Here is a 144,179-nt window from a genome sequence, read left to right as displayed (position 1 = left end):
TCATGGTTTATTGTGCAGGACTGCTACAATAACTAAGCCTTTTAATTTGTCTGAAAAAAACATGAGGAAAGATTGATGGTAATTCAATGTTATTCATTCATTCATTTTCCTTTAGCTTACTTCCTGATTTACCAGGGGTCGCCACAGCAGAATGAAACAATATTAATAATAATAATCATTTGTTTTGTTTATACAGTCCCCACACCTAAAGACACTGTATAATCTATGTTGATCCTGGAACATAATTTTTGTTTCGAAAATGTAATTCATACCTATTCCCTACCACTAAACCCAACCATAACAGCAAATTATTCCTAAAATCAGAGGGGAATAATAGTTGGAAAACAATCATGAAGTGCATAAACCTAACCGTTAGCCTAAACTTAACTGTAAACGTATCCCTTAATTCTGATAGGCTGAGAGGAATTTTGTTCCAGGATCAACATAGATCCAGGAACTTTGTCCTACTTGGTAAAATTAGGTTGGCAACTGTTTTAAATGTTGTGTATCAAGACTTTTTGTCTGTTTTTTGTCCTCAAACCTCTTCTTATAAGACTAGATTCTTGCTAATCTCATCCTAAGCCTTTTTGTTCGATTTTGAGTCTTGACTGTGAAACTGAAATACAGTCAAGGCCTTTAGCTGTGTGTTTATCTAAAACATCTGCAAACCTTAATCAGCCAATCAGAATCAAGCATACAAACATTTAAATTTAACACTGAACTGCAAGGTCAACGGCATGAAACCAAACCTTGGTTGAGTTTTGGTTGAGTGTCTAAATGAGATTTATGAAACATTACTGTGCGTACGTGAGAATTACGTGTGCAAAAATAAACTGTGATCTCCAGTCTTACTCGTTTAATTTTTTTATGCTACAGCTAGATTGAAGAAAAGGTTGACACGATTACTTCTAGTTTTTTTCTTTTTTTACCACCACAGGAAGTGGTTTTCATAGCAGGCCCAAGAGTGAGAAAGGAAGTGTGCTGCTGTTGTGACAGGAAACGTAACAGTCACTGAACAAAACAAGCAGGTATTTAGGGTAAACCGTCAAACTTGTGTGTCATTTATTAACTAAATCCAATCAGCATCATGTTATGCTTGAATAATAATCTTTCTATTTTCATTTTAAAACCATTTTTGTTTCAAACTGTAAGTAAGACAAACATTAAATAAAAGATTATGCTCTCCCACAGTAGTTTTTGATCAATTGGAGCAAATAAAGCAGGACAGGCAGTTTCTGGTTCTGTCAGGTTAGGTTTACAGATTGATAAAAAGCTGAGAGATGCATCATCAACCTGTAAACCTAACCTGACTTCCCCACCCACAAACTGACTGACTTCCTGAACGCTACACGATAAGTGCGCACAGAAAAAAAAACAGCTCATACCTATAAAAACTGAAGACCTGCACAATAAGGAGCACAAATTTAGTCCCAAAAAGCATTTTTGGGGGCAAATACTAGACTAGAGTGACTAGTGTAAGAGAATTAAACCTCAACACTCACTCAAAACCAGAGAGGTTTTAAAGCTGATGATGCGCAAAACAGTTTGAGGAAGTAGCTAATAGGTGAAGTGAGCTGATGATGAAATCCTGAAAACTTCATGATGATGCAAAGGATTTAAACTGGTAGGTGAATCCATACTCTTTCTGGTACTGTAAGAAAACATTCACAGAAAGTTCACCGAGAAAGAAATCTGAGATGGGTACAAACAAAGAGTCAAATGCTGAGCAGGCTGGAGCAGCATCGCAGATTGAGGAAGACATGGAGCTGGTTCCTGAACAGAACAGCCCGGTTGATCAAGACCCACGACAAACAGAGGATGGCAAGCTGCTTAATACATACAAGTGGCACACTGGAGCCAAGGCTGAAACAGTGGCACAGGGTGCCATTGAAAGGCTGGAGAAAGGGGCTTCAAACAAGTGGAACAAAATGCAGAGCTGGCGCAAAGCTCTGAGTGAAGACCCCGGGGAAAAGTCCTCAACTGCAAATCGAGGAGGAGAAAGCCCCTCCAAACCAGACAAGCCGACAACTTCAAGGAAAAACCCTTTTCGCAGAGCTCTTTCGGAGCCACCGGGGTCCCTCCTGGCCTCCTCGGCCCCCGCGTCTTCGAGCGCACAGGCAACAGGGTCCACCGTCCAGGACACGACACAGAGAGGCAAAATCAGAAAGTACCTGCAAACGGTCTCGCAGAGGTTCAAGAAGCCTCGTCTGCAGAGTACTGTCACAGAGCATGGTAAGAGATGCAATGTTAGATGCTTTTTTTTGTTATTACTATTGTTGTGACATCATAATTTTTAGGTTTATTATTTTTATCACACTTTGTCGTTGGCGCAGCTTCAAGTAAATTTTTTTACAGTGATATATATATTAATTTTTTATTATGATTTTATATATTATTATGCAGTTTCCCAGTACCGGGTTGCAGCTAGAAGGGCATCCACTGCGTAAAACATATGTTGGAATAGTTGGTGGTTCATTCCACTGTGGAAAATAAATGATGAATGAATATCATTATGTAAAGAGATACATGAAACTAGATGATACGGTTCAAAAGGAAAAAGAGCTATCAAAAAAAACACGCAAGATAGTCAACAACAGCCAGATTTGTGTGTGCAATAGTAATAGGGTGTACACATGACATGGAAGGATGTAAACACCACCAACAACATAAAAACACAAAAGTACAGCATGCTTAACATGGATATCCATGTTTGTGGCATCACATATTACTTTTATCATCACCAACTTTAGTATTATTATTAATATTATCATATTTTAATTATGAATGCTATTTAAATACTACATTGTCATTTCTAATTATACATACTTCTATTGCTGTTTGTTTTCTGTGTTCACCATATAAAATGTGTTTGCAAATTAAATTATATGCTAAATATTTCATTTAATCTATGATATGTGGAGGTTTTTAGATGTACCTCTGTTGGACGGCTGTGTGAACTTGCTTATTAAAATGATTGCACATGCAGATGCCACTAAATGGCGCTAAAGAATGAGGGTACAACAACAGGATGTGACATTGAGATGGAATATTAAACAACAAGTCAAGTCATTTTTATTCCTATAGTGCTTTTTTACAAACTACTTACTTAAAATGAGCTCAAACATCACAATTCTTAAAGATTTTCAAGGACAACTTAATTGTTTTATGTTCGATCCACTTAAATTTGTAACATCTAATAAGTGAACTTAATTCCTTCATGTTGGCCCAACCCAGCATTTGAGTTCAATATACAAATATCACTGTTGAAGTTCAATTCCGTTAAATATAAACGTCACTGTTGAAGGCTGTGATTTATTAGTGATATATCCCTTCACTGAAGAAAATATTAGTATTAGCAAGATTATTAGGTCACACTTAATTTTTATGGTCCGATGTTTGTTGAATCTAAGTTACATAACATCTACATGCCAACTAATTCTCATTAGCTTATAAGTAGACTGTTGTGGTTAAGGTTAGTGTAAGTTGACATGTACTTGCAGTTTCTTATTGTCGGTTAAATGTCTGTTTAGCAGCAGTATACTACTACTCAAATGGATCATCAAAATAAAGTGTTACCGATTATTACTGCAATCATTATATTTAAACCCTTTTAAAGTTAAAATTGGATATAATTGGAGGTCAGTAATGGTATTAAGTTGGTATTGGTATTAAGATGTTTTCGTCAAGCCAATCAGTGAAACGTTTTAAGTTGTTAAACACTTCCAAAGGTAGTGGAAAACACATTTAATCAGATTGCTTTCGGTGTGTAATTGCTCATGCAAAAAGCCATCTATTCTCCACCTGCTGACCGAACACCAGAATGTTACGGGATGTGTTGTCAGAAAGCACACTAAAACAAGTTGTTCATTAAGCTGCAATGAATCAAAGCATACAAATCATAAAAAAATTTGTACTTGCCATCCACAAAATGATCGTACAGGGACATGTTTGAACATTGCGGGCGGAAAGAGTCTCATCTGACCACTTTCATGAATAAAAATAAAGATGCTAAAGAGGTTCACCACCTTGTAGTGATTCTTCAAAGAACTTTTTTCAGTTTGAAGAATATTTTGTGAAAAATGTAGTTGTCCAGCCATTCATTCGTACTGGCAGGATGTAATACAAGTAATACAAAATATTTTTGGTGATGGAAGACTTCTCTTTTACAACCATTTACTTGGGAAATATAGCAGCCAACTTAATAGTAAAAGACAAGTATTTATTAAAAATACTTTATAGCAAACAGCAATAAAATTGTAATTCTGAAGTGACTACAACTCAACCCCCCTACAAAATCTGAATGGTGAGATATTGTATCTCAATATGTTCAAAATATAGAGAGGATGCGTTTTCATTAAAACTACAAATAAATACCTGCAATATTGGGAGAAATGGAGTGTACTTATGCCTTTACACTGTGTAAACTGATCTTTATATGTATTTGTTAATGTGAGCTGTAAGGAAGTGTGTGACCTGTCTGTTCAATTAAGTTCCCGATGGTAATGTGTTATTATATTTGTTTATTATTATTTTTTCTTCCTTCCTTAAAAAAGAAATAAAAATACACTATAAAAAAGGCTCCATGGATGTTAACGGTTCTTCATGGAAGCGTCAGTGCCACGAAAGAATCTTTATTTTATGGTGTGTTACAAAAGTTAACTTCATAAAAGTTATTACCAGAATATAATGCTTTTACGTCATTTAAAAGGATAGTTCACCCAAAAATGAAAAATACATAATGTATTCTCCATCTTGTGGTTTTAAACCAAGTCTTTCATCTGTTGAACACATGAGATATTTTAGGGGAGAAATACTTTGGAAGTCAATGAGCGCCAGCATTCTTCCAAATACCTTCTTTTGTGTTCAAGAAACTCAAATAGGTGGAGAATGAGCAAATAATGGAAGAATTTTAATTTTGGGGGGAACTATCTCTTTAAAGCTCTTTAACTATCAATGCAAATAAAGAACCTTTATTTAATAAGTGTTCCAAAAGTTAACTTTATAAAAGTTAGGCATTTGATGTTTTGTTAGCAGCTAGCTCTCTTCAACTCTCACACGATTGCCCACTGAAGCTAAGCGGGGCTGGGTCCAGTCTGTACCTGGATGTGAGACCACATGGGAAAGCTAGGTTGCTGCTGGAAGAGGTGTTAGTGAGACCAGCAGGGGGCGCTCAACCTGCGATCTGTGTGTTTCCTAAAGCCCCAGTATAGTGGAGGGGACACTATATTGTCAGTAAGCGCTGTCTTTTGAATGAGACGTTAAACTGAGGTCCCAACTCTCTTTGGTCATTAAAAATCCCAGGATGTCCTTCGAAAAGAGTAAGAGTTTAACCCTGGCATCCTGGCCAAACTTGCCCACTGGCCTCTGTCCATCATGGCCTCCTGACCATCCTCATATTATAATTGGCTTCATCACTCTGTCGCCTCTCCACCAATCAGCGGGTGTGTGGTGTGCAGTCTGACGCAATATGGCTGCCATCGCGTCATCCAGGTGGACGCTGCACACTTGTGGTGGATGAGAACATCCTCTCCAATGTGTAAAGTACTTTAAGTGTCCAGAAAAGCGCTATATAAATGTTATGAATTATTATTATTGATAATATTTAAAGTGACATATTTTTCCTTTTATGTGAAAACAAAGAAAAGTGTGAACCTGATTATGTGCTCCAAGACCCTGTTCGGCTATCCTGGGCCCCCCCACAAGAAGTTCCCGTTTGGGACATTAGCAACTGCTTTCTTCAGGATGGACAGATCCTTATCCCACGTGAAGAGGAGGTAATGGACATCTAATACATTCAATAATGTCAAAAGATGAGGCGTTGTGCTTAACAGATTGAGATGCTGGATGCGTGCCAAAGTTAGTTTGGAAATGCTGATGGATTGATTGATGCTGCCAGTGTATGATTGTTTTTTTTTTTTTTATTCATTTCAGCCTATGATGACAGTGCGGAACCGGGCCAGCAGTTGTCTCTTCAGCGTCAGTCTGCAGAACATAAGCGGAAGTCATGCTGGTCAGTATCAGTTATATATAATAACTAATGTTTGTGGGTGTCAAAGATAAGAGAGTTATTTTGGTGTCCGCATCAAACTAAGTCGAATTACATAGAAATGGAATGCATTTCATATACAGGTAGTGTTTAAAATAGCGTGTTGTTAAAATGATCAAAAATGAATAATCAAAAATTATTCAGCAAAACATATATATGTAAAAAATAAAAAAGCAGCGTACTTATTCTGACCAATTCTTATTATGATGTATTTTAAAAATAGGTGATCATACTAAATATGAAGACGAAAAATGATAATAATTTTTTTTACAAATTTTGAAACAATTTTTTTTTCTTTTGCCATGATAGCACACATACACACACAAATATTTATTAATTTTCTTTTTGGCTTAGTCCCTTTATTCATCAGGGGCCGCCAAAGCAAAATGATCCTCCAACTTATCCAGCATATGTTTTACACAGCAGATACTTTTTCAACCATAATCCATCACTGGGAAACATCTATGCACACTCATTCACACACATACACTACGGATAATTTAGCTTGTTCAATTCACCTATAGTGCATGTCTTTGAACTTGTGTGGGAAACCGGAGCACCCGGAGGAAACCCACGCGAACACTGAGAAAACATGCCAACTGACCCAGCCAAGGCTAAAACCAGCGACCTTCTTGTAAAAACATGTGGTGTAGGTGAATTGGGTGAGCTAAATTGTCCATAGTGTATGTGTGTGAATGAGTGTGCATAGATGTTTCCCAGTGATGGGTTGCAGCTGGATGGGTATCCACTGTGTAAAACATATGCTGGATAAGTTGGCGGTTCATTTCGCTGTGGCGACCCCTGATTATTAAAGGGACTCAGCTGAAAAGAAAATGAATGAATGAACTATGCTTGTTTATTTTGTATATGTAAATGCACACACGCATGTATATATTTAATAAAATAGTTTTTTTTAATATTTAGATATAAAATATGTGGATATGCATACAAATGATTTATAAATTGAAACATCATTGTAACAAATTTGATTTGCTTCTATGTATGTGTATGTATATATATATATATATATATATATATATATATATATATATATATATATATATATATATATATATATATATACGCCCTCTTGTTTATTTTTTCCCCAATTTTTGTTTAACGGAGAGCAGATTTTTTCTAAACATAATAGCTTTAGTAACTCATTTCCAATAACTGATTTATTTTATCTATGCCATGATGACATAAAAAAATATGACTAGATATTTTTCAAGACACTTCTATACAGCTTAAAGTGACATTTAAAGGCTTAAATAGGTTAACTAGGCAGGTTAGGGTAGTTAGGCAAATTATTGTATAACAATGGTTTGTTCTGTAGACTATCACAAAAAATGTAGCTTAACGGAGCTAACAATTTTGACTTGGTTTAAAAAAATTAAAAACGTCTTTTATTCTAGCCAAAATAAAACAAATAAGACTTTCTCCAGAAGAAATAGTATTATCAGACATACTGTGAAACTTTCCTTGTTCTGTTAAACATCATTTGAGAAATATTTAAAAAGAAAAAAAAATTAAAAGGGGGGCTAATAATTGTGACTTTAACTGTATATATATATATATATATATATATATATATATATATATATATATATATATATATATATATATATATATATATATATGTGTGTGTGTGTGTGTGTGTGTGTGTACACACACACACACACACACACACACATCAAAAACAATGTTAATCACAATTTATTTTTGCCCAGCACTAACTTATACACATAATATTTTACTAGTTATTTTGCCAGATGTTCATATTAAACTTAAAGCGCAATTTAAAGAATTAATTAGGTCAATTAGGCAAGTCACTGGATAAAAGTGGTTTGTTCTGCAGCCAATAGGGAAAAAATGTATTAAGGACGCTAATATTATAGACTAATATTAAAAATATTCATGTTTAAAATATAAATATTTTTAATATTCCACGTGTAATGTTGCAAATTGACACTTCAGTTCAGTCATGACAGTTGTAATAAAAAAATAATTATATATATATATATATATATATATATATATATATATATATATATATATATATATATATATATATATATATATATATACATAACAAAAAATATATACTACAGACAAACTAGCCTTTCCAGCAGAAAAAAGTTAATACAGTGGAAGTAGTTATTGTGTTTTCTATTGATGTTAAACATCAACTGGGAAATAGGAACTGGGTAAAAGAATTCAAATTTCACAGGAGGTTAATAATTTAGAATTTTGACTATAATTCGAATAATTTCGAATGCCTTGGTGGTAGGTGAAGGGGTAGTGGTCAGTTTGGTTTGGTATTTTGTTATCTAAAACAATAATATCACTGTCAAACCCAATAAGTTAAGGTAACACAAACCATTTGAGGAAACCAATTACAACAAACCATTTAAGTTCAAAAACTAATCATTATGAGTGCTGTGAACTTAATTCATTTGACTATACGAAGCAATTTGATCAGTAAAACCCAATAAATGGAATTCAAACCAACTGAGTACTGTAAAACCCAATGAATTAAGGTAACTCAAACCGTTTGAATTAGAAAACGAATATATATGAGTACTGTGAAGTTGAGCTTACTTCATTTAAGTTGAAGTAATGAGGTATTTAATTAACTTATTACCTTCAACACTGAGTTCAAAACTGTTTTTAAATGAGAGGAATTAACTTAAGTAACAGTACATTTTAAGTTAACCACACTCCTTTAATTTGATAAAGTTGACTGTTGGGTTTTACAGTGCACATTTATACGTGTGGTTCATATTTAAGCCCCCCAAAACCCAAATGTACATAATTATTATTTCAATGTATCTTATATAAAGCTCATTGGGAAGACTGCAGGACGCATTGCTGAAATAACGACATAAATCTTTCCACAATAACAAATCTGGAGATGACTTTGAGAGATGAGAGGTATATCGTCTGTCTCTATCTAGCCAATGACTCTCTGCCAGTGACTAAAGTGAAGCTAGATAACATATTGACTCAGGAAATGGTTGACGTGGTTGTGTGTGCGTGTGCTTATAAAATTGCTTCCTTCGAGTTTGTGAAGATATCATCATAACTGAGTGTTCCATCTAGCAGAGGACGACTGAGACTGATGGGCTGTGCTGTCTAGTTTACTTTAACTCATGCAGAGCCTTCATGTTAAAAGTAAAAAGGGGGATTTTAAGAACTAATGGTCTGAAAGTGGGAGGTAGATTAATCTAAGCTGCACCAAAGCATGGGTTTCAGGCGCTGGATAGTATGTGGAGGGGCACTAGGTAAGCAGAATAATTTTAAATTTCTCTTTACAATTGATTCAGTGTAATTATTTTTACGGCGAGTGTAATGCATGTTAAATTCAATCAGTATTAAAACAAATCTAAGGAGACTGCAGACTGCTTAATTGAGTTGACATTGGCCTTCGTTTTCAGGTAATTGAGTTGTCGATACTGAATATTGAACTGATGTTTTAAAGCTGTGATTCTTTATATGAAGAGGGTAGTGGAGTTTGACCTTGAGTTCAGTCGTTCTAGGATTTTTCGAGTCAAATAATTATCCATATTTAGGTGGGAGTTTCTTTGCTTCCATAAATATCTAAAGATATTAAGAGATGGTCATTTAAAAGATTAAGATTGACAGTGTGTACATTTTAATGCAATATTTAAAAATGCCTTTAAAAAATACATGGAATCTTATCCAGGGTTCCCACTCCTTCATGAACAGCAGATTCAAGGACTTTTTAAAGCATCATTATATTCAAATGAACACCTTTTTATTCTCCAAGCATATGTAGCGTAATGAAAGTCCCTACTTAACATCTCACTTCAGGCCCGTAGCCAGCCTGATGAAAGGGGTTGTTCTTTTTTCTCAAAATGTGGACCTTTTTGCAGTTATTCGCCTCATTTTCTATTTAATTCAGTGATATTTTAAGCACTAGCTGGATTAGCTTGTCAGGTGGTCAACATAACCACACTTTTTAATGTACCAAAGTATTTCAGAAAGATTTAGAATAACGAAATAAATACTGAATAGATACTTATTTTTAAAATACAAATTACATTAGAAAAAAATAGGAATCTGTTAAAGTTTTTGATTGAAAACTGTAGTCTATTGTCATTTGTTAGGCAAATAACAAACTGGCAAGCACATTCAACAATCCTCAGTCAGGCCCTTTGAATAATAAAACTTTTTTTATATGGTTTTAAGATTTCAAGAAGAAGCTCCCAGATTTAGAATAAAAGTTGTCAAATGTTTTTCATTTTTGACAACAATACAGTAGCAAAAGATGATTTCACATTCGTCAGACTGCGTGTTTTCTTGCACGGCTGGATGTTGGACTCTTTATAAATAATTGTTTTCATTGGCCAAAACTGATTAGCTGATGTCACACCGGTGTGATGGGCAACAGAGCATTCCGCTTGATTTTAAAGCCTAAGACAAGCCTCCGCTTGTCTTAAAGACAAATGAGTTCATGTATGGGACAAATTGTGGACCTTTGTTTCTTTCGAACCACCTTGTTACGGGCCTGCACTTACACTTAATATTTACATTAAAAAGTCAGAGTAATGATGATGTTTTGGATGTGTCATTTTCAAAAATTTGACCGAGTCAAATTTGGTGATATTCAAATGTGGTTTCTGAAATATTGATAAAATGTGCATTGTTTGTCAAAGTTTGTGTACAAGATTTAAATGTAATGTCATTTTTTAGTTCTGTTTATGACAGAAGCACAATAATAACACCATAAACATTTTAATATGAGCACTTTCACGGACCTTGAATCCATATGTTTGAGATGCAAGTACATTTAAGAAGTGTGGGAACCCTGCTTATAACAACTCAAAAGGTTCTTTAATGTTGAAAAAGTTCTCTACATCCTTAAATTGTTTTTCACTTTAAGAAATAAATGGTCCTTTCAAGAAGTGAAAAGGTTTTTTTGTGGTTCGTCTATTGCAGTACTGCAAAAAAAAAAAAAAAAAAAAAACTCTTTTAGTGCTTATTTTTAGTGCTGGTTTAGAAACATCACACAATCTAAAGACTCTAATATGAAGGCTGTTGTCTATAACCTGATGCACTGCATGTTGTATTTTGTTGAAAGGAATCTGAGCATACTTGTAAAAGCTCAGTGTTTTTAGTACCACAGCTTATAGCTTTAATTTTGTATTGAGTGGTCGCTTATTTAGTTAAATTTCTTGTCATTTTTTAAGATTGCACTAATGTTGTGCTTTTTCCATCTTTGCAAGATAACTTGCATCCTACAAGTTGCTATTAAAATTCATGCCAAAGTGCAAGCTCTCTGACATTAATTGGCATGTTAATAAACTGCCTACTTAGTATGACTCATTTTTTAGAGCTGCCACTTCTGCATTTGTGATTTATAATGGCACCCTTAAGTTTGTCCCTTGTAATCGTGTAAATCCAAAAATTGGGAGAGCATCCTCTGCACGGTTCTGCTTGTCTGGTTTCCAGCTTTCATAAAGGCACATGGATGATTAAGGGAATGCTAATTTTTCACAAAAAGATTAAATAAGACCCCAAATGTCTGCTCTGTTTTTGTGTTAACAGAATTTAACAAACACATTTTCGGTTAAACTGGAAATTATTGATCTGATACACATGAGGAAGGAAATGACTATGCTTCCTGCCATGGTTTCTGCAGTATTTTTTCCCATTAGAATGAAATAAACAAGACATACATGAACATGTTTGTTGTAAATGTCTCTTTCTTTTAAAACATGTTTGATATTTGCAATGCAAAAGAATTTAAGTCATGGAAAGTGTTCTTTGACTCTTTAGAGCTAAACCCAGATCCTGTGGTCCCCTCAAGTGGTACCAAATTAAAAGGGCAAGATGGCGGAGTCAAAGTGAGTATAGATTAGTACATTCAGTACAATCAGAAACTAGATGTATGGCTTTCTTTGACATTCCCTCTTATTCTCATGCTAGGGTTTAATCAAGCGCCGCTTACAGGGTGATGATAAACGGAAAAGCAGCACCCAGCTCAATACTGCAGGATTAAGTGTTGCTGCAAGGTGAAGGAACTGTTACAATGTCTCATTTCAATTGGAACACGTATAATCTAACAACTTGTTATACAATGTTACTTACCAGTCTATTACACTTTCTGTCAAGGTATGGTTCCAAAGAATCTTTATCCATCCCAGTCAGTGCTGCAAAGAGCCTCAATCTGAGTGCAGACCAGACCACTGTCATCAGGCCGGTCCACAGCTCTATTCTAGGGGAGAAGTACTGTTTTCAGGTAGACCTTGCAGTTGCGAATTACAGTGAAATCCAAATTACAGTGAATCTAAAATCGCACCCTTCACCCTCATTCACTATTCCCTACATTAGTCCACTAATATAGTCCACTTCAAGGATGTCATTTTGTTTGTGCTTTGTTGGATAAATTCCTCAGATGGATCAGATTTTCAACTTCTTGGTCAGACCCTGTGATAATTATTTAACATTTAGCAAGGTCTCTATTAGTGACAACATATTTTGATTTCTGACATGTATACAAACGCTAATTAAATAGTACTTTATATAGAAGCTTACCTCAATAGAATTCCCATTTTGTTGTCAGGCACGAAAATCATTTGGCACTTAAACTCTCACAGTGCATTATGGGTATTCACAAGCCATTGGTTGTACATAATTTGTATTGTGGTATTGATCGAGTCCACTTCGGAACATCTACTATGGTTTCAGACACTATTTAAGGGTATAGATAGATGATTTCTTTTAATATAGACCATAGCTATGTCTCAAATGGCACACTATGCACTATGTACGTATGCACTTACACACTCAACAGCATTGTCAGTCTGATCTCAAGAGACAACGTAAGTATTTTACGTTTTGTCATACGAAATTGTTTGATTTTAAAAGGCGGCATGGAACTTAACCTAACCCCACCCCTAAACCCAACCATCATTGGGTGATAAGTAAATCGTATTAAATTGTACGAATTCATAATTAGCCACTAAATCAAAAAGTTACGAATTGCTGTGAGATCACGTTGGCATAGTACATGTATGTAGTGTCGTACTAAATAGGACACTAACAATTTTTTTATCGAGCGAAAACTTACTTAGACGACGTTTGACGGTTGCCAGATTAGTGCAATAAATGACCAAACTACCAAATAATACCTGCCGTGGGTATAACCGCATTTACCATCGGGAGGTGGAGAATTTTGCTTTTACAATCCAAAGTAAATAAAGTAATCCAACATCAGCACCCGAAAGTACCCCCCCACCCCCACCCCTTTCGCTACATGAGAAAAGCAGCGGCTGTTGAGTGCGTGAAGTGTCCAACATTCCACACTTCACTTTAACGGCATCATCCAGGTATTTTAAGTGTACTTGTTAATGCACTACTTACACTATTTATACTACAAAATGGCGTACAATAGTGCATAAGTATGCAATTTGGGACACACTTTATGTTTCAAATGACACCCCATAATTCAAACCAATGCCCTATTTTCTGGGTATTTCTACATCCAACCCATGATAGGTTATAAACTCAGAAAATAACCACTGCTTTGGGTGCACTTCAGCTGCAGAAAGAGACCGCTGGATTGAGGACTTGCGTCGTACGGCTCATCCAAATAAGGTATAGCATATCTTTCAATTTTAATATCCAATTTTAATTATATTATTTCTATTTATTCTAATGCTATCTATTTGTACTCTTGTGTTCTGAAAGGACAACTGTGAGCGCACTGAAAACTCACTGTGCCTTTGGATCAATGAAGCAAAAGACCTTCCCCCAAAGAAGAGATATTATTGTGAGGTCCACCTTGATGGTACACTGTTTGCTCGTACAAGTAGTCGGGCTGTAGGGAAGTCTGTCCAACGCTCCAGCCAGGCAGTTGATGGAGGATCTGGAGCGTTCGGCAGTGGTGGTACTTCAGGAGGTTGCCAGTTGTTCTGGGGTGAATTTTTTGAACTTGACAACTTGCCCCCTGTCACCCAGATCACCCTGCACCTCTTTAAAGGTGAAGACCCCAAGAAGAAACGGCATTCCAGGGACGACGCTACCCTGCATCCTTTAGGAAGTGTAGCTCTCCCTTTGGCAGACATAAAAGGACGTGCCTATCAAGAGAAATGGTATCGAATTGTTGCCTATAAACCCCCGGGAACAAGTACAGCAAAGGATTCGGTTGAACTGCAGGCTTCAATTCGAGTCAAGGCCAAATTCAAGAACCTGAAAATTCTACCTATTGAGAGGTACAAGGAATTTGCAGAGTATGTCACTGTGAATTATGTGGATATGTGTAGCAGTCTTGAACCCCTTCTCAATGTGCGGGAGAAAGAAGAACTAGCTGGAGCACTTGTTCATGTGCTCCAAAGCATTGGGAAAGCTAAGGTAATTAGCACAGCAGAAATAGTAGGACTGGGCAGAAGAGTTCTTCAAATTTCTAAACATTTCATTTTTTTTTTTGCAGGAGTTCCTGATTGATCTTGGTAGTGCAGAAGTTCAACGCTTGGGAGAAAATGAGGCTTTGATTTTCAGGGAGAATACTCTGGCTACAAAAGCTATTGATGAATATATGAAATTGGTGGGCCAGAAGTATCTCATTGACACACTTGGTAAGGAAAGTTGCATCTTCTTATGAAACTACTTTACCCCCCTCTAATCTCCTGTTTAACCACCTTCACCCATAGGTGACTTTATAGCAAGACTGTACAATGGAGGAGAGAACTGTGAGGTAGACCCGCTAAAATGCTCGCCCTCTGATCTACCAATCAACCAGAGACATCTTAAAGAGACTTGTGAGGATGTTGTGAAAAGAATCACTGACATGCAAGAGTAAGATCAACCTAAATGGACACACACACTACAAAGTATATTATAATAAATAGTGATAGAACAGAATAGGGGTGTAATGATATTCAAACTGAACCAAAAAAAAAAAAAAACAGCATAAGCCCTCTACGGTTCAAACCACAATTCTCTCATAGCAAACTGATGTTCAACCTCCCATCCACCCACCAGTCCCCCTCACTGAGTCCCCACATCCCTATCTGCTGTCTGCCATCCCATACACGTCCATTTTCACATTTTCGTCTATGCCCGGTTAATTGGATTGTTTTGCTTGTTGGATAAAATGACAGACAGTAACGGGGCACTGAATATTAGCGTTATGATTGGCCAGATCACCTGTCATTCAAACTACAGATGAAGGGTTAATAGTGACTAGATTTACCATGTCCACTTACTCTATTCTCACCTGCCTGCAAACAGGTCATTCCCCGCAGAGCTGAATGACATATTTTCCAGTTGGGTATCAGATTGTGAGGATCGAGGTCAACAGGACATTGGACAACGTCTTATATCAGCATCTCTGTTCCTTCGATTCTTATGCCCAGCGATCCTCAGTCCATCACTCTTTGGCCTTACCCAACCCTATCCAGAGACAAACACCCTTCGCACTCTTACTTTAACAGCCAAGGTCATTCAAAACCTTGCAAACTTCACCTTGTAAGTCATATCTGATCTAAATGTACTTTTTGTATGGTTTGCTCTCTTGTAATTAGCATAATTACATTACCATTTCATCTCAATGTCCACCAGGTTTGGTGAAAAAGAGGAGTACATGTTTTTCATGAATGACTTTCTAACACAACACTGGGAGCCTATGCGAGACTTCTTACAGAAAGTCTCTAATCCAGAGAGTGAAATCACCATGTCTCGATTTGACGGCTATGTAGACCTGCCTCTTCGTCTAGCTGTCCTTCACAATCTCCTGGTTGATATTATCTCTGTCATGAAACAGGTACCAAAAGATTAAGTCTCTTAAACAAGTCCTTTGCTGTCATGAGATTACTTACTTAATTTATTAAACAATGTGCTCATGAGCAATAACACATATTTTTTCATAGGACCAAATAGACAATCTACATCCCTTGCCTAGAATTCTTAACCAGATCACAGAATTCCTTGGCCATGATGCACAACAGATTCCTGTTAGCAGGTGCAGTTATATTTCAGTATACACAATATTCATATGTGGTATGAAATCAATGCTAATGCAAGCTACTTTTACTTACAACTCACCTGTGTAACCGTTCTTTCTGAAACAGCAACCAAGCAATGCCAAAGCCTATATATGTACCTCCAAGGGATCTCCCCAAGTACAGTCCATTACAAACCTCAATGCAGCAGCTTCCCATAGACTCGAAACCCAACCAATGTACCAAAGAACGTCAGCGGAGGCAGGTGCAGAGGGCATTCAGTGTGCCTAACAGACCATCAAGGCAGCAGCGACAACCAATGAAGAGACAGGCAAGCAATGAAGAGCTACCTACACAGTGCCCGGACGACAATCAAGATCACCGTTTAGAAATTTCACCCCCAAGCAATGTTAGTATGACTGGTTAAAATCTACCAAACATTTTGGCAATCGTCTGCTTTCAAATATATCCATTGATGTGTATTTTTTGTTTGAATGTAGCCCGAAAAATCCAAAGCCGCCGCAGCAGCAAAAGTACACTGGATCAAACAACCTGACGGTAGTGAGACCTGTCAAGTAAGAAGGCAAGATCGAGAGGAGACAAACACCTTGGATAAGGTGAGTTTGCTTATCATGCTTTAAAAACTGACTGATTTAAGTGTATTTTAATGTTGTACATAAATAGACAGAAGAGTTACCGGTACAGTACGTAATTATGTCCATCTACACTGTCAGAAGTTCAAAACAGCGAAGCATACTATACCACTTTTTTGGGACCTTTTCATAAGGGTACCAGGCACAACAGCATAGTACCAGTATAGTGAAGCTACACTCGCAGCTGAATGCTAATGTTTTACTGAGAATCGTGACTTGAGCATGCAGCAACCCTCCAAATAGGGGAACACAGGAAGACACAGGAAGCTCCATTTTTAAATACAGAGCTGAGACATGACAGCATACAATGACGACATGCAGCAATGAACCACGGTCAACCCAAGCTCAAACAAAGCCTGTTTTCTTCTTGTGACGACTAGCCGCATGCCAAGTAGCAAGAACAGGATCTGCTGTATGTACTAAATCAGAGGTCTCAAATTTGATTCCTGGAGGGTCGCAGCTCTACACAGTTTTGCAGCAACCCTAATCAAACACACCTGATCCAACTAATCAAAGTGTTCAAGACTAAAGCTGTGGTCACACTAGAGTTTGTGCTTGCGAAATTCTGTAGTACGGCGCTGCGAAAAGGGGTGGGATTAAACAAGATTACTATGCATTTAAAAAAATCAAGCAATTGGTCCATATTTTAAATTTCTGCTCAGAAAGGTCATGTTTTGATCCTCACACAGTCAAGTGATGCAATTTCACAGATCAGAATTCACAAGGCTTGAACTCTGCAGGGGAATACTCTGAACTTGTGTTTTCGATCCGACGCATTCGCATGCATATGAATGGAAGTCTTTGGGGAGAAATGTCCAGTGTGACCGCAGCTTAATATGGACTACTAAGCAGGTGTGAGTTTGAGGTGGTTAGAGCTAAACTATGCAGAACCACGACCCTTCAGGAATTGAGTTTGAGACCATTGTCCTAAATCAGGTGGTCCTACACAGTTTAGTTCTAACCCTGCCCCAACACACATACCTGGAGGCTTTAAACAAGCCTGAAAGACTCAATTAGCTTGTGTTTGATTAGGGTTGGAACTAAATTGTGAAGTGCTGTGGGTCTCCAGGAACTGAGTTTGACTCCCGTGTCCTTAATTGTTGTTTACTGGACTGTTCACTTGTCGTGTGTGAGAGCTATTTGCATTTAAAATGATTCAAACTTGAGCAAAACGTTATATGCAAATAACCTAAGTGACATTCTTCTTCGAGCAAGAATCACATTGATCGCTTCATTCTGGCATACACCATGCCTAGCAAATATAGGTACTGTGGTGGCAATGGAAAACGCCAGCCTGATAAGAGTGACCTGTACCATACCGTACCATATTGTACTATACTAAACTGTGCAACTCGGTTCAAACAAGGCATAGGTGACAACTGATATGTTTTTAAAGAGTGCAGAGCAAGAATCACATTGATCACTTCATTCTGGCATACACTCTGCCTAACAAATATAGGTACTGGTGGCAATGGAAATGCAAGCCTGATAAGAGTGACCTGTACCATACCGTACCATATTGTACTATACTAAACTGTGCAACTCGGTTCAAACAAGGCATAGGTGACAACTGATATGTTTTTGAAGAGTGCAGAGCAAGAATCACATTGATTTCTTAATTCTGGCATACACCCTGCCTAACAAATATAGGTACTGGTGGCAATGGAAACGCAAGCCTGATAAGAGTGACCTGTACCATACCGTACCATATTGTACTATACTAAACTGTGCAACTCGGTTCAAACAAGGCATAGGTGACAACTGATATGTTTTTAAAGAGTGCAGAGCAAGAATCACATTGATCACTTCATTCTGGCATACACTCTGCCTAACAAATATAGGTACTGGTGGCAATGGAAACGCAAGCCTGATAAGAGTGACCTGTACCATACCGTACCATATTGTACTATACTAAACTGTGCAACTCGGTTCAAACAAGGCATAGGTGACAACTGATATGTTTTTGAAGAGTGCAGAAAGGGTAAAAACACAATGGAAAGCAATCATGTTATGTCATTCAGAGGAACTGTACTATAAACACAACGAGTAGCTACTTACCTCAACACCTAATACAGCGTAAAAACCAATTGCAAGGTGCATATTTTAGATTTACTAATCTGCAGTAGAGTACTAGGATAATGTGGTGTCCGAATTTTTTTTTTTTACTCACAAGTAATCATGATAGAGATTTCAATGCTATTTTGGCAACAGAACTAGAAAATGTTGGAAATTGACGGCTGTGCCCTAAGTTTACCAGGGCCTTTAGGATACTCAGAGTAAATAGTGTGACCAAAATACCTCAGTATTTTGACAAAGGTTTGGTATCCCATAGCATGCGCAAGAGTTGTCTGAGCTGCGTATGGGAGTGGAGCAGGTGACGGAGCGTGAGCTGGAGATGGCCAAGCGCTTAGAAGACTTCATCGTTTTAACTCAAGACCAGAATGCACAGCTACAGGCAGAGGTTCAGGATCTTCGTAATCTCTTGGCCATCCGTGAAGAACAACTAGCAAGTGCAACTTTCAGGTAAATAAAGCAAAAAAAAGGCAAAATGTGTACATCTGCAAGTACTGATAAGGCAGCTGGGGTCATGTCTCTGTATCTCCTTACTTGTTTGTGTAGACTTGGAGTCATAGAAGAGGAGCGGGAGGAAGATGAGAGGAAGCTGAATGTTGCAGTGGCTGCAGTAGAGCGCATGAATGTTTTGGTGAGTTATCACTGTGTTTATATATATTTTTAAAAGTGCACATCATTCATTCTAGCTTGTGCATATGTTATAATTAACACTTGCATTTGTGTGTTTGTTAACAGGAGGAGCAGTTTGCTGGGTTGTTGAAAGATGTGCACCACCTCTATGCGGCTAATTCCGATGGCCTAAGACAGACTTACATCAATACCTGATGCAAGACAGGAAATACTCTGGTGTGGTGCGCTACAGAGTGCCATTTCGTAATGTCATTAGCTTTTGTCAGATTTTATGAATTCACTGAGCTTGCATGGCTACCTGTCACAGTAAAACAGATACATTTTTACACAATTAAAATTCATTTGTCCATATTTCCGAGTTTAATATAAAGAATAGAGCTGCATAAGAGTTCTTCGACTGTGTTTTGCGGATTTTAGCAAATAAATTGTGCATAAAACAAATTTTGGATCACCGTTATTATTTTAACTTTGATACTTTAGTCACTGCAATGACTCAATGGCAAATAAGTGTCAAATATAAGTAAAAGGAAAAATATTCATTAAATTCTACATAGAAGTGTGTGGTTTTCATCTTGGTTTTGAACTGTTCGTTTGTTAATTTAAATTCCTTTTGTAACAAAAACAATTTGAATTACTAAAATAATGTAATATGACGTAAATATCCTTATCTCATTCCTACTCTTGAATACTCTAGCCAGAGTAAAGGGAATCCTTGCCAACTAATTCATTCATTCATTCTCCTTCAGCTGCTTAGTCTCTTATTTATCAGGGGTCGGCACAGCGAAATGAACCAAGTATTCTAGCATATGTTTTATATTCCAGCCGCAACCCATTACTGGGAAACACCCACACACTCATTTAAACAAACTCATACACTACGGCCAATTTAGTTCATCCAGTTCACTTATAGCGCATGTCTTTGGACTTTAGGGGGAAACTGAAGCACCCGGAGGAAACCCACAAGAACATGGGGAGAACATACAAACTCTACACAGCTGGGAATCGAACCAGCAACCTTCTTGTTGTGAGGAGACAGTGCTAACCACTGAGCCACTGTGTCGCCCTATTACCAACTCATAAATAACAATTACATTTTCACATGTGATACAACCACATGATCTTATATACTTATGAACTGGTTTGTGTTAAATGATTATTACACTTCTAACTACCATAGAGTTGCCTGAATATCTTCTTTTTCGGCTAAGTTCCTTTATTAATCTGGGGTCCCCACAGCGGAATGAACTGCCAACTTATCCAGCATGTTTTTTTTATGCAGCGGATGCCCTTCCAGCTGCAACCCATCAACGGGAAACATCCACACACACTCATTCACATACATACACTATAGACAATTTTAGCTTACCCAATTCACCTATAGCGCATGTTTTTGGTCTTGTGGGGGAAAGTCGAGCACCCGGAGGAAACCCATGCGAATGCAGGGAGAACATGCAAACTCCACACAGAAACTCAGCCAGGGCTCGAACCAGCAACCTTCTTGCTGTGAGGTAACAGTGTTAACCACTGAGCCACCGTGTTGCCCTATTACCAATTCATATATAACAATTACATTTTCAGATGTGATACAACCACATGATCTTATACTTATGAATTGAGTGTGTTTTAATGATTATTACATTTCTAACTACCCTAGAGTTGCCCTAATTTTGGCTTGAATTTTTGTAAATTGAAGGGATGATTGAATGGTTTAAATGGTTTTTAGTATACCTTGACTGTGCTCCATTTCTAAAAGCTCATCTCTGTGATATAATCCTTTTTAAATATTTGTCCTGTTGAATAAGAGTGTAGAGGACCAATTCTGCATCATAAATTAAGCATAAAGCAGCATCAGAGGAGTGAAAAGTGTCCATTAACTTTATATCCTTCATGCCATTATGGCCCTTTAAAGTGCTTCATTTTAAAACCTTTTAATGCAGAGATGCCCAAACTAGGACCCGCAGGCCAAAGTTAGTCCATGGTAACCTTTGATTTGGCCCACCATCCCTTTTGAGAAGAGAGGGAGATTAATGGGGATGGTTTTGAGACTCATTTTAATCAATTCAAATTTAATGTAACCCCTTGCTTGTTTGCTTTATTCTTAAAATCAAACTGAAATTAAATGTTTCAATTAAAATTTTTTTTAAATGTACATACGGTCAAACAACAAGACAGAGAATTTGGTAAGCAAATCAAGCCAATGCAGATTCTGCGTGACTAGTGTATTCAGCATTCAACAATTGTGTTATACATGTGACTGTTTATGATTTTATTGCAATACGTTATCATTTAAACAATTAAAAAAATAAAGTTATACTGCATTCGATAATACAATTTAAAGTAATGTTTTATATTTATTTTGAAATATCATGAAATAGGAAATTTCCCATGGCAATTTTAATGTAAAATAGTTTGTCATATTTATCTTCGGCCTACAGATCTCAACGGTATTTAGTTTTTGGCCCTTCGTACGAAGACGTTTGGGCACCCCTGCTTTAATATGTTGGCCAAAGCTGTCCTCACTTTAAACTGCCCTGTAGATGTGAATTTGTCCTGTTTGGACTACCGCTGTCTCAAGTTTGTGCAAGTCACCTGCCTATGGATCATTAGTAAATGAGACGAAGCAAATACACAGAGATTTTAACAGTCTTGCATATGCCTATATATGTAAACTTTGAATAGAACAGTACTTATGACCGTTTGCAAGTACTTCCCTTATAAAACAGCTTTTTTGATGTAAACTCTGAGATGGGATTAAACCAAACTAGCAGTTTATTCAGCATAGTGAAGCCTCTACTTGATTGGCCTACTTTTATAAATGGCCTCTAGACTCCTTCATGCCCCAGGAAATCTGAGGGCCCCCCAAAAAATACCTTTAAGTATAAACTTTACCTCTAAATAATATACAACATCATTTTCTGTCATATTTTGTATGATGACTGTCCAAAAAAATAAATGTTTAATGTTTATTACATCTGCGCAACAATCATGGAGAAGTCCAGCAGTCAAATTAGGTAAAGATTTAGTTTTAAAAACTAAATATTTTATATATAACTTTTAGTTAGGAATTCGTTTTAAGAAAACAAATGATTTATAACGTTTTGCAAGATGCTTTACGTGTCATTATTTTACATTAGGACAAAATGTAGAAAAGGAGTGATTGAGTGATATAAATAAAAATAAAATCATTTATTCATTCATTTTCTTTTCAGCTTAGTCCCTTTATTAATCCGGGATCACCACAGCGGAATGAACCGCCAACTTATCCAGCACGTTTTTAGACTCTTCCAGCCGCAATCCATCTCTGTAAAACATCCACACACACTTATACACGGTGGACTATTTAGTCTACCCAATTCACCTGTACCGCATGTCTTTGGACTGTGGGGGAAACCGGAGCACCCGGAGACCACCTCGAACGCAGGGAGAACATGCAAACTCTATACAGAAATGCCAACTGACCCAACCTAGGCTCGAACCAGCGACCTTGCTGTGAGGTGACAGCACTACCTACTGCGCCACTGTGTCACCCTGTCAAAATAAATCAATTAAAAATAAATAAAATAGAAAAGGTGCATTTCAGAACTTTTGGGCCCTATGACTGTGTTAATGATTAGTAAAATTCATTATTTAGTATTTAACCATTTGCAATTAATTTGCCAATTTGACTCAAAGTATTGTCAAGTTTTTTGCACATAAATTTAATATAATTGTATTTCCTGTACATTAGCTTGTATGGATTGGGGTTTCCTCCCCGAAAATGCACTGTAAGCTAGCAATGCTAATCTTCGATTTTGGGAAATTTGGAAATACTAATTTTTCCATTTTTATGAGGAAATTTGTGTGTCAAACACTGAATAGATAGACTACAAGAAAACCCACGGTTTTTGTCTTCCACCAAATATGGAACTGTCTGTTAAGCTATACTGTTTTATAATAAATCTGTCATATTACAGTATTTACAGGCTAAACGGCACAATAATGTTTTATAATATTATTGTGTAATATTATTAATAATATTTTATAATAATGTTTTTTAATATTTTACATAACTTACCTGCAGCTTACCCGTAAACTTATACATGCTGCTATTACAAGTTCATGTCTTCAAATTAAACATGAAATGAAAGTCTGCCAACATGGCCTCCGCGTTGTTCTTGCACATTCATTATAGTTGTGGTCTTGCAGATTCAATATAGTTGTGTAAGCAGTAAAGATAAAGGAAAGAAGCTTTCACATTCATCCAAAAGATCGAATAAATGAAAAGAAAGAATCTATGGTAATAATGTTGTGACAGCAGTCACGCCTCTTTGATTCGCCCTCACGTGGTGTTTTCCGAAAGTGGTATCGACTGCTTTTGCCTTGCAGCTCGACTGTGCTGTGTTGTTTAGAGTGGCTGGCTTTCCTACTGTAACAGAAACCTCGCAACTTAAAAGGTATGCTTTTTAGCATTATGTGTTTTTTCATTTTGTTTTTAATAGAACTGGCGACATGTAGCAGAACCGCCCGTATGTTTTGTGGCTTTACGTTACACACTCGTAACGCTTTTTGTACTTGCAGTGTGTGATCAGTTATTGCTCATGCTAGCTGCATGCGCGCGTCCATTGTGTTAAATGGCTGAAACTGACGCATGAAATGTTTCGAGATGGAAAGTTTGCTTTTGGTTCCTCATAATATTGCAACACTAACATCTCCTGTTGTGATTAAAGCTAATGACTGCGTATAAATTCAGCCATTTAATATTATAGCCGAGACATGAGTGGCTGCACGTGCATTTGCAGTGTCACACTAAGATGTAAACATTGCTAAGAAAAGTGCAGCCATGAATCAAACTACTATAGTCGATCATGTTAATGCTTACCGAAGGTAAAACAGTACGTTTTGCTTTGGTTCTTTGATTTTATTTGGTGTTTTGTTAGAGGTATGTTTAATACATGTTTCCTAATAGGATGCAAACAATGTTATGCTAATGTAGAATTAACGTTAGCTGTAGTTACTATTACGTTTTGGTTACAGAAGCTTAAAGGGATAGTTTACCCCCCAAAATAAAAAAAAATTCTCGCAGTTTACTCACCGTCAAGTGGTTCCACAGCTTCAAGAGTGTCTGTTTCCTGTTGAACCTAAAAGCTGATATTCTGAAGAAAGCTGGAAACCAGTAACTATCAACTTCCATGGAAAACAAATGCTATTGATTCCAGTTTTATTCAGAATATTATCTTAAGAAGAAAGAAACTAAAACATCTTTGTGACAAGTAAAGGGAAGTAAACAACCAACAGAGCTTTCATTTTTTGGTGGAACTACTGTATACCTTGAGTGTGTTTTTCCTCTTACCGACTGTTATTAGTTGTCTTTTCGTTTAAAATGTGGGTATTTAAAAGAGACTGATTTACATGTATTTAAACTTTATTATCTTTAAGATCCAGGAGTTTCCAGCCATGGAGAATACAGCCGTAGACACAGCAAAGACAAGCACAGCCACCTTTTCCAAAGAGCCTCTGGTGTCAGAAGTGCATAAAGACGAATCAGACTGTAAGTACATCAATGATTGAATTTACATAGTTGGCTATGATAGTTGGATATGGTATAATAAAGTACTTAAATATGCTACAATACACAACAGTATAATTCCTTGATTTTTGCCCCATTGCCTAAAGTTAGAGCCAGCCTGCAGATATTGAGAATTGACATATTGCACAGAAAACAGCATGCATGACAGAGACAGATGTTTTTTTACTTCAATTATTTTATTCAGTTAGAGAATACCAAACATGTTTCAATATCATTCTGTTGTCTACATGCAAAAAGTTGAACATAAATCCATAAAACATTTCCAAAAATCCAGCCTTTCCTCTTCACTGACTGCCCACAAACAATGTGTACTTTTACCCAGCATCAAACATTGTATCTGCTTTATGTTGTCAATGTTATGCTTAGAAGCCTTGTATTAAGATTTTATCTTATACCACAAATTAAAAACTTTCCAGTGGAATGCTTGTATTGGAGGTTCAGGTTAATCAAGCGTTTAATAATTAAACGGTGGCTGAAAATGGTATAGTAAAATTGCTATGCTGGATTTTACAAAATCAGTGCAAATAAGCGAACAGAGGCAAACTTCCACTGGATGGCCTTAATGACATGACTGTGAAGTGTTCACCTCAATTTCCGTCTTGAGTAAAAAATTAGCATGAGGCAAATAAACTAGAGTGAGTGGCACAATGGTATTTTTCTCTTTGCAGTTGGTCTGAACACAGCATTACTGTCTATGTTGTTCCCAATCACTGAGGTAAAGAAGCCTCATAAGCAGATTCGGTAATGAGAAAGAGTAGGAATGGAGGGGTTTACAAAGAATAAGAGAAATCAAGCCAATCATTTTGAGATTTTGACACATTAGCTAATTTTTGAATGTATGTTTGCCCTTGGTTGCTAATAAACCTTTTGCAGGCGAACTCAAAAACTCCCAAATATGAGCAACATTTTGCATAATATATGGCAAATAGGTGCCCTGGTATTTGTTTATATATGAAAAATCTATAAAACAGTATAAATGTTCACATTCCATACCAGGGCTCAACCATAAGTACTGCCCGGTGGCCCAGGGCTAGCGTGAGAGACGCTTGGGACAGTAGACAGGATCATTACTGGCCAGATTGGGACAGTGCTGCCTTGTCACTGACATCTATTTTGTCTGCGACTATTTGTCAATTGTGTGCATTTTAAGTTTGTGCTTTTTTGTCTTTAAACACCACCTTCTCTGTGATGTTGTAAACACCATATTGCTCTCCAGTTCCTCTTATCTGATTTGATGTTTTGAGCATGCTGTTTTTTTCCGTAACCTGGTAACAGCCAGTACAGTGAAGAAACGGCAACATGGCGGCAACATCAAATTATAAGGCTAAAAGAAATGTTTTAAAACAATTTTTTAACGTCTTGGAAGCAAAAAAAAAAAAAAGTAATGTTTTGCACAGTTTGCTGTCAGTTTGACAAGTCAGCCACCTTTTGTTAAAAAATTTCGAACCGCAATAAAATACCTCCACATTTTCCTCTGCTCTTTTTGTTTGCATATCACTTTTATTTTTAAGTATTGAAATTCTAGATTCACAGACTTCAATTTTGACACATTATTTAAAATATGTGGCTAAAAAAATAACTATTAAATTCCCTTTTTTTTTGGTGGGGCCAGTGAAAATTTTGGCAGGGCAAGTAAAAACCTGAACCTCTGGCCCGATCGAACCAGTAGAAAAAATCCTTAGCTCTGAACCCGGCATACAGATATATTTACTTTATGCATTCTCACATTCTTACAGCAGGCATCCACAGTTGTGAGTTTTGTGGGACCAATTTTGAAACCAGACCTGGCCTCTCTAGTCATGCACGGTTTCATCTCCGGCAGCTGGGAGTGGCGGTGTCTGACAGCAGTGGAGCTCCTATAGACCTTCTGTCCAAGCTCATGAAGGAAAGAGGTGGAACTCTACCTAAGTTCAAAAAACAGGCCAAGCCTGTCAAAAAGTACAAACACAAGTCCCAGGTCAAGGCCAAGCCTGCTAAAAAAAGTAAACTTCCGTCCCACATCCTCAAAAAGAAACCTGGGCCCAAACTGAAGATTAAAATATCCAACATTGTAAAGAAGAAATATGCTCTTTCCTCATCGTCTGCCCCCTCTGCTGTAAAAGGATCACTGGCTGGTCTGACTTTCGCTGTAGGGAAGACTAGTAAAAAATCTTCAAAGAAGATTGTAGTGTCCAGTCCTGTGGCCTCGTCTCTTCCGAAGGCTCTTGAATCCAGAATTGGTGATAGCAGTCCATCTACCTCCCTCTCTCTGGCCTCCGCCAAACCCCTCTGGGCTCCTCAGGAAACAGACGCTCCACTTAATTTAAGTAAGTAACTGCAATAAAAAAAAAATGTTGGAATGTGTGTGGAAGTGGAATTAAATCTTGGACTTGCTAATTTTACCACTCTATAAAGCAAGCTAATTAAATCTTTGCGTGTAACATTAAAATAAATAAATTCTGAAATGCATTTTGTGCTTTTTCACCAGCAACTATGACGAATTCCACAAAGAGGGAAGACGTCCATGTGTGTGAATTATGTGGAGCGTGGTATGAGACTCGTAAAGGTCTATCCAGCCATGCACGGTCCCACCTCCGGCAGTTTGGCGTCCATTTGGACTCTAAAGGTGCTCCCATAGAATTGCTCCATAAAATTATCCAGAGCGAGGATTTCCAGGAAAAAGCCAGTGCTGGTCTGCTGGACATCCCAGACATTAAGGATCGCACTTCACTCACCTCTGTTCCTTCCACATCATCATCTACCAGCAAAAATCCATCTCCTTCCTCTTTGGTACTTAAAGGACTGACATCTATTCGTATAATACCTCCCTCAGTCAAAAAGCAGAAAACTTCTTTGGATGTTTCAGGGAACTTACTCAGCAAAAAAGCTCAATTTAAATCCACTGTCTCAGCCAAAAAGAAGAAGATTTCACAGGATTTTTCAGGGAACATGCCTCTCAGTGGCCAAACAGAACTAAAATCACCTTCAAGGAAGAAGAAAAAGCTCTCTCCAGATGTTTTGAGCATATTGCCTGTCAGTGGTAAAGCAGAATCGAAATCATCCCCACCAGCCAAAAAGCAGAAGGTTTCTGCAGATGTTTCAGAAGCATTGCCTCTCATTGAGAAAACAGAACTGAAATCAACTCCCTCAGTGAAGAAATGCAAGATTTCTTCAGATGCTTCAGCAAGTTTGTCCCTTGGCGATCAAGCAGAGTTTAAATCACGCTGTCATGGTGAGAAAATAATTATTAATGTAATATTATTTTTTGTAAAACTAAAAGTTTTCTAATGTTGGCAGAATGTTTGATATAACCCAAATGACAAAAACTGGAAACTTTGAAATAGTTTTTTAAAAAGCAAAATGTAAATTTTATATTTAACTATATATATATATATATATATATATATATATATATATATATATATATATATATATATATATATATATATATATATATATATATATATATATATATACTTATTTATTTATTTATTTATTTATTTATAGATAATAATATAAGTCAGAATTATTAGCCCCCCTTTGAATTTTTTTTCAAATATTTTAAATATTTCCCAAATTATGTTTAACAGTCAGGAAATTTTCACAGTATGTCTGATAATATTTTATCTTCTGTAGAAAGTCTTATTTGTTTTATTTCGGCTAGAATAAAAGCAGTTTTTCCATTTTTAAAAAGCATTTTAAGGTCAAAATTATTAGCCCCTTTAAGCCAATTTTTGGCGATAGTGGTTCGATAGCCTAGCTAACCTAATTAACCGAGTTAGGCTTTTAAATGTCACTTTAAGCTGTATAGAAGTCTCTTGAAAAATATCTAGTCAAATATTATTTAGTCATCATGGCAAAGATAAAATAAATCAGTTATTAGAGATGAGTTATCAAAACATCGTTTAGAAATGTGTTGGAAAAAAAAAAATCTTCTCTCTGTTAGAGAGTGAGTGAGTGAGTGTGTGTGTGTGTGTGTGTGTGTGTGTGTGTGTGTGTGTGTGCGTGCGTGCGTGCGTGCGTGCGTGCGTGCGTGCGTGCGTGCGTGCGTGCGTGCGTGCGTGTGTGTGTGTAAATATCATTATATAATTATTATATAATTATCATTATTTTGATTTATTTATTTATATTATTCAGCAAGGATGTCAATAACAACTAAATGATGTTCTTATGAGATATTTTGTTTTTACAAAAATGTTAAGCACAACAAATGTTTTCAAAATTTATAATAATATTAATTTCTTTCTTCATAAATGAGCACCAGATGAGTTTTTTTATTTATATTTTTTTGATTGGTTTTTGATAGATAGCATTACATTTACTTAAAGGCATAGTTCAACCAAAAAAAAACTTCTGTCTTTGTTTACTCATGCTCTGGTTGTTCCAGACCTTTGTAAATTTCTTGGTTCTGCTAAACATAAAGAATTATGTTTGGAGAAATATACCAAAGATATACTCCCTCAATACCAAACAGATCTCGGTGTATATTCACTTAAGGGTGAAAGATCAAAAATCTTTTGTATTGTATTTAAGCTGTGGTTCTCACACTGCACTGCACTTTTTGTCTCCTTTGTCTGCCACACACTTTTCAAGTCTTTCAGGCTGTTAATGAGCTGAGGATGTGAATCAGGTGTGTTTAATTAAGGAGACATGGAAAATGTGCAGAGGTGGTGGTCCTCTTGCAATGTGATTGAGAAACACAGTTGAGACTTTATCTCTGGTCCTAACATACTTTTCTCTTTCTTCCTCAAAAGGTGAATCATCTAAAACTGTCAAATGTGAATTCTGTCATGAGAAGTTTAAGAAGAGTCAGAGTTTAGCAAGTCACGCTCGCTATCACCTCCGGCAGCTCGGCATCACAGAGTGGTCTGTCAAGGGGTCTCCCATGGCTACCCTGCGAGAGGTGATGGCCCAACGGGCTGCTTCTGCAGGATCTCTCTCTACCCTGGAGCCGCCCTCACTGACTCCGCTTTTATCTCCGTCTGCACCTCCCTCAGCACCCCCGCTTCTCTTAGCTCCTGAACCCCCTTCATCCTCCCCTCGTCCAGTTCCACACAAAGTTCCAAAGGCCAAGAAAGGTTTCAGGACTGTGAACCCAAAACCAAAAGACGAGCCTGTGGAGGTTGATGTCTCGAACATAGAGTCTTCAAAGTCAAAAAGTGCACCCATCACACCTTTAACACCTCTGTCAGATTCAAACGCAGTCAAATCACCTGTGATTGGTGAGTACTAATGTGTTGCTTGGGTTTTTGCTTCCTTTTAAACACAATGTTGCAAATGTTTGTGTGATGGTTAGATTTCTGGTTAATTTGATCTTTTAGAAAGGTGCTATATGTAGCAACACTAGTGGATGTTTAGGGAACTGCAGCAAGCAAGTTATTACTTTTGCACCTGTCTGTATGTAATGTACAAGAAACTTGTGATTGGTTCTTGCTTCTCAAAAAACAACAACAACAATTTAATAAAATATTTCTAATTGTATATAGACTATAGAGCAGTGGTCACCAAACTTGTTCCTGGAGGGCCGGTGTCCTGCAGATTTGAGCTCCAACCCTAATCAAACACACCTGAACAAGCTAATCAAGGTCTTACTAGGTGTACTTGAAACATCCAGGCAGGTGTGTTGAGGCAAGTTGGAGCTAAACCCTGTAGGGACACCGGCCCTCCAGGACCAGGATTGTTGACCCCTGCTATAGAGACACTCAGAAATTTGCCCGAATGGGATTTGTCTGAAAGTCAGGGAAGGTCGAATGTGTTTAAAGTTCCTGTTAACTTTTGTTATATTATGGAGCTAATAATATTCCAAAACAATCTAAATTGAATTGTGTTAAAGGTGCAGTAGGTGATCTTCCACAATGCTAACAGCTACCTTGCCGTCTAGAGCCATGGCTCCTGAAACAGGAGCACCACAAAAGAATGTGTTAAAAGCGACTAGTGCTTGTCCGGCGGCATGCTACCCAAACTGACATGCTATATCAGAGCGAATATTTAGAGTTGCATGGTAAACAATATAGATAGAGACTAGGCAGAATAGCGGTATTTACTTGTGTTTTGTTGTTAAACTAATTAAAATCTACATCATTGATGCTGTAAAAGGTCCCTTATGAAACTGAAAATAGTCTTATAAATCTTTTATCGAAAGATTTTAGTAGCTGAACAACACTTCTGTGAAGATGTAACCCATTTGTAACATCTAACGTTGCATCAGCTTTGTGTGAAGCTAAAACAGTTCTAAAACAGAACATTACCGTTCTAAGAGAAATCCTTTAGACATGGTGTCATCCTTTCTCCAGCGTGCAAAGGTAACTCCAATATTGATACAGGTTTTTAAAAAGTTTGATTCACCATGTTTTGACCGATCGCGCGCGCATGCTCTCTCTCGGAGCTGCGTACAAACGGCTGCGCCATTGTTTAAATCTGCATTTGCTGACAGGTATTTTGGGCTACTTATCGGAATTATGAGAGATGTCGGTCCGACTCTATTTAATTGGATGAACATTTTTTTGTTTTCTGATCACAGTGTTCACAATGTTTGTTTCACACAGCCGCTAAAACTGAGAACCAGGAGCCCAAACAATTTGTATGCTGTGACTACTGTGGTGAGATGTTTGATACTCGTAAAGCTCTGTCCTGTCACGCACGTTCACACTTACGACAACTGGGAGCAAAGTGGTCCTTGAAGTTCCCACCCATAGAGGCGCTGCATGAGCTCATGAGGAGAGAGGGCACTGTACGGGCATCCCAAATCAAACCAGAATCTGCTTTAGGGGCGCCAGTGCAAATCAAGAAAAAGGCAATCACACCTCCAAAGTTAACTCTATCACCAGTGGAAAACAAGAAACCTGAAGACGGCGCAGGTACATTGATTTTTTTTTTTTTTTATGAAAATATTTTTACTTGCATGATTATTTATAAGGCAGCATGGTGGCTTAGTGGTTAGAAATGTCGCCTCACAGCAAGAAGGTCGCAGGTTCAAGTCCAGCCTAGGCCAGTTGGCATTTCTGTGTGTAGTTTTCATGTTTTCTCTGTTCGCGCGTGGGTTTCCCCAGGGTGCTCCGGTTTCCCCCATAGTACAAAGACATGCGCTATAGGTGAATTGAATAAATTAAATTGACCGTAGAGTATAAGTGTGTATGGTTGTTTCCCAGTACTCGGTTGTGGCTGGAAGCTGCATAAAACATATGCTGGAATAGTTGGCGGTAGGCTTGGGCGGTATTTTAAATTTTGATACCATTAAGTCTCCTCCCCATTTTACCTCGGTATCCGGTATTACCGTGCTTAACTAACAAAATGATGACGTAACGCTCGGACAGTGCCACCAAACTGTTGGCTTGTGCCTAAACCTTTCAGAAACTGAATACCGTATATGCAACCTAAGGTCAACTGTTTGTCCTGTTCGTATTCTTCTGCGCGAGACGCTCTCTCTCATTCACACACACACACACACACACACACACACACACACACACACACACACACACACACAAACAGACAGACAGAGACAGCACCAAGTGACGCACAGCACTATGCTCTCTCTCGATCTCAATTACATGCACACACATAGATAGAGAAAGAGAGAGCACCTCTCTCTCTCTCTCTCTCTCTCTCTCTCTCTCTCTCTCTCTCTCTCTCTCTCGATCACACACACATAGAGAAAGAGAGAGCACCAAGTGACACATAGTATCACACTATCTCTCATTCACACACACAAACAGCAAACATGCGCATGTGTGCGTGCTCGCTCACTCGGGAGCAATATTGTTTAACCGCTCCCTTTCAAATTACACTAGTAACTGTTATTTTAGATCCTGCGGTATACCATATTACCGTATTACCGCCCAAGCCTAGTTGGCAGTTTATTCTGCTGTGTCAACCTCTGAAACAGAGACTAAGCTGAAGGAAAATTAATTGTGATTATTATTGATTATTTGTGAGTACAGAGTTAAATAACACAAGTATATAATAAATAATTATAAGTTAAATAAGTTAAATTATAAGTTAAATAAACAAATAAATAAAGCATATTTTAAGTTTTTTGTAATTACCTATAGTTATTTTCTTGCAATATCTACTCATCTAAAACAATATTCTAAATTTGTGACTTTGTTAATGTCTCTTAAAGGCATAGTTAATTCCAAAATTTTCAGCTTCCTGGTTTCTTTCTTCTGTTAAACACAAAACAAGTTATGCTGAAGAATGTTGGAAAGCAGAAGCCATTGACATCCATAGCTAACAATACTGTGGAACTCTCAATCTTAATGACTTTTATTCTTCACTGTCTTTTCTTTCTGCTATAGGCTGTGATGCTACCTGTGAACTGTGTGGTTTTGATTTTGAGAACCGAAAGGCACTGGCCAGCCACGCAAGAGCCCATCTGAGGCAGCAGGGAGTGGACTGGAAGGTCCACGGTTCTCCTATTGAGACCCTAATGGCCTGGATGAAGAGTGAGCCGCAGAAAGTAGCAGAGCTCCACAAGAGTTACATGAGGGGCCAACTACCGTTTGTTAAGAAGGTGAGTCTTATCAATTTCTTTAGGGGTTTTTCACTTTCTTTATGACAGGACAGTAGAGAATTCAGACAGGAAAGCTTTGGGAGCAGAGAGAGGGGAAGGATCAGCAAAGGACCTCGAGCCGAGAATCGAACTCTGGTCGCCGTGAGCATGTTGGTGCTAGATGTCAGCGCACAGTACTACTAGGCTACTGGCGCCAACACTGAACGAGGTTTTACACATCATTTACTAAAGAATGTAAAAAAAAAAAAAAAAAGCCATTGAATTTACGAATTGCATCTGTGTATTAATGAATTTTTTTGAATTGACGAATTGGTTTGTGTATTTATTAATTGTTTTGAATTAACGAATTGGTTTGTGTATTTATGAATCATGTTTTGAATTAACAAATTAGATTTGTGCATATTATGAATTGTTTTAAATGTATGAATTGGGTTTGTGTATTTTTAAATATTGTTTTAAATTTACGAATTGAAATTGTGTATTTATAAATTGTGTTTTGAATTTACAAATTGGATTTGTGTTTTTGAATCGTGTTTTGAATTTACGAATTGGGTTTGTGTATTTGTATTGTGTTTTGAATTTACAAATTGTGTTTGTTTATTTTTGAATCGTTTTGAATTCACGAATTCATTTTGTGTATATTTTGAATCATGTTTTTAATGAATGCATTGGATTTGTGTGTTTTTGAATCGTGTTTAAATTTACACATTGGATTTGTGTATATTATGAATTGGTTTGAATTTACGAATTAGGTGTGTGTGTTTTTGTATTGTGCACTGGATTTGTGTATATTATTAATTGTTTTAAATTTACACATTAGATTTGTGATTATTATTAATTGTTGTAAATTTAAGTATTGGGGTCCGTTCTTCGTACCTCGCTTAAATGATCTAAGATTATTTGGCAGATCCTGGATCTTTTAATCTCGATAACTGATCTCTCACTAATTTGGTTCTTCAAAGAAGTTCGCGGATCAGATTAGAATGTCTGGATGAACTGATCTGAGATCGCTGCGTGTGTTATGAAGGACAGATCTATCGATCCTCGAAATCATGATCAGCAATGCAACGATTGGCTGACGGCACAGAAACGTAATGACATCATCTGATTAATATTCAATTATCCATGTGAGCAAAGTTACATCAAATTAGCAGTAAACGGTTTGTTAAATATGACACGCAAGAACTTTACACATTTGTTGTGAGCTGCAGGCTTTACTCTTTCATTTGTCAAGACAAGAGTATTCATCATGTATTTCAATGCAAATCAATGTATTTAGTTCTACATTTAGAAAAGATTTTCTTTATTATAGTAGCCGTTTTTTAATCGGTGTAAAGAATAACTGGTTGTTTACAAAAGCATTTTGATATTGGTAAAGGTGTCTGCAACTTTTGTGAAGCATCAAATCACCGGCATATTAACTATCAAAATATGTTTATGACTGCATAAATGTATTATTGCTTTAAAAAAAGTAACATATTGTGCATTTCTATTATACACAATTTGTACTAAAGCTATCTAAAAAGTTCATATCAATAAGTTTTCTCTTTGCACCAGATGGCAGTCTTTGTACTTTAATTTCGAGGGTGCAGATTGCATACGTTTTATTAATATGTATAACTTTATTTATTTTATTAATGACTATAACTTCATATATATAGTTAAAAAAATATGTACCATTTTCCCAAGTGTATATAACTACTACTGTAAGAAAATATCAGAATTCGGAACATACTTTCTGTATTATCTTTGCTTGAACTGAGCCGATCTAATCCTGTTTATATGAATTGAACCTGCTTCCGATCAGGTTTGACCTAGCAGAACTGTTGCCATGACAACAACTCTCGGATCAGCTTTGAAGAACGAAACGATCCTGGATCGTGTCAAATCGTCAACATCCAAATCCAGCTAACTGAGTAATCCACGTACGAAGAACGGACCCTTGGACTTGTGTATTCATGAATATTGTTTTGAATTTAGGAATTTGATTTGTGTATTTATTAATCGTGTTTTAAAATTACGAATTGGATTTGAGTTTAATATGAATTGTTTTTAATTTACAAATTGGATTTGTGCATTTGTGCATCGTGTTTTAAATGTATGAATTGAGTTTGTGTGTTTATGAATCGTGTTTTAAATTTACAAATTTGATGTGTGTATATATGAATTGTGTTTTGAGCTTAAATTGGATTTTGTAAACGTGTATTTATGTGAATGTTGTGGATGTATGAATTATATTTTGTAAATATATTATTTTTTAGACTGATCTGGCTCAATACCTTATTGAATGTTTGATTGCTGGGAATTAATCTTCTCAAACCATCTCTGTTGCAGGTCCCCAGAAAAACCTCCACTCCATACTCATCCTCAGACTCTGAGTCTGTCCGTCTTGGTTCTCCCAAAGCTTCATCGAAAGACTCTGCAGGTCAGCCGCAGGTATCCCAGAATTCCAAAGCAGCAAGAGATGGCAAAGCAGGGATGAGCCACTATTCAACTCACAAAAAACGGCCTCCGTCAGATGAACTATCCTCAGACAGCCTTATCCAGTCTCCCACAGCCCGCAGTGAGCTGAACGTTCGTTTACCTCGAGGTAAAGGGATCTAAATTTAAAGCTTAAATGTACAATGCACTAATTGAGGTATTAAGTAAAAGAAAAAGAATATGTGCAGTGAAAGTCTCTGTTGTTGTCTTAGGCTTTGAACGGCGTCCTACAAAGCATTCATCCCACTCTGAGAGCAGATCTGGGGAAACGGAACCTTCAAAGCCTCCTCGGGTCGGAAACATTCCTTCTTTGGTGCCCAGACCACCAGAAACCAGCTTGGTGAAGCTGGTGGGCAAGATATACTCCCTCAAGTGCAGGTACGTGAAATACTACTACTATACTACTACTGTAGTACGTGAGGTACTATTATGAGCTTGCCTGTTTTCCTGCATGGATGTGGAGAAGAGCTGTCTAAGCAGGTTTAAAAATCAGTTCACAATGTTTATTTTCCTAGTGCACATTGTTACTCTTTACATCCACAATTAATCCATTCAAGTTAATCCACTGACAAAAATAGTAGTAGTTTTTGGTAACGCTTAAGTAAAGGTCCATTAGTTAATGTTAGTTAAGGTATTTATTAACATAAACTATTAGTAATACATTTATAACGGTATTTAGTCACGCGAACGCTCCCGTTCAATCTGCCCAGTTGGTGGAATGAACTCCCTAACTGCATCAGAACGGCAGAGTCACTCGCTGTTTTCAAGAAACGACTAAACACTCAACTATTTAGTCTCCACTTCACTTCCTAATCTGCAATTGTCTCTCTGGATATACCACTAACTGCACTCAAAAAACAAGCACTACTTGATTAATAAATTGCTTTACATGATTAATCATACTTGGTTAATGTTAGTAAATGCTTCAACTAGCATTAATGAACCATTATTTTAAAGCACAGGTGTCAAACTTTCTGGAGGGCTGTAACTCTGCACAGTTAAGTTCTAACCCTGATTAAACTAATTGAGTGCTTTTTGGTACCTACAGATAGGTGTGTTGAAGGAGAGCTGGAACTAAACTCTGCAGGGCTGCGGCCCTCCAGGAATTGAGCTTGACACCCGTTCTAAAGTGTTACCGAAGTTTGATTTGCTAATCTTTAACTAAGACTTTTCAATTCATTGAATACATCGAGCGAAGCTGTGATTGCCATGCACATCTTTTCAAGAAAGCATGGTGTGATTTGTTGTAAATCTCCAAATTTGATTTCATGCGTACTTTTTAAAGAATATATCTATGTAAAGACTGGAGTAATCTGTGAATGATTTGGCAGGTTCTGTGAGGAGGTTTTTCACGGGCCGCTCTCCATCCAGGAGGATTGGGTGATGCACCTCCAGCAGCACATCCTAAAGCTGAAGCAGGACTCCGGCTCATCAGCTCAGCCTCCTCTCAGCCAACCAGAAACACCGCTGCTCATCGGCCCTCAGGCAGTCTAGAGGCTCTTTCTCTACTGTAATCTTATGCAATGACACTACACTGACTTGAGTACAGCTTCATCATCTGGACCTTAATTGTCAACTGTGATGTTTCCTTTTATTCAAAGGTGATCAGTTTTATAGGACACTACTGAAAAATGTGGACCACAGCTTGTCCTACCTATCAAGCATTGCGAAGGCCGGTAGGTTTTTATCGTATTTTCATAACGCTACTACGTTTTGCTGGTTTCTTGATTAACAAGATTACAAGCCCGTTGTTTTATACTGTACTTAAAAGTTGCGATTAGTACTTAATGTGTCTAATTTTAAAGAGCGTTTTATGAACACAAACTGTGGAGACCAGCAATTGGTCATCGAAAATAATATTATTTTTACTTTTAGTACTTAAAATTTTTATACACCATCCTACAGTGTCATTTTCAATGCCAAAAAAACAGATTTCTTTATATGTGTTCAGGAAATAGTTTCAGGATTTTTGCAGCATAAACAGAAACCAGCACTACAGAGCAGTCAGGTGACGTCAAGTGATCTTAGGTGAACGTTTACTGTCTTACTATAACAGATTTTTTCCCTATGTCTTCACGTGTAAAATGGGTCTACAGTTTGATACTATTACATGTTCTTGTGTGTTTACATGATGCTATTACATGTTCACTGTGATCTGGTGTCAGGTTGGAGTAGATGATGTTGTATTCTCTAGCGTCAGACCTTTCCAGAATGTTGTATGTGGAATTTATTTCCACATCTGTTGTTTTTTGTGTGATTTCTGATGTGTTTTAACCAATTTGCTGGCCTTTTAAGGTTTTAAGTAAAATCCAGTTCATAATCCCTGCAGTGTTCTTGCGAAATAGTTTGGTACACGTTATTAAAACTACTTTTTATACCTGCGTTTGATTAATAAAGTCACACTGTAAGTCTTTTTACTGTAATGCGGGCCATTTATAGACTGTTTGACTGAATCTTTAGAATAATCAATTCAGCGTACGTCTCTTGTATCTGAGACCAAAAAGAGTGATATTCCCAGAGCTGCTCTCGTTTTTCCATCTCGAGCTGTTTTCCACTTTTGAGCTCTGTTAATGTGATGTTCCTGCGTAAATGAAACCCTCCTGTTTGGGGAGTTTTGTCTGCTTCCTGCAGTGAGGAGTCTGTGTAAAGCAGCTGTGCTGACAGATGTTCATTACAGGACATATAGACTGGGTCGACACATTTATGGAGCTCTTATGTGAATAAAGGGCCTTTTCAGGTGGAAGAGGAAGGGGAAATTGAGCACTTATACAACAGGCTGTTCTGCTAGGACAAACTCCGTTATTATGTGCTTCATATATGCTGTAAAAGACATCTTGTTTATTTGTAGTAAAACATATGACGCTGCATTCTTAAAATTCTTCAGATATTACATTAAATGACACTTTGGACCTGAAGTGGGGAAATATGATTTCTGGAAAGTTCTGCAATGACTTTTTAAAAACAAAACTGAAAAATCCTAAAACTGTCCAGCGCTATTGTTAGCAGATTGACCCAAGTGCTGTCTTCCTAAAACTATAATGCAGTGTTTTTCTAGTTTAGCCCGAGCCCCTCGTGTAGAGAGATCAATGTGAGCTACATAGAAGAAGTGGCTGAACTAGGTTGTAGTGAACAGATGTGAAGAGACCTTTTTTTTTTTTTGAGAATTTAAAAGGCAATCTGAAGTATAGAACATTCTGGATGCAGTCGAGGAGAAATTCTGCAGATGTGTCCTCTGCACAAGCCATTAATCGTAACGAAGGAGTGAAAGTTCTGTTGTTATTTACTCTCCCTGGTGTTTTAATGCTGCAAGCCCTAAACAAACTAAACTTTAATAGCAACAAATACTTCTGAGCAGTTTCTTTAGGTGTGATAAGCGTACACTCAAAAAATGATGGGTTGTTTCTTCAGACTACTTATTTAAAATAAGTTTGTTTTCAGGCAAATTAATCGTTTTATGTTTAATAACGGTCAGAATTATTAACCCCACTTTTAATATATTTTTAAAAATATTTCCTAAATGATGTTTAACAAAGCAAGGACATTTTCACAGTATGCCTGATAATATTTTTTCTTCTGGAGAAAGTCTTATTTGTTTTATTTCGGCTACTGAAAAATTGTTGCATACAGAACTGTTGCAAACAATTTATTTGTGTTGAATTTAAACAAAATAAGTTGAGTAATGTTCAACTTAATTTGTTTGTTTAAATTCAACACAAATAAATTGTTTACAACCACTTAATGTAAAAAAAAATGAGTAAATCTAAGGAATCATCTTTGAATATTTTTTTTCAGTGAAGCAGTTCTTAATTGTTAAAAGTAATTTTAAGGTCAATATTATTAGCCCCTTTAAGCTGTATATTTTTTCAGTTTTTTACAGAACAAACCACTACAATAACTTGCTTAATAACCCTAACTAGTTAACCTAATTAACCTAGTTATCCTTTAAATGTCACTTTAAGCTGTATAGAAGCGTCTTCTAGTAAAATATTATTTACTGTCATCATGGCAAAGATAAAATAAATCAGTGATTAGAAATGAGTTATTAAAACTATTATGTTTAGAAATGTTGAAAAAAAAATCGATTGTGTGGAACCCAGCATTTTTTACAGTGTAAGCAGATATATCACACACACACCTGAGGTTTAACAGACACAACATCAATAATTTCAGCTTATTTTCAGTCAACTTCACAGCTAAAGCGGTTCCAAATCACTTCAAATATTGATTACTGTAATTTGACAGTAAATAAATTTAAGCAAGACACAAATCTTTGGATAAGATGAGTAAGAAAGGGGGAGGGGGGCAACTTTTTGAGACAAGATAACTGTTTTATGTTCAATCCACTTAAATCTGTTAAAAATTAAATTTATAAAAATTTTTTGCTATTTTTTTTTTATTTTTGGCAATGTGGCAAATGTTTTGAAATATAACATCCGAACAATGTATTTAGGGGTGGTGACTGGTATGGGGAATATTTTCTTCACACACTTTGGGCCCATTAGTACCAATTGACCATCGTGTCAATGCCACAGCCTACCTGAGTATTGTTGTTGACCATGTCCATTCCTTTATGACCACAGTGTACCATCTTCTGATGTCTACTTCCAGCATGATAAAACGCCAAGTCATAAAGCGCGAATCATTTCAGACTGGTTTCTTGAGCATAGTCCCTAGATCACAATCCAATAATAGAGCACTTTTGGGATGTGGTGGAATGGGAGATTCGCATCATGGATGTGCAGTCAACATATCTGCTGCAGCTGCGTGATGCTATCATGTCAATGTGGACCAATATCTCTGAGGGATATTTCCAGTACCTTGTTGAATCTATGCCATAAGGGATTAAGGCAGTTCTGAAGGCAAAAGGGGGTCCAACCCGGTACTAGGAAGGTGTACCTATAACAGCTATCAGCTATCAAGGGAGTTAAATATTTTTTTCTTCAAAAAATGTTAGACTGTGTAAAACCAAGCATGCTTGAGTAAGCCAAATTCATACATTTCATTCAATGACATCTACGTTAATCAAACTTTTTTTTTAATCAAAAAATAATAATAATCAGTGTCTTGATTTTTAATATAAAACAATTTAAAGAGATCGTTTACCCGTAAATGAAAATGTACTCACTATTTACTTAAGTTTTAATTCTGCTGTACAAAATATTTTCTGAAGAAAGTTAAAAACCTGTATTCACTGAGTTTCATAGTAGGAAAAACAAATACTATGGAAGTCAATGGATACTCTTTTCAGAGTAACATATTTTGTGTTCAACAGAAGACAGAAACTGACGGGTTTGTGACTGGTGAGTAAATGATGACATGCAAGATAGGTGAATTGAATAAACTAAATTGTCCATACTGTATGAGTGTGTGAATGAGTGTGTATGGGTGTTTCCCAATGATGAGTTGCCGCTGGAAGGGCATCCACGTGTAAAACAAATTTTGGAATAGTTGGTGGTTCATTCCACTGTGGCGACCCCTGATAAATAAGGGACTAAGCTGAAGGAAAATGAATGAATGCATCCGTGATGGACATTTGTTATGTTTATAAACTCTGCAGCTTGAATGACTAGTTAATAGATGTAAAATAAGCCGTTTGGAATCTTCAGTTAAATAATCAAATCATCAGATAAATGAATTTGGACAGCATTTTTCAGTGGGCTTGTCAGTTCTGACGTCCATTATCCTAGCACAGCGCAAAAGCCCACGTATCAGAGCCGAGCCAAACGCAAAGTCCTCAAGCCCTGAGAAAAGGGAGTCTAGTTAAAGCTGTGAGATGACAATATTGAGTTACAGTCTTTTTCTCAATTTAATCGAAGCCTGTAATCTTTGATAAATGATTTATACAGTTCAAGGTTTGGCAGCTCTGAACAGTTTCCTCACACAACTTGTGGCTTTGCAATCAGGGCTCAACGCCTCTCAGGAGCCATTTCTCATAGTAGATCAGCTCTTTTTTTTTTTTTTTCGTATTCCATAAAATGCTGCTGTACAATGTTCTTCAAAAAAACAATGTCCAATCAAAGGTCTCATGACATTAAAGTCTTTTAGATGTTCGTATCAGATGTTGAAAGGTGACTTTTAGCAACATATTTAATAGTTTGAAGTGATGAATTATCTGCTTGGTGTTGTAAATTGTGGCACAAAAACCTGGTAATTAACTGCCAGTACTGTCTTTTTGTTATTCCACAGACTCAATTCTACATATATTATTTATTACACAGAACATTGTTTCAAGCTTCTGAAATGTCAAAAAAAGTGACTTTGTTGAACTGCAGTGCTTAATAATTTTGGTCCCACTTTATATTAAGTCTCCTTAACTACTGTGTACTTGCATCAAAAATAAATACAATGTACTTACTGTGTTCATAATGTATTTGAGAACATTTGTGGTGCTCTTGAGTTGGGATAGGTAGTGGGTTATGGACAGGTTTGGTGGTATGGGTAGGTTTAAGGGTGGGTTAAGGTGCAAGGGATGGTCAACAGTGTATTTACAAACGTAATTACAAAAGTTAATTAGAGATGTAATTACATACATGTATTAATCAAGCATAAGTACAAAATAAATACATGTATTTACACAATAAGTACATTGTAGCAACCTATTAATTCCTGTGTAAGTACATATTAGTTAAGGCCACTTAATATAAAGTGGGACCATAATTTTATATCAACAGTTGACAGGTCCTATAATGCAAATTATAAAAGAAAAACACCCATGACTCAAAAAAATACTTTATTAATATTTTTTACAGTGGAGATTAACCTGCAGCAACACAAAATAAATTTAGATAATACAGTTGTGTTACTTTTGATTCACTAGTGCGTTATTTTCATCCATACTGACACGGTCAAAAGTAACACCGACTACTGTATGTTTACATGGACATTATTTGCCTTAATCCTAATAAGACAAAAATATGATTAAGGTGTTTACATGAGTTGCTTTTTGAATGTTCCTTTCATGATCCTGTTTTACATGTTATAGCATATAATTAGATTAACGTCATTGCGTCACCACACTTTCCACATTTCCTCTGGAGTTTTATGTAATTTCGGATGTTTGATTTTTAGTTTGTCGACCTTAACTGCAGTTTGGCACTTTCACTTTCATTCAACAACATTTCATTCATGCCCCTGTGAGAAACTGTGGTATTGGATGTGAGTATGAAGTAAGGGCTAGTGTTTTAATGGAATTTGAAACCAAACACAGAATTGAAAGAAAACTTTTCTGCATTTCTCGATGCAGGTGTCTGTGGTTCTTTACTGACTCGGTAGGTGGAGAGAATAGTGTCTAACAGCCCTGTGTGTATGGACTATCCTATCACAGAATGCAGTGAAAAGTCCTACACAACGGTAATAGTTTTATTGCAGTGTTTACATGTCTGTACTGCACTTTAATAATGCCACTAAAATCACCATACTCCACATGTCCTAATTCGATTTTTGATTAGTTATGACTTTAGTCGGATTAAGGTAATCAAAAATTTCTGTTTACATGGTAGACTCTTAATTTAGAGTATTATATTAATCGTATTAAATCAGGATTATTGGTGTTTTATGTGAACATACTCAATGAATAAATTGTGAAAGTTCTTGAAAAGTTGCAGGAAATACCACCTGGTACAGATTGACACACACTGTAAAAATGCTGGCTTCCACACAATTCCTTCATGTTGTCCTAACACAAATCGGTTAGGAGCATACTCACACTATGCTATCCGATTTCCCGGATCATTTGAGAAGTGTGAGTGCTCTGAATCCAGCTCAGGCGCGGTTCACTTGGCCTGCCCTGGCCCGATTGGAAGAGGTGTACCAGAGCAGGGTTCACTTGGGCTCAGTATGCTTGTATTGTTGAGTGCGAAGCATGCCTGGGGGCGAACCTGAAGACGAGATGTGACTTTTAAGGGACTGTTTCATATGGATTCATTAATCATTCTTACTGTTTAATGAACGCAAACTGTCTTAGGTTATTAAAGATGCAAACCCCTCACTGCATGACAGCTGCACCTTCAGCAAACCTCCTAATTCCTGCAGCACGAGGACTTTATGATTGTTTATGAGCGTCAAAAGTGGCACATCTGTTCAACAAAATATTTGACAGTGTGTCACTGCATCCCAAACGACGAAAAATATATAACGATATAAAGAAATCTTCTCTGTGCTGAGCAAGAGCACTTACTGAACAGCGCATCATTGATGACGTAAGCATGCTCAGGCCTAAATACGATGTGAGTTTGCTTCAGCCTGGTTCAAGGCAACTGTACATAGTGTGAGTACGCCCTAAGTTAACTCTACAAATTTCAGTGGTGTCACGGTCACACAAGGAAGACAAAGGAGGCTAAAACTTCAAGGGTGTTTATTCAAGCTTCGTGACAACAAAGGTAAGGTGAAGCAGGTGAATGGCGTTGAAGAGGGTGAGCGATCTCACACACAAACAGTTCAATGGATAAGCCCAGTACTTTGGTTATACGCCAGCATAAGAATACTCATTTCCCTTAAAAAGGTGGATTCACAGGAGGAGAATATTCACGGAGGAACATAGGAGAGAAGACCATGTGCCTTTGATTCCAGCCGATGACTGAGTGAGTGAGGTGAGTGTATATAGTGTGTGGTGATTGCAGGTGCAGGTGATAAGTAATCAGGTGAGGGTTCACTGATGGTGAGGGAGGGCAGTGACTTGGACAGCAGGAACGAGCCAAGGGTGTGACAAGTTGATTGAACATAAAACAATTAAGCTGTCTTAAAAATCTTTGGAATTGTGTTGGTTCAACTCATATTTCAGTAAATAAGTGGTTTGAACAAGTAGCAACAGTATGGTACATTTGTCCTGTTTTTTTCCCATCCATGCATGTGATGTGTTTGTTATTTTGTATGTTTTCCACAAAAATCATCCTAATCAATCTAAAATCATTAATTTCTTAAAAATGAAGCTTTTCCAGTCATCTAATGAAATTGTATGTGTGTGTTTTTGTTTCAATATTGTGCAGCCTTATTATTATTTTTTGTTTTAATGAAACCAAGTGAATGGTCATTGTTGTTGTAATGTTCATCTGCTCTCTGTTGGGGACAAAATGTTTCACCCCATCTTTGGTTTCCTCTGTTGATGACGCAGAGATTCTGTATTCGGAGTGGACTGTTATTTGACCCGGCCCAAATGCGGATCTATCTGAAGCAAAATACCACTGAAGCTCAGGTAAGATGATCTCAAAGCGAAGGACGTTTGTTGATGAATGGCTTAGCTCTGCTCAAAATGACTCTTGTTCCTGTATCTTGTAGATCAGGGAGAAGAATCGTGTACCTTATGTTCAGAAATGATGGATAGTGAATACTGTGAACAGTTCTCTCGTAACGTGACTGAACATCATGTTTCATGGATAGTTCACTCAAAAATGAAAATGTACAGGGGTTTTTTTTCACACTCACTTTGTTCCAAACCTATTTTTAAGTAAGCTGGAAAGTGGTAACAGTTGATTTAGGAAAAACAAATACTATGGAAGTCAATAGCTATGTTTCATCCACATATTTTGATGCGCATTTTGGAATATTGTAAAAAATGGTACACATGCATTTTGTAAATGTGCATAACAAACACACAACTGAGTAGGATAAACATGTTATCCTGTAGGAAAAAATGTGCGTAAACTACAGCGGAAACACATTTACTGAATAAATTCAAGCATGCACATTAAAAAGTCATGTTATTTGGTTTCAACAGATCATGTGATAAAAATGGGTGTGATAGGATAGCATTAAAGGGGTCCTATTATGCCCCTTTTTACAAGATGCAAAATAAGTCTCTGATGTGCCTAGAGAGTGTGTGTATGTGAAGTTTCACCTCAAACTACCACACAAAAATGGTTTTATAACTCCTTGAAACTGACCCTTTTAGGCTTTGATCCTAATTGTGCCATTTTGTTGACTGTCGCTTTAAATTCAAATAAGATTGTGGCCACTTTTCAAAAGAGAGTGGAGCTAAAATGCCTGTGTGTCAGCATAGTGGCAGATTTAAAAACAAGACTAACGTCCTATAAAATAAGGAAGAGATCGTCACTAATGGGCAGGGCTTTCCTCCTTTGATGACACATTCAAAGGGAGAACGCCAATCAAAGTGTTTCACCACACAATTTTTTGATGAAGTGAGTTTACAAAGAGTAAAATTAATACATTTTTACTATTTGAAGCTGGTTATATTCACAGACTGTTGTTGTTACTGTACCATACATGAAATATACAAAAACACATTTGCAGTACTATCATAGATGTAATTACAATGTTATCATAATAATGTTATTACAATGTCATTACATAATAACTATAATGTAATAACCTAGTTATTACATTCAAAATAAAAGTTTGTAATTGCATATATATACTGCGTTTTATTAAGTATTAGTACACAAATACTGTACATGAAACAAAGAAACAGTTAAGTTTATATACTATTATCTTGGATATAATTACAATGTAATAAGATTGGTATGACATAGTAATTACAATGTAACGACAGTTATCACCTCCAAGATAAAAGTTTGTAATTATGTGTGTACTGTGTATATTTACGTACACAACTATAAATTACCAAATACTATACATGAAATATACAAAGAAACGTTTACGTTATTAAATATTATTTTGGGTGTATTTACAATGTAATGGCATAGTAATTGCACAAAAGATAAAAGTTTGTAATAACATATGTACTGTGTATATTTACTTATAAATACACAAATACGGTGCTTGAAATATACAAAGAAACGTGTTTATAAATATTATCTTGGATTTAGTTACAATGTAATTGCAATGTAATGACATAGTACTTACAATAAAAAGACAAAGTAATTGCACACAAGATAAGTTTGTAGTGTACTGTGTATATTTACGTATTCTGTACAACTGTAAATAAACAAATGTACATGCAGTATACAAAGAAACATTTACTTTTATAAATATTAACTTGGATGTAACTACAATGTAATTACAATGTAACGATATAGTAGTTACATCTAATATAAAAGTTTCTAATTACATATTACATGTGTACTGTGTATATTGATTTATATAACTATAATTTATAAATACTGTACATGAAACATACATATTTACGGTGCTATCTTAGATGTAAATACAATGTTATAACAATGTAATTACATAGTAGTTACAATGTATTTACAAATTATAATGTAATTACATCCAAAATAAGTTTGTAATTACATGTGTATATTTACGTATAATTGCACAAATACTGTACATGAAATATACAAAGAAACGTTTAAGTTTATGACGTATCTTGGATGTAATTACAATGTAATACGATTGTTATGACATAGTAATTACAATGTAATGATAGTTATTACCTCCAAGTTAAAAGTTTGTAATTACGTGTGTACTGTGTATATTTACGTATACAACTGTAAATAAACAAATGTACATGCAGTATTTAGTACTTTTATAAATATTAACTTGGATGTAACTACAATGTATTTACAATGTAACAACATAGTAATTACATCTAACATAAAAGTTTGTTTATTACATATTAAATGTGTATGTATATTTATGTATATAACTATAATTTACAAATACTGTACATGAAATATACACATTTACAATACTATCTTAGATGCAAATGCAATGTTATAACAATGTAATAACAATGCCATTACATAGTTATAATGTAACAACATAGTAATTAAATCCAAAATAAATTCAAAGAAACATTTGCTTTTATAAATATTAACGTGGACGTAACTACAATGTATTTACAATGTAACAACATAGTAATTACATCTAAGATAAAAGTTTGTAATTGTTTATTACATGTGTACTGTGTATATGTATATAACTATAATTTACAAATACTGTACAAGAAATAATCTTAAAAAAGAAAAGAAATCTTAAATGTCAATACAATGTTATAACAATGTTGTAACCATGTAGTTACAATGTAATTACATAGTAATTATAATGTAATGACTATGTCATTACATCCAAAATAAAAGCTTGTAATTATATGTGTATATTTACATATAATTACACAAATACTGTACATGAAATATACAACGAAACATTTGAGTTAATAATTATTGTCTTGAATGTATTACAAAGTAATAGCATTGTAATGACATAGAAATTACAATGTAATGACACAGTAATTATATCCAAGAGAAACATTTGTAATTGCATATTACATTCATGGTTATTGTTTACATTTAAGTGTAAACTATAAATACACACTGCACATGAAATATACAAAGAAACACATTGATAAATATTATCTGGGATGTAATTACAATGTAATAGCTATGTAATTACATTACCTGTATATTGTGTATATTTATGTAAATAACTATAAATACACAAATACAGTACATTGATAACTTGCTTTTATGCAGTTCATATTTGCGGTCTCGCAGATTCTTTTAGTGCATTGTCTTCTCTCAACATACACTGCAAATTACCACTTTGTCCTTCCTTTGGGAGAAAATAACTCCATTTGTCACTAACTCTGACCTTACATGCATTGCAGACATTTAACTTGTTATATTAATACACTCTAAATTAAATATAATCCCTGAAAAAAGCATAACAGGAGCATTTTAAGTGACCATTTAAGTCTAAAATCATTTTTTGTCTAAAAACCAAAATATAATCACTATTTCTTTCTTCTATTGAACACAATAGGTATTCTGAAGTAGGCTGAAAACATGTAACCATTGAATTCCATAATAGGAAAAAAATAAAAAGTCAATGGTTACAGATTTTCAGTTTTTAAATGTATTGTTAAGTTCAACGGAATAAAGACAGAATTTTCATGTTTGGGTGAACTGTCCCTTTAACTCTGAGAGTAAATGGAAAGATGAAAATTTAAAATAATTCAAAATTGTCAGCATGTTACTGTTTATTATTATTATTAGTAGTAGAAGTAGTAGCATTATTATTATTATAACTATTATTTATTAATGTTTTATTTTTCAATTTTAGAGTAATTTCAGCTCCAACTCAAGTGCCGGCTAAATCCTCAATATGCAAAATCTTCAACATGCAACTCACTAGGACAATGCACAAACATAATTCATGTCTGACAGACAGCGCTACAGCTGATGCCAGATGATAAGTGATAAAAGCACATCCCATGAGATGATTGGATGAGCGGAAGGAAAGGTGAAGTTAAACGAGGAAGGAAGAGGAGGAAGTTGCATAACTATGTTAATGTAGGAGCTCAAAGACACCGCTCAAGTTCAGCCCTGAACATTAGGGCATTACACAAGCTAATGTAATCTTATATAGGTCACCTGTACAAAATGATCGCATGTTAAGTTGCTAAAAAATTATTTTTACATTTATTTAAACTATTTAAAACACATTTTGTATATTATAAATCAGGAAAAGGGAAATATTAAATGAAATTAAAGAATATTTTTTATTTTAGCTGTACTTGAAATGGCAGCATTTCTCATTTTTGTTTATTTAAAATCAAAGCAGTACATAAGCTAAAACTAAACGTAATAAAGACGTTTTAAAACTAATCAAATTATCCTGACTCTTATTCAACAATGAAAACAATAACCAAATCAATAATACTAAAATAGCACTGCTTAAGTCACTGCAAACCAGTTATAGACTAAGATGTATTGACCTTATTCTAAAATGCGGAAGTGCGCCTGTTTTCGCGATTGTCTTAGAACTTCCGATTCAGTCGCCTATGGGAGAAATGACTAGGAATAATAAACGGCAAAAAATGGCCAAACTACTTGCTCAACAAACAAATGTTTGCATGACTACACAGACCAAGTAGCATAATATAATAAGAAAATATTAAATTGCAACATCAAGCAGCGTAACGAGCAGTTGTTAACGTCAAAAAATGAATGGATGTGAATGTGACCGGAAGTCGCGAGACAAAAAGATTCAAATGTCAGCGCCCGCTCGTCAGCTGAGAATAAGGTGAATAAAACAAGTACTGAAGTGGCTGGTTCGAGTCCCTGCTGGGTCAGTTGGCATTTCTTGTGTTAAGTTTGCATGTTCTCCTCGTGTTTGTGTGGGTTTTCTCTGGGTGCTCCGGTTTCTCCCAAACACCAGCACTAGAAGTGGGATTAGCAAAATAAGCCAAAGTGTGTGTGGATGTGAGATTGTATACGTAAGAGTGTATGGGTGTTTCCACATAAGCCAGAGTAGTTGGCAGTTCATTCCGCTGTGGCTGATGAATCAGGAACTGAGCCAAAGGAAAATTAATGAATGAAAAGAAATAGTAAACCAATACAAAATGATCTTGACATTTGAAAAAGTCACTGCAGTGGAGTGAAGATCAATTGTTCTTCAATATCTCTCTGTAAGAGTCTGGAACTAATGGATCCAGGATGACGCATAAACAATAATGTTTATTTACTGCGACATATGAATACAGTTAATCGTTTATTTAGGCCAGTCTCCAGAAAAACTAACCCTGAAAAAAAATAAATAAATAAATAAATGGAAAAAGTTTGCAAAACCTCAGGAGAGCTTTAAGAAGCCAAAATATTCAGGTTAGCCAAATACTGATGAAGTAAAAAATACAACTTGAGGAGAGAAATGAACATGTTTAGTAAAATTTTTATACAAACATAAATAGTAATGCTTTACCATGAAGTCATTTGTAACATTCGTTTAGTCTGTGCATTTAATAGGTGTGTACCCTTTAAAATATATATATATATATATATATATATATATATATATATATATATAATATTTTTATTTTTTTTTCTAAAGGAGCCAATCCATGTTAACTGTTAATCCATGTTGTACTTCCATCACAAAATACTAAGTAGCGGTTGTTGTAGAGGGAATGTTGTGATTGGCTGATCAGAATCAAATCCAGGGAGCCGTGTAATAATCTGTTATAACAACAGGCTGGATGTACACTGTAAAAATGCTTTAAAATTTATAGTATTTCTGGTAATTTTGGTTGCCAGTCATACTGTAAAATTTACAAGTGTACTGTAAATAAACAATAACAATTGTGCTGTAGTTTTACATCATTAATTTACAGTCCGCTTGTATATGTCAAAGTATGACGGGCAAATTTTACAGTATTACAGGCAACTTTTACAGTATCACTGGCAACTTTTACAGTATTACAGGCAACTTTTACAGTACACACTGGCAACATTTACAAGCGCACTTAACTTTATACAGCGTAATTAACTGTTAATCTACAGTAAATTTGTAAATTTTACACTATTACTGGCAACTTTTACAGTATTACAGCCAACTTTTACTGTAAACAATGGCAAAATTTACAAGTGCATTTTACTTTATACAGCATAATTAACTGTTATCTTACAGTGCACTTGAAATTTTTTCAGTATTACTGACATTTTTTACAATATTCCTGGCTACTTGTACAGGATTACTTGCAAAATTTACAAGCACACTGTAGTTTTATAGCATAACTGTAATTGTTCATTTACAGTGCACATGTAAATTTTACAGTATTACTGGCACCTTTTACAGTATTACTGGCTAAATTTAGAAGCGCACTGTAATTATACAGTACACAGTGCACTTGTAAATTTTACAGTATTAATTGCCATTTTTACAGTATTCCTGGCAACTTTTACAGTATTACTGGCAAAATTTACAAGCACATTGTAGTCTTACAGCACAATTAAAATTGTTACCATCTACTTGTAAATTTTACAGTATTATTGGCAACTTTTACAATATCACTGGCAAAAAATTTTCAAGCGCACCGTAGTTTTACACCATAATTATTTGTTAATTTACAGTGCATTTATAAATTTTGCAGTATTACTGGCAACTTTTACAGTATACACTGGCAACCAAAATTTCACTGCAGAGTTTTTACAGTGTATATTATCTCTTAATCATTAATTTTATCATTGTTGAATACTTTGACCTGCTTGGTCTCTGTTTTGAAACTTTATTTACATTAAACCATTATTTTAAATCAAGAAATGATGTGAAAAAAAGAAACTAATAATCTCCACGAAAGATGATCCGAGACAAAACGCTTATTTCAAAAACATACTGTCACGGACTGAACAAAAGGAATGCTCTCAGCACATAATTCATGTTAGCACACGTAACTACTGTATATGAGGCTGAATATTAATAATAATATCCTGGAAAAAGAGTGCGCTGTCTGAATATGTTTCCAGATGATTACTTGTTTGATGTTTGGCCTCTCTTACGGTCCAGCCACAGCATTGACTTACAGATGGGCTATTTTTAAAAACAGAAGCGATTCAATGACAAATCCAGGCAGAGGGTCAAAGAATCACTAGCACTCAAAAAATGAGTTTTGCTGAAAAATACTTTTGCAATTAATTTTCCCCCCTAAAATCTGTGTTGTTTCAACCCATTTTAAATAAGTAGTTTGAATTGAGCTGAAATAATGCAATCCTTAAGGGTTTTGGGGATTTCATGTTCATTCCACTTAAATTTGTAAAAAGGATTAAGTTAACTTAATCAATTTGTGTTGTGACAACATGAAGCTGTTGTGTGGAACCCAGCTTTTTACAGTGTGTAAAAGTAATTATTAATTTATTTCACTGCCAGTGAGGTTTAAAAAACATTTTACTTTTAGAGGGAAAACTCCTTTTGACTTTTTTTTCTGAAAACAAGACAATAATTTTACTTGATGTTTTTAAAATGTTTAGATATTTGGACTAGAAACAAGACAAACCCCTTTTTAAAGAAATGTCTGACAATATATGGTATAACAAACTTGTTTTTAGATTATTTTGTTAAACAAAAATAAAGGAAATTAAAAAAGAAAATAATTTTGTGCAGTGTTCTTAAACTGGTGGTATAGTTTATTGATTTAGATGCCACTCTGTTCCCAAAGTGCATTTTATTATGCTTTTACTGATTTTATCAAGTACACTGTAAATTAATAATTAGAATTTACTGTCAAATTTACAGTAACTTACTGGTAATTTTTTGTTGCCAGAAAGATAAATAATATAAGATAAATAAATAATTACATTTTACTGTAAAATTTATAGTAACTCGCTGGCAATTTTGGTTAAAAATAAGACTAAATTTACCAGCAAAATGTAAATGAACAATTACATTTTACTGTAAAATTCACAGTAACATACTGTCATTTTTTGCCAGTAAGACTGTAAATTTAACAGGACACTATAAATTTAAAATTACATTTTACTTTAAAATTCACAGTAAATTACTGGCAATTTTGGTTGACAGTAAGACTGTACATTGTAAATTAATAATTAAATTTTACTGTAAAATTTACAGTAACTTACTGGCAATTTTGTTTGACAGTAAGACTAAATTTATGACCACAATGTAAATAAACAATTACATTTTACAGTAAAATTCACAGTAACACACTGGCATTTTTGGTTGCCACTAGTAAGACCAAATTTACAAGCACACTGTAAATTAAAAAATACATTTTACTATAACTTCACAGTAATTTACTAGCAATTTTGGTTACCAGTAAGACTGTAAATCTGCAAGCATAATGTAAATTAATATTCATAATTTACTATAAAATTTACAGTAACTTACTTTCAATTATGGAAGCAGGTAAGACTGTAATGAATAAATTATTAATTATAATTTACTGTTAAATTTACATTAACATTAAGACTGTATATTTACAAGCACGTTGTAAATTATTAGTTACAATAGTAATGTAATAAAAGACATAAAATTGTAATTATTTATTGTGTGCTTGTAAATTTACAGTCTTTACTGGCAACCGAAATTGCTGGTAAGTTACTGTAAATTTTACAATTAACACGTTAAAGTTATTATATGCCAAAAGAAAGCTCAAAATCTAAACAGCTTGAAACAATTAATGCCGGAATGTTTATTTTTACATGTCAAGCGTTTTTTGTTTCGGATGAATGGATGTCAACTATTGCAAGAGATTTCTAAAGCAATATAGATTCTTCAAAACGGTAAGCTTCTAAATGAAAAAACGTGATTGGTTATCCAATAAACGCTCAGTTTACAGCAAAGCGGTCATTATTACACCTAAGAATGTGAAATCTAATACTCTTTGGCATTCAGTGCTGTTTACGGTCCGTGATAAACAGCTATTTCTCTCCATCTCTCCCCAGTGTCTCGCTGTGACTCATTCATTGCTTGTGATTCATTAGTCTCTCTTTACATTCCCATGCACGTACATTTAAAGAAGCTTAGGGAATTAAAACAGAATCGGAAGAGCAAACGCATTTATATATTTGTAAATTCCAGGTGTGTCTTGGTTGGACTTTTTGAGTATGGAAAAATGAAACAAATCAAATACCTTTTCTCTTATTTTATTATTTACTTTATTCTGTTGGGTATGAAAGAATCATTTTGATGAAACTCTAAAACAAAGTGCGTCTTCTGATGAACAAATGGAATCAGTGAGTATTTGTGTTATTATGAATAATGAATCTCCAGGCACCAGTGAAAAGCTTTACCAAACCAGATATCTGGAGGCTTGTTTTCTTGTTTTTCCCAACTTTCTCCAGTTCTTGTTTGTTTCTCTCTCTCTTAGTGACTGATTCACACACTGTCTAACTTTGTTTCTGCTTATACATACATATTCCTCTTGAATATACAGAAAGTTCTGAAAGTCCTATATTGCTTTTAAGACAAATGTTTAGACTCTGATTGGCTGAGAGATTGTGTGATGTTCTACTAGAATCACCATGAGAACCGCTTGTATCAGTCTGCCTTCAGCATTGCTTGCAGCGAGTGTCATGGCAGAGGTCCAAACACATTACAAATGTACATACACTATTCATTTGTGTCACGAATTGTAGTGTGAAGATTTTGTAAACAAGAACGTAGTTGTTTAGACGTCAAACCAACGCAATCACAAGACAATTTGTAAGTTTTTGATTTAGTAGGTAAATCTTACTAATTTATATAATCTCTTTTGTAATGTACATTTTTTTAGAATGATTTTTTCATCCTCCAATGATTAATTTTGTGTTTATTGGTGGTTACATTTTCAATTAAATACAATGACTTTGTACGAATTAGCCACTTTTCTTACTATTAATAAAGTCATTTGAAGCAAATACTGTTGTGTTTTTAAACTATACTTGATCTAAGTACTTGAATTATTCTGTTGTGGTTATTCTGTAGTTGGCGGTACATTTCACTGTGGTGAAGGAAATTCGAAGAAAAATGAATGGTTACTCTGTAGTTGTCGTGTTAATACAACCACCATAATAATATAAATTACCCAATACTCTCACCCAAAATAGTTTTCCTTTAGAGTTGAAGTCAGAATTACTAGCCCCCGTTTATTTTTTCCCCAATTTCTGTTTAATGGAGAGAATATTTTTCAACATGTAGTTACATAGTGTACTAGGATGATGATATTACGCAGCACCTAAAAACAGTCCCAAGTCAGGTAACTATGCATAAGTCTGGCATAATATCATTGCTCCTACTGCAGCCATGGTACAGCAGCAAAGTTCCTTGATTATTATGCTGGAATGAGAATAAAGTTCCTAACCATGTGGGTCTAGAAAATATCAACTTTTACTTTTGCGTTGATCTTAGTACACAATGCATCTACAGAAGAGTCAAGCCTTTGATAGAAACATTACCAAAAATTGATGGTGGAGATGCTAATGGTCTAATCTGATTCACTGATTTATGCTAAGCTAAGCTAAAAGTGCTCCCATCAGACCCAGAGATTATCTGAATGGATTCAAAAAAGATAAAACTACACTGTTTTACTTTAGGTGACTTGTAAAATGAGTTATAAGTCATAAAACAATTCCTAAAAAAGTGGCAATTCAGGCTCATTCTGAAAACGTACCCCTATATACATTTCTAAAGAGGGTCCAAATACATTCAGGAGCATGTGAGTACCATTCGTGCATTTTGTTGTTATGTAAATCCACCAGAGGGTGCTGTCAACTGACTGACTGACCGAACGACTGACCCACCCTCCTCCTTCCCTAAACCCAACCGATAGTGTTTTCAAAAGCAACCATTGACCCGCCCACCCTCTTCTCTAAACCCAACCGATAGTGTTTTCAAAAGCACCCATTGACCCGCCCACCCTCTTCTCTAAACCCAACCGATATGGTTTTCAAAAGCACCTAGTGACCCGCCCACCCTCTTCTCTAAACCCAACCGACAGTGTTTTCAAAAGCAATCCAGAAAAAGAAAAGTCCTCGCCTGATTTTTACCACGTTTTCAGATTCTACCACATTCTCACCCAGTTATTTACTTGTTTACTTTATTTTTTAACTTCTGTTTTTGTCTTACCTGCTTTCTGGAATCCTTCTTTGCTGGACTCAAACTCCGTCGTCGCAGTCAACTCCACTCCACGTCTCAAGTCCGCCGACATACATGGCGAGCCACTGGACAAACTGGTAACAGCGGGAAAGCCATCCATACGGAGGTAAGCCAGCTGGTTGCACAAAAAGGAACAGCATCATACCGCTCCGTAGCAGTTGTTTTAAAGACAAAATGCAACCATTTGTACCTCTGGCTACATAATTCAAGATCTCCAGAAATGTATATTGGGCTACGTTTTTAGAATGAACCTATATTGAAAAGTGGAGTGTTCCTTTAAGAAGCACAGACTGACCTAGACTGCAAACCCAACCCAGTAAGCCCATGCTTCTATGAAGGACCAACAATCTCTGTTGAATTCAGATGAGTTACGAGACAATCGCTCATCATCTCACTGTTATTCAGCATCCCGCATTGAAGATGTAACTCCACTCATGATTAATAACTCTAGACATGCTTTTCATATCTCTGGAGTCTTCAAAAAGAGCACAGAGCCTTCGGAAAGATCAAATCCATCGAGAAATACAATGTGCCAGAGATAAGAACGAATAGTGTTTTGGTCACAGCACGGTCACAACCTTTTCCAGATGTGTAAGAGGGATTTCAATGTGCGCTGTTGTTCAAATGTGCTAAAATAATGTTTTATCCCAGTGCTTAGATGAGTGTAAATGGGTGTTTCCCAGTACTGGGTTGCAGCTGGAAGAGCATCCGATGCGTAAAATAATATGCTGGAACAGTTGGCGGTTCATTCCACCGTGGCTACCACTGATATAGAGAATAACCCTGAAGGAAAATGAACGAATGATTGGAAAATGCTTAAAATGTACCCACTATTCTGGAGTGAGTCTTAAATCTGCAGTGTTTGCAGATGCGAATCAGAATGGTAATGGCATTAGGTGCTGTGCTGTAGGATGTACAATATATTAAGCTTTCATTTCGCATTGATTCCTTTGTCGGAAAGCAAAGGGTTTGTGAACGGTTTGTACAAAATATTTCAATCTTCTGGAATGAATCTTCTTGTCGTTTTTTAGATCCAGACTGCTGGCAGCGCAGTTCAAAGAAATATGTAACGTGTTAAACTTGGCAAAACGAAGTACATAGGAATTAAGCCGCGGCTGCCTTTATGGAAATGTAATCCATGTGAATGTGGACTCTGCTTTTGTTAAAGAAGATTAAAGTAGGAATTCATCCAGGTCAAGCAGGAAGAAACACAGTCCAGGCAATGGCAGCCTGCGTGGACGCTATACCTCAGAACTCGACTTCTCACACATAAAGTCCATTAATGAGTCAGCAGAGAGGTTCATTATCCGCTTGTTAAGTGGTGACGTGTTTGTGACGTATGTAATACTGTTTCCGGGTCCAAGCCGCCATTCTTTTGAGTGGAGAAATCATTCGTTTATGGTCGCGTTTTATTCCTATCACACATTAAAGTTAATTTTACATTCATAGTGTACACAACAATCTCTGGGCTTGCTGCATAACAAATACCAAAATTTTAACAATTTATAAAACAATGAATCACTTTCTGGCCATCGGATATTAGGCATGGACATATATATTGCGATCGTGACTTTCGAAAGTATTAAATCCCTTTGTAAACGTTTATTATTATCATTTCATGAATCTCCCCATTCAGTTAAATAGAGCGCTTGGACCCGGAAGCCGCTCCGAGTGACGTCACACTTAACAAGCGGATTGCCTGCTGAGGTCTTACAGATGCATCTAAAACACTGAGACAATCATTGAAGAAATTCAGTATGCCAAGATCAGCGGACAGCTTTTGTGGCATCTATTTAATAGGGTATTAAACAGACTTTAATAATCAGTCGATGAACTGTCACGCCATTACAAAATCAGTGCGTTTAAGATCTAGGGCCCTATCATACACCCGGCGCAATGTGGCGCAAGGCGCAGCGCAATAGTCTTTTGGTAGTTTCAGCTTGGCGCAAGAGTTGTTTTGAGGCGTTGCGCTACGCTGTTTAAATAGCAAATGCATTAATGCTCATATGTGCGTCCATAGGCGTTCTGGTCTAAAAAGGAAGGTGTTCTGAGGCGCATTGCTGGCGCATTGCTATTTTGAGAAACTAAAATAGATTTTTCATTAGACCAAAACGAACCTGGTCTAAACTCCACCGCAGAGTTGCGCCTCGCTTACACACTGTTTAATACGCACAAGAGAGCAATAGGCAAATATCTTTACATATGAAAAAAAATAAATATTAAGGATATATATATGTAGGATATAATAAGAATAGATATAGGATATAAATATAAAGGATTAAAATATTACAAAATATATTATTTTCTAGCCTACATAAATATGAAAAATCACTGCTTTTATGTCTTCTTCATCTCGAGAGGCTTTTTCAGTTCATTCATAACAATTTGCTTTTGTATAATGTTATTATTATTAGCAGTATTATTTTTTATATCCATATTTATATTTGTTTTATTAAAAACAAGCTTAGATTTGCCCACCTGTCAAGTTCTAGACCATATGGGGCCCAGCATGTGTATTAGGATATAACATCCACACTCACATTCACACACACACACACTACGGACAATTTAGCCTACCCAATTCACCTGTACCACATGTCCTTGGACTGTGGGGGAAACCAGAGCACCCAGAGGAAACCCACGCAAAGGCAGGGAGAACATGCAAACTTCACACAGAAATGTCAACTGAGCCAAGGTTCGAACCAGCGATCCAGCAACCTTCTTGCTGTGAGGCGACAGCACTACCTACTGCGCCACTGCCTCGCCTATATTGTATTGTATTAAAATGTGTATATATACAGCATATAATGTAGGTGAAAAAAGTTTGTGTACTTCTTTCTTTTTTCAATTTGTTTTAAATTAAATACGAGCTCCTGGCACATTTTTGATAATTGATGAAATGCACTCTGACTTTTCATTTGTATCCAAAGTTCTACAGGGAGTTTCGTCTAATTAAATAGAAATTATATTACCTTATCCTAAAAGCTGACGATAATAAACACTAGAGGTTCTGTAATGCCAATTTATGGAGAAGATTTCCCAAATGACAAAATCAGATCCTTCACAGCCTGAAATCCCTACAGCAGTAATCTGAAATACAGCACAAGCTTCAGCAGCTGCGGAAAAACAAGAAAAAGCAGGACTTCTCCTTTAAATCTTAATCTGAGGGTTGACACGGTGGCTCAGTGGTTAGGCCTGTCACCTCACAGCAAGAAGGGCACTGGTTTATGTCCCTGCTGGATCAGTTGGCATTTCTGTGTGGAGTGTGCATGTTCTCCCTGTGTTGGCGTGGGTTCCCTCCAAGTGCTCCTGTTTTCCCCACAGTCCAAAAACATGCACTGTAGGTGAATTGAATAAATAAATTGGTTGTAGTGTATGTGTGTGAATGAGTGTGTATGGGTGTTTCCCGGTACTGGGTTGCAGCTGAAAGGGCATCTGCTGTGTAAAACGTATGCTGGATAAGTTGATGGTTCGTTCAGCTGTGTTGACCTCTGATGAATAAAGGGACTAATCAGAAGGAAAATGAAAATGAAGGAACAATGAAACATTTTTTGAACAATCTTTCGATTTGGTTATTTCTGTGTGAAGTTTTTCCTAGTGCTGGGTTGCAGCTGGAAGGGTATACGCTAAGTAAAACATGCCAAAGTAGTTTGCGGTCCACGCCGCTATGGCGAACCCTGATAAATCCAAAGTAAAATGAATGAATGAATAATCTGAAGTTTAAGAGCAAATATATTATAATTGTCTGACCTCCTGCTGACCATCACAGACCACCTGTGGTCACAGGCCTTACTGCTAGAAAGAGAGGTCAAACCATTATAGCTTCATTTATTTGTGTTATTATGTAATGCCACAGGGGGCTGAATCTCCAAAGAGGACTTCCACCATCACTAAACACTTTCTCACACTTACCCTTCCAGATGTTTTCTGCTCTCGTGAAGACAGCTGGAAACCTTTCATCCATCCCCGCACAATATTTGCTCTGTGTGTTTTTTGAAAAGCAAAAACTGCTCTATTCACAGTCTCATTTTTCCATCGCAATTTCTGATGTATAAAACACTGCAATGCTTAAAAAGCTTTTTCACAAACATTTTTAAAGGTCCCAGAAAATTAAAATGAAGTTCTTTAGATGTAAGCATCAGTATTGTTAGTTTTTAAGGTATCTACAAGCTAGTGTGCTCCAAAACAATGATGAAATTTGCGTTTAGAACAGGGGTCGGGAACCTTTTTTCAGCAAAAAGCCATTTCTGTTTTTTTTTTGTTTTGTTTTTTTTAGCAAATGCATTTTAGCATTTTTGTAAAGACCCATTTGGATGTAAAATTGAAGTCAGAATTATCAGTACCGGGCCGCACAAGAATGAATTATCTTTAAGTTGGCAGATAAAGTAGCTGCATTTAAAGCCAAACTGAGGTATATATATCGTACTCACACTAGGTACAGTTGCCTCGAACCGGGCCAAAGCACGATTGTCCCCCCTCCCGTCTCTCCCGACGGCCCGCACTCACACCACAAATGGACCTCGGCACGCTTACGTCATCGCTGCTGCGCTGTTCAGTGAGAAGCGCTCTCTCACTCAGCAGCACAGTGAAGATTTCTCTAGTTATATCGTTTCAGTCGTTTGTTATGCAGTGACATGCAGTCAAATATTTTGCCAAACAGTCCTTAGGGATGCGGTGACACGCAGTCAGATATTTCACCGAACAGATCCGCCACTTTTGGTGCTCATAAACAATCATAAAGCCCTCGGGCTGCAGGAATGAGGAGGTCTGCTGAAGCCGTGCAGTAGACGTGCTGTGAGGAGTTCTCGTCTTTAATAAACTACGGCAGTTTGCGCTCACTGAACAGTAAGAATGATTAATAAATCCATATGAAACAGCCCCTTGAAAGTCACGTCTCGCTTTCAGTTTTGGGCTTTGACGCATTTTGCACTCACACACAAGCGTACCGCGCCAAAGCCCAATTGAACCGCACTCAGGCACACCTCTTCCAACTGGGCCAGGGCCGGCCAAGTGAACCATGCTTGAGCCCGATTCAGGGCACTCACACTTCTCAAACGATCCGGGAAACGGGCCTGGGCACGGTACGGATGGCATAGTGTGAGTAGGCCCTGAGCCCTCACTCATCAGGCTGGTGCACGATCATCGTCTTCGCTGTTAAAGGAGTTTGAGTGCTACTTCCCAACCTCAAAGGACCCACAAACGGCTAGGGAATGGATACATAACCCATTTGTCAACAAACCAGCAGAATCCAGCATGTCCGTGCAAGAAGAAGACCAACTGCTGGAGATCGTAAATGACGGCGGCCTTAAAACAGTGTTCGAGACAACAACTCTGCCGGTGTTCTGGATTAAAGTAATGGCAGAATACCCATAGATCGCTAACACAGCACTGAAAACCCTGTTGCCATGTCGAGATGTACATGATATGTGTGTTCTAGCGCTCACGGGCTGTTTCACGGGCACAAGCAAAGCTTGGAGGTAAACAAACAACGCGCCAAAGCCCAATTGAACCGCGCTCAGGCACACCTCTTCCAACTGGGCCAGGGCCGGCCAAGTGAACCGTGCTTAAGCCCGATTCAGCGCACTCACACTTCTCAAACGATCCGGGAAACGGGCCTGGGCACGGTACGGATGGCATAGTGTGAGTAGGCCCTGAGCCCTCACTCATCAGGCTGGTGCACGATCATCGTCTTCGCTGTTAAAGGAGTTTGAGTGCTACTTCCCAACCTCAAAGGACCCACAAACGGCTAGGGAATGGATACATAACCCATTTGTCAACAAACCAGCAGAATCCAGCATGTCCGTGCAAGAAGAAGACCAACTGCTGGAGATCGTAAATGACGGCGGCCTTAAAACAGTGTTCGAGACAACAACTCTGCGGGTGTTCTGGATTAAAGTAATGGCAGAATACCCATAGATCGCTAACACAGCACTGAAAACCCTGTTGCCATGTCGAGATGTACATGATATGTGTGTTCTAGCGCTCACGGGCTGTTTCACGGGCACAAGCAAAGCTTGAAGGTAAACAAACAACGGCTTATCATAAGCATCTTATTGATCTTATCTTATTGCGGACGTGAACGCGTCTGACTGTTCTGATTGGCTTAAGCAGACGTCTCACGTCAGCACGTTCTAGACGTGCACGCGCTCGTTCCCCCAGAAAAAAAAACCCACCCCGGTCCGCAGAAAAATTGTCAAGCGTTGACCAGTCCGCAGTTAGAAAAAGGTTGGGGACCACTGGTCTACAGAACAAATCATCATTATACAATAACTTGCCTAATTACCCTAACCTGCCTAGTAAACCTAATTAACCTAGTTAAGCCTTTAAATGTCACTTTAAGCTGTATAGAAGTGCCTTTAAAATATCTAGTAAAATATTATTTATTGTCATCATGGCAAAGATAAAATAAATCAGTTATTAGAAATGAGCTATTAAAAACTATTATGTTTAGAAATGTGTTGAGAAAATCTCTCCGTTGAACAGAAAATGGGGTAAAAATAAACAATAAACAGGGTTGCTAATAATTCAGGGGGGCTATTAATTCTGACTTCAACTATATTTCTTGTTTCTCAAAAATATACACCAGGGCACATTTTCCCAATGAGGCACAATGAATATACATTTCAACATTAGCTTCTTTGCTCAACTGCTGAATAGGAAATAATAGAAATGTTGAAACTGAAAGTACAGTATGGTACTGCTTCACATTACATCAACATTATCACTTCAGCTTTGCATTATCCCACAAAGCAATTTTGTATTTAAGAGATGTCCAATGGACATCCAAACATAGATATCTTGGCAAAAACAAGGCTTAGGGTGCTTTCACACCTGTGAATCGATTCAGTTGTTCCGAAACAGAGATTACAAATGTTGCATTGTTGCTCTTTGCTGTTGGAGCGGTTTGCTTTCACACTGCAAAGTTTCTAATCGGACCAAAAGAGCTAAAACAAGTCATGTGTGAGTAAACTCTCCTCACATTGGTCACAGTGTCAGGGTTTATTTAGCAGCGTCCCGCTAAGCTGTCAGGAGAGGTGGTGGTTTGGTGGTGATTGACAGGGTGTGCGCGCGCGACGTGTCTGAGAAGAGACGCGGTAGGGAGGGGTGAGAAGGGTGCGCGACGATGCCTATTTGAGGACCGGGAGGGAGACGCGAGATTACCAGGAGATCGTCACTCATTTGCGGGCATCCGGAGACTCGCGAAACTTCCCGCCCTACCCATAATTCTCTCTTCATATAGCCGTAAGCCTATTACATATCCATAAAACACTGTGATATAACCAGGCTTGGATCGGATCGCTTTCTCACTGCAATCAAACCGCTCCAGGGTTCGTTTCAATCGAGCCGAGACCACCTCATTCAAGCGATCTCGGAGCGATTACTTTGGCACGGAACAGAGCGCGATTGCCCTGTTCACATATGCCAAACGAACCGCGCTAACTGGGCAAATGAGACACGTTCCGAAACAAAAGTGTAGGTGTGAAAGCACCCTTAATTTGATGACTAGTTTAAATTTATAAGACATCTATTAGATTTTCTTCATTTTAGCAAAGGTGTCTATGTTTGACATCCATTAAATGTCTTTTTCACATTGAATTGTTTTGTGGGAAAATTCACAGATGAAGTGTTAATTTGGCTGTGATGCAAACCAATACCAAACTGTACGTTGAGAAGCACAGCTCTGACTGATTTCTTTGCACAATTGCTATGCTCTACATGGTGAATTACGCATGGATGAATTGGATAAATAAAGAGCACAGACAAGGCACAGATTGAATATGTTTTGTGCACAGACCCATTTGTATTCTACACTGAATGCTGTATTTAAAATCAATAATAAAGAGATGAGAAGGAGGATGAGCTCTCAAATGAGGCTCGAGGTGACTGTGACCGGATGGCTGGCTACATTTAAACGAGTTGTTAATGGCTTCATAAGAAAGTTTCAGTGGAAAGTATGTCAAAACATTGATAATGCATGTTTCAGGGCAGCCATGTTCGTAATAACCTACTGTTTAACAACTCTGACTCATGTTATATTGCTTTAATAAAGCACTAATGCGGAAGTTTGTTCATAAGAGGCTGTTTATATCCAGTTAATTCATATTTAATATCTCATACGCACTAGTGTCTGCAGTGGTGGACAGTAATGAAAAAATATGTCATTTGTTGAAGTACATAATTAGATTTTACGTGTATCTGTACTGAAGTGTTTCCATTTAAGGAGACTTTTTACTTTAACTTCGCTACATTTCAACATTAAATAGGATGTTTTATTTTCATTTACAACCCCTAAATGAGAAAGGTTATGACAATAGAAAACACAAATAAAAAAGAAAGTAGTGATTTCAAAATTTACTTTGACTCGTATTTCATTGCAGACAACACCACAGCACATTGTTTAATGTGTACCTTGTGATTTTATAGTTTGTTTTTTCTAAATAAACACAAGTTGGGTATCTGCACCACATTAAAAAAAAAAGTTGGAGCAGTAAAGCATTTGCCTCTTTGTAATGTTGCCATTTCTTTTCACAACACTTAAAAGACATTTAGGGACTGAAGACACCAAGTGATAAAGTGTTTAGGTGTAATTTTGTTTCATTCTTCTTGCAAACAAGACTTAAGATGTGCAACAGTACGAGGTCTTTGTCATTGCATTTCGCTCTTCAAAATGCACCACACATTCTCTGTTGGAGACAGGTCGGGACTGCAGGCAGGCAATTACCTAATGTACTTATCCATACGGTATACATACTGTATAGTAAACAGTTCTGTAGAAATCAGTTCAGAGATGCAGAGAAATAGTTTTTCTTTTGTTATGCAAATATACTTTACAGAACAATTCTATTTTTTTCAACTCAAAAGTTTATCAAGACAAATTGCACTTGTTCAAGAAACAATGAACTAAATAAGAAATTAATGACAATGTATAATATGAAATATGGTGTTTTTGATTTTAAAATGATAAGATTAGGTGAAATGATGATTGAGATGATTAAGATTTCTCAACACATTTCTAAACATAATAGTTTTAATAACTTATCTCTAATAACTGATTTGTTTTCTTTTTTCCATGATGACAGTAAATAATATTTGACTAGATATTTTTCAAGAATCTTCTTTACAGCTTAAAGTAAAATTTAAAAGCTTAACTAGGTTAAATACATAGGTTAACTAGGCAGGTTAGGGTAATTAGGCAAGTTATTGTATAATGATGGTTTGTTCTGAAGACAATTGAAAAAAATGTAGCTTAAAGGGCTAATAATTTTGAACTTAAAATGATTTTTAAAAAATTAAACTCTGCTCTTATTCTAGCCGAAATAAAACAAATAAGACTTTCTCCAGAAGAAAAAATATTATTAGACATACTGTGAAAATTTCCTTTCTCTGTTAAACATCATTTGGGAAATATTTAAAAAAGAATCAAAAAAGGGGGCTAATAATTCTGACTTTAACTGTATATATGGTGTTTTAAGTAGTGTTTATGGTGTTTTAAGTTTACTAAATTAAACTAAAAGGTGTTAAAGTATAAAGTTCATTTATTGTCTATTGATTTATATGGATGTTTAGTTTTGACTCATCTTTTTAGTAAAGCATTTAACTTGTGATATAACACTGCCAATCCTGCAACTTGTAATTTTGTTTATTGTTACTGATTTTTTACTAAGGTTTTATGCAAGTTTGTTGTTTTGATTTTGGTTGTGTTCTTATTTTTTGTATACATTGTAGCTCTTTGAGTTTAACAAAAGTGCATGATAAATAAAATGTATTAATATTATAGACAAAGAAATGTACAAATTTACTCAAATGCTCTTTAAATTATGTAATTAGTAATTAATTACTTTTTTGTAGTAACTTACCCCTAGTAACTTACACACCACTAATTGTCCACCGCAATTTTGCAAATAGTAATCTTCATCATCATAATCATCGGAGTTGTTTGTTTTTTACCATAATGCCTAAACAGTGGCTCTTCCCAACAGGAGAAACTCAATATTCCGTCATGTGATCATAACCTCCAGACTGCAGGAAGTGGCTTTGATTAACTCTCTGAAATCAGACGTCACGTGTTTGACCGTGCTTTAGCTATGAATACCGGCTAGAGCTGCGGCTGGCAAGATAACCTGCTTGTCTTTCTGTTTGGAGAACATAAATGATGCTTCCCAATCTTGTTTAGTGCCGCGTTTGTGAACACATAAAAGCCTTTATTAGCCATCATTAATTTATTAGACAGCTTTAGAGATAGACTCTGTTGTGTAGAGTTCATTCAGTAATCTCAGACCAAACACGCGCACATACATCGCCTGATTCGTGCTGACATGGATGTTTCGCTGCAAATGAATGTTCTTGCACATCGCTCCCGATGTAATTACGCTCCTTTCACCACCCACCAACCATATGTTCGATTTTCAGCCCATGACAGTCTTACAAATTACAGCAAAACTAATGGACTGAGAGTTGTTATTGCTGGTGTGTAATGGAGCGAGAGTTGTTATTGCAAGTTATTTATCACATACCGTAGAAGCATTTTACCACCACACAATCATTGTTACTCAGCAAGTATATTATTACAGCAGTCAATCACTATTTTTACAGAGTCACGTAGAAAATGTCCAAAGCAGATTTTCCATAATTCTGCATTCTAAAAACTGAGCTAAAAAAACAACACAATTCTTGAGTTTTAGGGGGAAAACTTAATTGTTTTATGTTCAATCTACTTAAATTTGTTAACTCAATCAATTTGTGTTGGGATAGCATGAATGAATTGTCTGGAACCCCCTTTTTTAACAGTATAGTCTTTCTGAAAGGGATAGTTTACCCAAAATTTACAATTACCTCATAGTCATAATTAAATTAGACACAATACATATGTGTATGATTTACAATGAACATTCTTGACTCAGAAATAAATCTCAGAAGATAGTCTTGCTAATTATTTGTGAAATTTAATAGGCATTTCTGTGTGTTACGCAAGTCTAGGGATGGTGCACTACATGAAAGACAAGACAACAAAAATCAAAGATTTATTGGGGTTTGAATGCGGGAGCCTAAAACCAGCTTGACCAGCCTGGTATAAGCTGGATATAGCTGGTTTTGGCTGGACTCCCAGCTTGGCTAGGCTGGTCAAGCTGGTTTTAGCTGGTCATCTCCCAGCCTGACCAGCTAAGACCAGACTGGAAATGGCTGGAAACCAGCCTGGAAGTGGCCAAAACCCCTCTAAAACCAGCCTGGTCGACCAGCTAAAACCAGCCAACCAGCTTAGGCTGGTTTACGCTGGATTTTTTCAGCAGGGTAGTGTATATAAGATTTTGGAGTACACTGTACAAGTAAATACCATTTCACACGAATCTCAATTTCTTCACTTCAATCTTAAATTTGTGTTTTGTGTTACTTGCCTTTTCTCTGTGAAGTTATTTGTAAAATTAATTACACTGATTTTTGCTTCTTGTTCATTTAAATATAACAACAAAATTCTTGAACTTTGTGGCAGACAACTTGATTGTTTTTTTTTTTTGGATTGCTTTTTAAAACTCTCGGTTATGTTTGGGGCTGGAGGAGGTTGGGTCAGTCAATTGGTCAGTCAGTCGGTAGCAGACGCTGGTGGATTTATGCGAGAATAGTAGGCGTAAATGGCAGAAATTTGAGATCTCAAAAAGCGCACACATCAGCCTTTGGTGAATTTGCAAAAATATAAACTGCAAAAAACTTATGTCCATGCTCTCCACAAATGAATATAGTGTTACGTTTTCAGAATATCCTTGGGTTGACTTACATAGTAGGAAAACAAAACTATGGAGGTCAAAAGGTGCCAGCTACCTGCATTTTTCATAAAGCTTAAAGAAACTCAAATGAGTTTTAAAGAAGTAAAGAAGGAGTAAACAATTGCAGAATTCACATTTTTTGGTGAACTATTCATTTTCTTATAAAAAGTCTTTTTGAAGAAGTTACTGGCATATAAACAACAACATTTATTTATAAAGCACATAGACACAATAAAATGGATCCAAAGTGCTGAACAAATGTACACACAGATCTGGCTGTGAAACTACTAATGTATCTACACACATGTGAAAGCTTAAAAATTAAAATAGTGTTTAAGTCTAAATTTAAAAATGTCCAGAGAAGGCAGAGATTTTACATGATGAGGGGGAGACCCCAGAGTTTGGGAGCAACCACAGAAACCAACTTAATAACAACTCTAACTCAGGGGTGGCCAATCCTGTTCCTGGAGATCTACCTTCCTGCAGATTTCAGTTGCAACCCTTATCGAACACACCTGTCTGTAATTATCAAGTGGATTTCAGGTCCTAATTAATTGGTTCAGGTGGGTTTGATCAGGGCAGGAGCTAAACTGTACATGAGGTAGATCTACAGGAACAGGATTGAGCACCCCTGCCTTAACTGGACAATATGGCACAAGACGTTCAGAAATGTAACTTAGTGCACAACCAGATAATGCTTAATTTACAAATAAAAGGATTTTAAAATCAACCCTAAATTTAACAGGAAGCCAATAGAGAAATGCTAAAACATGAGAAATATGATCCCAGCATTCTAAAACAGCTTGCATTCATAACACTGAAGATTGAGAAAGACCAGAATAAGGAGAGTTACTGTAATCCTGTCTAGATGAATTAACAACTTCCATGTCCTCACTTGAGAGAAGATGTTTCAACTTTCCAATAGATCTCAAATAGCTCCAATAACTGAACTAATATGTTTATTAAGAAATAAAGAAGAGTCAAAAATCACTCCGGGGTAATTCAGAATTGAAATATTTGGGTGAACTATCCCTTTAAGCGAAAGGGATTCCTTGTAAAAGCCATTTTGAAGAACTCACTGGCCGATAAAATAGATGCCAACATGAAGGGAGCAATTGCTAAGCCATTCGCAGCCAGAAGCACATATTAAATCAGCTGAACTGACAGAACATATTGTGAGAAAAGTCCATTAATTGATCTGAGTTCAACACCTACGTGCCATCTGGAAAGGGAGCCAATGGCGAATCAATATTACTAAGCAAGAATGCAAGACAAAACACGAGCTGTGTCTTAGAATGAAAAAGCCTTCTCTATACAGTATATCTACTTCAAATTACAGACACAAAAAATAGCTGTTGGATTTACTTTGAAACATTTTTCACTCTGAAATGAATCTCAGACGTAAATCTTGACATTGGTTTGTTATTATTTGTGTAATTTACTAGCAATTCCTGTATAAAACTTAGTAATTTTAGTGTGCTTCTGAAGATTTATTGTATGAAGTACATTTTATAAGTAAATACCATTTCTCACTTTCTGCCTCACAATTTCCTGTTTTACTATCACTTGCCTTTGTGAAGTTATTTGCAAAATTAATTTCACTGATAAAATTGGCATAGAAACAAATTTCTAGAAATGGTAACACTTTTTGAAGTTGTATTTTTAACAGTATTTTATATGTATTTTGGGTTAGCAACCCAAAATGCCCATTTAAAAAGCTATATTTCAAGCATTTCAGTCATTGTTATTGGTGTGAAAAGCCTTAACCCTTAAATGCATGAGTTTTACCGTTACTTAGAATCCATTGCATTCTAAAGATCCCATGATGATGTGTTTATCACGTAACCCACCCGCCCCAATGATCTTTATATATAATGTATTTTGTTTCTTTCCTTTAGCCCTTTTCTGTAAATATTAACAAATGTTCAAATTATTTTGTGAAAATTAGCTCGTTGACATCTAGAAGGGATACAGCTGAGGATACTTCTTGTAAACTTCTGATCACAGCTATATCCCTTCTAGTGAGACAATCCTTACAGCATCCCGCAGCTTGATGATGCACTGGACCAGGTCCACTATGTAATGGACGATAACCTCTCCTTACCCTAAACCCAACCGTCACAGCAGTATGAGCATTACCTTAGTAGGCGGTACAAGGTCAACTATGTAATGGACGATCACCTACACCTCCCCCTACCTTAAACCCAACCGTCACAATAGTGTGAGCGTTACCTTAGTGGGCGGTACAATGTCCACTACATACAGTAATGGATGATCACCTACACCTCCCCCTACCCTAAACCCAACAGTCATAGTAGTATGAGCGTTACCTTACGCCCCATTCACACGGGGCTTCAACGCTTGACTAAAAGCGTGTCTAAAGTTGGGGCTAAAGTGATCGTCATAGCAGCGTCAGCCAATGAAATTCAGTCAGCAATAGACCACTGTCTAGCTGGTGCGATCTGATTGGCTGACGCTTCCGTCGGCGCTTGAAAAGTTGAGCTAGTCTCAACTTCTGCAGCGAGCAATTGCTCTGAAGCGGCGCCGACGAATCCACAATGCAGTTCGGCAATGCTTGACATCACCCATTCAGAGTGAATGGTAAGCGTTGACGCTGACGCCCCGTGTGAATGGGGCGTTAGTGGGCGGTACAAGGTCCAATACGTAATGAACTTTCGCCTACACCTCCCCCTACCCTAAACTCAATGGTCACAGTAGTATGAGCATTACCTAAGTGAGCGGTACAAGGTCCACTACATAATGGACAACCGCCTACACCTCCCCCAACCCTAAACCCAATCGTCGCAGTACTATGAGTGTTACCTTAGTGGGCTGTACAATGTCCATTACGTAATGAACTATCCCCTACACCTCCCCAACTCTAAACCCAACCGTCATAGTAGTGTGGGCGTTAACTTAGTGGGTGGTACAAGGTCCACTACATATTGGACCTGGTCCAGTAAGTCATTGTAATACAGACTGCAGCAAGGACATCAGCGTGGACATCTTGCTTATAGCAACATCCGCAGGAGAGATCTGAGCTGCTGGATTTACGTCATGTTTATTCATAATTTTTTTTCCGAAACACATGAAGGTAAGCAACTGTTTATTTGGAAGAGGAATAGAGAAAACAAACCTAGTAACATAAATAGTGTGTATCTTACGTGAACAAAGCCAATTATATTGAAAAATAATTAATCCTGCCATTTCCATAGACAATCTTGTGTATTTTACAAACATTGAATGGTATGTTTTGCTAGTAGTTATGTGAACGTTCTGAACGTTCTAAGCACACCACACTGGTGTGATTATATGCTTCAGGGATCAGCCAAAGCTGATCACACCGGTGTGATCGTACGTGTGATAAAAGTATGTATGTCATCATTTACTCATCCTTTCAAACCTTGATAAGTTCCTTTCTTCTGTTCAACAAATAAGAAGGTATTCTGAAAAATGTTGGAAACATGTAACCATAGACTTCTGTTTTTCATACTGTGGCAGTCAATGGTTACAGGTTTTCAACTTTTTTCGAACTATCCTCTTTAGTGTTGAACAGAAGAAAGGCTTGGGTGAGTATCCACTTGAGGGTGAGTAAAAAGTGAGTAAATCTTAATTTCTGGGTGAACTTTCCCTTTAAGGCAGTATAACTTACACTTTGCTTGATTTTACTGATGTGTAGTTTGGAAGCAAAGGGTTAAGTATGTGACGAAAGCCTAATTTGATTTCAATGGATTTTCCATTGAAAAGATAAAGCCCTCTCTTGTCTTATGTGGCCTTGAGCTAGACCGTTGTACACAGGTTTTATCCTATTGACCCCAGTGGCCCAAAGCTGATGAATATGTGATAGATGTTGTGATAATGAGTCAATTTTTTCTGAATAATGTATGAAACTCATTTCCAAAACCCAGTGTTCGAATGAGCGCTGAACAAAACAGTAAGTGATTGGTCAGCTCTGGGTCACTACTTTCATTTGAAACGTAGATGAGCATCAGTGTTATTTTTCCCATTTCGTAATATGAATCTCATTCATTCTGTCCTTCTCTGTTCTATTTGTTGTCTTCAAATTGCCAACCAACCATTTATCCTTACTGATGCACATACTAAAAGAAAAGACTCTGTTCTGAACATTATGTTCTGCTAGTGGCTTCTGGGTAAGTAAAGAACGTGCCTTCACTGCATATTTCATCTTTAATCACACAAAAACATAAACAGAGATATTTTGATCTTAATACGACCTATAAACAACGAATGCTGCATTACTGTTATTATAATTATGCTATTCCAGAATTGTGAGTACATTTCGAGCATTTTTCATTAATAGCCCTTAAACTGGGGCGAAACAATGGCGCAGTAGGCAGTGCTGTTGTCTCACAGAAAGAAGGTTGCTGAGTCGCTGGTTCGAGCCTCGGCTCAGTTGGCGTTTCTGTGTGGAGTTTGCATGTTCTCACTGCGTTCGCGTGGGTTTCCTCCGGGTGCTCCGGTTTACCCCACAGTCCAAAGACATGCGGTACAGGTGAATTGGGTTGGCTAAATTGTCCGTAGTGTATGAGTGTGTGTGTGAATGTGTGTGTGGATGTTTCCCAGAGTTGGGTTGCGGCTGGAAGGGCATCCGCTGCGTAAAAACTAGCTGGATAAGTTGGTGGTTCATTCCGCTGTGGCGACACCGGATTAATAAAGGGACTAAGCCGACAAGAAAATGAATTAATGAATGAATGTCTTAAACTGCAATGATATACAGCAGATGCAACTAAACTAATGGTCAAGTCATTTGAATAAAAGTGTCCGTTAAATGAATTAATGACTGTACATAATAAATGTAAATGTGGACACCTTCAGTTCAATTAGTTCTCTTATTTAGACTAGCAAGTATGATTATAAGAGATTAGCAATTATGAGTTTAGTTTTTTTTTTTTATAAAAAAATGTATTTAAAGATTTTGCAATATAAATGAAATTGACATTGTCATTGATTTATTGATTAATTGGTTGGTTAATAGAATGATTAATTACTTGATAGATAGATAGATAGATAGATAGATAGACAGACAGACAGACAGACAGACAGACAGACAGATAGATAGATAGATAGATAGATAGATAGATAGATAGATAGATAGATAGATAGATAGATAGATAGATAGATAGATAGATAGATAGATAGCCATTGATTGGTTGGTTGATTGATTTGATTGATTGATTGATTGATTGATTGATTGATTGATTGATTGATTGATTGATTGGTTGATTGGTTGATTGGTTGGTTGGTTGGTTAGTGGACTGACTGACTGACTGACTGACTGTCTGATTGATTGATTGATGGATGGATGTCCAGTGGATTTGAGCAGTTGCCCAACTGAGAGCCAACATCAGCCTTGTTGTGGTTCATGGGAACCTGTGGTTTCTCTCATATTTTTGACCCTCCACACCACAGCATTTTGGCATTCAGTCTGATGGGTCGGCAGCGCAATGCAAGGGGGAGCATTTTTAAAGCCTTGACATTTTTATGTGAATGTGGTGAACCACATTTGATTTGTGAAAGATTCATGATTGGGTGGAATTCTGGGCTGCCGAACAAATGGTGGGTTTCGCATGTCTCTCGCTTTCAAAACCAAAGATTGAGCCTGCGGCCGAACAGAGGATAAAGGTTAACAGCAGGAAAACGTCCTGACCTATTTACACAATATTGATTGTTATTTTATCTCATTCAACCTTTAGTTTTATAACATTTTAGGCTGACAGAGAAACATATTTCTGACAAGCAACAAAGCGATTTTATATTTTCTGTTTTGATAATATTTTTAGGAACAAGATATGATGCCACAATCATGCTGATACTGAATCTAATGCCAAAAATGTTCTGTTGTTGAATTTATCAATGAACATAAGTCAAGCCGAATTAGGCAAACCTTGTGTTTAAAATTCATTTTTAAAGAAATGTGCTGAAGAATATCAGACTGTCAGCAAAGTTTTATAAATTTGCACAAAATATATTTTGTGGCAGTCTTAAAGTGGCTGAGAGAGCTCCACTGTGCTGCAACACATACAAAAAAAAGGTAACAACATTAGAAAACATCTCACATCCAAGTACAGAAACGCTCTACAAATAACACAGACAACAATGGAAATGTGCTGGGGGCCCCAAAGAGTGATGAACCCGGCTGCTTAAAAGCAGGATTTAATAAAAAATGTGTTTCCTGATAACAATGTTTTTTAGCTCAGAGCATTCTGTATGTGCAAGATTACAAATGCTTGTTGCAATTCAACGTTTCCAAAATTGCAACAATTGTCATTGTGTTTGGATTAGCAATCAAGACAAGTCTATACAGACTGAGGCTCAAAACAGCTGGAGAAAAAAAACTTAAGGTTGAAGAACATATGGTTATGCATAAGAAACGCGTTGACAGACTCAATGATGGACACGCAGATTTCTGTGTGAGCAGATTCTGTATGATTCCCTATGAGTACTCATAGATCTACAATGTTACAATGTTCAAGTAGTACATAAATTACAATCCTTTTGGGAAACAGGCTGTTACATTAAAATAAGTTGCACAATAATTTTAAAATCTACTTAGGCCTACAATGCTTCTTGGCCATTGACATATCAGATCTATAACCATGTGAAAAAAACAAGACGCATCCCTTCCACCACCAATTCTTACATGCTCAAGAGCTTGCGATCACAACCAGCAATTGGCACTTACAGAGGAACCACCACTAACAAACCCTTGCTGTCGCTCTGATACAAATTTTATTTTTGGAGAAAATAAAAAAAAACAAATGGTGGCAGAGTTTGAGTGCTCTGCTTTGTCTGAGGTAGTATATTGTAATCACTGGCATGTGTATAGATCAGCGGTAGGCAAACTCGGCCCTGGAGGGCTGGTGTCCAGCATGGTTTAGCTCCAACACTAATCAAACACCCCTGAACATGCTAATAAGTGTCTTTAATATCAATAGAAATCTATAAGCAGGTATGTTTGATTAAAGTTGGAGCTAAACTCTGCAGGACACCAGCCCTCCAGGACAGAGTTTGCCCACCCCTGGTATAGATTATACAAAGTGTGAAGCTGATTGGTTGATTTCTGTCACATGATCTGCTTGTGGCATTCTGGAGTGTTCAACATAGGCTCATAATGAAAACGTAGCCCTATATACGTTTCTGGAAATCGGAAATGATGTAGCCAGAAGTACGTATGGCTGCATTTCGTTTTTAAAACGAACGCTACAGGGCAGTATGACGCCGTTCCTTTTCGCGATTACCAGCTGACCGCTTACCTCCGTATGGACGGTTTTCCAGCTGTTACCAGGTTATTTAGTTAGCTCGCCATGTGCGTCAGTAATCTTGAGATGCAGAGAGAAGTTCAACCCGACGACAAGGTTTGAGTCTGGTAAAGAACGATTCCAGATAGCAGATAAGGCCAAAACAGAATCCAAAAAATAAAATAAACAAGTTAATAACCGGGTGAAAATGTGGTAAAACGTCGTAAAAGTCAGGTGAGGGCTTTTCTTTTTCTGGATTGCTTGGTGGGCAGGTCAATTGATGCTTTTGAAAAGACTATTGGTTAGGTTTAGGGAAATAGGAGGGTGGGTCAGTCGATCGGTCAGCCATGTCAGTCAGTCAATCATTCAGTCGACAATGGCCTCAATGATGGATTACACGAAAATATCAGGTGGTAATGGAGAGAAATTCGAGATTTCCAAAAGCATATATGGCGGCCTTTGGTGGATCATGAAAACTACAAACAAATGTAGCTCCTGGGATGTATTTGGCGCCCTCCAGAAATGTAGATAGGGGTATGTTTTCATAATGAGCCTGGGTTAGGAATTAAAAATGTAATTTTTGACATTTTGGCTGTACTTGTTTTGTTGTTTCTGGACTATCAGAATGAAGAATAAAAGCCCCGCCCCTTTCTAGAAAGGACTCAGCATGTCTTGTTCACACCAAAGTAAGAGCAAATATAGCACATACTAAATCATCTGCGCAGCACTTTTAGTTGAATGTTCACACATTCTGGGGACACCAGACATTTTGAATTGTGAAAAGGTGGATAAAATGTCCCCTCAATGAATTCATCACTTGCACATCTGTCTCATAGAGGAGATGGCTACAACTCGCGCTCATCTGTAAATACCTTGCTAATTGGTTAAGGAAATAGCTTTAGCTGTTTTCCTTACTGCGATTGTCACAGAGACAAATCAGTGGAAGAGTCTGCCCTTTGCGCAATCATATTACTGAGAAGCTTTATTTAAATGAGGGAACAAAACAGATGTATAACTTCCAACCTGTGTAGTCTGCGTCTGCAGTTCTTCTACCCACAGCTCATTCCTTGTATCTTGTTTCAGCTCCAGTGGGATCCGATCCAAAATTCCTCGATCTAGAGCAAACAAATGAGCAATCAGCGAAAACCCAAAAGCAGAATTTAGCAGAACAAAATGAGTTTCAATGCTGACTACATCAAGCCGGCTTGAGAATGGTTATGAATAACTGATCAACAGAAACCACATTCCAATCCGCAGAGATCTGTTTCTGGATTCACATGTCTATATGGATGCCAGGATAAATACCTGTTTTTATGTCTCGTGCCAGAGGGAAAAATATGCATCTGGGTTGATTTGTAATGTCTGGCAAGTAGCGAACAATGTTCTACCTCTTCGGAAAATTGAAAGCCACTGTCTTTTCCTGACTTGTGCCCTCTGAATGCTCTGGGGATCTAAACCAAACCCGCTCGCGCCCCGGTCTCAGAGTTTTGCAAAATATTTTCATTTCAGCCTGCAATTTTGTTATGTTTATTAAAGAAATTATCATACCGTTTGGCCTGCATCCTCATTCCCAAGTCTAACTTTATAACAGTCAAGTTTATTAAGGATTATTCACTCTTAGGAAGCTGAATATATACTGTAAAAAATATAAAGTTTTTATGACTTGGATAACAGGTACTAGTCCACTGTAATCACTCAATCTAATTGAAAAATGCTTGTAATCTTTTAAAAAATGAAATTAAAATAAAATTGGGGGGCGCAGTAGGTAGTGCTGTCGCCTCACAGCAAGAAGGTCACTGGTTCAAATCTCGGCTCGGCTCAGTTGGCGTTTCTTTGTGGAGTTTGCATGTTCTCCCTGCGTTCGCGTGGGTTTCCTCCGGGTGCTCTGGTTTCCCCCACAGTCCAAAGACATGCGGTACAGGTGATTTGGGTAGGCTAAATTGTCCGTAGTGTATGAGTGTGTATGAATGAGTGTGTGGATGTTTCCCAAAGGTGGGTTGCGGCTGGAAGGGCATCCGCTGCATAGAAACGTGCTGGATAAGTTGCCGGTTCATTCCGCTATGGCGACCCTGGATTAATAAAGGGACTAAGCCGACAAAAAAATGAATGAATGAATGAAAGTTAAATAATTTTTTGGCAAATTTGCAGACTTTACTTGATTTGACTGTGTTAGGTAAACTTTAACGTGAATCCAGTAGCTAAACTAAATAACCTAAGTAAACTGTACTGAAGTTCATCAAGTAAGTTTAGACCCAACAATAGCACTGAGACTGCTCTTGTCAGGATCACTAATGGTTTACTACTGGCAGCAGACTCAATTCTTATTCTTCTGGACTTGAGTAAAGCCTTTGACACGGTTTCGCACGAGGGACTTTTGAATAGGCTTGCCTTATTAGGGATCTCTGGCCAATTAAAGATTTTCAAGAGTTCACACCTAGATACTTTTTGACAACGTGTTAGCAAGTTAGCAGGTTTTGCGTGCTGTCCCGGGAGAGAACCCTGAGCTCGGAGATAGTTGAGCCCAGGGCTCCCGCCAGGTCCATAGAGCATGTGAGGGGAGTACGAGGTCAGGTGTTCTCGAGAGCTCCCCTCGGCAAAAGAGGAAAGGAGGAGAAGGGGTGGATGGGGGGTTTCTTCCGGAAAACGAAGATAAGGGAGTAGTTCTCAGCTAGGTTACTTATAGTGAGTTTGGATGAATCTGATTGGCTAGCTGATGAGTGTAGATGAGTGGCCAGCTGCAGTCAATCATATCACGTGCTCCTCTCGAAATTAGTTTGTGAAACTTCATTTAAGTCAATATCTCAGATTGTCACTACTGGTGTCCCACAAGGTTCCGTTCTGGGTCCTCTCCTGTTTATCATATATCTATTGCCTCTTGGTCACATTTTTAGAAAATACCACATACAATTTCACTGCTATGCTGATGACACTCAACTCTACCTGCGTCCACCAAGCCCTCCAGTTCTTTTCCAACTTCTACTTGAGCAGATGTTTAGCTGAAATAAAAATCTGGCTTTCAGCAAACTTTTTAAAATTAAATAGCGACCAAACTGACGCTCTTCTCGTTGGTACTAAAAGTGTTTTGGATAAAGCTGATAATTTCACAATAGACATTGATAACAGCACAGTTCTTCCCTCTGTGCAGGTAAAGAGTTTGGGTGTCATCTTGGATAGCACACTCTGATTTGAAAGTCACATCTGTAATATTACACGTACTGCATATTTTTACCTGCGTAAAATCACTTGTCTCTGCCCTTCTCTCACAACCGATAACACACCAATTCTTATCAATGCTTTTAGTAACTTCACTTCTTGACTACTGTCATGCACTTCTTTCTGGGCTTCCTTCTAAACTTCTCCGTAAACTCCAACTGGTTCAGAACCATTTAGCTCGTGTCATCTCTAGGATTCTCAAAAGCATGCTATCAGCTTTACTGGCTTCAGGTAAAGTTTCTATTGATTTTAAAATATTACTTCTAACCTTCAAGGTACTTCATAATCTTGCTCACCAAACTTCTCTATATTTACACCCCTTCTCGCACTCTTAGATCAGCCAACTCCTACTCCCTGGTACCAGCTCACACTCGATTAAGCACAATGGGAGACAGATCTTTTAGCTCCTCGACTATGGAACTCAATTTCCCTGGATCTAAGGAGCAGTGATAGTCTTGACACATTTAAATCTCGTCTGAAGACCCATCTTTTTGCAGGCTTTCTTTTAACAATTTGTTATCATGTTTTTTATCATGTTATTTTATATTTGCGACGTGTGTTTATACTTGTTTGGTCAATGCTTGTTTGGTAATGTTTTATTATTAGTTTTAATTTGTTTTAGCATGGCTGTTAATGCTTATTGTAAGGGAACCTTGGTTGTCTAGAAAGGCGCCATTTACAAATGAATTATTGAAAAATTATATGAAAAAGAATTATTCTTTATTATTTAACTTAAGGTTGGAGCCATGCAGTACCACACTTTGGTCAGCAGGTGGAGTAAGATCAGCACATGCGCAGACAGACCAACACAATCTCACGGCAATTCGTAACTTTTTCATTTAGTGGCTAATTCGTATGAATTCGTACGATCTAATTCGTACAATTTAGTACGATTTGCTTACCCCCCAATGACGGTTGGGGTTAGGGGTGGGGTCAGGTGCCACGCCTCCTTTTTAAAATCTTACCATTTCGTACGACTGAACTCGTACGAATTCGTACGAATTAGCCACTAAACTGGCAAAACGTAAAATACTTACGTTTTCTCGTGAGATCAGGCTGGACAGACACACAAGTGAGATGTTTTATGCATGTATGTTATAATGGTTAATCAAAAAAGCATGTGTTTTGTGTGTCATGTCCTTTGATAAAGTTGCCATTTTCCTTGTGTGTTTTTTAGGTTATTGCTAATCTTAGAAGAACTAACGTTATTATTTTTTCACTCAGTTGTGGTTTTTATATGCTTATTGAACATTGATTTTTTTGTAATGCCATCTGAGAAGTAGAAACTCTTTAACTATTAGTAAATAACACTTGATATAAAGTTGAGATGACTTATTTGACCTAAGTTAAGTTTTACATTAGTACTATTAGGAATTATTGTTTGGGAAAGATCAGCTTGGACATTTGGTTTTAAAATCTACTTACAAAATTAAGGAAGGCATGTTCAAAAACACATAAAGATGATGATTATGCTTTCATATTATGTTGAAATTTAAACTCTAAAATCTAACGTATGACATAGAGTGGGGAAAATACGTATTGAGCATGTCACCATTTTTTCAGAAATATATTTCTAAAGGTGCTGTTGACTTTAAATTTTCCCTGCATGTTGGTAACAATCAAAGAAATACATATACGCAAAGAAAACAAATCTAAGTTATGTGTAATAAAATTAAATGACACAGGGGAAAAGTATTAAACACATGAAGAAGGAGAGGTGCAAAGGCAGTGAAAGCCCAGACAGAGCTGAAATCTCTCCGTAGTTCTTCAGCAAGCCTCTCAGTCCAACATCTACATTAGCAGGATGATGAAGATGAAACCACCAGGGTGGACATTTTAGCAAGACGAGGATCCAAAACACAGCCAGAGAAAAGCCAGAGAAAGAAAATCAAGCTGTAGAATGGCCTAGCCAATCACCTGAATTAAATCCTATAGAAAATACAAAATAAGGATCAGATATGATAGACGAGACCCACAGAACCATCAAGATTTTTACACTCTGCTGAAGTCTGTGAAAGATTTACATCTGAGCAATTCATGTGACAGAACTCATCTTTCTGATTTTTGTTTTTGTTTTGTTTGGGATTTTTACCAAAATCTGGTTCAGTTCCATGTCAACAGCTCCTTTAGAAATATTATACACAGGAAAAAACATGATGTTTTCAATACTTAATTTCCCTGCTGAATACTTAGTGTATATATTCATTTTTGTTAGAATATGTCTTTAATAAAAGCTTTTATTTTAGCTTACATTTACATTCAGTTTAGTGTATTTTGTTCAACATTTTTTGTGTAACTTAAATGATCACAAGAAATCTTTCCCTTGACAAATAGCTAAAAATTACTTTTTGCTCCCCTTTTAGACCCTACTCTGCGCTCAAATTCTATATTCGGTTGTCTACAGTTTGACACTGGAAGAGCGGACACAGCATGTGGCTCTATAAAATAAATAAATAAATAATGGTCAGAGCTTTTAGACTTCCAGTCTAGGAGAATGAACTCAAACAACCTCCAAGTGGCCACATTCACAAGATTATTAAGTGGACTGGGGAACGCGGCTGTTTTAAATGGAAAATCTCTGCTGATGCCAAATACCCGACTCCTGCTTGACATTTCTGAACACCACATTTTTTAAATGACAAAGGAAAAATTACACTCTGTCCACTTCAATGTTCCAGTGTCAATAGGCGAATAATGAGCTTCTCACAAGCAAAACTAGGGTCTAATGACATAATGAGAGAGACCTGGGTGGCTGGAAAGCTCTGCAGCTTCAGCTCATTGATGCGGTTGACATGAGGCGCCATTTTCTGTTTTGACATCTATCAACTCCAAGAACGAACACGTTCATTTTGTAAACATTTTTTCTTTCCAATGTTCACTTGGGGAAAAAAGAGAAAATTATGAGCATTTTTTTCTTTCAAGCCTCTTTTTTATTATTAGGTACATTTTTGGTAAATACTTTTTAATCTTTTAATGTGTATTGACCATTCATTTACACATTTTAACATTACACATTACATTATGTTTCTGGAAATCCCAATATTTATATATATAGATATGTATAATATTTATATATAGATATGCAAACTTTTTTTTGAAAGAGTTAGGAAATGACCATAGTAAAACCAGCAATCTGGAGAGATATACTGCATATAGTTTTCAAATTTGAAATGTGAAATTTCCAAAACATGTTTTACTGCAAATCTACAACAGATAAGTAAATAAATAAGAGATTTTGCCTTGTATTTCCACTAGAAAATAGGTTTCCATTAATTTCCAAAGTCATAACTTTTGTAAATGTTGTCATTAATTATTGTAAATTATTGTAATATATATATATATATATTTTTATATATATATATAATTTTTTTTTTTTTTTGTACAGTCCATTAGTCCAAATGTCCTAAATGTATTTATTTTGTATTGGTTTAACTGTGGTTAATTGTTCACTTGAGCAAAAAATAAAAATTAAAAAAAATTGTCAGTGGATTGATTGATTGATTGATTGATTGATTGAGTTTGATTTCATTGAATCATGTTGCTTTGATGTGTATTCATGTGAATCGATGCGTATTAAAGTCCGGTCCAGAGATCTTTGCTTTAAAAGCACATGTCACTTCTGTGTTAAACATCCCATTTTCTCTTGCCGTCTTTAATTTCGCCATGTAAAAATATTGCTGTTAGTCAGAATCCAAGCCACAAGTGTGGAGCCACTATAGTTTGCCAGGCTGAAGAAAGTAAAGCAAACACAGACACCTGTCTTCAATCTGCAAAAACCTGGTTTAGTGGAACATTTAATAGTATGTTCAAGGTCAGACCTGAGAGAGAAGAAAAAAAAACTAATTCGCAAAAGCTGAATCAGTCTTCATCTTTGTTAGGGTATTACTGACTTAGTATTTAATGCATTATAACTGTAATAAATGAGCACATGTTTGCAGTTGCTCCAAAATAGTTTGTAAAGTAGGTTAATAACCTACACCTTTAATTATCCTACACAATAGACCATTTTATTGTGGTCATGTCATTGGCCCATGGAATGAACATTTACTGCTAGTTATGAAACTAAATCATAACTGCAACAAGAGGCATTTCAACAATAATTTAATGTTAAAAGAGCTGTCATAACATTATTTATCAATATGTGGATTCTTTTTGGATTCTCTAGAAATTAAAAATGTAAAACAGAAAATACGTTGGGACCATTATTTTTGTTTACATCCCTCAACATGCTCCATCCCCAGCTCGTTCCTGCTGCACCAATCACCATTACCCTCACCATCTCGTTCCCTCAGCACCAATAACCGCTCTCCCTCTCCAGCCACCTCTTATCACACCCGTGCACAATCACCTGAGCTCTAATGAGACACACCTGCACCAGCAAACACAGTCCCCTATGAAGACTTACCGGTTCCAGTCATTCATCAGCTGCAAATAAAGTCAAATGGTTTACTTCACCTTCTCCCTTGCTTGCCTTTCTTCTGTGGATGTTACTCCTAACCTGTAAATGTTTCTCCTAACCTGTAAATGCACGTTCTGTGATTAAGGGTAGTGACTTTATAAGAACTTGTTTACATTGTGAACAACTTGTACGTCTGCTCTCCATCCATGATTATGACTTACCTGCTTCTCCTTTTGAACTATCCATTGTGTTTTGAATAAATTGATGAAAAGAGATACCCATCCTTGTCTTCATTGTGTGACCGTGACACTATCTAAATATTGATTTTTTATATTTTTTATATACATTTTAAGCTTTAATTTTTTTAAATGCTGCTTGTGAAATTACATCACTGTCAACATTTTTCTGAAGTATGTTTTGGCAATTACCCATATTAGTTTTTGGGACTTAATCTTGATATTTTATGCATCTAGCTACACTTATTGAAAAACCATTGAAGCATGAGTCCTTGATTACTGTTTTTTTTTTCTCCAGTTGAAGGAGCGCTTATGCAAGTTAAATGAATATATTTTGTGTTGAAACCCTTTTAGTCTAATATTTTTATTTTAGTGTCATAAATTTGGACTTTTTGAGCAATCTTGAGTTATAAATTAAGTAATTAGAAGTCACTAATAATTAATAATTTATATAAAAAATACATGACTGTTTTATAAAATAACTGTTAGTATAGCTAGACAGTGTTGGGGAAAGTTATTATTAAATACAATTAAATACCTAAAAATAACTTAATTGCTCAAGTAATCCAATCCAACTCTAATTAAAAAATGCAGAAGTTTCAACTAAAGAGACTAAAACTTAAATCTTTAAATGTGAGTCAAATGTGACTTTTCAGCTATGTTAAAAATAATGTAATGCGTAAGAAGTTAATCATATATCAAAACAGTTATTTTTAAAAAAACTAAGCAATGCCACCATATTTCATACAAAACATGTTAGCCCTAATGCAATTTCTTAGCATTAGCTAAATTCTTACTAGCTTGTTTAGTTGATTTACTCTGCTTCTCTGAACTGATTTATCCAGAACAGTAGAATGTATTTAAATTATTTAGGGCAAGTACATTTATAATTAACAGTAGCCAAATTAAATTACCTGAAGATGAAAACGAATGACTTGGAGATATATGTGGATTTAATTACAGTAATTTTAATTACAATCAACACTGGACGCAGATGTCGAGTGCATTATGAGGGTTAACAACACCTTTATTTCATCGCATTAACACATGTTTTTATGGCTTAAAACATCTTCATCTTGGTGTATCTCACATACTGATAAGTGATTCACACTCACCTTACAGCAGTGATCTTCATCGGGGAGGGGTTATTTAGTCTCCCGCATATACCGTCAGATTCACACTGAACTGAAGCTGCTGATCCGAGCGCGCGCTTCTGCTGCTGGAATAAACCACCTAGAAATCCACCGAACTAAAAATCTGCAATGCCTCATTAAAATCCAGATTCTTATGGAGAACTAGTTTTTTTCATATGTTGGACGTAGTTCATTACTTTTTTCCTCAGACTGAACTAAAAATAACCAGGCGCTCGGATGGAATCTTTGGATACGAGGATGCACCATTTTCCTTCTGCGTTCATCTCAACCAATAATGTAATATTTTATGCTTAAAACAGCAATTTCTATATTTTTATTTAGGTTAAACCAGAATATCCTTTCATATGCACAATTATTCAACTCAATTTGTAACTTTTGCGCACACAGGCGATCCTCATGGAAATTATGCTTTAATGGAAATCCGATAATGACGGTAAGCAGAAGCGTTTGCTCTTCACCGACCTGAGTTATGTCAAGTGACTGAGGTAAAGTTGGTTTTAGTCGCACATTCCGACTTTATCCTTAATATTATTTTTTACTAAAAGTATTTTTTTTCCTAATGCCAAATAGAGAAATCATTTAAGCGGCCAATAACTATCAACTTACAACATTGTTCAGTCAGTTAAATAGTGCTAATGTTGTTTTGAAGTTATACCTGCATCCTATTTCTGACTGGATATTTAAAGTTACATGGTAAACATTATAGAGAGCACAAGTTATCACTGAACGAACGTGTGAATCTAAAACCAACTTTACCTCAATTTCAAGTGTCACAGCAGGAACCAAGAGGAACTATGCAAATATTTATCTGTTTCCTGGATCAGTGCTTTATAATGCATCCATGTAATTAGCTAAGTATGGCTCAGTATGACTCACTGTAGCATGATTAAAGAAAGATGTTTACCAGAAATAATATTGAGAGGTCAAAGGCAGGAGAAGGAACCTTGAGGAATGTTTTAAATGATTTGTGGCTGTCAGGAGCCCCTGTCCGAACATGCCTGCTTCTTTCACATGTAAGATTTTTGGTGTGGCCCTAAATAGTTCTTGGCTTTTTAAATTTTAAATGTTTGTGTGTGGAGAGATGGATAGACAGACAGACAGACAGACAGATAGATAGACAGACAGACAGACAGACCGATAGATAGACAGACAGACAGACAGACAGACAGGCAGACAGACAGACAGACAGACAGGCAGACAGACAGACAGACAGATAGATAGATAGATAGATAGATAGATAGATAGATAGATAGATAGATAGATAGATAGATAGATAGATAGATAGATAGATAGATAGATAGATAGATAGATAGATGACTATATGAAATATTTGACAAACAGATATAACTGTCATTTATGTTTCTTAAATAAAAAATGAGTGTTAGTCGAAAAAGAAACAGAAAATATATTACATTTCTTAAACATTTATTCAAATTTATTTTTACATTTTCAGAAATGAAACACTCATTTTTTTTTCTCTAGAGCAAACAGTAAACACAAATAAAATGACCGTACCTTTCTGTAAACAAGTTGAACTCAAATTAAGTATTAGTGTAGCTTATTATAAAAAACAAAAACAAAACACTCAGCAAACTAACAGGGCTGAAACAACTCTGAAAATGTACTTTGCTGTTGCTTGCTACTAGATTGAGTGTCACTGGCAATACTCAGTTGACTGTTTAGCAAGACACTCATCACTCATTTGTGCTCACTCAATTGGCCAGTTAGACTATCACACATAGACGGCAGTCACATGCTTGCAATTGGCGGGGGAAATTAAATATTACAGATATATTTCATATTGCAGCCTCTTGCTAATCGCTACGGTTTAAATTGTGATTCGATTTCGATTAATCGCACAGCTAGTTACAGGTTTCCAACTTTCTTCAAAATATCTTCAGCACAAAAAAAAATCTAATGTGCTTGGAAAAGATGAAGGGTGTGTGAATTATGACAGAAATGTCAGTTTTAGGTGAATCTCTTTAATCTACATCAACTGAAAGCCACACAAACTTTGAACTCTTAGAAATGACCTGCTCTCACATGTATACAGTTAAATTTATGTTTAACAGAGCAAGGAATCTATCACAGTATTTCCTATAATATTTCTTATTTCAGCTAGAATAAAAGCAGTTTTTATTTTTTAAAAACAATTTTAAGGTCAATGTTATTATCCCCCTTTAGCAATATTTTATTTTTATTTTCTACAGAACAAACCACGGTTATACAATGACTTGCCTAATTACATTAGCTTGCCTAATTAACTTAGGTAAGCTTTTAAAGTCACTTTAAGATGAATACTAGTCTCTTGAAAAACATCTAGTAAAATATTATTTACTATCATCATGGCAAAGATAAAAGAAATCAGCTACTAAAAATTAAATTATTAAAACTATTATGTTTAGAAATGTGTTCTTCTATTCGATAAACAGATATCAGGATATAAGAGGGTTCATAATTCTTCAACTGTATTTATTTCACTTTTCTATCCACAGCTGTACTTGAAGATGGGAGCCCTGCAGCATATAAACACCCCTCTCAGGTAGCCATGCATCACGCCAATTCATCAGGCGCTGTGCCGCTCAACCCATTTTCCAACCGCAGTCAATGGGAAGGACAGGCCGGCTCTCCATCACTCGCCGACCCCTCAAATGTCACCTCGAGCAGACCCATCCTGAGCGGCCCCATAGCTGCCATGCTCTCCATGACCCTGGGGATCCTGTCTAACATCGTGGCTCTTCTCATCCTGGCGAATGCGTATGCTCGCCTGCGCAGGCGATCCAAGGCCTTTCTCCTGTTTGCTGGCTCTCTGGTGGCCACAGACTTTGTGGGACACGTCATACCTGGTGCAATAGTCATGAGGCTGTATCTTTCTGGAGGTGTCCCAGCTGAGGAATACAACAGGGCTGACCCATTATGCCAGTTCTTAGGAGGCAGTATGGTGTTTTTCGGACTGTGTCCGCTCTTTCTTGGCTGTGCCATGGCAGCTGAGAGATGTCTGGGAGTAACAAAACCACTTCTTCATGCTTCGCTTGTTACAACTACAAGGACTAAACTCTCGCTTTCTGTCATCTGGCTGGCAGCTCTTTGTGTTGCCCTTTTGCCCTGTTTTCAGCTGGGTTCATATACCTACCAATACCCTGGAACCTGGTGTTTTATTAAAGTGCTGGAGGACGCTGAGAAGGCAGATATGGCATTTGTCATGTTGTTTTCAGGACTTGGGTTGACCTCCCTTGCTGTTGCTTTGATTTGTAACACTATAAGTGGACTAACTTTGGTGCTAGCAAGGATACGAAAGAAACCATGTAACCGGCGGTCAGCCAGATCTCATGATATTGAGATGGTGGTGCAGCTCGTGGGCATCATGGTCACATCTTGTATCTGCTGGAGCCCTCTTTTGGTGAGTATGAGCGATTGCAAGTCAACCTTTGAAGATATTCACACTCAATAAATTAATTGATAATAGTAAGAAATGAAAAGGTGAGATTATGTGAAGGGGTGTATTTGGTCCTGAGAGTGAAATAAAAAGGTGACTTTACAGTTAAAATCAAATTGATTAGCCCTCCTGTTAAATTTGTAATTTTTTTAAAACAATACTCAAGTGTTGTTTAAAAGATTTTTTTTTCTGCACATTTTGAACCATATTAGTTTTAATAATAACTATTTTGCAAGATACTTGTATTCATCTTAAAGTGCAGTTTAAAGGCGTAACTAGGTTGATTAGGCAAGTTATAGTAGTTTTGTAGGTCGGATTTTCAGCCCATCATTGAGTCTATTTATTTAGTTGTGTGTAAATGTGTGTACATTTATATTTATTCAGTTTTTTTATTAATTTCAGCAATATTACTGACTAATATGAAAATGTTCATATGATTTACTGACAATACAATTTGTAAAGTAATCATTTCTGTCTTTTAGTAGAAGACATATGGTCGATATATTCTGAGACTTGCTTTGTTTAGCAAATAAATGGATCTATTAGGATTTGCATTTAATAAACATTAAATAAAAGTTAAAAATGTGTTATTTTTTATTCAACGTATTACGTTTTTAGTTATGATACACACAAAAATCCGTAGATTTTTTACAATATTCTGCACAGAAAATGTTCCACAGATTCTGTTTGGCCCTACCCATCAGGAATAATATTAATAATTCATTTAATTTTCTTTTCGGCTTAATGCCTTATTTCATTAGGGGGTTGCCACAGCGAAATGAACCGGCAACTTATCCAACATACGTTTTTACGCAGCAGATGCCCTTCCAGCTGCAACCCATCACTGGAAAACACCCATACACTCTTAAGCTGCAGTCACACTGGGCTTTTTCTCCCATAGGCTTCCATTCATACGCACGCGAATGCGTCAGATGGGAAATGCAGGGTCATGCGTCAAGTTTCACAGGTTGCTGCGGTGCAAAGTTCAAGTTTGATGAACTCTGACCTGCGAAATCGCATCACTTTACTGCGTCACAGGAATGTCAACTGACTCAGCCAGGGCTTGAACCAGCGACCTTTTTGCTGTGAGGCGATCGTGCTAACCACTGCACCACCGTGACGCCTAATATTAATAGCATTTTTAAAATCTTTTATTCCAGCCAGAAGAAAAACAAATCATCTGAAAAACTGTGAAAACGTTCATGCTCTGTTAAACATCACTTGGTAAACAGTTGAAAAATAATAAATAATAATTTTGTTAATAATTTTGCCTTCAACTATATGTCTCTTAAAGGGATAGTTTACCCAGAATTGAAAATTCTCTCATAATTTACTTATTCACTTGTCACAAATTTGAGTTTAAGTTTCTTTCTTCTGAACATTTGAACACAAAAAAATGTATTGTAAAAAATGTTGGAAACATGTAACCATTGACTTTCATTATATTTGTTCTTCCTACTATGGAAGTCAGGGGTTTCTAACATTCTTCAAAATATATTTTGGGGTCAACATAAAAAGAAAAATCATTGCAGCTTTACTATTGAACTTATTCATTAATTTTCCTTCAGCTTAATCCCTTATTTATCAGGGGTCGCCACAGCAGAATGAACTGCCAACTATTCTAGCAAATGTTTTTACGTGGTGAACCACATAAAAGGACCACAACCCAATACTGGGAAACACCCATACACACACACTCACACACTACGGCCAATTTTGTTTACCCAGTTCACCTATAGCGCATGTCTTTGGACTATGGAGGAAAACCAGAGCACCCAGAGAAAACCCACTCCAACATGGGGAGAACATGCAAACTCCACATACAAATGCCAACTGGCCCAGCCAGTACTCAAACCAGCGACAAATAAGTCATCAAATAAACAGGAATGAAGGACTACACATGCAAGCTCTGCCTATTTAATGACTAGTCTATTTTTTTTTCAAATAAATTTTCACTGACAGCCTAAATATGGCCTTGTTTTAGCCAATATGTCTATGTTTGGACATTTATTAGATGTCTTTTGAACACAAAATTACTTGGTGAGATATATCTTTTTCTCCACCTAACAGCAAAAAGGTTGCTGGTTCGAATCCCTGCTTAGCATGTCTATGTGGAGTTTGCATGTTCTCCCCATGTTCGCGTGAGTTTCCTCCAGGTGCTCCGGTTTCCCCCACAGTCCAAAGACATGCGCTATAGATGAATTGGATAAACTAAACTGGTCGTAGTGTATGAGTGTGTAAATGCGAACGTGTATGTGTGTTTCCCAGTGCTGGGTTGCAGCTGTAAGGTCATCCACTGCGTAAAACATATGCTGGAATAGTAGGTGATTCATTCCGCTGTGGTGACCCCTGATAAATAAGGGACTAAGCTGAAAAAAAAGTTATGAATAAATGTAAAGTCAGCAATATTCTGACTTAGTCTCACTACTAAGTAAAATGTACTGACTTAAATTTAGTTTACATTTAGTCGCTAGTTTATACTACAAATGACACAGAGTATAAATATATATTGTAATGGACTGAAATATAGATTTACTGGACCTGAATATTTTGTGCTGCAGTCTTAATAATGTTTTGTTTTTGTCTCAAATCTAGATTGTTGGCCTAATTACAGTCAAGCAGTCATACGAGCACTCCATAGGAGACGATCTTGCCACCTACAAGACCCTGATGATAATGGGTGTGCGAATAGCTTCCTGGAACCAGATCCTGGACCCATGGGTTTACATCCTTCTCCGTCGTTCTGTCCTCCAAAAGATTTACTTCATCACCAAACGTCAAACAGACTTGAAGGAAAGCACTCTCCGCTGCTGGGAGATCCACTCTTTTCCGAGCTCAGAGAAGAATCCTGTCAGTAGAGTCTGAGAGTAAGAGTCTTAAAAAAAAGACTACCCTGCTAAGTGTGTGTTCACACTTGTAGTTTGGTTCTCTTGGACTATTTGGTCCAAACCCAAAATGAAAATAGTTAATTTAGTCCTACTGTAAGTGAAAGTTAGTTTACTTAGCAATTATGCTGTAATTTTTCAACCCAGGCTCAATATTGAGATGTACCCTTGTATACATTTCTGGAAAGCGCCAAAAATGTCCCAGGAGGTTAGTTTTTTTTCTTCCGTTTTTGTTTTTGCAAATCCACCAGAGGCCGCTGTGTACACTTTTTCAGGTCTCAAATTTCTCTCGCGGATGCCATTTACACCTGCTGTTCTGCATAAATCTACTGCTGTTACCCGAAGGCTGATTTATACTTCTGTGTCGAGTGATCGGCGTGACCCACAGCAAATGTGGGTTTTATTAGCCCCCTTTTAAATTTTTTTTGTTTCTTTTTAAAAGATTTCCCAAACTATGTTTAACAGTGCAAGGGAATTTACACAATATGGCTGATAATATTTTATCTTCTGGACAAAGTCTTATTGTTTAAATTGGGTTAGAATAAAAGCAGTTTTTTTTTTTATTTAAAATTATCAAAATTATTAGCCCGTTTAAGCCAGCGGTTCTCAACTGGTTTGGCCATGGGACCACATTTTTACACGGTCATCAAGCCGCGACCCAAATTTTTAGGAACTAAAATACAATTTTAGGAATTATAATTAATTTGGATTTATTTGTTACAATACACAAGTAGTGACTGATAAATCATAAAAAAAATCACCAACAATTACAAATAAACTATATTTTATTGCTGTCGTTTAACAAAATGTATCAAATTATAGAAATATTATAAAGTAAAAAGAAAAAATACTGCAAACAGTGGTTAGGGTAAGGAAATGTTCAGTTACCATTAACTAAAACTGAACTGTTAATAAAACATGTTGTCGGGTTCTATGTTGTTTTAATTTAGAAGGTTTCATGCTCACTTGTGAGAGCACCTCACTACCTATGACACACTAAGGCTTTAAGTCTTTTTTTCTTGAATAAAAATATGTAATATATATATGTAAAAATATGTCAAATATGTAAATCCATACTTTACATATTGAGGGTCATATGTGGGCATTTGTTGCTTTAATTAAATAAAATTTCACATGTCAAACAGTACAGTTGTCCTGCATGCATTTCAAAATAAAAGTCAAAGTTTAAAATTACACTTTTTTTTTTTGACCACACACTACACGACCCACTGAAAATGTTCCCGCGACCCACTTTTGGGTCACGACCCACCAGTTAAGAAACTCTGGTTTAAGCTAAATATATTTTTTAACCAGCACACCAGCATCATAACATACAGTACATGCTGTTTTTTTTCAGCAGGGTAAAGGGTTAATATACTAACCAAAAAGAACACAACACATGAGACATTTCATTTATTTAGAGGAGCCCTTAATTACAGCATGTGATGCACTCTCTATGTCTGTGTAAAGAATGTATAAAGTAAACCTGCTCAAAGACAAAGCATGAGATGGACATTCCTCACGATAGAGCTCTAATAGTTTTGGCCAGAAACACTCATGGCAGTGTAAAAGAAATCAGCAATTATTTGCTGTCTTTGGCTAAGAGTATTTGAATGCAGACTTGCACTCAATAGAGCTAGGGACGTCACTGTGAGGTGTTAGAAACGGGTTAGGTGTACACATTAAAAGCATTGCATGCAGTCTTAGTTTGCATCTGCAGCCAGACCCTTCTCGCTTTGGCCAAGATTACCTAGTAATGTAGCAATAGCTCTAGCCAGGACTATGTTTTTATTTGTAGCCATTTGTTCCTATGATGAAATCATTGGGTACAAAAACTGGCATGCCAGTGAAAAGTGGCACTAAACATAAGTGTTTTTTGTACACTTATTAAAAAAAAAGGTTGCGTAAAGTTAACCCTTCGGAGATTTTGTACAGCATGATCTTTATCAGATATCAGAACTGTAAAGTAAACTCAGTTTAATGTATATAGGAGGAAGACTGCGTTTTCCACTGATGTTTATCTTGCATATATGTAAAGGTGCACATTGCTTGTGTGAATAATAATGTTCATATTTTTGTATAATTTATTTCCTGTGTTTCCCCTCCAATTTTCTGGAGCTTCTTATGTTGATATTTACATGGCAAAAGTATACATAAAATAAAACAAGTAAGTGAATTTCAGATCTGGTACTGTTTCATTTTTTTTCACAATGCATAACCAATGTGCTTCATCAAACTGTAAGTAAAGCATTTTGAGGCTCGAGCTACAAATAAACCATGTAAATTGTGTGTAATAAATTGGTTATTCAAACCCTTTTCAAAATATGCAGTTTTTTTTAACATAAAAATTAAGCTACTCTAAACTTCATGCTTACTAAATAACTAGATGTTTATGATCAGCACACAAAATTACTGTGCATAAATAAGCATGTAAACCGGAGATGCCTAAAGTAGGGCCGTGGGACAAAGTTGGCCCATTGTAGCCTTTGATTTGGCCTACCATCCCATCTGAGAGAGGTACAAAAAAAGCAAACTGAAATAAAAAATTTTTTATCAAATATTTTAAATGAATCAGATTTTTAAAAATGTAAATAGCCCACTGTCACTCCACAATTAGAGAACTACACAGAGGACATCGGCAAGCAAATCAAGGCAAAAAAAAATAGTGTAATTCTGTTATAAATTAGATTGTTTTGATTTTATTGTAATAAGTTCATTATTAAATGTAAAAATAAAACATGTTTAAACCAATGTTTTCTAGCCATTTAAAAAAATGACTAAATAAACTAGGAAATTACCTATGGCAACTATATTTATCTTCGGCCCACTAGCCTCAATCAAGTTTGGTTTTTTGACCCTTCATAAGAAAATGTTTGGACATCCCTGATGTAAACAATTTTCTTTATTTTTGTATTGAAGCATATAACTGACAAGCATACAGGATTATATGATATGAACATATGTAAAAGTCATGCAAAGCTTAGAGATGCAGAACATACATTAAATAAAAAATACTACACTACATATGAGGGGATCCATCATATTTCAATTATTGGATTGTATAGTTCATTTTTTTCATTATTAGAGAGGTTTTTAAAGCCTTCTTGTTTCTTGTAATTGAGGTCAAAGAATTATAAAGTATTTTTAAATCTTTACAGAAAAAACTAAAGGAGGGAGTAATAAACATTACTTTTGTCTTGTGTATGTGAAACTTCCCAAGAAAAATGATCAACTTCAAAGCATTATCGAGTGCATCATAGTCAGCTTTAAAATTTAAAAAAAAAATCATGCATTTGTCAAAGTTAATTATTTTGTGAAATGAATCAAAAATCAACCCTGAAACCTGTTTCCAAAAGTCCTCAGAAAATGTACAAGTACAAAATAGATGTAAAAGACTTTCAGGTACAGTGTTACAAAAAGAACATTGTGGTGAAATATATATATTTTAATTTATTTATACATATATTGCAGGGATATAATTTATTTTACCTTATTTGGGAGTAAAAATTGATGTAAACAATTATAAGAAAGTTGAATCTTGAGTGCGCATGCGCGAAAGGGTCAGAGCGTGGCCCGGAAGTGGAGCATTTTACGCTTTCATTCAGTAAACTGAGCCAGCAGTGTGTGCAACAAATCTTTTTAGATTTGAAGACAAATACATGGGCACTGAATATTAAAGTCTACGAGTTTTTTATAGCATTAGAAGCTGTGCAGGTAAATATGAATAAAGTCTTGTTGCACGTTATTCGTTTAACCAAATGATTTGTTCGCGCGCGTGCTAACGTGCTTCACTAACATCTGTTTGCGTTGTCCAAAAACGTGTTAGACGCTCTACGAGCATGTATTTTATTAAATTCTGCAGTTTTATTAAGTTTACATTTATTGTGACTCGGCCAGAAATTTCAAAACACAATTTATCTTAATTAAATGGCGTATTAGCACGTTGATGCTAACGTTAGGGAGTGTTGTCCTTTATTTACAATGAACAATCTTCCATTTACAGGTTATTGTGTGAAGAATATGGCTCAAATGAGACATTTTCCGAGACGAAGGGACGGACCTCTTCCACCTCGACCACCACCCGCCTGGGACGAGCACCTGGCCTACGAGGAGCTGCTGCACTGGGATAATCTCATGCAGGAGGGGTACCACCTCCACCCGCACGACTACGAGCGGTAAAACACTTTATTTGTTGTACTGAGGTACAGTTGCTGTTAAATTTGCATATTGAGACTTTCCCCTTAACAATTTAATATCATAAATGTATTATTTGCAAATTCTAAATAGCAAAAGTCATATTAGCTGCAGGCGATGCAGTGGCGCAGTAGGTAGTGCTGTCGCCTCACAGCAAGAAGGTCGCTGGTTCGAACCTCGGCTCAGTTGGCGTTTCTGTGTGGAGTTTGCATGTTCTCCCTGCCTTCGAGTGGGTTTTCCCCACAGTCCAAAGACATGTGGTACAGGTGAATTGGTTAGGCTAAATTGTCCATAGTATATGAGTGTGTGTGGATGTTTCCCAGAGATGGGTTGCGGCTGGAAGGGCATCCGCTGTGTAATAACTTGCTGGATTAGTTGGCGGTTCTTTTCGCTGTGGCGACCCCGGATTAATAAAGGGACTAAGCCAATAAGAAAATGAATCAATATTAGCAGCAAAATACTATCAAAGTACAGCATTGTTCACATTCAATTAAATAGTGCCAATGTTGTTTTGAAGTCACACTTGCATGTGTTTCAGACCAAATATTCAAAGTGCCATGGTAAACATTATAGAAAGAATTCCACAAGTTGTCACTGAATGAATGCGAATATAAACTCATCTTTACCTCAATTTATTTTATTGTTCTAATGTTGTTTATACTAATGTTGTTTTAAAGTCCAACTTGCCTGTGACTTCAGACTAAATATTCAAGTTAGCGTGGTAAACAATATAGTGACTGTTAAAATGAACAAATGTGCGAATATATAAAACCAACTTTAGCTCAATGTTTATATTTGTGATATCAATATAATTTCACCAGAGAAGTTGAAAGGCTCAATTTGTAAAGAATGTCTCACGAGTGTTTTAGTTTCTACAGTTTTCTTTATTCGTTTTTTCTTTCTGACATTTTTTTATTTTCTTACTATTTATTCTTTACTGTTGTCAATGTTCTAAACAGGTGTCTTTTTATATAACTATAACAACATAACTATTGTTGTTTTTGCAAATGGTTTCATTTATTTTTCTTTTAGATTTGTTTTTATTTTCATTTTGCAAAATGCATTCAATAAAGTTAAATTATTGTTAAGTTTGTTGGTAATTACAACAAACTTTTTGTGGAGCATCTGCGTAAAATATACAGAATCCCATACAATAGGGCAAGGATCAGGTACAAATGAAATGATAGTTTGCAGGTAAACAAGTTGAATAATCAAATGTAAATAACACTTTATGGTCTAACACTTTTAAATAAAATGATAGTTTGCAGGTAAATAAATTGAATAATCAGGTCTAAATAACACTTTACAGTCTAACACTTTTAAATGAAATAATAGTTTGCAGGTAAATAAATTGAATAATCAAATGTATATAACACCATAGTCAATAATAATAAATATAATTAATATTTGTTAATACTACAAACTTGCTTGAAAGGCTCACAGTCAGAAGCCTTTAAACACACAAATGCTAAACCTTCACACGGTTATGTTTTCTGTTCTGTGGAGCCTGGTGAAACATAATCCTGACTCTACGTTTCAGATCTTGCTATGTGATTCTTGCAAATGGCATTTGGATGCTAAAATGATATACTGTGCTGTCCGGGTTGTAGTATTCCAAGTAAGCTTTTCTTGAATAGCTAATTTAGCTATGTTTAATGGGGAAGAAGCTAGAATATGCTGGATGGTGGTCTTGATTTTAATAGTATTTTCATTATAAGTTTGTTAACTTTCTAAATGAGTCACATGTTGTCATAAACTAGATGGAGGAATGACATCAATGTCTGTGCATAAAGATGTGATGAAGCTCAATTCTCGTTGCAGGTATGAAGAGTTGCGTTATTGGTATGATTGCTTGTGTTATGAAGAAGACCTCAGGCAGTACAATGACTACATCGTGGAGTACAGGAAGTGGGAGGAGGAGAATTTGCACCCAGAGGAAGTATGTCACTAACATTTATTTATTTAATGACCCAAATTAATTCTCTTACTTTTTATTAGATTATCCCTTATATGCTCATAGTTGATTGCATAATAAGAGACCTTGATAATCAGCATTTTAACACATTGCCATTAATTAAATTCAACTCTTCTCTTCCCCAGCCGATGCCACCAATGAGGCCACCGCCTCAGCGAACGTTTGTGAATGAGGATCGTTATTTACGGGCCAAGCACACAACAGTATATCCGTCATCAGAGCAGCTAGATGCTGTGCAGAACATGGTGTCTCATATAGAGTTTGCAATGAAGGCTGTCTCTGATTGGTTTAATGAAAAAGAGGCCGGTGACACCGATACTAAAAGGTATGTGTTGGGCTTAAATGTAATTTTTTTTCTAGTTCATTTACTTGTATACGTATGAAAGTAGCTGAAAAAGGAATGAGAGGATGATCGCATGTACACGGTGAAACACAGGCTATCCTCACTCTTTGACGAGGGCTTAAGTGTCACGCGCACATGGGATGTAATGTGTGCGAGTGTATAAAAAGCTTGCAATCTTACAAAGAAACCGTGCCAGGAAACACAACCGGTGCAATTGCTTCTCTTTGAAATAGACTGGACAAATGTAAAAAAAAATGTGGGAAATGTTTTTTGACTTTTTGTAAACAGCAGCGATTGTCGCTTTCGCTTTACCCATTCTATGAGCAGATTAATAATGGGCCTATTGTTAATCGTGTGTGTGATCATTCTTTCATTGTTTCACACATTGTTTTTCACCTGCTTTCTTTTGCTTGCAGTTATTTTTGAATAATGTGGTTTAATTATCATCCTTTACAATTTTCTTGCTTTAATAGGAGATTTAGGCCCAATCCCAATTCTACCCCTTAGCCCTTACCCCTACCCCTTGTTTTGCGCGTGCCCGTGAAGGGATAGTAGTGTCCCAATTCTCTTTAGCTTGAAGGCGTAGGGTTAAGGGCAAGGGGTATACACCCCTTCAAACGAAGACTTTTCAGGACCACACTTGAAACCAAGGGGTAAGAAAAAATTCCCAGAAATACCCCAACAACAGCTGCACCCGGAAGTAAGGTGATCCACAAATTAGTATTTTTTGTCATTATTACGATTTTTTACAACAAACAAACACGTTTTAATACATTCATAACCGCGTTCATGTTTTACCGTCATGCTTTAAAAAAATGCTCAAACAAAAACCGCTAAATTTCATGATCTATTCACGATCTATAATCCCTAATCATAACTCCTGTACAGCAGTCCCACAACTTTGACACTCGAAAACACTGGAATACACTGTCAGAAAAGTCTAGTGGCTGTCAATGGGCTTTTTACAGTGTCTGCTATAATGTTAATGCTGTTTTTTGTGTTTACATTGAGTATGGCCACTGTGTTAAATGCACAGTATTTTATTATTGTATTATTATATCTTATTGCCACATTAGATCATTATGATAACATAATATATGCCTTCAGTGATTTCCTGAAGATAAATACCAAAAAATAACACAAGTGGAATACCTACAGTCGCGATCGTCTGATCTCATATGAAGCAAGAAATCGTGAGGACATATGATGACAAGTGCAGGTGATGTAGTGCTGTCCCAATTCTTACCGTACGTTCACACCGAGAGCCTCCAAGGTCGCTCTGGCCGCCCTGGCGACAACGCTCTCTGCCTTCAGCTCCGGCAGCGAGAGCGTCAAAACTCGCTACATTGATCTCATATTTAAAGGAGCCGTTGCAGCATATCAGTTACATTCCTGCATAAAACATGTTTCTAGCGTGAAAATGTTGCGCACTTCTTATCAAAATCATACAATAATGGAAGATCAAGTTGCATGTGGTTTGGCTTTGCTCTATTTATCCAATATGTGTCCATATGTCTGAAATATCCTGAAGCAGCAGTACTGTTTTGTACTGTCACATCGCATGAGATTCCCGCTTTTTTAAGACAAATTTATATAACATTAATGAACATCAGTAAATCGCCAGTAACTTATTTAATGTATGTTCCTGTAGGAAAAAATTGTAAATAATTGGAAATATGGTGACCGCAATAATCAAACCCTTGGGAACAACTGTGGTCGGAACCAAAGTTCACAGGTCTGTGTTCTCTGAACTGCTATCAAGCGATGGACGTCTTCATTCTGATTGCTTGCTGCCGAACCGCGTCATAGCTCATTACCATAAAGTTGACTTCATTTCAACTCTCCTCGACGCTCACGCCGGCGAAGACGCGCCACGCTGCTCCTCGCCGCCTATCGCCGCCGGCTCTCATTGAAAATGAATGACTTCCGGCTACTTTGACACTCTCGCCGCTTTCGGTGTGAACGTACGGTTAGGGGTAAATTTTAAAGCCCTTCCCCTTAACCCTAAGTTGTAAGGGCCAAGGGGAAGGGGTACAAAAATAGAATTGGGATTGGGCCTTACGCTTTATTTATGTATAGTGATTTGGGACCTTTAGCTAGGATAGACTGATTTGCATAGGTTTAGATTGGAGTTGATTATTTGCAATAGTCACATTGCAGGATATGCAATGTGGAATTTGTATTATAATTTATTGTTGTCATGTGCTTTTGATGGCTGTGATTGTATAATGATTTTTTTTAAAATTCAGGTGTAAGAAATTGACCTTTTGTGACATTAATTGCGATTCATTTTATTGGATTTTCTTTTATTTTGATCATTCAATTACTACTTGTTAGACTTCAGAAATGATAAAACACTTCATTGAAATTGTAAGTTTTTCTCAATTGTATTTATAGATTGTTATGCATAAAAATACTCTAAACACATACAAATACATAAATGCACTGCAAATAGCACAGACCACAAAGAAAATGAGTTGGGGAATCACAAAAAGCCTATAGATTGTTTATGAGTTTTTTTGGAGATGCAAATAGTAAACATCATTTCATCAATCTCGGACTAAACAAGTGCATGAAATACTGACAACACATGCAAATACAGAAATGCAAAGCAAATAGCACAGACCACAACGGAAATGTGTTGGGGACCTCTAAATTTTTGCAGATTGTTTATTAGATTTTATGGAGATGCACTCCCACTAACCTTATAAATTCTATTAAGTCATTTTGTAAAATTGTATTCATATTACTATATATATATATATATATATCTTTAAAAAGTATAAAAGTTGATAATTAAATTTAAAGAAATTACAGGCCTTTAAAAAATATTTTAAAGTCCTAAATGCTATTTTATAAGGGATTAAATTTGTTTCAGCATGCTAAAGTTTGCCTGAATTTAATTTGGGAATATCAGGATGTTGCGTAGCTCATGAAATCAATCAAATCCTGCAAGATTTGACATCACCCTGTTTTGTTTACTGCAGTAACCAAGAAGACATAATTTTTCTGTTGTTCTATTGGTGCCAACTGCTGGATTAGCATTTTTATTCAGTGCATGAAAAATGTTTTAGTTTAGGATTCGTTTCTTACAATCAGTATTTAATAAATACGCTGTAAGTTAAAATTGCGCCAATGTTATCGGCTGAAACCTAAAGTAGCGATGACCTCTTAATGTATGGAAAGAGTCATAGTAAAGGTCTTAAAAGGTATTGAATTCCACTCTCTATTTAGTGTTTACTTTATACCCTTATTCAGCTACATTAATGTTGTTTTGAAATTTTAAAATTGTTTTAAACGTGTGGCTAAGAAATAATTATTTATTTTTGGTGTGGCCAGAGAGAAAAATGGTTAAACACATATGCATATATAACAAATGACATACAAAGAATTACCACATTGTTTTAGAGCAGTTTTTCAGTAGGAACGAAAGGAAATAACAAACAATCCTGTTTAGACAACGAGAGTTATTTTATGTATTCTTAAAGGAAAGACCATATCAATCAGAATTTGTTAAACTCTGTGGTAATCTGTGACGTCCACATTTTAGACAAGTTTGTGTTCCAGACCAGAAGTAACAACAGACATTTTTTGAGGCAAATACATCTGTCTTTCATCTTTTTTTTAATAAACTGTAAATAATAAATTCTAGTAAATACTAGGGTCATGTCCAAATTTACTACTTTAAACATTTTCCAAGATGATAAAATTGTCACGTCACTGCATTTTCAAGAAATTCCTTCCTCATGCTTCCTATCTCTTGTTGTGTTTTTTCCTATGCAGCAAATCCTCGCAAAGTAAACTGCGTGGCGTTTTGAGAGTAGGCCTGGTGGCTAAAGGACTCCTGCTCAAAGATGACTTGGATTTAGAGTTGGTGCTGCTCACCAGGGATGCGCCTACCAGCTCTCTTCTCAGGCTGGTCTCTGGAAAACTCTCAGAACTCATAAAGGTTGTTCCTTACACTTTGCTTATTTGATTCTGTGGTTATTCTATGAATTTTGCTTGCTTTTTTGTCATCTTTTAGAACCCATTTATGAAACATAAGCATTAAGATTGGCTGGCAAAATTGATCAGCATCTTTACATTAAGAAAAAGAAAACTCATACCACCGTTGACCATATTTACATTTAATTTAAATGTTAAAAGCACTAAATTTATACACTATTAGTGCTTAAAAGCATTATTAAAATTAAGTAATGCTTTTGTAAGCATGCACAACTGTTCAGAATAATTAACTTTTATTTATCAAGGATGCATTTATAATGTTGAATGAGTACACCCTTTTAAGTTTTCTCTTTTAAATGAATATTTTCTATAGGATGCTGTACAATTAGATTTGTGTGTGTGCATTGGATTAGTCAGTTCTAAAATTGGATCTAATATAACAAAACAACTTAAATTGTACACACCAAACAATATGTTAAAGAAAAATATGAAATAAAATGAGTAAAGAGAAAAAAATCAGGCAAAAAAAAAAAAAAAATATATATATATATATATATATATATATATATATATATATATATATATATATATATATATATATATATATATATATATATATATATATATATATTACATTTAGTTGAAATGGTGTGGTTTGTAGTTTAATTTTCTTTCCATTCCTAAAGATGTTAGGTGACCACACACTTGTTTTAATGAATATAATGGTTTAACAAAACTGTTTTATTTAAATGCACCAAAATATATTGTTTATATTCACCAACAATAAAATATACACTCATTTATGCTGTGCTCTGAAAATGCTGTTTTGAACCTAATATGCATCAGATAATCCTAAACGGATATCAGGGTCAGTACTTCCCACACATAAACTTTACTTGGGCGGTGTGCCCAGATTTATTAATGGCCGCTCAAGTATATTTATTGACAATTTTTTTTCTTATTATTATTATCATCCTTTTACACTGTATCCGCCCAATATAAACAATCGCTCTTGGATAAGTAGTGGAAAATCTTCTATCCTTTACATGTTTCATACTGCTCATTCTGTGCGTGCAAGATCTGTCAACACTCCGACAGTCTCTCGTGCTCTGCAGAAACCCACACCTTTTTGCATCCGGTCGGCGTTTTTAAATCACCTAAAATGTCCGGAATTTGGTTTTGCTTTTGTTTTCTAAGCTGTCATTAATTTTATGCGCTGAGAGAGACATTAAATTGTTAATTCTTTAATCTAATTGACCTAGAAAAACTTGACTAAGTACTCTTAGAGGGCGAAATTACATCTAAATTGGCTGCAGAATATTTAAACGCCATTGGAAATGAATAATCAACTCGTTTGCCTTTATTTAAATAATCCACACGTTTATTCTTGTAGTTATTATAATTTTTAGAGATATTGTTTTTTTTATTTCTTTTTTCTATTATTTATTTCTCATTTGATGTATATTTTAATTTGATAATGTCAATATATTAAATTTTTTATACATCTAAAATGCTTTGTCAATACTCTACAAAATGTCATGTCATCAAAGCAACCTGAACTTAAATGAGAGCTAGTGAGAAGCTGATTTTACCTGTCAGTGGGTGCACATGGCTCCTGAATAGCATTAAAAAGAAATTTAATAATAATTTAATAATAGTGTTAAAAATCTAATTATGTTTTGTTTGTCACATATAGTTAACTATTTATGTGCTGTGAGTAAAAGGTGTCTTTTTAATTCGGCTACCACCTCAAGTATATTTCAAACCTGTTGGAAGCACTGAGGGTTTTCTCAGATATATTATGTAGCACAAATGTTTTTAATATCGATAACAAAACACGTTTCTTTAGAAACAAATCAGAACTTTAAGGCTGTAATCGCAAGATCTTTGTCATAATCATAAAACACACCAAAAAACTATTAGATGTCTAAAGAAAGTAGCATGTGTATACTGTGCTTGTGTAAGAACTTGGCTGTCAAAATCAGCAGGAAAATGGTCTATAATCCTCATTCAGAAAGAGAAACCGAAATGCTTGTATACTAACCGTAAACGAAGCATTTTGAATATTAGTTTTAAGGAGATGCAATGTTAGAACAGACTTTCATCGCTATTGCTTCTGTTCTTGTACATTGATGCGTTCACCAAACCGAGCAGTCAATCAAAAGAATTGATTTCCCACTGATGACCCCGCCACTTATTCAGCATTCTGAAACTTGTCACATCAAAAAAATTTCGATGACAAGACACTTTTTTTTCTTTGCTGTGTAATGTCCCTAAGAATGTTTTCCCAAGGAGCGTGTGACAATCTCGCTTCCTGCATTGTTGGTAAGCGTAAAACAAAAGAACCTCATTAAAAATCAAAAACTTCAACTTACCAACCGTATGTTATTGAATAGATGAATTAAATGTTGTTTAAAAGCTAGTGTTACTGGAAATAAAATTAACATGCTGTTTCTCTGCTCACTTTTCTCAATGAAAGGATGTGACTGAGGAGAAATACGTCATCACTCCATCGATCCAGGAAGCTTCTGTTATTGTTACAAGCACGAAGGAACCCCTTTTGAAACTCCGCATCCATCTGACCTCACCTGTGGTCAGGGAGCAGGTTGAAAAAGAGGCATCTGGAGGTATGATCTCACTTTTTGTCAATTTTGGACCAGAAAGACATTCAGCGCCTTCAGAGGAGGGAAAATAGTAGTCCTGCAGTACATTCCTGCTGCACCAAATTGTTTAATGTTGAATGAAATGTGTTTTTATTTATATAAACGTATATACTGGGTGCTTTCAGGAATTTAAATGTTACAAGTATTGCTCTTCGTTATTGTTCAGCTATGTTCTGCTGAGCATTGCATTTTTCCGAACGCCAAATTTTAAGCGATACGAAGGGTTTGCATTGCAGCAAATAAGAAAAAAAAAAGCAAACAAATGGTTAGTCTGATAGTTTAAGCTGTTTTTGTTGGTGATTATGCTTGTTTGTTGTTATATAGTGAATAAGAGTTTTAGTCTTATTTCATCTATCTGCTTAAGGATTTATCTAGAACATATTTCACTTGTATTTTGCTGCAGTATTTACCCTGCTCACAGCTGAGTTCATTGAAACAAGATATTGCTTTTGTTGCCTGTGGTTGCAAATTGACTTTCTCAACCAAGCCTTCTAGTTTGTCAATTTTAGGGGCGCTGGACTTTTGACCAACTGGAAACTCTCTGTCTCTGAAGGGGGGGGCGCAGTTGGCCTACAGAAGAAGAGGGTGAAATGTCTGTAGAAGTAGATCATTGTGAAGATTGTCTTGAAATACTGTTAGGATTGCGTAGATTGTGTCAGATTACTTCCTGAACAGTTCCCCCTCTTCCTCTTGCCTGTGGGCACGGGAACACTGCGTCTACCCCTGGCCAGATGACAGAACCCCCCTTGGTCAAACTGTGCCTTGTCTTCTTACTCCATTCGTCACTAGAACCGTGCGCGGAAAGCTCTCCGCAGGACGCTCTGGACAGGCAGAAATGCCTGGCTTCTCTGGCGTCTCTCCGCCAGGCCAAGTGGTTCCAGGTTTGCATCCGTCTTTATTTGTCTAAAAGTCGACTTGTAACTTAATCTGACCTTTTGACCTGGGGAAAATACATTTTGCACATTGAGCTGTTTCTGAGGAATGATTCTTAATTGAAACGTCAATACATAATTTAAACTGGATTGCGTTTTGACCTCATTCGTTGAAATGTCAGATGTATCTTTCCCAGGTTGCAGTTCGTTCTTGGTCAGAAGCTATAATTTGGCCAGATTGATCTGCTAAATGCAAATCCACCTCTTAAAAGCATCTAGAAGTTTTTGTTTTTGCAAATGGTTTGTAGTATTTTTAACTGGTTTGCTGTTTGTTGGGTTTGCAGGCTAAAGTGTCCGGGCTTGAGTCGTGTGTCATTGTGATTCGGATCTTGCGGGACTTGTGTTCCCGTGTTTCAACATGGGCACCGCTCAAAGGCTGGGTGAGTCCACCTCAAACAATAACAACATTGAGTGATTCTATAGAGAAATTCATAGGACGCCATTTTGACGCTTTTGTTTGTTCGCAGACTCTTGAGTTGCTGTGTCAGAAGGCCATTTCCACCAGCGAGAGGATGCTGGGTCCTGGAGAGGCTTTTCGCAGAGTTCTGGAGTGTCTTGCTTCAGGGATTATAATGGAGGGTAAAGACTGAAACAACCCATTATTTGTGTTTGAGAACTTTTACCAACAGGAACTTCTGGATTATAATGGTCCTATTTAAAAAATGTATATTGCAGATATTAAAAGTCAGGGACTGTTGTTTGTTGCTTTAAAGATCCTGTGAAGTGCTTTGAAATGTGCATTGTCATTCGATGTTTGACATAATATCGACCAAAACACGAAGAGAGGGTGGGTGTAGCTCCTCCCCTTTAAAAAAACCAAAAAAACAAAACAAAAGCGTTTGGTTTTATAGCCGCTCTACAAGTGAGAGCGATTGAGGTCAAGTGCATCAAGAAAAAAAGCAAAGAGAAGCATCTTGAAATGGGCGGGGCATGTTAGATACTATAGAGCATTTGATTGGTCAAGAGAAACTGAAATATGAGGTGACGTGAATAAAACCGTTGACCCATTTAGGGGGTAGTGACAAACTATAAGCTTTACATGTATATGCGAGCTTTATATCTTCCAAACTGGAATTTTGCCACTGTTTTGTGGCACACTAGCTTATCGATATCTTAAACTATTAATACTGATACTAACATCTAAAAAACTTTAATTCACTGGGACCTTTATATTTTAGTTTGCATTTATTGATATGTATTTTTTATTGCATTGTTTCATGCTTGTTATTACACCTATGGTTAGTCTGTTTTTAAGCTCTGTTTTATTCCTTTCATTCTCATGAACTGGCAATCGCTCCTTTAACAAGCATCGGGACCACCTGATCGACCTTTTTTCCATAGGCTATCATTATTATTTTAATTGCTTATTACTATTTATCATAGTTGTGTCAGTATATTATTCAATGCAAATGTGGGCCAAAAGCAATATTTTCAAGAAGTGCACCTTAATTAAAGTGTTAATCAGACTGTAACTAATAAGTCTCTAACTGTTATTATTAATGCTAAATTAAAGTTAGCATGTCTGGGTAATATACATTTTAGGAGCTTTGACTTCAAAATGACCACTTTACAAGTGTTAAAGTACACAACCGAAAAACTAAATGTAAAGTTTGTAAAATCTAACCATCAAATATGGTATAGTCCATTTTGAGGGATGTAAACAATAACAATGGTCCTAATGTATTTCATGTTTTACATTTTTAATTTTCATAGCTTCAGAGAATCCAAATATGTCATATGTTTTAATGTCAAGTTATGATTGAATTGCCTCTTGTTACAGTTTGGAAAATGGTTTAACAGCAAGCAGGAAATGATCATGAGCCAAGGACATTATCTCATTGAAATGGTCTATAGCAGAAATGGTCTATAGCAGGGGTGTCAAACTTAGCTCCTGGAGGGCCACAGTCCTGGACAGTTTAAATCCAACCCTGCTTCAACACACTTATATATAGGTTTCAAACATGCCTAAAGGACTCTATTAGGTTGATCAGGTTTGTTTAAATGGGGTTGAAACTAGACTCGCAGAGCTGCGGCCCTCAAACAGCAGCTTAATTTTTTTTTATTAAATCAAAATCTGAGGTTACTTATCCATTGCTCTCATAGTAGCTATTAAAGGCAAAATCTTCATCTTCAATCTAAAACCATTTTAATATTATGCAAATCAAAACATCAGCCTATTTTTCCATTCATTAATGTGTGTAAATTCAACTATTCAGTGAATGAAAGTCAGGGACTTTGATATTTGTTTTAGATTGGGAACGCTGTACTGAGCACCATCTTTCTCTTCAGGTGGTCCAGGCATTTCTGATCCTTGTGAGCGCGACACCACTGATGCTGCCGTGTATCTTACATCGCAGCAGAGAGAAGACATTACCCAGAGTGCACAGGTTACTTGCAGTCCAACACTATAGCTTGACTGTTTTAAATAAAATGCAACAATGAACATTTTGATTTTTTCATCTTTAATGTGCTGCTTCCTTTTCTCCCCTAGTTTGCATTACGACTGTCAGCGTTTGGGCAGCTTTACAAAGTTTTGGGAATGGACAGGCTCACTTCCAAAGCTGCTAGAATGATTGAACACAGAGGTACCAGACGTTACATTTATGCAACTAAAGCAGTTTTATTTGCCTCTATATCTTCTAAATGTAAACCCTTTTTTTGACATATGACAACTGCTGGCGTAGTTCACTTTGTTGATTTAATTTTTTTTATTTAATTAAAAAAAAAAATTTGAGTGAAACAAATTGCTGAATTTTTTCATAATCTGTAATGTTACCTATTAAATTGTGTGTCAGTCAAGCCAAAGTTACTAATTCATCACATCATGGTTTTTAAATTAAATTACAGTGCCTGATCCTCCAATAAAGAGACCAAGGGAATCTTTTGATGGTGGGGATTTTGATACTAGGCTGAAGTTTCCAAGAAAAGGTATGCATGCTCTTATTATCCTGCACTCATTTTTAGCATATATAAATTGCAATACACACACATAGATAGTTGGGTGGATGGATAGCTTGAGCGGATTGATTGATTGATTGATAAATAGAGATTGATATAAAGAGATGGATGGATGGATAAATGGATAGATAGATAGATAGATAGATAGATAGATAGATAGATAGATAGATAGATAGATGGATGGATGGATGGATGGATGGATGGATGGATGGATGGATGGATGGATGGATGGATGGATGGATGGATGGATGGATGGATGGATGGATGGATGGATGGATGGATAGATAGATAGATAGATAGATAGATAGATAGATAGATAGATGGATGGATGGATGGATGGATGGATGGATGGATGGATGGATGGATAGCTTGGATAGATAGCTTGGATAGATAGATAGCTTGGATAGATAGATAGATAGATAGATAGATAGATAGATAGATAGATAGATAGATAGATAGATAGATGGATGGATGGATGGATGGATGGATGGATGGATAGGTAGGTAGGTAAGTAGGTAGACAGACAGACAGATAGATAGATAGATAGATAGATAGATAGATAGATAGATAGATAGATAGATAGATAGATAGATAGCTTAGATAGATGGATGGATGGATGGATGGATGGATGGATGGATAGGTAGGTAGGTAAGTAGGTAGACAGACAGACAGATAGATAGATAGATAGATAGATAGATAGATAGATAGATAGATAGATAGATAGATAGATAGATAGATAGATAGATAGATAGATAGATAGATAGATAGATAGCTAGCTTGGATAGATAGATAGCTTGGATAGATAGATAGCTTAGATAGATGGATGGATGGATGGATAGGTAGGTAGGTAAGTAGGTAGACAGACAGACAGACAGATAGATAGATAGATAGATAGATAGATAGATAGATAGATAGATAGATAGATAGATAGATAGATAGATAGATAGATAGATAGATAGATAGATAGATAGATAGATAGATAGCTAGCTTGGATAGATAGATAGATAGATAGATAGATAGATAGATAGATAGATAGATAGATAGATAGATAGATAGATAGATAGCATAGATAGATAGCTTAGATAGATGGATGGATGGATGGATGGATAGGTAGGTAGGTAGGTAAGTAGGTAGACAGACAGACAGACAGACAGACAGACAGACAGACAGACAGACAGACAGACAGACAGACAGACAGACAGACAGATAGATAGATAGATAGATAGATAGATAGATAGATAGATAGATAGATAGATAGATAGATAGATAGATAGATAGATAGCTTAGATAGATGGATGGATGGATGGATGGATGGATGGATGGATAGGTAGGTAGGTAAGTAGGTAGACAGACAGACAGACAGACAGACATATAGATAGATAGATAGATAGATAGATAGATAGATAGATAGATAGATAGATAGATAGATAGATAGATAGATAGATAGATAGATAGATAGATAGATAGATAGATAGATAGATAGATAGATAGATGGATAGATAGCTTGGATAGATAGATAGCTTAGATAGATGGATGGATGGATGGATAGGTAGGTAGGTAAGTAGGTAGACAGACAGACAGATAGATAGATAGATAGATAGATAGATAGATAGATAGATAGATAGATAGATAGATAGATAGATAGATAGATAGATAGATAGATAGATAGATAGATAGATAGATAGATAGCTAGCTTGGATAGATAGATAGATAGATAGATAGATAGATAGATAGATAGCTAGCTTGGATAGATAGATAGATAGATAGATAGATAGATAGATAGATAGATAGATAGATAGATAGATAGATAGATAGATAGATAGATAGCATAGATAGCATAGATAGATAGCATAGATAGCATAGATAGCATAGATAGATAGCTTAGATAGATAGCTTAGATAGATGGATGGATGGATGGATGGATAGGTAGGTAGGTAGGTAGGTAGGTAGGTAGGTAAGTAGGTAGACAGACAGACAGACAGACAGATAGATAGATAGATAGATAGATAGATAGATAGATAGATAGATAGATAGATAGATAGATAGATAGATAGATAGATAGATAGATAGATAGATAGATAGATAGATAGATAGGTAAGTAAGTAGGTAGACAGTCAGACAGACAGACATATAGACAGACAGACAGATAGATACAGTAGGTAGATAGATAGATAGATAGATAGATAGATAGATAGATAGATAGATAGATAGATAGATAGATAGATAGATAGATAGATAGATAGATAGATAGATTTATTGGTTGGTTGGTTGATTGATTGATTGATTGATTGATTGATTGATTCATGGCGACACTGCTTTATGGCATTAAAGCAAATAGATATAGGTCAGTCATATTGGTTGTCCATGGTACCTGTGGTTTCTCCTAGAAGAAAGGAAAGAGCCACCAAATGCCCTGATGAAGCTAAATCAACTGCGTCCTGGGACTGTTTACAAATTGGCATCACAGACTGGGCCTGAACATGAGCCTCAGTTCTCAATGACTGTAGAAGTGGATGGGGTAACATATGAGGCAACAGGCCCTTCCAAACGCAGCGCCAAGCTCCATGTTGCCCAGAAAGTGAGTGTTTAGTTCATCTTAAATTTGTAGCCATAAATGGGGTGCTACATTTAAACTTCTTCTGGTTTTAACATGCATTTAGAGTTGAAGCCCCCTTGTCTCACTTGTTGTCTTTTGTATTCACATTACACAGGTACTGGTGGCGTTAGGTGTACCTCTGCCATCAGAGACCAAGCCGGCTGAGGAAAAGAAGAGCCAGTCTGTTTCCACTCCTGCAGCCACTGCTTCAAGTGAAAACACTCCCACAGGCTCTGATGACGGCGCTGAGGTTAGAGTCTAAAGTAGGGCTGGTCCAAATACCAATTTTTTGAACTTCGAAGCTACTGTAGTAATCAACATCGAATGTTTGAAGCTTCAGAAGGTGGGGGCTGAACATTTTCTTATCTGTAATAAAAGCTGGAATCTCTGTGTGCTTTGTCTGTTTGGATTTTTATTGTCAAGAACTGTTCATTCCAAGCAACTTCATGTGCGGCGGGTGTCTTGTGTGAATCCAAGAATGTGCAGTATGGCATTTTAGTGCAATATGGACACGTGGCACATTAAGAATTAACAATAGCTTGCAAAATCAAACAAAAAGTGCTCAGGGTAGCTCAATTAATGTGTCGGTGCTCTTTGGGTAAGGGATTCCTCAGAATAAACAGCAAAAGTAAGTCCATGGCACTCAAAGAATGTGGGAAAAAAATATTAAAAAGCTCTTATTGACATGGCTATTCCTTAACTGCGCCTAGGTGCTTTGGCAAACACTTGACTTTATCAGGGTAACAGAGATCTGGTGCGTCTGGAGTTTCTTCTGAACACTATGTTCTCATGACTCATTAGTATATCTAAACAATACTAAAATAATATATTGAACGCAAGGTGAACTCAACATTTTTCGAGTGCCTTGGACTTACTTTTGCTGTTTATTCGAATAACTATTTGCTTTTCATAGGGACGTTTAAACTGCAAAACAGCGTGGGAATTCAGTAAACAATTTAGTAAACAAATCACTCCCAAATCAGAAATAGGCAGCAAATGTAATTACTGTGCTGACACTGTAAATAGTAGGCTATTAAAAAAAAAACCTAGAAAAAGTATTGTCAATGGAATTTCTGCGCTAGCCTGCAGCTAATGACTGCGCCTCGTTTGAAAAGTATTTCGTCTGTTTTTACGCTTTAATAACTAAATGGATGCCTAAGTCTATTTACCTGAATAACATCGATGCTGTAATAGGAACCTTATGAAATTGAAAATAATAGTATTTTTAAAGTAGTTTTTATTTTTGATAGTTTTAAATTTCGGTTTATACGCGAGTCTAGTTTGAGTTCGCTTCATGAACGGTTCTGTTTTAGTTGAATTTTTATTTTGTGATAGTTTCTGTTTAGTTTTTCTATTTAGTTTTAGTAATTCTAGCAAACAGACCATCCTGCATCCTGTGCTGACCAAAGCAAAGATTAGTAATTGTACAGCTTACTTTAACCGTTGCGGAAACCTTTTAATATAATTGAGATGTTTTATATTTATTTATATATATATATATATATATATATATATATATAATGTATAGATATGTTAGGGATGCTTCGATCAGGATTTTTCGAGACGATACAGAGTAAGGATTTCTTCTTTTGAGGATGCTGCAAATAATCCCTTAAACACATCACTTATGACCATTTAGGTTTGAACATGTCATGGCTAGAAGCAGCTTTACAGAAAACAATTCATTTTTCTTCGGTTAAGTCTGTGTATAAACTCTTGCTTGTAAACTCATAAACAAACATCTGCAATCAGTTCATGAAATCGGCCAGATTGGCAAGTACCAATCGAGTCATGAAATGGGATTGTCGGCCGATGCCAATCTTTAGCCGATCGATCGGAGCATCCTTAATAAATTAAGTTTTAGTCTTTTAGTTTCTGTTTACTAAAATTAACCTTGCTTCTGACAATGTAGACAGCGTTCGTGTTGTGAATTCAAAAGTGTTCAGCTGAAAAATGGCTGTTCAGGGATTTAACAATTCAAGTGTTGCTTCGACACAGCTTTGAGCACGTCTTTGTTATTTTAGTTATTTTTTTCCAGATTAACTGAACTATGATGTTTACTAATAGGTAATTCACATTCAGAATGGTTTTGTTGGGATGCCAGGTATTCAGGAAAATTAAATAAAAATATTTGAATCTCAAACTTGAAAATCAAATGCCAACCCACCGAATAAGTAATCAAATATTCTGGTCCAGCCCTAGTCCAAATTTTGAAGATTGAGTTACACCTTTGTATGGTGTAGACGTTTTATTTGGTATGATTGGTTCCACTTCATCTTACAGGGTGGCCCCATCCTCACCAAACATGGCAAGAATCCCGTCATGGAGCTCAATGAGAAGCGCAGAAGTCTGAAATATGAGCTTGTCTCTGTCAAGGGACGCTTCAACGACAAGACCTTCACTATTGAGGTTAGACCTGTTGACTGAAGCTAGTGCATTTTTGCTTATTGTCTATATGCTGACAAATCATGCAAACATTCCCTTTGATATCAATATTGTTTTCGATTTATGTGACTGGATGGGTTACCTGCTTATTAATTAGATATTGGCTGTTTATTAGTACTTAAGTGTGATCTTATTGTGCATCCCAAATCCCACCCAACTCAACTACTACCTTACTAACTCCTAATAAGTTGCAAATTAGTAATTTATCACACTACAAGTCTTGGTTAATTGTTTTAATAGTATGAATTGTATCTTAAAATGAAGTGACTTCTTTAAAAAAATAGTGAATTAAAGAATTAAAAAATTAAAGTATTAAGAATCTCAAAATGTTATAGAACATTTTGGTAACACTTTAAAGTACCAATTCTTCCTAACGTGGCTTATTACCTGCTTATTATTAAGATATTTGCTGTTTATTAATACTTATAAAGTACATATTCTGTATGATCTTAATCTACATACTTAATCCTACGCAATACCTAAACCCAACTACTAACTTAATAACTATTAATGAGTAGCAAAGTACACTACCTGACAATGGTCTGGTCGTCAATCCCAGTTGAAAGAGCAACAAATAATAGGAATGGAAAAGTGGCAGAAGGTAGTATTTTCCAATGAATCATCTGTTGAACTGCATCCCAATCATCGGAAGACATACTGGAGCCCGAATGGAGCCAAGATTCTCTCAGAAATCAGTCAAGTTTGGTGAAGGAAAAATCACGGTTTGGGGTTACATTCTGTATGGAGGCGTGCGAGAGATCTGTAGAGGGGATTGGAGCATCAACAGCCTGAGGTATCAAGACATTTGTGCTGCCCATTACATTACAAACCACAGGAGAGGGCAAATTCTTCAGCAGGATAGTGCTCCTTCTCATACTTCAGCCTCCACATTAAAGATCCTGAGAGCGAAGTAGGTCTAGGTGCTCCAGGATTATCCAGCCCAGTCACCAGACATGAACATTATTGAGCATGTCTGGTGTAAGATGGAGGATGAGGCAATGAAGATGAATCCAATGCATCTTGATGATCTCTGAAAGCTTTCTTTGCCATTCCAGATTACTTTTATTAATAATTTATTTGTGTCATTGCAGAGATTTATGGATTCAGTCTTCCAAGCTCATGGGAGTTATTTTGGTTTTGTTGGATCTGATGGTCCTGTAACTGATCTGTATAACAACACTAAGATCATTTAGTCTATGATTTTAAGGTTTTAAAAGTATGTTCTTTGTAATGTATATATAATCCAGTCATTCTATATTTGTCATTACCTTTAGGTCAATTATTTAATCTCACCGGCAATCGCAAATCCAAAGTCTTATAGTAATATGTCCAGCATATGTACATTTTAGAATCTCACCTACTCTCCTTTAAGCACTGTGATTTTATACTTGCAACTTGTTACATGCTGTTATTAAGCTATAATAGCATAAAGAAATCAATGTTTTGAAGCCTGAAAGTATGCAAAAAGTTTCTGAGATGAAATTCTAAAATATTCTGTCTGGGCAAGTAAGTAGCACCACAGTATCTGGAACTTGGATTAATTGAAGTGACAAGGACAACTACTATATAAATATTTAATTAGGGTGAATGAGAAAAGCCAGGACATTGCTTCCATGTTCTTTTCATTATAAACGGTTGCAGATGCATAGGCATGGCTTTTTAGGCATGCCACTTTATAATATATCTAGTATCTGATCAATTAATTCACTTGTGCATTTGCATTCAGTTGTAGATAATGCACTGCAGCTACAACACCTGTATCTTTAATATTCATGTGTTTTCACTTGTCATTCTGAAAACATTCTTTTGCTCTCAACCTCTGCTGTTTTTCTGCTGCTGCTCTTGTCCTAAGTTTAGAAACATGCTGTTCTTATTAAATCTTGTGTGTTTTTCTCTCTCCCAGGTGGATGTTGATGGACAGAAATTTCAGGGCTCTGGATCAAATAAGAAATTAGCCAAAGCCAACGCAGCACTTGCGGCTTTAGAGCAGCTGTTTCCAAATTGTCCTCCAGAACCGGTCAAGAAAAAGAAATTCAATCCTATGGTAAATAAGCATGTTTTTGAGAATCTCTCGAAGCTTCTTTTCTTGAATAGGTCTACAATATTTGATGTTTTTGTTTTTCTTTAGGGATATGGTATGGGTGGGGTGTCTTTCAATCGAGGCAGGGGTAGAGGCAGAGGTCGAGGCAGAGGATTTAACACCACCAAGTTTACAGGTACAATAGCAATAGATAAAACTTGTTTCAATGTAGTGATATAATTGGCTCATGAACATTCCCTGCTTGTTTTCAAGCTATTTCATAACTGCGACAAGATGCAATTTAATCGTATCCTAACGCTAACACCGCTGTCATAGCATTATTTATCAATTTGTGGACCTTTTTGAAATTTTTTAAACTTTAAATAGCAGCAAGAAATTGCTAAATAAAGAAAGTAAATAAAAAAAAGTAACAATATCATCTAAAATGTTACTTGATCGGTGTTAACTGTTTTTCTCTTAAATAATTGTTTAAAATAACATCCCATCTGTAAATCATAAAAATGGTGCTGATATTCATTAAAACAACAGTTACAGTTTAATCATAGATATTACAAAGCCCTAATCATGGTATCAACAAAAATATTTAGCGCTACGAGCAGCAAATCAGCATATTAGAATGAAATAATTATGCTGAAGTTTCAGCTTTAGTCAGTGAACTAAATTGCATCTTAGAGGGAACCTAGCCCATTTCCCTAGCTGGCGTGGTTTTTGGCATATGTGAATCTAGCAATCGCGATCTGATCCCGCCAAAACAATTGGTCAGAGATCGACTGAGGTGGTCTCGACTTGATTAAAATGAACTCTGGAGCAGATCAGTTTTAGCGAGAAAGTAATACGATTCAACAAAATAACAAAACAGGTTTTATCATGGTGTATTATGGATATGTAATGGGCATATATGGCTATATGAAGAGAGAATTATGAGTAGAGCGGGATGTCAACATTCGTATCAGTTAATGTGGGTTTCATATCAAATACGAAAGTAAAAGCATGCTGAACTATTAACCAGAGCTGTTAATCTGTTAGGAAAATTGACTCTCAATTTCTCTCTCAAATGTAAAGCCTATAATGCATAATTCTTACTAACCACTATGATTGAGAAAGTCTGATTTATATTTTGTGACTGTCTGTAGGTGTCACTATTCAAAATTAAAGCGCAGCTTTTTGCTTCTAATGTCTTATTGCTCATCGTCACAAATTAAAATAAGGATGCATGACAGCTGAGCGGGACTCTGAAAAATAAACTGTGGAACTCTGACCAATGTGATGAGAGTTTACGCACACGTGGCTTGTTTTAGCTATTTTGGTCCATTTAGTTAAAGTGCCTTGTGAAAGCGAACCGCACCAGGTACGAAAAGCAACATTGTAACAATTTTAATCCCTCTTTCAGAACCAAACAATCGATCTACAGGTATAAAAGCACTCTTAAAATGTCTCGGAACAAAGTTATGTGACAACCAATCTTCAATGAATGTTTTGATCAAAAAATGCAGCCTTTTGAGAAAGCATTAAAACAAAACTTTTCTCCTGCAGACCCCAGCACCTCTGTGAATCCCCAGGCAGACCCATCCGCTGCCTCCACCGCCAGCGCAGCCACCTACCAGGCTGTTCCTCCACCTGTGACTGGTTATTACAACCAATACACCCAATCCTACTCACAGTTCAAAAAACCCCAGGACCAGGCCCAGAATGAGAATCAAAACCAGAGCAAAACAGCAAATCAACAGGCTCCTCTTGTTGGACCAGACTATGGCTATGGGTATCAAGGGGCTGGCATGAACATGGCAGCACCACCTAATTACAATTATGCTGGTGAGTTTGAGTGCCGACAAAGTGTCGAAACTGAAACACCTAGTTGTAGACCACAATAATTCATTAGTATGGTGTAGGCTTCCTTTTGCGTCCAATACAGCCTCATTTCATCTTGGGAATTACAGATACAAGTCCTGCACAGTAGCCAGAGAGATTTTGAGCCATCCTTGCAGAATAGTGGCTAGGTTACTATGTGATGCTGGTGGAGGAACACCTTTCGTAACTCACTTCCCAAAACACCTCAAAGTGGCTCAATGATATTTAGGTCTAGTGACTATGAAGGCCATGTTCAACTTGATGTTCATCAAACTAGTCTGTCACCAGTTTTGCAGCGTTATTGGTACATTATCATCCTGATACACGGCATCGCCTCAGAATAAAATGCTTGAACTACTATTGGGTGCACATGGTCCTGTAAAATGGTTCCGTAGTCCTAGGCAGTGACACCCATCAAGCACAAGTATTGAGCCTGGGGAATGCCATGATATTGCAGCCCAAACCATTTCTGATCCACCCCCATGCTTCATTCTGGTCATGCAACAGTCTAGCTTTACACTTCTTTGGGGCTTCTCTACACCATAACTCTCCCAAATGTGGGAAAGACAATGAAGGTGGTCCTGTCAGAGAACAATACATGTTTCACATTTTCCACAGCCCAAGATTTTCACTGCTGGTATCATTAAAGAAGATGTTTGTCATTGCCACAAGTGACCACAGGTTCGGATATAGCAAATTCCACTTGTATTTTGACCCTGTGAAGCTCCCAACAATCGCATTTGGTAGAAACGCATTTAATTATGCATTGAGTTTGGCGGACTTGATTGTATGTGGTTGTGTGTGTGTATGTATGTATATATATATATATATATATATATATATATATATGTATATATATATATATATATATATATATATATATATATATATGTGTGTATATATATATATATGTGTATATATATATATATATATATATATATATATATGTGTGTGTATATATATATATGTGTATATATATATATATATATATATATATATATATATATATATATATATATATATATATATATATATATATATATATATAAATATATGTTTAAATACAGGCCACAACTGAATATTGAGAATAATCTCTGATTGCCGGTCTCCATAATTAAACTATCAATAGACTTTTGCTGTAAACATTGTGTCCACCAGTCTCTTTAGATGAGGTTAATATTAAATCAAACCAACTTATTAATCACTATGAAAATGATATGCTTGATAGACTGTTGCGTTCTCAATATGCTTGTGTTTATATAGGCCTATTTCTGTGTGTTCAACATTTGTATATTTATATTTTGTATATTTTTTTGGTCACAGATGCACCAGGGAGATGCGCAACAACAATTTTTTCTCTTTTGAACTCTGTCACCCCTAATAGTGTGTGCATTGCAATATTTGGAGCAAAACATTGCTATTGCTGTGCTAATTAACCCATCACACTCTGCTCTTATGCCATGGTCACACTAGAATTTGAGCTTGCGAAATTCTGTCGTACAGCGCTGCATAAAGAGACAGGATTAAACAAGATGATTACACATTTAAAAAAGCAAGCGATTGGTCTATATTTTACATTTCTGTCCAGAGAGGTCATGTTTTGATCCTTAATTGGTCTCACGCAGTCAAGTGATGCGATTTTGTATGTCCTAGTTCACCAAGCTTGAACTTCGCAAACTGTGACACTTGTCCCACAAGCTTGCATTTCCGGTCTGACACATTTGTGTGCGTATAAATGGAAGTCTATAGGGCGAAAAGTCCAGTGTGATCGCGACTTTACAGGTGGAATGTGCAATGAATGAAGATTGTCCACGAGGCTGGTCAAATTGATGTAACTTCCAACACTCAATTGGCCAGTGTTATAGTTTCATTGTCCAACCCTTGTATATAAACGCATATATGCACACTACAGTTAGATAAAAAATGCTTTAATAAGTGCTTTCTCTTTCTGTAAACAATTATGCATTTCAGTAACTGTTGTTAGTTTCTTTCATTTTAGTTTTTCACTTATGAAATCATCAGTTCACAGATATGTTTTTGTCCAATAAATTTAGTCTCTTCAGTTTTAATTAGTAAATTGAGTAATTTAGTCTTTATTCTTGAAGCCACAGCTGTCTAAAACTCTGGTTTCTTCTCTGTAGCATACAGTGGACCCCCTGGAACAGCATCATTCGGACCACCTGGAACAACAAATCAGAGCTATAACTTCACCCAGAGCGCATATCCAAACCTGGGCGGCTACAGCAGCGGTGGAGCGAGCACCACAGACTACACTTACAGATAAACACTGCAGGTTTGAGCAGTACAGACGCTTATTCAAACAACTCAGACATCCTTTCTGTAATTCTATAGCTTGCCGTGTACTGCTAGGTTAAAGCATTCACTCGAAAGCTTTTGAGATTTTATACTGTTTCTTTTTTTTTGTCTTTGCCTTCTGAATTTAGCATGGTTTTGATTCACCACACATTTCAGGAAATTCTACTTCAGGATGGTGGAAGTTGCTTTCTGTCTGTGCCTAGATGGTTGGTGTGATTCAAATGGAAGATATTTGTCACATTACTCTGTTTTTCCCCCTAAGATATATTTATTCTCATCCTTTAGTTTTGCTTCTAAGGTTTTAGCTTTTGGTTTGTTTCGGACTGAATGTGGACGGTAGAATGAGCAAGACTTTGTTTCCTTGCCTGAAACCACTTTAGATGTTCCTTGTTTTGGAGTTTTAAGAGATTTGAGTTCAATCTTGGCATCTTTTATGTCGTCTTTTATGTAGTGTTGCGGTTCAACGTGAAATAGGCAAGTGCAGGATGTTTTGTGTTCTCCGAGGTGGATGTTGTTTGTGAAATCTTGCAACTGTTGAGAAATAAACCTTTTTTTTCTATTTTTAATGGCTTTCTTGATTCTTTTGACTGACGTTTTGAATTGTGCGCATGCTATTGACTTTGTTTCAAGTCAAATGTCTCCCTTTAGACTTTGGAGCACATTTTATGCCAAGTGTTTATTGATTTTTAAGTTTTTTTTTTTTTGTAAAACCAAGTTAAAATAATCAAATATTTGGGCTTTTTGGAAGGATTTATTTGCTCATCTTTCAGTTATCATTGTAGTCCATTGCTTTACGTCCCACAGTAAAGACTCTTATTATTATTCACAAAACAAAGCATTTACTATTTACACTTATTTAATAGTATCAGGTGACAATTGATATTTTTATTTGTTTTATTAAAACAGTCTGCAAAAATGTTATTAACACATTATTTATATTAAAAGCTATGAGAATATCATTCTGCTTTGCTCCTTTAAACAGTGCTCAGCATATACAAGTAAACCCCTCACAAATCTCTCTTTTGAGTTCATATTTTTAGTTAGAAGCTATACAATATTATATTTGTGCATATACAGTTGAAGTCAGATTTATTCCTCCCCCCCCCCATTTATTTATTTATTTTATCTTTGCCATGATGACGGTAAATAATATTTCACTAGATATTTTTCAAGACACTTCTGTACAGCTTAAAGTGACATTTAAAGGCTTAACTAGGTTAATTAGGTTAACTAGGCAGGTTAGGGTAATTAGGCAAGTTATTGTATAACTATGGTTTGTTCTGTAGATTCTTGAGAAAAATATATAGCTTAAAGGGGCTAATAATTTTGTTCCTAAAATGTTTTTTAAAAAATTAAAAACTGCTTTTATTCTTGCTGAAATAAAATATAAGATTTTTCCAGAAGAAAAAAAATATTATCAGACATACTGTGAAAATGTCATGGCTCGGTTAATCATCATTCGGAAAATATTTTAAAAAGAAGGAAAAAAATTTAAGGGGGCTAATAATTCTGACTTATTAATAATTCCTACTTAGTCAGTAATGAAGCCAAATCTGGAGCTTATCTAACAAAATAACTTACCATAATGGTCCAAAAACTAGTACATCCACATTTATATGTTATAGAAAAATACAATTTTAAAAAGAGAAAAAATCAAGAGAAGCAAAAAAAAAAAAACATGTTGTTGAAATTTTGTAGGTTGTAATTTAGTTTTGCAATATTTTGCTTGAATTTAATTGTTATCTTTCAATTTCTAAATATGTTTGGTGACTAAAATATTATTTTAATAAATATCTGTTTAATAAATCTGTTTTGTTTACATTCACCAAAATACAATGCCTATATTCACTGAGAAATGGAGAAATTTTTCATTTTCAAAATGGGGTGTCCTGTTCATATTATTTGCAACCCTGGACCAGAAAACCAGTTTTATATTGCACAGGTATATTTTTCCCAATAGCTAAAAATACATTAAATGTGTTCTAAAAAATCATTAGATAAATAAAGAGAATGTTCCATGAATATATGTTGTACATTCCCTTCTGTAATTGTCAATTTATTTTTGATTGGTAATATGCAAAAGCTAAGAACTGAATCTGTACTGTATTTAACTCCAATTTTTCCCAAAAAAGTTTGGTTGCCCCTTTAGATTGCAGATTTTTAAACAGCTTTATTTCCCAAATATTGTCCAAAAAAAAAAAAAAGTGGGCGGTCACATAAGCTTGTCCTAAAAAAAAATGTACAAACCAAGCACAAAATCATAGTATTCAATGAGAGAACACATGCTTGATCAGTCAGCTTCTTCGAGTCACTCCCGAGTCATAGCCTTAAATGTGTATTGCACACATTGCATGTTATTTTGAATGCAAATGTGACAGGACTGACCCGAAATGGGGACAATTGTAAATGTATTTGTATCATATATTTGTAGAATTTATTTGTAAAATGTATTTATAATTTCATGTTTTTAATCAGTTGATGTCAAAGACAGCAACTTAAACTTGCTAATTCTGAAGGATTTTTTAAAATTAACAGTTTTTAGCAAAACTATTAACACAGTTCTTTTCATCATTTAGTAATTCTGTATAATTTTAGCTCCAATTTTCCTAATATTTCTCTTTTTAAACCACTTTATTTTCCAAATAGTGTGTCCAAAAAACAAATCAACACTTTTGACTGGTTTTGTGGTCCTCAGTCACATATCTTATACCATCTAATACTCAATACAAACGTTCAAGAGCCAAATTTGTTTAATATTATTTAAAACTCTTTTTTTTTCTGACCATTATTTAGTTGAAACCTGTCTGAGGTGAAACTATGATTAAGATTGATTTTACAATGAGTAGTCCCATTGACAGTTTAAGATACCTGTTTGTTATCTACTATGAGATGCACTGATCAAACGTATTGGGAAACACTAATCTATAATCAACAGATTAGGTCAGATCACTGGTTCAAAGAATGGCCTTCTAGACAGTTCTGTGCTTTAATATTGTGGCAACACTTTTAGCGAAGGCCCTTTTCTCTCGCAGTTACAATACTTCAATGCACAAAGCAAAACCCACACACACACAAACACACAAAAAATGATTTATCGGAGAGGAAGAAACTTGTCCGACCTACACAAAACCAAAACCTAAACACATATGAGGAACTTTTGAACCGCTGACGTGACCAAATGTCTGTTCCTGATCACTTTTGTCAACTAAGACACAAAGCAAAGCTCACATTAAGTCACAACATTGATTTTGAACTGATCACATTGATGTCTTTATCCTGAAAAGGAAAGTTCACCCTAATTTTACCTGTCCTCAGCCTTCATTTCAGTTTTGAGTTTCTTCTGTTAAACACAAAAGGAGATGCTTTGAAAAATGTTGTAACCATTAACTTCCACAGTGTTTCTTTTTCCTACTATGCATTTCAGTGGTTACCATCATTCTTCAGAGTATCTTCTTTTGTGTTCAACAAACAAAAATAAACCCATAAAGCTCATAAGTAGTTATTTTTGGTCGAACTATACACTTAAATTGAAATGCATGTTCATTTGTATTATTAAACAGCATTTAGGGTCAATAGTTGTTTCTTGAGCATCTAAATTAAGCTGGGATGGAAGTAGCATCAAGGTGGAAATGTTACTAAAACACATACACATGTGTCACAAGTGTCTGTGGTCATTGAGTCAGTAGGAACATGGTTAAGTCACATGCATAAACACTCCCATCTCTTTATGGGTCTGATATATATTTGAGGACAGACACGCTGAGCATGAGGACGCTGAGGACTGAGCCACTCAATCATTGTAAGTCTCTTTTATCAACTCTTCTATTATGTTTACAGCCACCAATATTTGTTTTCAGTTACAGTTTGGTCAGATTTGGGGAATGTCTAAAAATACAAGTGTAAATGCAGGAGGTTGATAGTGAAGTTTTAGGGTACGACATACAAATGCACCCAGTAAGTCTCGCTTATTTGCACTACATATATTATTAATAACACCCACACTGTAAAACCCAACAGTCAACTTTATCAAATGAAATGAGTGTCGTTAACTCAAAATTGACTGAAAGTTAATTCTACTCATTTAAAAAGAGTTTTGAACTCAGTGTTGGAGGTAATGAGTTCAATAAATACCTCATTACTTCAATATAAATGGAGTAAGTTCAAAGTACTCATATAGATAGTTTTTTTTAACTCAAATAGTTTGCAGTAATCGGTTTCCTCAAACGGTTTGAGTTTCCTTAACTTATTGGGTTTTACAGTACTCAGTTGATTTGAGTTCACTGTGGGTTTTACTGTGCTCATTGCTACGTTTACTCAAATGGGGTAAGTTCACAGTAGTCATTAGGATTAGTTTTTGAACTTAAATGATTTGTAGCAATCAGTTTCCTTAACTTTTTGGGTTTTACCTTGTAGGAAGATAATTATAGAGAACTGGATGAAGACCCGCTGACCTGCTTTGACAGAATGGACACAGTTATTGTCTTTATATTGGAGTTTATTTATTTATTTATCTACTTTTTTCATTTAATGTAATGTAATATCTTTTTTAAGCTGTTACTATTATTTATGTACAAGTAATTTATCTACTACTGTCTTATATATATATATATATATATATATATATATATATATATATATATATATATATTTTTTTTTTTTTTTTTTTGGGTAAATGTTTTTTATTTTACGTTTACGTAAATGTTACGTGTATACTATGTTTATAAAAACACAGTTCAAAAAAGTTTGGTCAGGACATGGTTCCTCTTTTTCTGTGTGAATAATATCTTCATTGTTCAGTTTAACCTAAAAAGGGGTATTTGGTATTTAGAATAGCATTGTTGCGTATTACTGATAAAAAATGATTAAAAAACATTTTATAAATAGACTTTTATATAATTTAATTGCATCATTGGTTTTGTTTACTTTTAACATCTATGGAACTTGTCCACTGCACAAATTGTTTGTTATATATTGTAAATTAAAAAAAAGAATTATTAAATTGTAATTTTTTTGACTATTTATTATTTAATTTCATATTATTTAAATCAAATTAAGAAAAAGATTTCTGAAAAAGAATTCTGAAAGAAGCACATACATTTATTTAAAGGCATAGTTCACCCAAAAATTTAAATTCTATCATCGTTTACTATACAACTACATTATTTTATAAGCACAAAATGTAAAACCACAGTAGGCAGAATAAATGTTTTCATTTTTGAGTGAGCTGCTTCTTTAAGAGAGTATTGCCGATTTCCCGCAATCACGCTGATCAGGCTGATTAGTTTACTAAGAGAAAACAGCTGTAGCTGAAATGAGGGCGTGGCTTATTGGTGATTAGAATGATATAAATGTGGAAGTTAGGCGTTAGTTTGGTATGAGGTGTGGAGAGAGGACTCTCAAAGAGCAGAAGCTGCTGGTGTAGGTGCTTTCTGGCAAGTTTCACTTCTTGGTGTGGTTTTATGAGAATTGAGTGGTTTACTGTTTGTATGTTGTTTTGTAGATGGCGTCACCACTAATGCTGGTGTTTTTAAGTGCTCTCCCTGGGGTCCTTTGCTACTATTCCTCATTCGTTGACCTGGAAGCTCAAGGAAGTGAGTTGCTATTGATTTCATGTAGTATGTTTAAAGTTTGTGTGAGCCAGAAGGTGAGTAATTTTATTATGTTGATGCACTTCCAACTAAAATGTAATGTTGAATAGAGGCAGGGCTTAATTTCGTGCATATTAACTCATCCCAATCTAATGCAAGAGGGTAGTGGTCAAAGATTAATATACAGCTGAAATGGAAGTCGTCAAAATGACCACTCATAAAGTGGAAGCAAATGGTCAGACGTTGTTCTTATTGAAGACCATATTATTTTTTTGTGTGGACTTGCTGTAAGAACAAGCGTGAGCTGGCAAAATAAACATTGTAAATTTTGGTTTCATTTGGAATTTAAGAATCTCTAAGTTTTGTCAAACTTGACGACTGAGTTTTTAATATAATATTGTCTCCCATCTCAATCAGGTAACCAGTCATCCATCAGGTTCCTAGTGTTGGGGGACTGGGGTGGACTACCTAATCCTCCATATGTGACCCCCATAGAGACCGCTACAGCCCGCATGATGGCCAAAACTGCTTCTCAGATGGGTGCGGACTTCATTTTGGCTGTTGGTGACAACTTCTACTACAAGGGCGTCACTGATGTCAATGACCCTAGATTCCAGGTTTGAATTTAAGTCTTAATGCAATTTGTTTACTTTTGTCAGCTTTTTTTTTTTTTTTTTTTTTTTTTTTTTTTTTTTAAATTTCACCATCTACCAAAAAATGGCACATCTATGAGGCGAACCAGGTGTGTTAAGGGAGTGGGGGAATTGTGTGGTTATGGTGTTGCTGTCTAAATTGCAGACTCTTGAGTAGGTAGTTATTGTTGGTAGTTTGTAACCATAAAGTTTATTTAGTATGAACGTGATCCCATCCATACATCTGTTTTTTTCCTAAATCCTCTCCATGGCCTTATGGGTTAAATGTTCATAAGAGACAAGAGTCCTGCATGGTTATGTGTTGTACTGGAGCATGACTGTTCTGTTAATTTGGTGAACTCAAATCAAATGCAGCTGGATTAGCGAATTAAGGTCCAAGGATTTTTATTTTTTTTTTTATCTTTCCCCCTCCCCCAAATGGGATAGCAAATTACAAATGAGTAGTTTTGTAAGCAGTTTATGTATTGCTTTTTGGCATGTCCATTTGAGAAAAATCTAAGTTTAACAAATGTTACGTGCATGCACATGGTGTTACAAGGAAAGTCTGGTCCTATGAGCCCAAATCCAGACTTTAAATCATGTCATCCTCCATTGTATATTAGGTGACAGTTTGGAAATGGTGGTTTTTTTAAATTAGATTTTTCTGATCTGCAAATTATCCACTTAACGCCTTGAATGGTAACATGCAACACCTCAAATATTAAGTTTGATCCGCACCCAGATCAGCACCTTATCTTTACACGCAAGAAGCATTTAAAATGGACTCCCTCTATTGAGCCATCCATTGTGGTAATACCACAGCCTGTAATATGGGAGATGCTTGTGTTTGTTAGATGACTACATAATTTTAAAATATGGTACCCCTATGCATGCTGCATCCAATTCCAGTATAGCCTCTTTATTAATGTTCCATGATGCTTAGAATGTGGTGGGGGCATGTTTTGGTACAAAGGCAAACTATTTTAAAAACCAATGTAATTTTAAGTGTACATTTTTAAATTGGACACTTCAACTGTAGGTACACTGACTTTAAAAGTTAAGACTACAATTAAGTTATGAATAGCAAGGCTTGAACCAATCCCTGTAGGGCTATTGCTTCTAGCCTGCTTGACTTGAATCTGCTTTGATGTAATGCCACTTTGTCAGAGTTTGTTTCTCGCTCCAAGGGTGCATGGCACCTAGAAAAGGGGCATTTGTGATGCCCTTCTGAAAGCTGAAATAGAGACCCTTGCAGTGCTCTTGTCATGTTATTATGCCTGTTTGTACTTTTGGATCTAATGAACTCCATGCTATTGAAACTAGTGATGTGCAATACCGCTTGCTTCCTATCCGATACCAAGTAAAAGGCACGTATCAGAGATACCAATCTGATACTTTTGCCCAAAAATGACTGTTTAGGAAATTAAAGTTGAAGGTTTAGTGTACTTGAGTGTCATTTTTATACTGAATACGAGACAAATTGTACGTTCTTTATTGATTTGAATTATTATACCAAAAAAAGAGCAAACTTATTCATTGACAGCATTTGAGCATGTTCGTCTTCAAACGCCTGCCTGAACATCTTAACATGAAACAAACATTCACACCTTTTAGTTTAGTGACATGTTAATCCAGTCCCCTTGAAGAGGTTTGTGGTTACCACCGTACCTCGCTGTTGTTGCGTGTCACAAACATTGAGTTTATGGAAGTGAAGTAGCTCCCCACAAAACTTTGCTTGCAGTTACCCATATCCAATGACCATGTGACTGAACATCTGCCGACTGAGTGTGGCTAGCTAGCGTGCTCTGCAGTTATACAGTGCCATATTACACATGACTTGGCAGGTGGAAGAACAAGTAGTTCTGCCTAAGTTGGCATTTTTTAGATAAACTAGGGTAGCAATGGTTTCTTTTTTTTTTTTTTTTTTTTTTTCCTTCCTCCACTCCATTTCTGTTTCCAATAAACTACATATTTGCTCCATTACTAAAATATCGATATTTTGATAATCAATTCTAGAACACGCTAAGCAGGTATCAGAGATATTGATATTCTAGTATCAATCTGCACATCACTAATTGAAACCTTATTTTCACTTCATGTCCACAGTTCAGCTTCAGTTTTCAGCTTGTAACTTCCTAGTAATCGAATATCTCTATGCTCTTTATAGGAAACCTTTGAAGACGTCTACACTCAAGATTCTCTTAACATTCCTTGGTACGTCATTGCTGGCAATCACGACCATGTAGGAAACGTCAAAGCTCAAATTGAGTACAGCCAGAGGTCAAAGAGATGGTACGTGAGCCAAAGTACATAGGCCTCAATGTCTAATTGAGTTTCCTGGCTCTTAAGCCAATTTGCACTGAGACTTGATGTTCATTGCAGCTGTACTTTTGACTTTGCCCTCTTCTCTTTCCAAATGGGCTGCTTTTAACAATCTTTCCATCTGCCAGGAACTTCCCCTACTACTATTATGAGATGAACTTCCGCATTCCTCGAACAGACAGTACTCTGACAATCATCATGCTGGACACTGTGTTGCTGTGTGGCAACTCTGACGACTTTCTTGACCAGCAGCCTCGAGCTCCACGAAGTGGTGTACTGGCCAACCGGCAGCTGCTGTGGCTTCAGGAACGCTTGGCGAAGTCCAAAGCTGATTATCTCCTGGTGGCCGGCCATTATCCAGTGTGGTCCATATCCGAGCACGGGCCAACTGACTGCCTGCTGAAGAATTTGAGGCCATTACTAAAGAAGTACAAGGCCACGGCTTACCTTTGTGGCCATGATCACAACCTACAAGTACGTCTCTAAAGGAACCCTCTCTTTTGAAGCGATCTCCGTTAAATCATTTTACCAATTTTCAATACTCAGCCAGTTTTTGGGTCTGTCTGGAATGTGCTAAATTGGATTAGACCATTAGCATCTTAAGTTAAAATTTTACTATTTAGAGCTTCTGTAGTTGCATGTACAGTAGTCAACGAAGAGGTTCAAAAGCTTTCATAGTAGTTCTAAACCAGGGTTGTCCGAACTCTGTCCTGAAGGGCTGGTGTCATGCAGAGTTTAGTTCTAACCCCAATTAAACACACCTGAATCATTTAATCGAGCTCTATGTATACTAGAAACTTCCAGCCATGTGCGTTGAGGCAAGTTTGAACTAAACCATGCATAACACCAGCCCTCCTGGACTGCGTTTGGACACCCGTTTTAAACTATTCGGCACTTTATTCTTGTCACGATTTGGTCGGCTTTAAAAGTTGACTACTGTGCTGTACTAACAACTGCAGAAAAGTTCTTGGTTGATGTGGTTTGGAAATAATTTCATTTTCCTCAGTCTTGGTACACAATGTAACTGCTGAAAGTCTAAATTTAAATGAGTTATCAAAACCCCTTTGGTCATGTGAGGCAAATTGTTTAATCCCAAATCAATGGTTCAAGCTGAGTGCTCCTGCCACACCTGGAGATTGGCTGAAAGACTTCTGAAAAGTCAAATCCACCATTTAACTCTAGGGCAGGGGTGAACCAACCCTGTCATGGAGAGCCCGTGTATGGTTCAGCTCCAACTTGCCTTAACAGTCCTGCCTAAAAGCTTCTAGTACAGTAGTTTAAAAAAAAAAAAAAAAAAAAAAAAAACGCCGTCCTGGAAGGTTTGTGTCCTGCTGACTTTGCCTAAACCAGGGGTGCTCAATCCTGTTCCGGGAGGTCTACCTTCCTGCAGAGTTTAGCTCCTACCCTGATCAAACACACCTGAACCAGTTAATTACGACCTGAACAACACTTGATAATTACAGGCAGGTGTGTTTAATCAGTTTCAACTAACATCTGCTGGAAGGTAGATCTCAAGGAACAGGGTTGGCCACCCCTGGTCCTAACACTCCTACCTATAGATTTCAAGACCCTGGGCAAAACTCTGCAGGACACTGGCCCTTCTGGACACAGTTTACCCATGCCTGTTGTATGACCAAGATTTAATTGGTTGGTTTAAGTCTAGTTGGGATTGGAGCTAAACCCTGTAGGACACCAGCCATCTAGAACACAGTTTGGGCACTCCTGCTTTGAGTTAAATGAGCTTATTTTCAAATTTTCCTCCAAGCCTTTTTGATCAATTTAAGGTTAAACATTTTTTTGATTAATTTGAATCTGACATTCTGCCTCTTGCTTTGTTTTCCAGTACATCAAGGAGTCTGGTATTGGTTATGTAGTTAGTGGAGCTGGTAACTTTATGGATCCTGATGTGCGCCACCGCAACCGCGTTCCCAAAGGCTACCTTAAGTTCTTCAATGGCGATGCCTCAACATTGGGTGGTTTTGCTCACATTGAGGTTGATAAGAAACAGATGACCGTTACGTTTATCCAGGCTAGAGGAACCTCTCTGTACCGGGCTGTTCTTAAGAAGCGTGACGACGTTCTTGAGGATGACAACTTTTGAAATTTTTAGTTTATATGTGACTGGGTATATTTACCTTGGTCTTTTAGATTTTATGTTGTGAATTGAAAACTTGCTCAAGATCTGTTTTAAAAAAAAAAAAGTGCAGTTTTACAATCCTTTATTTATAGATTTAAGTTTAATGAATTGTTTTAAACATGGAACTTTTTAATAATGATTAATTAAATGTTCATTTAAACTACTACTGATCAACTGAAGTGTCCGCTACTTTTTCCTTTTTATATACGAGAGTAAGGATTCATCTATTCTGGACTCTTAACCTCAGTGCTAGAGTCTACTTTGAATGTATTACTAATAATGAAAGGTTAAGTTAACTGTTGATATTTGAAAGCAAAGTAGACATGCTCATAACTTATCAGGACACTGGTTATTTTTGTAACGTGCTTTCACTGCTGATTGGTAGGTGACTAACTTTTGAATTTTTACTGGAAACCTCAAACCAGTGATCAATGAAAATCCTTGCATTGAAATCAGGATACATTCATATTGAACATTATTTAAAGAAGCTTGTAATGTTCAATGTAGATTTCACGCGAGGAACAGTAAGGTAAACATTTGGGCAATATTCTTAAGGTTTATTTAAAAAAAAAAGAAAAAAAAAAGTGCTTACTAAAAGTAATTCAGATTAAGATGTCTTTTTGTCAACTTGGTGGTACGGCTGCCTAGATTTGCAACTTTCCATTTGCACCGCACCTTATCTTATTCACATCCGTTTGCAAGTGCCAGCAGTAACTGACTTAACTGTATTTGGAGCTGATCTACAGTAAATCCATTCCTTCCTGCAGCATGGTCCTGACACAATATGATCTGGACTGAAGTTGAGAATTAACGAGTCTTAAATTCTCTTGCGCTGGCATGTGCTTCACTTTCATTTTAAGCTAGAGATCAAGATGTGCGTTTTATTAAGGTTTTCTCTTTAAGGATGGTGCTTGAGGCTGCTTCAGCTAAGAAATCCTAATTATAAGTAGGCCCACACGAAATCTGTGCGCGCAGATTTTCTGCAGAATTCCGCAGATTTTTAGCCCATTAATTCTGTTTATTTACTTGAGTAAATCTTTTTATTCAGTAATTTATTACTTTTTATTTCATGTATTAAGGTTTTAGTTATAATACTCCCAAAATAATTCAGCAGAAATCTGCAGATTTTATCAATTCTCTGCAGAAATAGCAAAAAATGTCCGCAGATTCCGTCTGGCACTGATTATAAGTTAATAGTTTTTTTTTTTTTTTTTTTTTTTTTTTAAATTAATTTTGGGTTGCAAGAAGGAAAAACTCCTAATAAACTCAATTAAGTACTTTTTTTTTGTTATTATTATTATTAGAGGTATAATTCACCCCAAACAAGAAAATTACTCCTTCTTGGTCTAAAATTGATAAATTGATTGAATTTTTTTTCTGTTCACAAGAGATTTTGGCAATTAATTAGCCTTTGACATCCATAGTAGGGAAGGAAGTATACTTCGTCTTTTGAGTTTCTTTATCTGTTAAAGGCAATGCGAATAAACTTAGCATTTTTATATGAGCTATTCAAGTTCCCTTAACTCCCAATTTGTCCTTCTGTGCTGTTTGTACTCAATAATACAACAATACTCAGTAGATTAACACTACTGTAGTTTTTTTAGATTGGTTTCATGCTTTCCGTTGACTGCGAGATGCTGTAGCTTTACAGCATCACCTATTGCAAAATGTTGCCACAATGAAACGTTTAGTGAAGGCTCTTGGGTAAGGGTGTCCATCCAGAAGTTTGTTGCAACAATTTTAATGAGTTTTTTTTTTTTTCCTTCCTCCCTCCTTTCTCTCTTCTCCTTTCTCTCTTTCATTCCTCAGTGAAGCCACTTAATGGAACACCAACTTTTTTGGGAAAGGGCTTGTTTTACAAATCCCCTGGAGTTAAATAGTTGAATTTTGAGCACTTTTAGCTTGGCATAAATCATTGAATCTGATTAGACCATTAGCATCATACTCAAATTGAAAGTTTTTGATATTTCTATTTAAAGCTTGCTGCTTCTGAAGTTGCATTGTATAATAAGACAGATGGAAAATGAACAGTTGCTGTTTTTTAATATAGGAAACAAGAAATATACTCTTATTCCGGCATTTTCAGATTCTGTCTGTCTTAGGACACAATATTACTCCAGACACGTCAAGCTTTAAATAGGAAAATTCTAAATGTGAATTATATTTTTGGGATTTTTATTTTTTTTGATTGAGATGCTGACTGTCTAATCAGATTTAATCACTTATGCCAGGGGACACCAATCTTGTTCCTGGAGGGTTGGAGTCCTACAGATCTTAGCTTCAACCCTAATCAAACACACACTGTAAAAAATGTTTGTGAAAATAACAGTGAAATTCTGTAAAATTGTGACATCTAAATTTTGTAAATAGAAAAACAATGAAACAGCGTTAAATTTACAGTATGCTTTTGTAAAAAATAAAAATACAGTTGTAAAATGTTAAACTAAATTAAACTGTTAATTGTACTGTAAGACTGTGTATCAATAACAATGTTTATTTGTAAAATTTACTGATCACTGTTATTTGAATAGTAAAAACATGTAATACTGAAAACTGCTGTAAAAATTACAAAATGATACTAAACAAACAAAAATCAGCTATTACAGATAAAAAAGCAAGTGTAAGCAAGTAGAACTATCACAAATGTTATCCTACATGACATATTTACAAGTTTTAAATGAGGGGTTTTAAGGCAATGTGTCTGTTTAGAATTGTCCTTATGGTCTATAAGCTATTTTAGCTTTGCTAATTATCATATTTAATGTAGGCTTACATAGAAAGATAAGGGTTATTTGTCCCCAGGGGTCCTTTATTTTTGCGATGTGTTTCTATTTAAAATGTATGCTTTTGCGTAAATTAACGTCTGCGTTTGAATTTCAAACTCTGTTCTGCCTTGTCCAATCACCAATCGGCTATCTGATTCTTGCGGGAGCAGCCATTTTACAGATATTGTTTGTGAGAGCGCGCGCTCAATCTGTCCGGCCCGCGAATAAAGCTGTGGAAGACGTCTTGCAGCATTTCTAACTACCGAGGCACTGGTAAGTTTAGTGTAAAGTTGGTTTACTTTGTACTTTAAACGCTTTACCATACAAACACCTGCAAAAAAGGAGAGGGTATTATTTGGGGTGTTGCACGGTCTTCGGAATAATAATCTGTGTTACAATGCAAAGGTAACTCGGTCACTTGTCGTATCGTCCGTCTAACGTAACGCTGAAAAAACTGAAGATTTTGTTAGAAGTCTAAAGATGATTAACGTTACGTGTCATTTTTGCAACAAAACACTTGACACACTGAGACGTTAACGTTATGTGTTGCATTGTAAAGTTCACAGAAACGAACCCCATTGTTTTTTCAAATGTGTTATTGCTGGCTGTATGCGAACATTTTGCGCTTACGCTGCATTAAAAGCACATGTCTATAGGGATCACATTGAGTTTGCCTCAACCGTTAGTACTAAAGCAGTTTTTGCTGATTTAAATGTGCCATTTTGTTGTGTGACCGCACGTTTAACACGGCTAAAGATTTAATAAGCCACTTAAAAGAGCATTTAGCAGATGGCCGACCTGTGTCTTGTCCAGTAACGGGTTGTAATACTTTTACAATCAATCGTCTTTTACAACTCACATGATCAGGAAGCATAGAGCTGCTTCAAATGATACTATAAGTGATAATACCCATAATTTGGGTTCACACGCCATTTGTGGGTTAACTGAAAATTTCAGTCATGCTCAATATTTTTGCAGGTATTGTGAAATCACAAGAAATGAATTTCAGAGCGATAACTTAAATGTTTGTGGTCCACAGTGAACCCCTGAAACTTGATTCTGTTGTTCATGATTTACAATCTGAAGACTATCAAGAGATCAAAGGAATAAAGGTAAACTATGCTGTTTTCAATACTTGAAATCTTTTCATGCCTGCCTTTTTACCCAAGTCTTTACAGTGAATCAATCAAACATACAGAGAATTTTTTCTTTTTAGAGTTTAATACTACTGACAGAAATAATGTATAAAGGAACATCATACAAAAAGGGACATTTTCTTGTGTCTAAAAATTATGAGTTTGATTTTGGAGAACTTCTCATCATTTTAATTCAAAATGGCGAAGCTGTGTTTTTGTAATGAGAATACAAAGAGCTGAATATCATTTTGAATACCATCTGTACTCTATGACTAAACAGAGTAACTGGCTACAGTGTCTTAACATTAATGACTTGGTTGATTTTTATCCGCTAATATCATACTTTGGTAATGGGTACCAAGTCATTCTGCTGAAACACAGCGTGCTGTTGAAGTAAAGACATCTTGTCCACAGAGGTGGAAAAAATATGGTAAAAATCATCATGTATGCTTAGTTAAAATAACATGTAGTTTAAAGAGATAGTTTTCCCCAAAATTTTAAGTGTTGATATCATTTACTTAACCTTGACTTTTTCTTTTTTTCAAACCTGTTTAGGGTTTGTTTGTTTTTGTTTTTTTTCTCAAGAGGATATTTGAAGAATGTTGTAACTGTTGACTTCTATAGTATTTCTTGCTACTATAAAAGTTGATGATTACAAGTTTCCAACATTCTGTCCCCCCCCCAAAAAAACTCAAACTGGTATTAAATGTGTCAAGGGTAAATAAATTATACATTTCAAATTTTTAGGTAAACTATCTCTTTAAAATAATAGTAAGATCTGAATTTTTGTTTTATTTGCATTTAGATGAACAGAAATAAACTTTTTATAAATTTAATAACTACATGTTTAATCACTACTTGCTTAATTTCAGTATTGACTGACTTGGAGACAACATTTCTTCGTACTGCCATCACAGAGGTCTTGCCTAACCTTCCAGAGGCAACAAAAGATATTTTAGAGGAGTTATTGCAATCCATTGGAGTGGAGACATATGATGATTTTCAGTTTATTGAGGAATCTGATTTGCTGACAGCATTGAGGCCAATCCAAGCTCAACGTTCTTGCTGCTTGGAAGTTAAGATGTAAGTCGTGTTACAGAGCAGAATGCTACAAGACAACTTCACAAAGTAACAGGTGTAAAAAGGTCTTGAAAAGAAAAAAAAAAAAAAACTTTGTTACTGACTATTGTTTGTGTATGATCTTTTGCAGGCCAGACACCAGAAACAAGCAGCTCATCACAACCTTCCACAGCCTTGCATAGTTCACCTGCAAGTTCTCAATCGTCCTCCACCAGCAGCTCCCAAAGCCCTGATGTAGACTGGGTGGATACGTTTCTGATACCATGGGATACATTTTTTGGAGAGAGGAAAACTACCAAGTTCACGAATGAGAAGAGAGATGGTCCGAATTGTGGTAAATGAGATTCTTCACTAAAGAATAGTACCCTGGCCCAACCACACCCCCATCTATTACTCTGTATACTTTGCTAGCAGTCTTTTTGAATTCCATTCACTGGACATATCCAGTTTGTAAAAGTACAGTTTCAAGTTTTCAGGAAGAAAAAATTCAGAACATCAAACTCAATATTCTAAAATTCTAAACCAGATATTCAGATTGTGAAATTCAGATTCAGCAGAAAGTAGGTCAGGAGTCATCAACAGGGAAGAGTAGACAATCACTGAAAAGTTAAAGCTAAAATTAAGCATTTCGGCTATTCACAGAGCTGTGTGAGTTTACTGGTGTATTTGAGGCTCAGGAGGACACAATTCTTCTGCAAACTGACTATCGGAGTCCGCTATTTTCAGTAGTTTGTGTAATAAATATGCTTCAGTGAACTGCAGTGCTCCTGCTTTTTTGTCAAATTATATAGGATATTATATTGTTAAATTTCATAAAATTATATAAAATATTTATTACAATATTTATAGTACAGCATAGCGTATAGTATTTTAAGGAAGATTTGAATGATGTTTGGCCAAAGCCTATCATCAACACTGAAATGCTGCCCGTTTTAAATATCTATTGGCATCCAAAATGTCATATTTAACCTTGCATTTATATTTATTTGAATGATCAGATTTTTCCATATATTTAAAAATATGACATTATTTTTTAGCTAAAATACGTTGAAACCAAAATGTCCAATAGGTGGCGCCAAATCCCTATCTTTGTCATTGTCATTGAATTGTTCATTCAGAGTCGTTCGATTCAGCTCATTTATAAATGAATTAAGTGACTCACTATGAATGACTCGCTCAGAGATTCTTGTTAACCTCATTTGTTAAGTGCTTTAAACTTTGTTTCAAATGGTTACAACATAAGAGGTGGTAAGTTTATTGTTGTGAATAATGTACAGCGAAAGCCACTTGATGATTTTTCAACGTTTTTTTTATGTGACCCGAAACTAAAAGCATCCTTCCTCTAGCCCGCCACCCCCCCCCCCCCCCCCCCCCCCCTTACCTACTGTCTGCTGAATCTGAATTTCACAATTTGAATTTCTGGTTTTGAATTTTACAATATTGAATTTGATGTTCTATATTTTTTGTTCGGAAAACTTGAAACGTCTATAAAAAAATTTCAGCCTTAAAAAATTTAGTTGTCTTAAATTTCAGATGTTCATTATTCAAGTAAAGAAATTCAAATTCAAATTTTTTTACGGCATATAAAAATTTAGATTTATAGAATTACAATTGTCAATAATTCAAACTAACACAATTCAAATTCAGATTGGAAAATCATATTATTAGCTCCATAATTTACAATAAGAATAAATGTGTTACCATTAGTAATCATGAATGTACAACAATACTTATATGGTGTTTAATAATTGTTGTTACCAAAATTATTATGTATTTCAAGATCAAAGACTGTCATGATAACATTTAATATAATAGTAACATAAATCTTGTAAAAGATTTTTTTAATTTGTTTGTATTTTTTACTTTTATGGTATTATAAATAAATACCAAATGTAACTTTTATTTAACTTTTTTCTTAGGCCAATCCTGCTTTTCATCGAAGCGTTTCCTGCTGTGTGTGGATCGAAATGTTGTACATGACAACATCCCCTCCTTTATTTCTGCCCTGTGTATGATGTTTGGGAGCTATTATTGCTTCGACATCCATTACCCATCAGAGCTGGCATCAATCTTGGAGTTTTTGCAGAAGTATGTGTTTTTGTACAGGCTTTATACAACATTGAAGTGAAAAAAATTAAAGTAATTGATGCAGTGGCTTTTTATGAATACTTAAATTGCTAATGCAAAGTTTTCTTTTTATTTTGCCTGGTTTATATGTATAGGTTAATACATTTCACTATAGTTTCAATTAAAAAGGTATTTTCCCCCCCAAAAATAAGTTGTTTTTTAATCATTAATACTATTTAATTTTTTCTCTTTTTTGCCCAGGTGTTTCTTCTCTATCAACCCAGAGAAAGGCACTAAAGTGGAGAAGACAAACACAGCCCGTCTTCATGTGAACCCAAGAGTTCTTACCTTGATTCAGGAACTTTCAGATCATGAATGGCGTGACGTCTAAATATGGACTGAAGTCAGTAAGATTTGACATACACTGAATGCCAGTTTCTCAGGTTTGTTTGATCTGCCATGCTTAATGTATGTGTTTAAGTTAGTACACAACTATTAGCGTTTTTATCTAGTGTTTTCTGAATTAGGTTATTCCTGAATTGGTTGTTTGTATGGAATATTTGTTTATAAAACAACTCTTAAATGTTCTTAAATCGATTTAAAAGAAAAGTTGGTAGCACTTTAAAATAACTACAAACTATGAACCATTTATTAAGCATTAGCATATAGTGAATTAATTTACTGTTGAGCATTAACTCTACTATAATAAACATTAGTAGACAGTTTATAGCTACAGCTAAAAATGCTGTATTCTTGACTTAAAAGCATGTGTATTGTGCTTAATAATTGTGTTTTCATACTTGGTTAAAGATTCTTTTTTCATTACTAAATTAAGTATAGCATTATTTACAAACCAGTTATTTAAGAGTAGTTGGTGTTTTTTTAAGATCATTCAGAATGCGTAAGTTAATAATTAATAAACTATTGAAATCAACATTTATATATCTTATTATTCGGGCATATATTAATAGTTAATTTGTATGTTAATAAATGCTTTATTAACTCAACTTCATCTTGTGACCTAATCTAAAGTGAGGACTATTTATGCTTTATAAATCCCTTATTAAATTCTTAACAGGAATTATTTTTTTTAATTTGAAGAAACACAAATGAAACTCTGTCAAATGAAAAAATAATCTTTGCAATCTTATGTAAAATAAAATTACTGTACAGTTTAAACATTGCTAAATAATGAAATGTTGCATCCTATTATATTGTTAAATTATATTGTTGTTTAATCCAATTTTATGTCATATTATGACACTCCTGTTATTCAGTAATGTTTAAACTTTACAGTAGTTTAACTTTTTAGATCAGATTGAAAAGATGTATTGGTCATTTTATACTGAGCCTTTATTAGTCATTTAGAAGGGATTTATAAAGCATAAATAGTCCTCACTTTAGATTAGGTCATAAAACTGGATGAAGTTGTGCTAGTAAAGCATTTATCAACATACATGGTAACCATTTCTATATGCCTGAATAATAAGATATATAAACATTGGTTTCAATGGTTTATTAGTCATTTACTAACTCACTCAATTGTCTTAAATATCTCCAACTGCTCTTAAATACAAATGGTTCGTAAATAATGTGATACTTAATTTAGTCATGAAAAATCAATTACTCACAAATTATGAAAGTACAACTATTAAACACATTATAAATGTGCTCATAAGACAAGAATACAGCATTTGTAGCCTTGTATATAAACTGCTTACTAACGTCTGTTAATGTAGAGTTAATGCTTAACAGTTAATGTTAATAGCTATTATTGTTAATAGCATATAGTGAATAGTTAATTCACTATATGCTAATGGTTGATAAATGATTCATAGTGTGTAGGTATTACAAAGTGTTACCGAATATCTTTCATTTTATTGCCATTTAAATTTTAGTTTTACTGGCAATGTCTCCCATGTCTTTGTCTATAATTTTCCTTATTTGTTTTTTTAAAGAAGACAATCATTAATCTGTCACATGCTTTCAAAATGGTGAATGTATAGTTTGTAAGGAAAGTAAGCAATACAAATGTGAACTGACAGACAATGTTGACTTGTTTATGGTTAATAAATACAAATTATAATTTGGTTACTAAGTCTTTGAGTGCTGTTTCTGGTCTAAGCATATCTAGAATCTATATTCCTAAGTAATGTGTAACATACAAGTTATCGTATTAATGGTCAAGGGTAAAGCAAATGATTTACAGTTGCTACTGAAATCAAACTATGTTCAGTATACGAAACAACATTGGTCTTAAAATAATTGGTTTAGGTGTAGTTGTGCCATTTCAGAAAAGATTTACTTGTTTACTTTTTGATAATTATGAATAAACAATTGACTAAAGTGATGATTTTATGCTGTTAAGTTGTTTATATTTTACAATGTATTTTTGTTACATAATTATTGTGGCAACCACAGCTGCCAGATTAGTAATTCTATATGTTCAACAGTTTTAAATTGTAAAGAGGTTTACATTTTTATTGTAATTTTTACAAAATTATTCTGGCAACCACAGCTGCCAAAATATTTTTGTAAAAACAACAAGATTTCTTTGTTAAAATACTTAAAATGTAATTATTTCTTACACAAACTTTCTGTAAATTTTACATAATATTAATTTGTTTTTACATAATTATTCTGTACATAAACAGTTTTAAATTGTAAACCGGTTTACAATTTTATTGTATTTTTTACAAAATTATTCTGGCAACCACAGCTGCCAAATTTTTTTTGTAAAAACAACAAGATTTTTTTGTTAAAATACAAAAATTTTTATTATTTCTTACATAAAATTTCTGTAAATTTGACATATTATTAAATAGTTTTTTACATAATTATTCTGTACATAAACAGTTTTAAATTGTAAACAGGTTTACAATTTTATTGTATTTTTTACAAAATTATTCTGGCAACCACAGCTGCCAAATTTTTTTTGTAAAAACAACGGAATTTTTTTTACAGTGCACCTGAACAAGCAACTCAAGGTCTTAAGCTGTGATCACACCAGAGTTTGAGTTTGCGAAATTTTGTTCGTATGGCTCTGCGAAAAGGGGCGGGATTAAACAAGATTATTAGACATTAAAAAAAGCGAGCGATTGCTCCATGTTTTAAATTTCTGTCCAGAGAGGCCATGTTTTGATCCTCAATTGGTCTCACACAGTCAAGTGATTCGATTTCGCAGGTCAGAGTTTACCAAGCTTGAACTTTGCACTGCAGCAACCTGCGAAACTTGATGCATGACCCTGCTTCCGGTCAGATGCATTCGCGTGCGTATGAATGGAAGTCTATGGGAGGAAAAGCCTAGTGTGACCGCAGCTTTACTAGTTATACTTGAAACATCCAGGCAGGTGTGTTGAAGCAAGTTAGAGCTAAACCCTGCAGGGACACCGGCCCTCCAGGACCAAGATTGGTGAACCCTGACTTATGCTAAGCTAAGCTCCAGATATTGACTAAATGGATTCAGAAATGCTAAAACTCAAGTGGTAAGAGAACTTGTAAAATGTGTTCCTTTTAAGAGCTTTGATGCAACTGGGCCTAATCATAATTAAAATAAATTGAGAGTAGACATTTTTTCACCAAGAAAACTCAGTTGTGGCTCAAACAGATGTGGGAATGTGTGTGTATTTATAACAGTGCTTTAAAAAGAACGGTGTGAATGTAAGCTTCACACTTTAATCTGAATCTTATCTGGCAGCCGGCCATAATCCTTTCTGCACATGCTCTGTGTCTGTACTTAATTCAATCTTCTCTAATCTAAATGATTCCCTAAACCCCTCTTTAACAGTTGGAAAATCCACCGAGTCCCTTACAGTGTGCAGCCCTTAGCTTTTTGTATTATGAAAACCCTTGCGAAGGGCTTTTGAAAGTGGCTTTACTCTTACAACATCCAGGACGAAAGTAAGATATTTTACACAATTTTGACAAACTAAGTTTTCCCAAATCATGTCAAATCTTCCCATGTGAACGTTTTAAAGTGTTTATGATGCCCACATTCTGTAATGTAAAACATTTTGGAGCAGTTCTTCAAAGTTATAGCTTTTTTTGTTACATAAAATTGTTAACTTCTAGAACAGGGATGGGCAAACTTGATCCTCGAGGGCCGGTGTCCCTGCAGAGTTTTGTTCCAACACTAGTCAAACACACCTGATCAAACTAATCAGTGTCTTCAAGATCACTTGAACTCTATAGGGAGGTCTGTTTGAATAGGGTTGGAGCTAAACTGTGCAGGACACCGGCCCTCCAGGACCGAGATGGCCCACCCCTGTTCTAGAAGTATCTGAACTCTGAGCACAACCAAGACACTCTTAATGCTAAGCTTTTCCGCCCACCTGCAGGGAGATTTCTCGTCTGGGGCATTACAGCGTTAAACATTAGCAGTATGTAATGGGTTTAATTGTTAAACATTCTTATTGTGTTTACATTTGGTACAAAGAAAACATTTATCAGTGATAAACCATGACAAGATAAAATAAGAGGTCTAGTTTGACACCAAATATCAGAACACTGGAGTTTTTAGTACTTATACCCCCAGTTTCACAAACAAGGTTTAAGGCTAGTCAAGATTAAATTGCATGTTTACACTGTCTCAACTCAAAATAACTTTCAGTGAGATGTCTTAAAATACATCAGTGTCATTATTGTTTTCCAGGTGCACACCAGTAATATATTATTCTAAGGCCATTTTTAAAAATTTAGCTTAAATAGACTTATTTAACTAAGGCCTAGTCCTGGCTTAATCTAAGCCCTGTTTGTGAAACTGGGACATAAAGTGCATATGAATTTATTTTGCATCCTTAATCCTACCCAATACCTCAACCTAACAATTACCTTAACTATTAATATGCAGCAAAAGCAGGAGCCAAAAGTCATAGTTAATGGTTTATTAATAGCGAGAACTGTACCTTAAAATAAAGCAAGACGACAAAGACCGATAAATGCAGTTTGATAATAATCAAGGTCAGGGTCAGGTTATCTAAAACAGGTCACCTACACTCCGATGTCATTTAAGTCCAAAGATTAACGGGTACTGTGCATTCTCGAGGAAGCCGCTTGCAAATGAGCATAGCTTGAACACAAAGAGAGATGAAAGCATAGCTTGGACAACCTTGTAGATCATGTGTGTAGATATGTGTATATAAAATATAAGAGAGTGTGATCGGCCATATGTCAGCGCTGCACTGTCAGGTTTAAATCGCGTGGCAAAAAAGGGGAGTCTAATCTGATAACATCTTTATAAGCACTTTAACTCTTGCTCTTGACCAGCTAGTCACTTAAGCTGATCCTCTACTGGTGCAATAATTAGCATCACATACCTGTTCCTGTACAACCACAGGGTATAAATTTAACCTTTGCCACACCTGCAGTCAGATGACCAATCAATGTAGATTATGTAAATATAAAAATGATAAACATTCCAAGTGATGGTTGTGTAATAATTACAAAGGAAAACACATGTTATGCTCTTAAAGAGGCTACATGTTATACTTTTCAAGCATTAAAGGGCACCTATGGTAAAACAAAAAAAAAAATCTACTTTTCAAGCTGTTTGGACAGACGTGTGTAGGTATAGTGTATAGACCGTCATATTGGGGTGATATAAACACACCCAGTGCTTTTTTCCCCCCCAATTTAACAACATAATAACGGTGGAGATTATGTATATGAGATATGCGATAATAGCGGTTTTCAGATTGACCGCAACTTGACGTAGGAGTGCGGTCGCCCCGCCCACCAATATTGATTGACAGGCACACGTCACCTAATTCTCAGTTTTTATTTCCCGTCCGCCATTTTCAGCGTGAGTCAAAGCGATATCACTAAAGGAACATCCTTGCTCTATTTTTAGATGCAAGGCTCATTGGGCTCAACACAAGATCAATATTCTCCACATTATCGCTCTAATCGGAATCATTGGTTGTACCTTTAGGTAGGTTTGCAAACGTGTACTTTTCGTTGTTTCTACCTTAACCTTTAAACATTTGCATTTCTCACGTTCACAGAAGCTCCCTGTGATCTTAACTAGGTGCTTTATTTCCGTCGGAAATAAAAGAACAAACTTGCCTGCAGGTCGCACTCTAGAAGCTCCGCTCTGCGTGGCACGATGCAGCGCCATGTGTTTTGGAAATCTGGGCGTGAGTTTTTGTCGGGCTGCACGCGGCGCCGCTTCAAGTCGGCGACTGGGGGCCGCACAGCCGCCGACTTGGGGCGCTATTGTGTGTGCCCTCATGGAAACTTGTGTTTAGAGTTCTAAAATGCGTGGCGCGATGCCACAGAGTGTGTCTAGTGTACCGTGTCGCGGCTTCGAGCAGCGCATCCGGTGCCTCAATCAAAGTTAATTCAGTGTGGTGGTTATTAGTCTCGGTGTACAAGCTCGGCACTTTAAACCAGCACACAGTTGGCTGTAAAACTTTACAAAGACACAAATGATTTTTTTACTCTCTGCTTGGTCTGTGTCCAAGTGGTACATGTACGGCTGAATGCTGGTCCTCTCACTCATGTTACTTTTCTCAGTCTGCCTGTCTGTTGCAAACACAGAGCGGGTGAGCTCTTGGCTCTGCCCCCTTGTTATGTTGGGCAGGAAGCCGAAACTAATTTTCATGTGAAGCAACACACCCCTAAAACACCCCCAACATGACACTTTTTAACACATCATAATAAAAACATCTGAACTGTGTTTTAAACTGAACCTAAACTGGCACAGTCAGAAAAACCATAATATTAATATTAAATCATCAAAAAGGGTAAACTATGTGCCCTTTAACTGAGCCTCTCTTTCGTTCTATGATGCATGCAATGCTTATAATGTTCAAGGTAATGCAGGTACAGATGATCTCAACAGTAATGTTATTAACTGCTTTATTACTATCGTACCAAATGGTTCAGAGATAAGTCGAGTATGATTTGAGTTGTATTTCTATTTATGTGAGCCTGGTATGGTGCGACGCAATAACAAACAGATCTCTGTATGAAATTCTTGGCATGTTTAAAGCCCTGATTAAAACATTTTTTAAGTTCTTTAATTAAGGGTAAAAAAACATCAGAAAAGCAATGTTTTTTTATCTTACCGACATTCTGAGATGTAGTAGGCAGGGATAGAAATGTGTTATGCTGCCCATGTGTATCCTTAACATAATGATGATGGTACATACTTAAAAATGCAGAGTTTTTGCCTTCCGTCCACACGGGGATCATGGCATTTTTAGGAAAAAAAAATTTAAATTAACCCTGTTATAATAACTACACACTATGAATCATTTAAGCATTAGCATAAAGCAAATTCATTATTTTGTTAAGCATTAACTTAATTAATAAACGTTAGGCAGTTTATAAATACAGCTATGAATGCTCTATTCTTGACTTATGAGCACATTTATAATGTGCCTAATGATTATGTTTTCATAGTTTAGGATTAATTTTTCATTACTAAATTAAGTATTGCATTATTTACAAATCAGTTAATTAAGAATAGTTGCTGGTTTTTAAAAGATCATTCTGAATGAGTTAGTAAATGATCAATAAACGATTAAAATTAACATTTATAATTATTATTATTCAGGCATATACTAATAGTTAATTTGTATGTTTTATAAATGCTTTATTAACTTGACTTTATCCAATTTTTTGCCGTAATCTAGTGAGAACTATTTAGGCTTTATAAACCT

At 36.1% G+C, this 144,179-nt stretch overlaps 6 protein-coding genes and 5 long non-coding RNA genes across 35 annotated transcripts in view; 9 read left to right on the top strand and 2 right to left on the bottom strand.

Annotated features, from left to right (window-relative positions):
• The window catches only part of pglyrp2 (peptidoglycan recognition protein 2), a 9,726-nt gene extending 8,540 nt beyond the window's left edge, over positions 1 to 1,186 (top strand). For 2 of the 3 annotated variants that reach the window (XR_015492838.1, XM_087255892.1), the window contains one exon: positions 1 to 848. This exon is cut by the window's left edge and continues 43 nt beyond it. The gene's annotated coding sequence lies outside the window, so the exon portion shown is untranslated. The other variant, NM_001045166.2, reaches the window with a different exon arrangement.
• Positions 281 to 19,929, top strand: rasal3 (RAS protein activator like 3). Of its 2 annotated transcripts, XM_087256512.1 has the most exons (18): positions 281 to 2,232; positions 5,641 to 5,774; positions 5,932 to 6,010; positions 11,849 to 11,916; positions 11,999 to 12,084; positions 12,185 to 12,311; positions 13,571 to 13,669; positions 13,763 to 14,425; positions 14,505 to 14,649; positions 14,725 to 14,869; positions 15,305 to 15,541; positions 15,635 to 15,836; positions 15,943 to 16,034; positions 16,144 to 16,423; positions 16,515 to 16,631; positions 19,000 to 19,190; positions 19,287 to 19,371; positions 19,476 to 19,929. In XM_087256512.1, exons 1-18 carry the CDS (start codon positions 1,698 to 1,700, stop codon positions 19,563 to 19,565), a joined length of 3,375 nt encoding a protein of 1,124 aa, XP_087112638.1. In that variant the 5' UTR covers positions 281 to 1,697; the 3' UTR covers positions 19,566 to 19,929. The 2 variants fall into 2 exon arrangements, with proteins under 2 accessions (XP_087112638.1, XP_087112639.1); XM_087256513.1 differs by lacking the exons at positions 281 to 2,232; positions 5,641 to 5,774; positions 5,932 to 6,010 and adding exons at positions 8,179 to 8,487; positions 8,529 to 9,330.
• A 3,809-nt stretch (positions 19,930 to 23,738) lies between these two features.
• On the top strand, positions 23,739 to 38,331 carry wiza (WIZ zinc finger a). 10 transcript variants are annotated; one of them, XM_087256520.1, is made up of 11 exons: positions 23,739 to 23,803; positions 24,786 to 24,897; positions 26,676 to 27,242; positions 27,404 to 28,147; positions 29,670 to 30,137; positions 31,461 to 31,772; positions 33,213 to 33,427; positions 35,762 to 36,017; positions 36,121 to 36,286; positions 37,240 to 37,418; positions 37,510 to 38,331. In XM_087256520.1, exons 2-10 carry the CDS (start codon positions 24,804 to 24,806, stop codon positions 37,400 to 37,402), a joined length of 2,985 nt encoding a protein of 994 aa, XP_087112646.1. In that variant the 5' UTR covers positions 23,739 to 23,803; positions 24,786 to 24,803; the 3' UTR covers positions 37,403 to 37,418; positions 37,510 to 38,331. The 10 variants fall into 10 exon arrangements, 8 of the variants coding, with proteins under 8 accessions (XP_087112646.1, XP_087112642.1, XP_087112643.1 ...); XM_087256516.1 differs by having other exon boundaries at positions 26,673 to 27,242; XM_087256517.1 differs by having other exon boundaries at positions 23,739 to 24,233; positions 26,673 to 27,242.
• Positions 38,332 to 44,363: 6,032 nt separating this feature from the next.
• On the top strand, positions 44,364 to 58,395 carry LOC141386176 (uncharacterized). 3 transcript variants are annotated; one of them, XR_015493195.1, is made up of 4 exons: positions 44,364 to 44,496; positions 45,018 to 45,098; positions 56,210 to 56,297; positions 57,223 to 58,395. It is a non-coding gene; the product is annotated as an uncharacterized LOC141386176 (long non-coding RNA). The 3 variants fall into 3 exon arrangements; XR_015493194.1 differs by lacking the exon at positions 57,223 to 58,395 and having other exon boundaries at positions 56,210 to 57,199; XR_015493196.1 differs by lacking the exons at positions 56,210 to 56,297; positions 57,223 to 58,395 and adding an exon at positions 45,182 to 45,597.
• On the top strand, positions 48,849 to 50,585 carry LOC147843366 (uncharacterized). Its single transcript, XR_015494451.1, has 2 exons — positions 48,849 to 49,518; positions 49,864 to 50,585. It is a non-coding gene; the product is annotated as an uncharacterized LOC147843366 (long non-coding RNA).
• A 417-nt stretch (positions 58,396 to 58,812) lies between the features above and the next one.
• On the bottom strand, positions 58,813 to 64,660 carry LOC147843365 (uncharacterized). Its single transcript, XR_015493206.1, has 3 exons — positions 63,681 to 64,660; positions 62,179 to 63,004; positions 58,813 to 61,638 (listed from the first exon to the last, which is right to left on the bottom strand). It is a non-coding gene; the product is annotated as an uncharacterized LOC147843365 (long non-coding RNA).
• Positions 64,661 to 84,234: 19,574 nt separating this feature from the next.
• On the top strand, positions 84,235 to 92,713 carry ptger1a (prostaglandin E receptor 1a (subtype EP1)). 2 transcript variants are annotated; one of them, XM_087255684.1, is made up of 4 exons: positions 84,235 to 84,487; positions 84,599 to 84,644; positions 86,707 to 87,611; positions 90,243 to 92,713. In XM_087255684.1, the coding sequence occupies exons 3-4, from the start codon at positions 86,760 to 86,762 to the stop codon at positions 90,510 to 90,512; spliced, it is 1,122 nt and encodes a 373-aa protein (XP_087111810.1). In that variant the 5' UTR covers positions 84,235 to 84,487; positions 84,599 to 84,644; positions 86,707 to 86,759; the 3' UTR covers positions 90,513 to 92,713.
• A 1,382-nt stretch (positions 92,714 to 94,095) lies between these two features.
• Positions 94,096 to 119,354, top strand: ilf3a (interleukin enhancer binding factor 3a). 8 transcript variants are annotated; one of them, XM_087255032.1, is made up of 20 exons: positions 94,096 to 94,246; positions 94,536 to 94,707; positions 96,548 to 96,665; positions 96,827 to 97,026; positions 100,828 to 100,993; positions 103,469 to 103,616; positions 104,442 to 104,533; positions 104,869 to 104,964; positions 105,052 to 105,163; positions 106,874 to 106,971; positions 107,076 to 107,169; positions 107,432 to 107,512; positions 109,933 to 110,120; positions 110,254 to 110,388; positions 112,422 to 112,547; positions 114,487 to 114,627; positions 114,712 to 114,799; positions 116,158 to 116,436; positions 118,614 to 118,765; positions 118,917 to 119,354. In XM_087255032.1, exons 2-19 carry the CDS (start codon positions 94,553 to 94,555, stop codon positions 118,754 to 118,756), a joined length of 2,460 nt encoding a protein of 819 aa, XP_087111158.1. In that variant the 5' UTR covers positions 94,096 to 94,246; positions 94,536 to 94,552; the 3' UTR covers positions 118,757 to 118,765; positions 118,917 to 119,354.
• A 3,201-nt stretch (positions 119,355 to 122,555) lies between these two features.
• Positions 122,556 to 130,040, top strand: acp5a (acid phosphatase 5, tartrate resistant a). 3 transcript variants are annotated; one of them, XM_087255368.1, is made up of 6 exons: positions 122,556 to 122,587; positions 124,289 to 124,379; positions 124,794 to 124,993; positions 127,176 to 127,300; positions 127,459 to 127,804; positions 129,174 to 129,627. In XM_087255368.1, the coding sequence occupies exons 2-6, from the start codon at positions 124,289 to 124,291 to the stop codon at positions 129,429 to 129,431; spliced, it is 1,020 nt and encodes a 339-aa protein (XP_087111494.1). In that variant the 5' UTR covers positions 122,556 to 122,587; the 3' UTR covers positions 129,432 to 129,627.
• An 852-nt stretch (positions 130,041 to 130,892) lies between these two features.
• LOC147843363 (uncharacterized) lies at positions 130,893 to 143,031 on the bottom strand. The gene is made up of 3 exons (XR_015493207.1): positions 142,718 to 143,031; positions 139,485 to 142,665; positions 130,893 to 131,768 (listed from the first exon to the last, which is right to left on the bottom strand). It is a non-coding gene; the product is annotated as an uncharacterized LOC147843363 (long non-coding RNA).
• Positions 132,419 to 138,609, top strand: LOC147843364 (uncharacterized). Its single transcript, XR_015493188.1, has 7 exons — positions 132,419 to 132,505; positions 133,272 to 133,344; positions 134,241 to 134,451; positions 134,579 to 134,782; positions 136,368 to 136,536; positions 136,777 to 137,531; positions 137,908 to 138,609. It is a non-coding gene; the product is annotated as an uncharacterized LOC147843364 (long non-coding RNA).
• Positions 143,032 to 144,179: the final 1,148 nt, after the last annotated feature.

Source organism: Danio rerio, chromosome 6 (assembly GCF_052040795.2).
Source record: "Danio rerio strain M-AB ecotype USA chromosome 6, GRCz13ab, whole genome shotgun sequence".
Classification (NCBI taxonomy): Eukaryota; Metazoa; Chordata; class Actinopteri; order Cypriniformes; family Danionidae; genus Danio; species Danio rerio.
This window is presented reverse-complemented; position numbering and strand designations above follow the sequence as displayed.

Coding starts and splice junctions, on each gene's coding strand:
- ilf3a (XM_087255030.1), top strand. CDS start 94,553: ATGGCTCAAATGAGACATTTTCCGAGACGAAGGGACGGACCTCTTCCA. Junction 100,994..103,468: donor AACTCTCAGAACTCATAAAG/GTTGTTCCTTAC, acceptor TCTCAATGAAAG/GATGTGACTGAGGAGAAATA. Junction 110,121..110,253: donor AGCTCCATGTTGCCCAGAAA/GTGAGTGTTTAG, acceptor CACATTACACAG/GTACTGGTGGCGTTAGGTGT.
- wiza (XM_087256516.1), top strand. CDS start 24,804: ATGGAGAATACAGCCGTAGACACAGCAAAGACAAGCACAGCCACCTTT. Junction 28,148..29,669: donor GTTTAAATCACGCTGTCATG/GTGAGAAAATAA, acceptor CTTCCTCAAAAG/GTGAATCATCTAAAACTGTC. Junction 36,018..36,120: donor GAACGTTCGTTTACCTCGAG/GTAAAGGGATCT, acceptor TTGTTGTCTTAG/GCTTTGAACGGCGTCCTACA.
- rasal3 (XM_087256512.1), top strand. CDS start 1,698: ATGGGTACAAACAAAGAGTCAAATGCTGAGCAGGCTGGAGCAGCATCG. Junction 14,650..14,724: donor GTATCTCATTGACACACTTG/GTAAGGAAAGTT, acceptor CTTCACCCATAG/GTGACTTTATAGCAAGACTG. Junction 14,870..15,304: donor AGAATCACTGACATGCAAGA/GTAAGATCAACC, acceptor GCCTGCAAACAG/GTCATTCCCCGCAGAGCTGA.
- acp5a (XM_087255368.1), top strand. CDS start 124,289: ATGGCGTCACCACTAATGCTGGTGTTTTTAAGTGCTCTCCCTGGGGTC. Junction 124,380..124,793: donor TGACCTGGAAGCTCAAGGAA/GTGAGTTGCTAT, acceptor CATCTCAATCAG/GTAACCAGTCATCCATCAGG. Junction 124,994..127,175: donor TCAATGACCCTAGATTCCAG/GTTTGAATTTAA, acceptor TGCTCTTTATAG/GAAACCTTTGAAGACGTCTA.
- ptger1a (XM_087255684.1), top strand. CDS start 86,760: ATGCATCACGCCAATTCATCAGGCGCTGTGCCGCTCAACCCATTTTCC. Junction 87,612..90,242: donor TCTGCTGGAGCCCTCTTTTG/GTGAGTATGAGC, acceptor TCTCAAATCTAG/ATTGTTGGCCTAATTACAGT.